The 144179-nt window shown below is 33.5% G+C and overlaps 4 protein-coding genes, 1 long non-coding RNA gene and 1 pseudogene across 6 annotated transcripts; 2 read left to right on the plus strand and 4 right to left on the minus strand.

The window, feature by feature from the left end:
- Window positions 1-53717: 53717 nt before the first annotated feature.
- LOC120208578 (cyclic dof factor 2-like) lies at window positions 53718-56644 on the minus strand. Its single transcript, XM_039207807.1, has 2 exons — window positions 56493-56644; window positions 53718-55453 (listed from the first exon to the last, which is right to left on the minus strand). Exons 1-2 carry the CDS (start codon window positions 56616-56618, stop codon window positions 54089-54091), a joined length of 1491 nt encoding a protein of 496 aa, XP_039063738.1. The 5' UTR covers window positions 56619-56644; the 3' UTR covers window positions 53718-54088.
- Window positions 56645-67783: 11139 nt separating this feature from the next.
- Window positions 67784-83190, minus strand: LOC120208579. 2 transcript variants are annotated; one of them, XR_005524325.1, is made up of 4 exons: window positions 83110-83190; window positions 82947-83002; window positions 81742-81784; window positions 67784-67889 (listed from the first exon to the last, which is right to left on the minus strand). It is a non-coding gene; the product is annotated as an uncharacterized LOC120208579 (long non-coding RNA). The 2 variants fall into 2 exon arrangements; XR_005524324.1 differs by lacking the exon at window positions 83110-83190 and having other exon boundaries at window positions 82947-83050.
- A 233-nt stretch (window positions 83191-83423) lies between these two features.
- Window positions 83424-86578, minus strand: LOC120208560 (beta-glucuronosyltransferase GlcAT14A-like). Its single transcript, XM_039207793.1, has 4 exons — window positions 85956-86578; window positions 85771-85846; window positions 85578-85693; window positions 83424-83986 (listed from the first exon to the last, which is right to left on the minus strand). Exons 1-4 carry the CDS (start codon window positions 86443-86445, stop codon window positions 83802-83804), a joined length of 867 nt encoding a protein of 288 aa, XP_039063724.1. The 5' UTR covers window positions 86446-86578; the 3' UTR covers window positions 83424-83801.
- A 26453-nt stretch (window positions 86579-113031) lies between these two features.
- Window positions 113032-114750, plus strand: LOC120208580 (protein PNS1-like). Its single transcript, XM_039207808.1, has 3 exons — window positions 113032-113142; window positions 113236-114381; window positions 114466-114750. Exons 1-3 carry the CDS (start codon window positions 113056-113058, stop codon window positions 114598-114600), a joined length of 1368 nt encoding a protein of 455 aa, XP_039063739.1. The 5' UTR covers window positions 113032-113055; the 3' UTR covers window positions 114601-114750.
- Window positions 114751-128358: 13608 nt separating this feature from the next.
- Window positions 128359-129234, minus strand: LOC120208566. The gene is made up of 3 exons (XM_039207797.1): window positions 128767-129234; window positions 128587-128685; window positions 128359-128499 (listed from the first exon to the last, which is right to left on the minus strand). Exons 1-3 carry the CDS (start codon window positions 129232-129234, stop codon window positions 128359-128361), a joined length of 708 nt encoding a protein of 235 aa, XP_039063728.1.
- A 4863-nt stretch (window positions 129235-134097) lies between these two features.
- Window positions 134098-135921, plus strand: LOC120208581 (annotated as a pseudogene).
- Window positions 135922-144179: the final 8258 nt, after the last annotated feature.

Consider the following 144179-nt stretch of genomic DNA (forward strand, 5'->3'; position numbering starts at 1 on the left):
TAAATCATCAAAATTGGATGAGTTAGAGGTTACCTTAGAATCTTCCCCAAATGCCATCAAGCACAAGTTAGCTACTTCTTGTTCCTCTTCATCGAAACTTTCTTCATCGCTCCATGTAGCCACATGAGCCCTGTGCTTATTCTTTGATTGACCCTTTTTCTTCAATTGTGGGCAATCATATTTGACATGCCCTGGCTTTTTGCATTCGTAGCAAATGATTGGGCCATTCTCTTTCGGTTCATTTTTGAGGCCTTCATTTCGTTTAAATTTTCTTCCTCGATAAGGTCTCATCATTTTTCTGAACCATTTGGAAAACAATGCCATTTCCTCGTCATCTTCATCGTCATTCGAATCACTCTTATCTTTTGTGGATTTGAGAGCAACTCTAATATTTTTCTTCTTCTCCTTCTCCTTTGGTGTCTCGTCAATCTTGTCGAGGTCCACCTCATCTTCGAGCATCATTTCATGAGTGAGGAGTGACCCAATTAGCTCTTCAAGAGTTAAGGACGTTAAGTCTTTAGACTCGATGATTGCCACGATTTTGCGAGGGAGTAGACTAACTTCCTCACAATCTTTTCATTTGAAATGATCTCTCCATATGATTTGAGACCATTGACAATCGTTGAAAATCTATCCGTCATAACTTTGATATCTTCATTTGGTTTCATCCTGAAATTTTCATAGCTATGCGTTAGAATACTAAATTTAGATTTCTTTACCTCATCGGTACCTTCATGAGTGACTTGAAGTTTCTCCCATATTTCTTTGGCGGTTGTACACGATGAAACTCTTCCGTATTCATCTGGTCCAAGAGCACAAAAAATGATATGGATGGCTTTGGAGTTGAGCTGGAACATTCTTGTCTCTCCTTCACTCCACAACCTTGGATGAGTGAGAGGTTTGATGTATCCTTCTTCTACAGCATTCCATGCTACCATGTCACTTGCTTGAATGAAGTACATCATTCTATTCTTCCAATAGGCATAGTTAGCTCCATTGAAGAAAAGAGGCTTGCTGACGGGCATCGAATCGAGACCGGAGTCGAAGTTTGAAGTGGAGGCCATTGATGACTTTGATTATCGATATAACTCTTCCCGAATCGACTCAAGAGGCGATTAAACCTTCAAATGAGTTAGGCTTTAATACCAATTGTTGAGTTAATCAATTGACTGAATCGGCCAAGAGGGGGTGAATTGGCAATAAAATTTTTGTGGAAGCTTTTGCAGAAAATTGAAAAAATTGCACAGCGATTTAGAGTGGTTCGACTTTATCAACCAAAGTCTACGTCCACTACCTTAGCTATCCACACTAAGGATTTTCCAATAAATTCACTAATTTGTTCTTTCTTTTGAGGCCAAAGAGATAACCTTACAACTCCCTCAAGAATATACCCCAATTCTTGAGAACACTCTTTTCTCAAAGAGAAATACAAATTTGCAAACTTACAAGAAAAACCTCACAAGGCAAATATGTTTGCACAATTCTAGAACAAAGAAAGAACACTCAAGAATAAATACAATTGAGCACAATAAGTGTTATTGAAAGTAAAATGAATATTGAATGAAAAATAGGCTTGAAATGCTCAAACTTGAGGTTTGATGCTTTCTCTTTGATTCTCTCTTGATTCTAATTGCTTGATGTTTCTTGTTATTGATCAATGGCTTCTAAGCTTGCTTAAATACACCTTGAATCACTTCTGAACGTTGGGGATGATTAGAGAAAATAATATAGCCGTTTTAGTGTGAAAATAATTAATAAAATAGTTTGGAGCGTGGGGGGGAATCGGTACCCCCTATGGGGAATCGGTTCCCTAAGTGTAAAATTCAAATATTTCGACCGTTATACAAGGGGGGGGAATCGGTACCCCCTGGGGGGAATCGGTTCCCTCCGAGCATACTGGAATTCTCGGAGCCAAACCATTCAGGGGGGAATCGGTACCCCCTTGGGGGGGAATCGATTCCCCTCTGAGCAATCTGGAATTTTTGGCTTTGAAATGGTTCGAAATACTTTGTAAAATTATTTTGAAATTGTTTTAAGATTAAAACTTAATTTTACACTTTGAGTAAGGATTAAAAATGATCTTTGAAAGATTTGGAGTAATGTTTTGATATTCGAATAATTCTATCAAATATACTTAGAAAATCATTTGGAAAATCTTAAAATTCATTTAACTTAATTTGTTATATCGAAATATCAAAATGTTTTCAACAATGTGTAATCACACAAGGGACACACACGATACACACGAAAATACCAGAAAAATATGAGTAAAGAGATAGTGAGTTCGAAGCGTTTTGTACCATTTTCAAAGGGAAATAAAACGGTGAGATTCTTACCTCGTGTTGTTTTTCTTACTTGCATGTTGCTGGTTTGAAAAAAAACACCTAAACACCGATGAAAATAGGGGGAGGGACCGAGACTTTCATTCTAGGATCTAATCTCCCCCGAGGCATTTTTGAAAAAACAAGCTTGATTTTCGTAAACTACATGAGAAAAGCTTTCGAAAAAAATAATTTTTTTTATGTTTCGTCGCCAATTAACGGCGTCCGACGTCATTAAACGGCGGTTGACGAGGTGGCGGGGTGGTCAGTTTCTGGAAACCGCGACTGTGTTCTTCAAGAGTGAAGAACACTCGAGAGAAAATGACGAAATGGGGGGCTCGGTTTGAAATGAAGGAAAATAAAAAATTTTAAAACATTTTTTACTTAAATACTCAACCCGTCGACCCAAATGCAACCCGTGTGTCGACTCGGCCCGGTCGCTTGACCTCGTGTTTTTAATTCAAAGGGAGAAATTGTGTTTTTGGTCCCCCCGATTTCTGAATCTTTTATTTTCGCCCATTTCATTTACTTTAACCTGAATTCCTTTTAATTTAACCCCCAATTTTTTTTTCTTTCAATTCAGTCCCTTCACATTTTAATTTTATTTTTTTTATTTCTTATCTCTATTTATTTAAGTATTATATTTAATTACAAATATATATTTTATTTTTATTTTTATTATTATTAATGCATATATTTTATTTTTATTTTTATTTTATCTTCTTTCTTCCTTTATTATTATTATCATTATATATAATTTTTTAATTTATTTTACTTAATGTATTTTATTGTATTTTATTTTTATCTATATTATATTTATCTTGTTTACCTTTCTTTTATTTTTATTTTCTTTATCTTTATTATATATATATATTTCCACTTTTCTTTCATTTTCATTTTTTTTCTTTATCTTATTTTTTATGTTTTATTTCTTTTAATCTTTGTTTCATTTGTTTTTATTTTCTTTACTTTTTTATATATTTTTTTTATCTTTATAGTATTTATCCTATTCATCTTTCTTTTATTTTTATTTTCTTTATCTTATCTTATTTATTTTCTTTATTTTTTTCTCTAACACGTTTTTCAACTTTTTAAGGGTACACTTTCGAATCTATCAGGGGCAAGTAATATGGATCATATTTTTAACTTTAATTTAAACTTATAATTTTCTTAATTAAAGATAACTGAAAATTATGTAGTAATGAAAGGGCAGTTCAATGGTACTAACCCTTCCTTGATTGTAACCGACTCTCGAATCCGACATATCTTTGGTATGATACAGTTCAGGAAAGAAATAAATGTATCCGATCAACCTATTTATTCTTAAAATAAATGATCGGTGACAGTTCTAAACTATTTCATTCAACTCGTAGCCCAATTCCAGACCCACCCGAAAGACGATTTCGACAGTAACCAACAACACTCTCTTCTCCCTAACACTACCCTTGAATTACCAACCATTTCCTTCTTTCCAAACATAGTAGACAGACACGCTCCTAGCAATCATAAGGATAATTGATATTAAAGATTTACCCTGGTTAAAAATTCAATCCAGCTTGTAGTCGCTAATTTTTGTCCGATATTTGATATAAATTTTCCTTTTAAATTTTATATTATGTTAGTTAAATATATAATTTTTTCGTCACTTTAATTATTTTTATTATAATATGAGTTTATTATTATTATTTAATTATTTGATACATATATAACTTTTGGTTTAGTTAAGGTTTAATTTTAAATATTATAAATATTAAAAGCTAAAAACACTAATACTTATTTTATTATATTCAGGTCCAAATCCAGCACAATACAAACTCATATTACAACCAAGCCCATGTTACAAGTGCCAAGAAGCCCAAAGCCAAATGGTGCAGGCCCATGCGCGTGACAATCCAAAGTAGCTAGGGTTTTTAGCTTTTCCATATGTCTTGTTTCATCCTATTCGTTAGATATAAGGTTGATCCAACAACCCAAATTAAAGATGAAACTAGGGTTTTGTCACTAATCCTAGTTGTTTCCAACCATCACAAGCTTCTATATCATTGGATCAAATATGATCTAACTGCTCCGGATGCCTCCATCTATACCTCACTTGCTTGTGACTTTCTCACGCCACTGTCGTCTCCATGGGCGTGATTCATGCCGGTTATCGCTTGCAAATATGAGGCCTCGGGGTTAAAAGTTTTTACCCCTCTTTTTGCTCACGTTACTGCCACTCGAGTCAAAACTTGGTCCCCGAGTTTGTGTCTTCTTCTCCAGACCTAAAAGTTGTGAGAAACCGAAAAGAGTAAAGGGATTTCTCTTTATAATCTGCTAAAATTGAAGACCAATAGAAGATGATTTTTCATCAACGACAATTCGAGAAGAAGAAAGAACCATTCAACACAAACAAAAAGAAAATAAGAGAGAACAAAAAAAGAAAATCAAAAAAGAAAATTGAGAAAGAGAGAATCTTTTTCCTTGAAGAGTCACCGTCCTCGCCTTGCTGGAGGCAAACTTCCCACGACTAAAGGTACTTCTTTTTTGAATCTAGGACAAGGGGATAGCTTTTAGTTGGCTTTGAGATGGTTTTAAGAGTTGGGGAGTCGAAGAGGCTTGGTTAGGAGGAATTTGGCTCATCGCCAGCATTGATTTACGGTGGTTATGCGGTGGCTCTCTCTTTTCTCTCTCTTGGGAATAAGAAAAGGGGAGAGCATTTTAGTTGGATTTTTTTTTTAAAAGAGCACAAAATTCCAAAAATGAAATTTTAGCTTTTTGTATCTACATGTTCATATTGGGTTTACTAGGTCTACATGCTTCTTAGCTTTATTTTTGGGCTAATCTCGTTTGTGTAATACCCTAATTTTATCCGACAATTTCAAATCAAATTAAAGACGATCGAAGAAAAATTAAAAGATATTCGTGCATTGAGGTCGAATAAATTCAAGCGGTTTTGGTGGCGTGCCTTTTCTTAAAGTAGGATTAATTAAGTTTGGGACCGTATGTCCATTTTTTAATTGAAGCTCAAATTAAGACCAATTTTTTTTTTATTGAATACCTAAATACCCAAAAAAATTAAATGTCCAATTGAATTGCCCAAATGTCCACCTTTTCAAAGGCCATTTAAATTACAATACATCTCATAGCATCCCACTTAAACCCATTTACCCAAATAAACAACCCATTACCAATGTAACCCAACTAGCCCAGTAATTTTTGACTCAACTATAAACCCAAGTAATCAAACCCAAACATGTTAGGGATACTTAAAACCCTAGCTAGTGATGAACAGTTGCCATCGAACAGATTGAGCAATCTTGTACAATCTTGCACTTTCATAGGCCTGTGTGTAAAATTCTTCCAACTTGTTCAACTCCAATAACTTCGTTCTCTAGCCAATTGGGCAAATAGATTGAGCTTCTTTATCGAACATTATATTTTTTGCTCAAGCTCTACAGGGAGACGGAACGTCTTGCCATAAACCAACTTGAATGGAGACATTCCCAGAGGCATCTTAAAAGCAGTTATATAAGCCCATCGGGCTTCATCAAGTCTGGTTGACCAATCTTTTCTCCTTAGATTGACAACTTTCTCTAATATTTGTTTGATTTCTCTATTAGGGACTTCAGTTTTCCCATTCGTCTAGGGGTGATATGTTGTGACAATTTTGTGTCGCACCCCAAAATGTTGCAATGCCTTGGCATTAACTCGATTGTCAAAATGAGTTCCCTCATCACTTATAATGGCTCGTGGAGCTCCAAATATCTTAAATATATTCTTGAGCAGGAACTTTAGGACTGTCTTTGAATCATTCTTCGGTGTGGAAACTACCTCGACCTATTTGGACACATAATTGATAGCCAACAAGATGTATAAATTCCCAAATGACGAAGGAAATGGCCCCATGAAATCTATGCCCTATACATCAAAGAGTTACACTCCAAGAATATTTTGTAATGGTATTTCATGTCGCCTAGAGATATTTCCAGTTCTTTGGCACCTATCGCAAGATTTGTAGAAGTCATGAGCGTCTTTGAATAATATGGGTTAATAGAATCCTGATTGAAGGACCTTTACAACAGTCATTGTACCTCCAAAGTGATCTCCACAAGAAGCGGAATGGCTATGATATAAGATCTCTTTTTGTTCCTCCTCAGGGACACATCTTCGAATTATTTGGTCAGTACATTGCTTGAAGAGATATGACACATCCCAATAATAGAAACACACGTCATGCTTGAATTTATTCCTTCACTGGCTAGTCAATTCGAAAGGAAAAACACAACTAACAAGAAAGTTAACAATATCAGAATACCATGGAATTGTCACAACATATAATATTTTCTCATCATGGAATTCTTTAATATCTAGTTCATGCTCTATCTCAACCTTATTTTCCAGCCTAGAGAGGTGATCAAATACTTAGTTTTTGATGCATTTTTTAACCCTAATCTCAAGATCAAATTCTTGAAGAAGTAGTATTGAACTAATAGGTCTAGGTTTGACATCTTTCTTAGTCACTAAATACTTGATATCAGAATTATCAGTATGCACAATGACTTTAGTTTCTATTAAGTATACACTAAACTTATCAAAAGAAAATACTACAACTAAAAACTCCTTTTTAGTGGTTGTGTAATTGATTTGTGCATCATTTAGAGTTCGACTAAAATAATAAATTACATGGAAAATTTTACCTCAATGTTGGCCGCAAACTGATCGCACGGCATATTCACTCGTGTCACATATTAGCTCAAATAAGGCTGTCCAATCAGGTGGGACAGCTATAGGGGTTGAGATGAGTCCTTCCTTCAGCTCTTGAAATGATACAACGCAACTATCATCAAGGAGAAAGGGTTGATTTTACTACAGTAGAGTACACAAGGGATTAGATATCTTGAAAAAAATACTTAATGGATCTTCGATAGAATCCAACATGCCCTATAAAGCTTCGAACTCCTTTGGCTGTAGTGGGAGGAGACAGTTTCTCGATCACTTTAATTTTAGATTGGTCCACCTCAAAGACCTTTTTTGAGATTTTGAGTCCTAAAATAGTTCTCTCGGACACCATAAAGTGACACTTCTCCTAGTTCATAACCAAATATACTTTCTCGTACCTCTTAAGCACATTTTCCATATTGCGAAGGCATAAGTTGAAATTATCGCTAGAGACCAAGAAATAATCCATGAAAATATCCAAAACTTCTTCTACTATGTCCGAGAAGATGGCTAGCATGCACCTTTGAAATATGGCTGGTGTATTGCATAACCGGAAATGTATCATTCTAAAGGTGTAGGTTTCATAAAGACAAGTAAAAATTGTCTTCTCTTGGTCTTTGAATGCTATAGCAATTTGGTTGTAGCCCGAATATCTATCAAGAAAATAATAAAATGGTTTGCCTGCCAACCGGTCCAATATTTGATCGATGAAAGGAATGGAATTGGTCATTTTAGTGTCCTTGCTAAGATTCCTATAGTACAACTATAAGGGCTGAGATGAGTCCTTCCTTCAGCTCTTGAAATGATACAACACAACTATCATCAAGGAGAAAGGGTTGATTTTACTGCAGTAGAGTACACAAGGGATTAGATATCTTGAAAAAGTACTTAATGGATCTTCGATAGAATCCAAAATGCCCTATAAAGCTTCGAATTCCTTTGGCTGTAGTGGGAGGAGACAGTTTCTCGATCACTTTAATTTTAGCTTGGTCCACCTCAATGACCTTTTTTGAGATTTTGAGTCCTAAAATAGTTTTCTCGGACACCATAAAGTGACACTTCTCCCAGTTCATAACCAAATCTACTTTCTCGTACCTCTTAAGCACATTTTCCATATTGCGAAGGAATAAGTTGAAATTATCGCTAGAGACCAAGAAATAATCCATGAAAATATCCAAAACTTCTTCTACCATGCTCGAGAAGATGGCTAGCATGCACCTTTGAAATATTGATGGTGTATTGCATAACCGGAAATGTATCATTCTAAAGGCGTAGGTTTCATAAAGACAAGTAAAAATTGTCTTCTCTTGGTCTTTGAATGCTATAGCAATCTGGTTGTAGACCGAATATCTATCAAGAAAGTAATAAAATGGTTTGCCTGCCAACTGGTCCAATATTTGACCGATGAAAGGAATGAAAATGGTCATTTTAGTGTCCTTGTTAAGATTCCTATAGTCCATGCATATCCTCCAACCCGTGACCGTTCTTGTGGGGAGTATCTCGTTGTCCTCATTGCTCACAATGGTTATGTCTCCCTTCTTAGGCACACATTGCACCAGGCTGACCTATGAGCTATTAGAAATAAGGTAGATGACACCATCATCAAGCCACTTGATGATCTCATTCATTACCACCTTCTTTATGAATGAGTTAAGCCTCATTCAGGGTTTGACAAAATTTCTATGACATTTAGAAAGTAAAATTTTATGCATACAAATAGTAGGGCTTATACCTTTCAAATCTACCATAATCCAACCTAAAGATTTTTTATGCTGAGTCAAAAAATGTATTATTACTACCCAAATAAGCATACTTAAGGTGTGAAGGTAATGGTTTCAATTCTAAGGAGGGTGCATGCTCAAGTGAAGGCTCAGGATGAGTAAATTAACAAAATCTAGAGGTTCAAAGTGCGTACTTAGTCTAGTTGTGAGGAAGCTAGATTGTTGCACCTCCATGGTAAATTCTTTGAGATCCTCAACATCATCTCCATCATGCTTCATATAGTCTCCAATATGTGAAAAATTGCTACAATAAAATTATGTAGCTTCAGCTTCTATCAAAGAGTCCATATCTTAGAGACATTGACACTCCTCCAAATTGTCCACATATTTGAGGGTGTTGAATACATTAATTTTCATACTCTGATCATCCACTCACATAGTAAATTCACCATTTTCACAATCGATCAATATTTGACAGGTTGCAAGGAATGGTTGTCCTAAAATGATGGGCACATTATCATCAATTTCATATTCTAAGATTAGAAAAATCAGCTGGGAATACAAACTTATCCACCTTGACTACAACATCTTTGATTCTCCTCTCAAGGCAAACGTAAGATCAATTGGATAATTGTAAAATTACGGTGCTTAGTCTTGTATTTCCAATCCCAAGTTTCATAAACATAGATTTGGGCATCAAATTTAAGGTTAACCCAAAGTCACAAAAGGCTCTTCCAACATAGTTATCCCCAATGGAACATGGGATAATGAAGCTGCCAGAATCTTTTCTTTATAGTCGCAAGCTAGTAAGTACAAAACAACACTCTTTTGATGTAGCATAAGTTTCATACTTCTCAACCTTCTTTTTCTTGGTTATGATATCCTTGAGAAACTTTGCACAAATAGGCATCTGATCAATGGCATCCTGAAATGGGACATTGATATGTACCTGGTGAAGAATATCCATAAATTTCTTGAACTGAAGGTCTTTGTTTTACTTCTTTAATCTCTAAGGGAATGGCGGTAGGGGTCTAATTGTTTCTTCAACTGGTGGGGGTCTAACTTTTGTTGTGGCAATATTCTGCCTGACATGAGTTTTTCATCAATCGAATCTTATCCTTATCCTTTTCAAGAGGTGATTTCTTTTGTATTTCAGATTCTTCCTGTACAGAATTGGGGTTATGATCTTTTATTTTCTTCCACCCAAACGTGTCTTGTTTTTTGATTCATGTACCACTTCTCAAGTTGAGTGCACTATATTGCTCTTTATTATGGGGTTTAGTGACTTCAGTATCACTAGGGAGACTATCTTGAGGTTGAACATGTAGGGGTTGTGCTATTTGACCTACTTGCGTCTCCAAAGCTCGCAAAGATGAGCTATGACTTTGCAATAATGCTAATTAACTTTTTAACAATGATCATTGGCTCTTAATGGAAGCTGCATGATCTTGAAATATGTCCTTAGTGGTGGTCATAAAGTATTGCAAAGTGGCTTCCAAATAGTTGGAATTTGAAGATGATGTTGAACCCTTGTTGTGATTTTGCCACGACATATTTTGTTGAAAACCTGGGGGTTCAGTATGATTCTGTTGTCGATTCGAGCTGCTTGATTGATGCTTACTTAATTGCCTTAATAAAAATTAGGATGTTGACTCCATCCTGGGTTATAGTTATTCGAGTATAGGTTGGTATTGCTTCGATTGAAGTTCCCCATGTAGTTGATAGATTCATGATTTCCAGGGCACTCGCTCACGTGGTGAAGTCCATTGCAAAGAACACAAGGTGTAGAGGTTACTTTCACTTCCTTTAATTCACTTGGGGGTTGGAGATTCTTTAGCATATTTGTGATGGCCGTTAATTGAGCTGACATGGAGTCCTTAGTATCCAGCTCGAGAGTTCGTTGAGTTTTCCTCCCTATACCAAGTCTTGAAGTAGGGAGTTGATAGTAGTTATTTGCTATCATATCAAGGATATCAAATCCTTCCTCAGGTGACTTGTCCAACAAATTTACATTTGTTGAAGCATCTAGCATCATTCTAGTTGGAGCATTAACACCATTATAGAACATCACTACTTGCGTCCAGTCATGAAATCCATGATTTGTGCATTTGCGAAGCAATCTCTTATATCTATACCATCACTCGTACATATATTCTTCATCAGATTGACGAAAGGAAGCTATATCATTGCAAAGTTGAGTGTTCGTATTGGGTGGATTATAACGTAACAAAAAGCTCTTGCATAGATCAGTCCATGACACCATCGAGCCTAGAGGAATACCACTCAACCAAGCTCTAGCTCGATCTCGCAAAGAATACAAAAATAACTTTAATTTCAAGGCATCTTCATGCACACCTTGTTGCCTAAAAGAATCAAAAACTTCCAAGAAGGTACGAATATGTTGCCTTGCGTCTTAATGAGGCCCACCACCAAATTGCCTAATAGAGCTCAACATATTGATTATCATAAGCTTGAGTTCGAAATGGACAACTTGAATTTCTGGGCTACCTTTATTCTATCTAGGTTGATGCATAGCTCTTTGTGGACGTCTTCTTCGAAGGAAAAACCTTTCAATCTCGGGTTCAATAGATAATAGAGATTCCTTGAGTGTCCTTATGGTCATGCAACAACACAACACCTGAAATGAAATGAAACAAAAAGGTAAACAAAAACAAGCTAGTATGTATCTACAAAAACAATAAAAGAAAATGTGCATAAACTAAACATGAAATAACCAATTGCCAATCCTTGACAAGGCGCCAAAAACTTGTTGTGTTGTGCAATGTACTAAAATTATATACACAAATTATACAAGTGTACACGTCGAACAAGTAATACAGTGATGAGTGAGTATCGTCTTCACATAGATTGGAGGTAATTGAGTATAGAATATGCACACAAAAATATAAATAAAAGTATGGTGTGTGAAGTGTGATATGAACAAAGTAAATAAATGTTATGACAAAAAGAATATTGAGGGTTGGATTACAAGATAAGACAATGAAACGACTCTCACACGTGTGAAAAATCTCAAGTAAGACAAATGGTTGGTCTACCATGGAATCCTATATCTTGTATTCATGGATGTTTAACAACTTCCTTAAATATACATGCTCGACAGAGTATTCGAAGATGTTCTACACTATCTCTAGCAATAATCTGACAGTGAAAATGCCACAGCAATACCTCTCAGTGTGAACCCTAGTAGTTTACTATCTATGAAGCTCGACTCTTCTTAGTCATTGAAACTTTATCCTTATCTCTAAGGTGAGTTAGGGTTACCTCTCAACACCCTCATTATCCACGTAGATCTAAGCTTAACTCTATCGAATATTAAGCTATTAAACAAGATTAAGGCTAACTCTAGAAAGCTCTTACAAATCATGCATTCATAAAAATAAACAAAGTAAGCATAAATCTGGAAATGCTTCAACATCCATTAAACAAAATATAATCATCCATAATAAACCCAAACCAAGCTAAGTTAGTTCATGGATGGGTTAATAACATCCATAAAATCATTCATTTAAATAGCCCAAATGAAATATAAAATCGCAGAAGCAAACTAAAAGGAAGAAAACTCCTGAGTAGACGTGAATCTCCCTAGCCAAGCTGCCTCTCAAGGTCTAGCTTGTTGTTTTCCTTAGAGCCTTCAAAAATGGAGAACACCCACGAAGAAATATAAGAGAAAAAGAATGAAGAGTTGTCAACTTTTCTCTTTCCCTTTTCTCATAAATTCCAACCTCCTTTAAAGGTGGGGTGTCCTTAGCTTTAGATAGTGGGGCTCCTAGGGTTTTGTGCCATTTAATTTCTTGTACCATAGGGAAAAGATTCTCTTCACATGTAGGGCACAACTGTCATGGATTCACGTGCAAGCATGAAAATATCTTCAACTTTAATCCTTTAGTGTGTCTAGGTAAATGCAAAAAAAATACTACAGTAAAAGTTTGTTTGAACCCAGTTTCTAAACCTACACATGCACAACACTAAAACACTACCTTCCACGTATTAGCAGCACCATTAATAATAAAAAATAAAGGACATTCAATATCATTTTCACAAGGTTATCGATATATGTGTATTATATAAACCCACAAAACTGATGTAAGTGGTATACTCTTCCCGAATTCAAAAAGAAAAAAAAGTGATTAGTGTGAGGTCTTTTTCCGCCCATTTTCAAAACAGAGAAACAATACATGTGAGTTTTTTTTCCTTTAAAGGTATTTGATTTTTTGTCTAGTAAACATCTTTTGTTTTTCAAACCAAGTATAGAGTAAAAAAGGTTTAGTTTGTTCACTTTAGTCCGAGGAGGTGAGGGGGTCTATTACCTTGATCATTGGTCCTCACCAGAGTCAAAACCATAATAGTCATTGAGTTGAGTGGTCGAGTAGTTTGACCCGAAATATGGGTTGTTTTTTAGGTGTTATAGATGCTAGATTAGAAAATGAAGTGACTTTGGGGTTTTTTTGTTGTCGTTTTGGTTTCATCGATTGGTTTGGCAATTGTCAGAGTGAGGGTGAGGTCGATTTGCGGTCACATATTGGTGCTGTGGGTTCTCATGTGCTTCGGTAAAAGGGGAGGTCAATATTAGAAGAAAAGGTATGGGATTTACGTCCATTTGGGTGGACGTTTAACATTTCTGTGTCAGTTTGGTGTCAATCGAGAGGAGGAGCACTACCAAGGCAGTGGTGGCTAAAGCATCGTTTGACTTGGGGGCCTTTGGAGTGTTCGGTCGTTTGAGAGAAAATAGGGGTTAAGGGAAAAAGAGAAAATAGAGTTTTTTAGGGTTTATTTAGAAAAATAAAATGAAACAAAAAACTAGGACTTTGTATCACCCAACCCGTGTCCTATAGGAATCTCGTGGTTGTCTGCGTTTTAGGCCCCTATTTTCAACATATTTTTACAAAAAAAAAGGTCACTGATTTTCTATTTTTTATTTATTTCAAATTTGGCGTATTGATTTCATCTTGTTTATATTTTGGTCACTTGTTTCAAATTGATTTATTGTTTTCTATTTTATTGCATTATGGCCATTGTTTTAATTTTATTGCTTATTCGAACGATTAATATGACCTTGCGATGACCTGCCTTGGGGTACGACCCGTATTATTATGGCCCGGGTAAAATTCTAACTATTAACTACTAATTTACTGACTCCTAACTTACTAACTAAAAAAGTATTCGAATTAATTTACGACTTTGCAACGACCCGCCCTGAGGCGTTATTTATGGTCCGGGTAGGAATTAAAAGATGACTTATAACCTTTAATTTTATTCGATTGTTTAATTTTTATTTACATTTCTGCCTTTAATTTCTTTAAATTTATGCCCTTTTAATTTAAGCATTTACTTTTAAGCAATTACACTTCAATCATTTAATTTTTGCACCTTACTTTTTGTTCTATTTTTTTGTTTGCCCTTTTGTTTTTCCTATTTACATTTTAGTCACTGATGTTGATTTGCTTCTATTTTATATTTTTAAACTTGATACTTTATTTTAAATACACTCATCTAGTCCTCTCTAGTATTTATGGATTAAGTGCATTTCCACGGGATGTATTGTATGATATTTCTGTTTGATACCATGAAATTTGTTTTGTTGGTTGTTGCGCCACTAACTTTTCAATCTTTATTATTTGGTCCCTTATTTACTAAGTAGGTCTAGTCTTAATAAATTGTATTCTGGCTTGCCACATTTCCACATTTTCATTCTAATTTATATGTGCATATTTTATTCATTTATCAATATTTTATTTGCTTTCTATAATTGTCTATCATGCATATATTATACGCTTATTAATGGTGTGAATATTAAGTATGTTTAGTGCCTATGTTTTTATATCGTAAAGTATAATATTTAGCTTGCATATATTACATTCATATTGCATGCTAGTTTGTGAATATTAATTGTATTTATTATAACGTGTGTGTACAATATATATTATAGTTTTAAATATATGTGTATATATATTTTACATCAATATTTTATTTTATGTGGTGATTTCTTTATGTACTTGTTAATATGCTTTTGGTTCCATGATATTATTTAATTTGAAATGTATATTTTTTCGTGTTTGTTTGCATATAGCCCTAATTTCATGACATCATTTTCCTACGTAACTTGTATGATACCTTCATAAGCATCACTCGATTCATTCAAATAATTGGATTAAGAGTAATATCCTTTTATTTTAAGACCATTGTGAAGTGACTGTCTTAAGGCATAAGAAAGTCATTTGCAATAATTTTAAAATGAAGGGTTATCTCGTTAAGTGAAACCTTAAAAATGTTTTCACCTAAAATTTGGTAACGAAAGAAAAAGAAATGTTCGTTTATTTAAATTCATCGAGAAAAGATCGTTAGAACTTATAAAAGATCAAATCTCGATGTCTTTAAATAATCGAACGTCCTTCTTCTTTCTAAAAGGATTGGTAATTTTATTTTATTTATATTTTATTTTATTTTTATCTTCATTCATGCATTTGAAATTTGGATTAATAATGAATTTTTGAATGGAATGGTGATATTTCCTTGTTTCGATTGGAAAGAGAACTTGTTGCTTTAAGGCATTAAAGACCTTTTCTTCTCGATAAGAAATGATTAAATATTGCTATTTTTTTATCCGTAAATTCAAAGAATTTTTTTATGTTAAAAAAGAGATATTAAATTAAATTAAATTAAAATCAAACTTGTAAGCTTCACTACAAAGACATCTAATTAATCGACTAGGTACTGATTTAGGGCATTGTAGTGGTGCTAACCCTTCCCCACGCATAATTGACTTCCAAACTTAATTTTTGGTACGTAGACATTGAAATGTTTTTTTACTAATTTTTAAAAGAAAATTTTATTAAAATGACAAAGCCTTTTGGGTTGCCCAATCACACCCTAATCAAAGATTGGTGGCGACTCCTCGAACTACATGTTTTTCAATTTTTAAAAGGAAATCCTAAATTAGTCGAGGCGAGCCTTTAAACCACCTGATTTTTTTTAGATTCGTTTCGACAGCTTGGCGACTCCACTGAGGACATTTAGAGAGTCAAGCCGTTAGTCAATTAATTAGTTGTATTTGCAATGAAAATTACAAATTCATCATAATTTAATTTTTTATCGTTTATGTGAATAAAATAAACGTGTTCTTACAATTTGATTAACCACTAAATAGTTGGTCTAATTTGTTTGCTGATGTTTTCATATTAAATAATTTTAAGAGAATTTAGAAATCAGATTTGTGTTCCTTGATTGTGTGTTTTCTGTATTTCCTCACACATAATGCTCTTACATCATCATGAAATTGAGCTAAAACCCAACTCTGTCTCATTTATGTAGGAGTAAGAAGTTACTCTCTCGTGATAGTTTTCACCTCCGTATTGGGTAGCATATCACTAGTGGGGATCATGCCTTATAGTCATCGTGATGCTCTTCACCTCCGTATGGATATAGAGAGGTGTGTACCCTCGAATTAAATTCGATTTGAAAGCCTGTGATGGGCCATGATTGAAGGTCTGGCAGCCCAAGGGGGCACCGACAAGGATAATTCGAGTACCTTTCACTGTAGAGCCAAACCAAGCATATAATGTACCCAAGATTCAAACCTAGGTAGAACCTAACCTAACCTTAGAAGTCCCGTGAAAAGAGTACACAAGGAAAAGCTTTTTACGTGTCTTTTAATTTTCTTAGAGTAATTTTACTTTCCGAATAAATGCATGAGAACTAGAAATCATGCGGTTAAGTTTATTTTTTCGAATAAGTATGTGACCTAGATGACAGGAGATTAGGATTTATCTTGCGAACAAGAGGGTAGAGACCATGTTTGGGTAGGATCTATTAAAGCATGTTTGGGTAGCATGCTAGGGTAGATTATTCGTTGATAAAAGTTCTTACTATTTTTTTAGTTATTTTACGTGTACTAATCCATTTCTATTTTGTGTTTATTTATTTATTTTCTTACATTTGCATGTCATATAAAGGTGTTAATTCACAAGTGATTGATCAATGTAGAAGGTTGTTCATAATGAGACAAGGAATTCTTAGTCGTGTCGTCAAATCTATGAGATCCAAAGATGTTCTAACATGATCCATTAAGAAAAACAACCGATGAATCAAGAAATTTATATCTGACTGAATAGTCCTTTTCAAATGCACTCAAACCAATATGCTTTCCTAAGATTCCAGCTAAATAAAAAAATAAGAAGACTCTTCACGAAGACATGAAGATCATTTTCCCTTGGAAATCTCATTGAAGTTGAGATCTCAAGATTCAGTAATAGACAAAACAAAAAAGATGATTTAAACCTCGCCAAATGTGAGAGATGACTCAACGTTGATGTAATAATGACTTTGAGTGTAAAACCAGAAGATGATTCGAAGAAACAAAGACAAAGTCATTCTTGACTACCTAGTGTAATGAAACCTTGTTGTCTAAAAGAATGTTGTTCTATGGTGGTCACTTTTGGAATTAACACATTTTTCATTGCATTGATTTATTTAAGCATTTTTTATGCATTCAATCATGAAAAAATGAGAATGATTCATGGAGGGTTCTGTTACAGACATCCTATCATAACTCGAGAATAACAAAAACCATGAATGAAAGGTTAGCTAAGATTGAGCAAGATAAGAAGGAATTACAAAAGCATATGACTAAGGCTTGAAAAGAAATGATGGATTCAGTCGTGAAGTCTCAGAATGAGATGATGAAAAAATTGACTCAATTACTGAGAGCAAAAGATACTGACCCCACTATCAATCCGTTGGCTAAGAATCTTATATGCTTACCTATAACCACTCTGACTTGCTCAAAAGTATAGATTCCTCAGACCAATGCCTCTACTCATGCCCCCATGAGATTAGATCATGCCAAGGTTGCTTCTCACTTTCATAGAAGGACTGAAGTTGAAAGGTCCAAAGAACGCCTAAAAGAGATGAAAGAAATAGTTTAAATATTGAAGGGAGCTGATGATTTCCTTGTATAGATGCAAAAGAGATAAGTTTGGTCCCTAACTTGGTTTTCCCACCTAAGTTCAAGATCCTTCAGTTTGAGAAATATAGTGGGACTAATTGTCCTATCGACCATCTCATGAAGTTTTTTTGGAGGATGTTGATTGCTTGTAAATGTATATGCTAAGGTGAGCAAATTTGTGCAAGTATACACAATCGATGCAAGTAATATAGTAGTGAGTGAGTATCGTCTCCACAGGGATTAGATTAGAAAAATATATTTTTACCACAACTAGAACTAATGTCACAAACTAAGTCCTACTAAGTATTATCCTAAGAACTAATATTAATAAACTAAGAAAATGATTCAATGATTCCAGAAAAGTTTGGTTGAGGCAAAATTAATATGCAGACTAATAAAACAATTGATGATTTAAATATAATGCAAACAACCTCTCATATTCAGACGTGTCACAGAGCACTTATGCTAAACCATTGTCTTGACAACAAATATTTTTAGTTTAGAATGACTTATTATGACTCACTAAAACTGCCCGACAAGATTACTAGGTATTCTTAGATGGTTGCTATGGCAATACCTCTCGGTGTTAACTAGATGTAGTCTCTCTTACTCTAGCATCTATCCCTTTTAGTCTTTTGAAACTCACTCCTTATCTCTAAGGTAGAGAAGTTAGAACTTCTCTATCCCGGATTCATTCCATTGCTCACGTTGATCTATCTTAATTCTCTCGAATTTAAGAATCACTTATCTAGACAAAAGGCTATCTCTCGATGCTCTTACAATGCCAAGACATGTTTTACCAAAACCCAAGGCTATCTCTCGATGCTCTTACAGTGCTAAGGTAAAATATTTAAACTATGAACAAAACAATCATAAGCGAAACATACTTCATCATTCATAAACATAAAATATTGTTCAAGCAAAACAAAGTTTAACACCAAGTAAAGAATTCATGGTGCTATCAAAGATCATCCAAGATTAAATGTTTAGTTACAACCCCAAATACATAAAGAGTTAAAAACAAAGGAAGAATGACTCCCAAAACTGAGGCCCTGTCACGACAATCCTGATCAGCACCGCGCCTGCCTTGATGATCACCCTCTCTCGAGTCCTGATCACCGCTCTGCTATCGTCTGGCTATAGAGGACACCAAGGAATGTTGGTGGGTAGACGGTGGGAACACACTATAGTTGCTTTCTTACGCCTTAGGTCAAGCTCTTCTCTCTTCTTCCTTGCCTCCCTTTTTTTGGCGGCTACGGCTGGTTATTTATAATGAAAATCTCCCAAGGCTTTGTCTACTTATGGGAGTTTCCTTAACTAGCCTTTATTAATTGCTCGGACTTAAAAAGAAAAGGCAGCTGGTGGCTGGCGACTGTCAGAATAATTGAGGCTTGCTTGTACGTGAAGTAGGTCATCTAGCTGGCGTGTGACATAGGCGGTTTAGCCACACCTGCTTCAGACTTCCTCAAACAAATCTTACCTTGGTGAGATAAATTTGCTCCTCACGTTCTCATCTATTTCGTTGGCCTCTACACTTTTTCATCATCACGACTAAAATGTTCTTCCTCTGTAAGATTCCTGCACAAACACAACCCAAACAACCCTTTCTCTTCAGCAGCATTAGTCAAACCAAATAAATCTTGCCTAAGCAAAACTTATCCACCACAATCTAATATAATCTATATGCAACTAAATGCAACTAAAAATGCAATGCATATTTTGTCTAGATGAGCAATAACTTAAGTGAAAAGACTAGGAATTAAGTCTTTTTATGGAGTTATCACACCCCCAAAATTAAGCTATTGCTTGTCCTCAAGCAATGGATACTACCTAGAATAGAATTAAAATTGTCATGGAAAAGTAGTATTAAGAAAATCATCCGGTTTGAGATTTCAGCCCTCAGCAAAAATTGTTTGGCCTCAACATGTTGATAGTCATATCAGTCAAGTCCATTCCCTAGTCAGGATCCCTTGGTTTTGTGTGTGCGTGATTGTAACCAGTCTATGCATAGAGGTAATTTTAAAACTTAAAGTAAGTACTCCTGGTTTGTCAAGGCAACAAATTATTCATCAGGCTTAGTTTATACTTCTAGTTATTTATCAACTTTTATTCTCTTTATTCATTTTTTTTCAGGGGAGTCAGTTCATCACACCTACCGTTCCACACTCTAGGTGAAAGGGAGTATACCTTTCACCTCCAAGCTAGTCGGGTAGAGTCATCCTGTGACTACTTTCATTCACTCATATGCCTTGGCTACTCTTAATATATTTTGGATTTTTTCTTATTCATGCCTTTGCACAGAGGAGTTTCCCTTTTGTATTTTCGAGTTTTTCAAGTTTTTAAACACTAGAGAGTTCCACTTTACCCTTATAATATTTTTGCAGTCTCGGCAAATAGAAATTTCTTTCCAAAAAATTTTACAGATTACCTAGTGCAAAAACAACCTACAATCGTGTTTATTAATTTCAAGAAATCAAGCCTAAAGTTGGTTCTCTTCTTTAGACAGTCTTAATAAAAATTCTGGCCTAGGCAATAAAATTCTACATTCATCATTGGGCATCCCTAATTCATTCCTAACAATAATCTCAACCTACTTATGTCATGACAATCAAAATTCTCAACCAACTAACATCAATTGCTTTCTAACAAAGTATGGAAGAATATGGTACAATACCTCCCCCAAAGTTGAAGGATGCATTGTCCTCAATGCATGAAAATTAACTATATGATTCTAAATGTATATGCGAAAAAGAGATAAAAACTAAAATAAAGACTCATTGTAGTGGGGTGGCTTTACTAGACGCCCTCGTTTGGCGTCTTTTGGGAGGAGAGGGACTCTTGGATCCAGAGTCTACTATTGCTGGTTGAGAAGGAGACGGCTGAAGTATACGGCATGCGGTTCTCTTGTAGCGCTTCTTGCTGGATGAGGCTCGTGCTGGTGTGGATTGCTCGGTCGTAGGAGTTGGTTGTGCTAGAATTGGTGTTGGACTAGTAGCTGCTATTGGGAATAGCGGTTTTGGACAGACAAGGGACTGAGTAGAATCATGCTCGGGTTACGGCAGTGCTGGAGTAAGATCTTCATCAAAGAAGAAGTGGGGTGGAGTATCATCACTGCTTTCGGAGGTTGAAAAGGTGGAGGAGCTGAGGAATTCTTCTGTGTCGCCTTGGCATTCCTCTGGTACAGGTGGTACTTGCGTTGTTAGTGGTGGCACATCACAGGTACTTTTGGGGGAACGTCTGGAGGTGCATGTGATGTCGAGGCATGGAATGTGCTCCCATCCGTATTGTATTTGAGGATGACAGCGGGGAAGGTTGGTAGTCTGATGTTTGAGTTCAGGAGCAACTCTTTGAAAAAGGCGTTGATTTGCATATCCCTAGCCTTGACATATTCGAAGTAAATTTCCATGTGGTCCTCTAGGCTACCAATCTTTTCACGTGTTTCTCAAGTGTGTGTGACCACAACAGCCATTCTAGCTGCGGTAATCGATTTTGCTCCTCGCTCTAAACTTTTCTTTAGGTCATCGTCATTGAAACTCATCAACTCAAGAACCTTTTTCTTTGTGATGCCCTCTTTTGGTTTAATGTAATCCTCGAAGTGATCCTCAGGAACCTTTTTTTCTTGCATAATGCGATTATCAAGTTAGGAAATAAAAGGTTACCCCGGTTCCTTTTGGCACAGTCATGGATCTACTAAAAAATGAGTTCTCCAAAGTCAATATTCCTCCCATAAATGATCGAGTGTAGGAGCAGTAATCTCTTCACGAGGACAATGGTGTTATGAGACATTGGCATCAGCTTGCCCTTGAGAAAGTGGTTCCACAGTTTCACATGTGGTTTTAGTACTCGGTGATCAACTCTTTTCCTTGTTCGGGCACTCCCTTCGAACTTGGCCCACCTGAAGCAAAGGTCCTGCAGTATGCCACTGTATGTTTCTTGATCGGCCTCTGCCATAAATCTCTTGTGTTGCTCTTCAACTTTCCCCAACTTAAAATATCGGTTGAGTGTAGAGGGGGAAAATCGAATGAGCTTTCCTCGAACATAAACTGTGTGGTTAGATGGGTCTTCAAGATGGGCATAGAATTCTCGTACCATCGCCGGTGTTACGACTTTGGGATTGTGGGCAAACTTCTCTCAGTTGTGTTTCTTTATCACGTCCATCACCTCTGGTCTGAATGGATCCTCTTCCTCGGCTGGAAAAACGAATCCATCTTCAAAATATACTTGGTGTTTCTTGAAGGTCTTGAAGCGTGCTTCTGCTTCGGCTGTTTGGAAATGTTCGAAGCTTTGTGTTGGGGCTGGGGTTTTCTTTCACTCTTTATTCTGCCACCAAAACCTTGTACCCTAGAGCATTTTTCTTCATGCATGCTTCAATTCCCCATGCTACCTCGTGTTCCTTGCTTGCCTACAATAAGAAAGAAGAAAATAATAAAATAAAACGGATTAAAACAGAAAATAACTTATTTATATAAAGAATTCAGATTTTCGATTCCTAGGCAACGAATTTTTGCTCAATTAAATAAAACAAATTCTTGGGCATCATGTGCCAATGATATCGATTTGTTGCGCATGACTGGGGCTTCTTTGTACTCCTTGAGTCTCTACCCGTTCACCTTGAAGATAGAACTGTCGTTTTGATTTTGAATTTCAATTGCTCCATTGTCATAGACTTGGTGAACGATAAACAGTCCTGGCCATCTTGATTTCAGCTTGCCTGGGAATAACTTAAGGCGTGAATTGTAGAGCAGTACTTGTTGTCCAAGATAAAATTGCCTTGACAATATTTTCTGTCATACCATCGTTTTGTTTTCTCCTTGTAAAGGCGGGAATTCTCGTATGCATGTGCTCTAAATTCATCTATCTCGTTCAGCTCCAAGAGTCTTCTTTCTCTAGTAAGTTGAGCATCCATGTTTATCTTTTTGATGGCCCAGTAGGCTTTATGTTCAAGTTCAACCGGTATATGACATTCCTTTCCGTAGACCAGTTTGAATGGGGACATTCCCAGTGGTGTCTTGAATGTCGTTCGATAAGTCCATAGTGCCTCATCTAGATTCAAAGACCAGTCCTTTTGATTCGGTTTGACCACTTTTTCAGTGCCTTGGCACTGTCTTGGAATTATTTTTAGGTGTTATGATGGCTTCCACCCATTTTGATACATAATCCACTGCCAGGAAAATATAAAAATCTTCGAATAATGATGGGAAAGGTCCCATGAAGTCTATTCCCTATACGTCAAAAAGTTCGATTTCCAGAATATTTTGCCATGGTAGCTCATGTCGTTTCGAGATGTTTCCTGTTCATTGACATCTATCACGTGATTTATAGAATTCATGTGCATCTTTGAACAGGGTTGGCCAATAAAATTTGGACTGAAGCACTTTTGTTGTTGTTCTTATTCCACCAAAATGCCCTTCATATGGTGACGAGTGCCATTGGTGTAGTATATTTTGCTGCTCTTCTTCTGGAATGCATCTTCGGATTATTCGATCTCCGTATTGCTTTAATAGGAATGGTTCATCCCAGTAGTAGTGTCGCACATCATGTCGAAACTTCTTTCTGCCCTAGCTAGATAAATCAGGAGGAACAGTACCACTAACAAGAAAGTTAACAATGTCAGCATACCGCAGCGCAGCCGTGACAAATAATATTTTCTCGTCTGGGAAGTCCTCTTTAATTTCTGTGATTTCAGGACAATCAAGTTTGTTATCTAGCCTAGACAAATGGTCTGCCACTTGATTTTCAAAACATTTTCTATCCTTGATCTCTAAATCAAATTCTTGCAGTAGTAATATCCACCGAATTAGTCTAGGCTTTGCATCTTTTTTATTAATCAGATATTTAATGGCAAAGTGATCCGTCTACATAATTACCTTAGTGCCTATTAGATATGGCCTAAACTTATCAAATACAAATACTACTGCTAAAAGTTCTTTTTCAGTGGTGGTATAGTTCACTTACGCATCATTAAGAGTATGGCTTGCATAATATATGACATGAAAAATTTTACTTCTCCGTTGCCCTACCACTACTCCGACTACATAGTTACTAGCGTTTCACATGAGCTCAAATGGTTCATTTCAGTCTGGTGGGATAACAATTGGTGCCGTCGAAAGCTTTTTCTTCAAATATGTGAAGGCATTGAAACAATCATTAGTGAATTCAAATGGATGATTTTGTTGAAGCAAAAGACATAAGGGTTTAAAATTTTGTGAGAAGTCTTTTATGAACCGCCTGTAGAATCCTGCATGCCCAAGGAAATTCCGTACACCTCGCACATTAGTAGGTGGGGGAAGATTTGCAATTGCATCCACCTTGTCTTTGTCGACTTCGATGCCATTGCATGAAATTTTATGACCCAACACTATTCCTTCGGTCACCATAAAATGTCATTTTTCCCAGTTTAGTACTAGGTTGGCTTCTTCACAACGTTTCAACACCTTGGATAAATTACCGAGACATCGGTCAAAATCATCACCCGAGACGGAGAATTCGTCCATAAATATTTCCATGCACTCTTCCACCATATCTGAAAATATTGCCATCATGCATCTTTGTAATGTAGCTGGAGCGTTACACAGTCCAAACGACATTCGTCTAAATGCATAGGTACCATACGGGCACGTGAAAGTTGTTTTTTCTTGGTCCTATGGTGATATGGCAATTTGGTTATACCCCGAGTATCCATCGAGGAAGCAGTAAAATGCTTTTCCCACTAGTCTATCCAACATTTGGTCGATAAAAGGGAGGGGAAAATGATCCTTTTTTGTGGCTTTCTTGAGCTTCCTGTAGTCCATGCATATGTGCCATCTCATGACTGTTCTTGTGGTGAGTGGCTCGTCATGCTCGCTCTTACCCACGGTCGCACCACCTTTCTTTGGTACGCATTGTATTAGGCTAACCCAGGAACTATCAGATATAGAATAAATCACTCCTGCATCCAGCCATTTTATATTCATGACTACCTTCTTCATGACCGGGTTGAGTCGTCTTTGCGGTTCTTTCGAAGTGTTATGGATATCTTCAAGGTTGATTTTGTACATGCATATGGTTGGACTGATTCCTTTCAAATCTGCCATCATCCATCCTATAGCTTTCATGTGCTATGACAAGACATTCAATAAACTATTCTCCTGTTCAGAGGTTAGGTTGGCAGAAATTATTACTGGTAGGGTCTCATAAACTCCTAGATATGCATATTTCAAATGTGATGGCAACGCTTTAAGTTCCAACTTCGGTGCATGTTGTGAAGATGACTCGTGAGATTTAACTTCATCATAATTTAAGGGTTCAAATTTTATACATGATCTATTATGAAGAAGTCTTGATTGGTCCCTTATATTTCCTCCGCATCATGCATTGGTATTGTTTTCGTGGTGTTCATCGCTCAGATTTCTGTGGTCGAGGCCATGATTTTCAAGATCGTCTTCTGAAAATATTTCATCTGGGCTAAAGTTTTCTTCTTCATATATCTCGATTGTAGGTTCATGGTACAATGTATTATATTCATCGAGCCTTAGGTTCGTCCAAGGATTGACTTTTCTTCAGTCTTGTTAATGCATTGGCATTCTTTTGAATTTTCTATGTATTTCATGGAGTTGCATACGTTGATAGTGATGCTTTGCTCGCCTACTCTCATAGTGAATTCTCCTTTTTCACAATCTATGAGGATTCTCCAGTGGCTAAGAAGGGGCGTCCCAGAATGATTGGTGTGTTTTCATCGGCTTCGTAATCCAGGATAGGAAAATCAACTTGAAATATGAATTTATCCACTTTTACTATGATGTCTTCTATTCTGCCATCGGGTCGCACATGAGACCGATCAGCCAACTATAGGATGACCGAGGTGGGCTGGGCGTGATACTCGTCTAACTTCATAAATATGGACTTTGGTATCAAGTTTACACTTGATCCCAAATCAATAAGAGCTCGTCCTATGAAGTCATTACCAATGGAACATGGTATTATAAAACTACCAGGGTCTTTTTGTTTTGGTGGGAGTTTGCTTACTGCTGAGTAGATTTTGGTTGTCTTGGCGACACGTTCTACCTTTCTTTTCATTGTAACAATTTCCTTAAGATACTTGGCATAGGAAGGAATTTGTTTGATGGCTTCAAGTAAGGGAACATTAATACACAACTGATCTAGAACATCAACAAATTTCTTGAACTGGATTTCATCCTCATGCTTCTTTAACCGTTGAGGGAACGGTGGTGAAGGTCTCACATCGACTGCTGATGGTGCTCAGTAATCGCTGGCCTTGACCAAGAATTTTTTGTTATCCGGTCGATACTCTTCTGAGCCTTCACTTCTTTCCTTCTCTTCAGGCACTCCCCTTCGTTCATCATTCTCAGATTGATCATCCAGTTGTGTTACGCCCTTGGCGAGGATTGTTCAGGTGTTCTCCCCCAAACTTGTCATCTTGGTTGACTTGTTTTCCGCTCCTTAGTGTAAGTACATTGCATTGCTCCTTCCCATGATTCTTAGTGACTTCAGTATCACTAGGGAGATTTCCATGTGGGCGAGAGTGTAATACAGTAGCAATTTGTCCTACTTGATTCTCCAATGCTCTGAGAGATGAACTATGGCTTTACAAAAGCATTGCTTAGCTTTGTAGCAAATTTCCTTGATTTTTAATTGTTGCAGAGTGTTCGTGCATCATGGTCTTTGTGGAAGCCATGAAATCTTTTGTTGAGGCCATGAATTCTTGCAATGATAACTCCAAGGAATTAGTATTCGAATTGGTGTTAGAGGAAGAAGCTATACCTTTATTGTTCTGCCAGGGATGCTGATGATGTTGATTCTAAAAATGTTGATGGTCAGAATTATTTTGCTGTGGCCTGTAGTTTGTGGCTTGATTGTTACTGTTCCCTTGATTACTCCATGCAAATTTTGGGTGTTGTCTCCAACCAAGGTTATATGTATTCGAATAGGGGTTATTATTGTTCCGATTGTAGTTGCCCACAAAATTGGTTGACTCATGGTTTTCAGGACATTCACTCTCATGATGATTGCCATGACAAAGTAGGCATACATTATTGGTCATCTTGACTTCTCTTACCTCATTAGGATATTGCAAAATTTTCAACATGTTGGTTATGGCCGAAAGTTGAGCTGATATCGAATCTTTACCTTTTAATTCATATGCTCCTGATGTTTTTCTACCAGTTCCCAATCTTGCACTTGGAAATTGATAATAATTATTTTCTATTCTGTCGAGGATGTCAAAGGCTTCCTTGGGTGATTTGTCTAGTAGGGTGTCATTCGCTGAGGCACCTAGCATCATTCAAGTTGGTGCGTTGACTCCATTGTAAAACATTACCACTTGTGTCAAATCATGAAATCCATGGTTAACACATTTGCGAAGTAAACTTTTATACCTATCCCAGTATTCGTACATTGATTCATCATCTCCTTGGCGAAAACTAGCAATGTTGTTGCAAAGTGAGTGTTCATATTGGGCGGATTGTATCGCAGTAGGAAACTCTTGCATAAGTTTACCCATGACTCCATTGAACCAGAAGAAACTCCGCTGAGCCAGGCTCTTGCTCTATCACATAGGGAGTAAGGAAAAATCTTCAGTTTTAGCACATCCTCATGTACTCCTTGTTGCCAAAACGAGTCGCATACTTCAAGGAAATCACGAACATGTTGTCTCGCATCTTCGTTGGGTGAACCACCAAATTATTCGATAGAGTTTAACATGTTAAACATCACCGGTTTGAGTTCGAAGTGAATGGCTTGGATCTCATGTGCCACTATGCTTGGATTAAGGTCATTGAGAATAGGGTTCAAATGATCTCGTATCGCTCTTGGTCTTGCAACTTGAAGATTAATTACTACATCTGGATCTCCTAAGTCTCCCATTTTGTGTTTCATTTGAAATTGATTTGATTGTTCTCTGGTTTTTGGGCACGCAACATTTGTCTGAGTGATTGCTCAATTTCAGGATCGAATGATTCCAAAGGCTGACCAGACGATCTCAAGGTCATGCAAAAATTAAAACCTACAAAAGAAAATATTAAACTACGTTCGAGTAATATAGTGTGACAAAGAGAACTTGTTATGGCTAAAAAATATCGTCAGTTACCAATCCCCGACAACGGCGCCAAAAACATGATCGCTTGTAAATGTATATGCTAAGGCAAGCAAATCTATGCAAGTATACACAATCGATGAAGTAATATAGTAGTGAGTGAGTATCGTCTCCACAAGGATTGGATTAGAAATATATTTTCACCACAACTAGAACTAATGTCACAAACTAAGTCCAACTAAGTATTATCCTAAGAACTAATATTAATAAACTAAGAAATGATTCAGTGATTCCAGAAAAGCTTGGTTGAGGCAAAATTAATATGAAAACTAATAAAATAATTGATGACTTAAATATAATGTAAACAACCTCTCATATTCAGATGTGTCACAGAGCACTTATGCTAAACCATTGTCTTGACAACATATATTTTCAGTTTAGAATGAATGACTTATTATGACTCACTAAAACTTCCCGACAGGATTACTAGGTGTTCTTAGACGGTTGTTATGGCAATACCTCTCTGCGTTAACTATAGACGTAGTCTCTCCTACTCTAGCATCTATCCCTTTTAGTCATTTGAAACTTACTCCTTATCTCTAAGGTAGACAAGTTAGAACTTCACAATCCCGTATTCATTCCATTGCTCACGTTGATCTATCTTAGTTCTCTCAAATTTAAGAATCACTTATATAGACAAAAGGCTATCTCTCGATGCTCTTACAATGCCAAGACATGTTTTACCAAAACCCAAGGCTATCTATCGATGCTCTTACAATGCTAAGGTAAAATATTTAAACTATGAACAAAACAGTCATAAGCGAAACATACTTCATCATTCATAAACATAAAATATTGTTCAAGCAAAATAAAGTTTAACACCAAGTAAAGCATTCATGGTGCTATCAAAGATCTTCCAAGATTAAACGTTTAGTTATAACCCCAAATAGATAAAGAGTTAAAAACAAAGGATGAATGACTCCCAAAACCGGGGCTCTGTCGCGATAATCCTGATCACCACCGCGCCTGCCTTGGTGATCACCCTCTCTCAAGGCTTGATCACTGCTCTGCTATCGTCTAGCTATAGAGGTCACCAAGGAAGGTTGGTGGGTAGACGGTGGGAAAACACTGCAGTTGCTTCCTTACGCCTTAGGTCAAGCTCTTCTCTCTTCTTTCTTGCCTCCTTTTTTTTGTGGCTACGGCTAATTTATTTATAAGGAAAATCTCCCAGGGCTTTGTCTACTTTTGGAGTTTTATTAACTAGCCGTTATTAATTGCCCGGACTTAAAAATAAAAGGTGGATGGCGGCTGTCAGAATAATTAAGGCTTGCTTGTACGCGAAGTAGGTCATCCAGCTGGCGTGTGACATAGGCGGTTTAGCCACACCTGCTTCAAACTTCCTCAAATAAATCTTTCCTTGGCGAAATAAATCTGCTCCTCATGTTCTCATCTGTTCCGTTGGCCTCTGCGCTTTTTCATCGTCACAACTGAAATGTTCTTCCTCTGTAAGATTCCTGTACAAACACAACCCAAACAACCCTTTCTCTTCAGCAGCATCAGTCAAACCAAATAAATCTTGCATAAGCAAAACTTATCCACCACAAATATAATATAATCTATATGCAACTAAATGCAACTAAAAATGCAATGCATACTTTGTCTCGACGAGCAATAACTTAAGTGAAAAGACTAGGAATTATGTCATTTTATGGAGTTATTATATGTCTGGATATACCGACAATGATCTAATACTGATTCATTATTTTCAAGATAGTTTGATTGGATCCACTTCCAAATGATACAATCAACTAAGTCAAACTCACATAAAAATATAGAAGGATCTAGCCAAGTCTTTTTAACCCCCTCAGACTGATACGGGTGGCCCGATCCGATCTGGGGTGTCACATTAGGGCCACCGGTGCGAACCGCTGTAAAAATCTCAGAAAAATTAAATTTTTTTATTAAAACATGTAAAATCATAAAACAATTTATAAACATAACATTAAAATTTAACATTATTAAAAGTAAAACAGATTCCAGACTCAAATATAAAAACAAAATACAAGCTATATGCCCCCTAATCATATGCACTGTACTCCGCAAGCAATGCCGGTGGAACTCCCCCATTAAAGTCGATAGTTGCACTGGTATGGTTCTTTTAACTTTAAATAGTGAGTAACAGAGTGAGCTTTGGGAAGCTCGGTAATACAAAACTACATATTGATGCTACAAGACATGCAGATAAATAGAAGCCATAAAATTTCCTTATTTAAAATAGACATATACATGTTTTCGGGATAAGCTGGGGTTTCATTGATAGTTCATCGAGTAGAAGCCATAAAGATCTCAGTTCATTGGAAACATTCATAGTATCAAGTTTTCAGGAGATCGAATAGGATGTCTAGTGTGTTCTAACTAAAACTAGTGAAAAATATATTAAAATAGTAATAGTAATTGTTTACAACATATTTTCAAAACTATAGTGGAACCCTCCAATCAAACTCCGTTATGCAGTTCCTCAGAACAAATTCCATAAGGGCTTACCCTAAGCACACATCAAATGGAACCAACCTAAGGGAATGCCTTGGGGCCTATGGGCCTACCCAAGGGTATCCTTAGGTCTGCAAGGATTTACCAGCTGGATCAGGGCTGAACCTCCATACTCCAGAATCTTACCCATATAAAAATCTAGTAGAAATCAGTTTTAACCATAAATCGTAATATATGGATCGTGATCCAGTAAGATCTCGTAAACGTGACAATGAAATAAATCATATAATTTTCCTCCACTTATACACCTTATATAGTTCCATGATTAACCCAATGGAGTGCCTTGGGCCTGAGAGCCTACCCAATTGTCACCTTAGGTCTGTAAGGATTTACCAGCTTGATCAGAGATGTACCTCCACCAGTCTACCCAAACAATATCTCAATAAAACAGTTCGAGTATAATTAATGAAAACAGGAAACCATAGTTCATAAACCAGTAAATTCCATGATTCCATAAATCAGGAACAATTCATATTTTCGGTGAAAACCATAATCGGAGAACACATACCATGATCGGTGAAAACCAAATAATTTCATTAAAACTCATTTCAAGACATATAAAACTGTCACGTAGTACATATGGAACACACTAGAGGATCCAAGTATTTTTAAGAAGCACTTAATAGTTATCAGGAAAACATGAAATTTATTTAATTTGATCAGATTCCATGAATGAGGTTCTATTGAAAGGAATCGATTACTAATGGAACTAATTAGAAATTTAAAGTTGATACTTTATAATCCCTCTATGATTCATGTGCATCAGGAATGTGTTCAGGAACCTTTATATATAATAATTCTAGATTCAGATTTAAAGAGAGTGATTTCATTACTCAAACTATCAGGGGTATTCGGGATTATGAATTGAATTATCAGGATTTTAAGTCCCATTGAACTAAATAGGGTATTCATGCTCCTTTACATCTGAGTTACTGTCTAATCAGATATGCTCGGAGTGATTTAAGTTGATAAGGGAGAAATGAAGGTTTAGGACATTTACAATTTGTGTCGATCTATCAAATTATCGAAATAACTCAAGCTAAACAACTCCCAGAACTACTGCATGTCGACTAGTCAATTCATTGCCCTTCCAGAGTATTTACTCTTTAATACCAACAATTCTTGTCCATAGTTCATCTTCAGAATCATCGTTGAATAGATCTTAATGAGATAAACATATATTCCAATGGTCTTTATTTCATTTTCACATTGCAACAATATCATGAATTTTTGATGTACTTTAATTTATGGTTTATAACCCACAGGGATAATACAACATATAAGATTGTCAGTGTTTCCAGACTTATCCAAGTTATTCATTTAATTCAAGGTCATCAAGGTACTTAATTCAATTAGTATTCCAAATTTATCATGGTCGCTAGGAGTTTCCTGAGTAATTTCGTCGTTTCCGCAAAATTCGAATACATGCAATACTTCTACTCCGTTTAACTTGGTCAAATAATATAGTCATATTGGTATTCGAGGTTGATTTATTCATTTCAGAGCTTAAGGGCATTATTTATTTCTGGGCTTAGAAATATTTTAGGTCATTTTACACTTTAGGGGTATTCTAGTCATTTTATAATTTAGGGGCATTTCTATAAATCCAATATAGATCTGAAATTTAAATCAATGTTTCCAAGGTTCAAATGAGTCAAGATATGAGTTCTCAGGTCATCTCCATTATCATAGTCATCCATATCATTTTTTTCTCTTTAAGGTTATTATCAATTTCATTTAATTCTGTCAGTTGCATTACCTCGGGTAACTTAAGCTTGAAAGTATTCCAGTTCCATTAAAGTTTAGATTATTTTGTTCATTTGATCACTGGAGGTTAATTTCACCACTAGGGGAAGTCTTGGTCCTTTTTCAATACAAGGGCATTTTTTAATTTACTCCTGATGGCAATTTTAGGTAATTTCTTATCGCCATAATCCCAGTACTTAACCTCTAAAGAGATTTATCAAATTTTATGGATCTTGAAACCAATTCAATTATTATCGAATCACCGAACTTATAATTATTTCCTATCGATCTTTTAGTTTCTCTTTTTCGAGCCGCCAGAGTCTTATATAATGATCTATCTTTATTCCAATTTACGTTTGAGTCTAATGATAGTTAGATACACTTAATGGACCAATCATTCCAATCAAACATTTACCACCTATCCATGAGTTCCGAAAAGCATACAAAAGGTAGTAGAGTATTACCTCAGTTTCCGTGCAACATCGATCGTCCATTTAAACTCCATTCGATCGCCTTCAAACTTGAATTCAAATTCCAATAATTCCTCAGAAACATAGCAAACAAATTTAAGACAGAAACTAAACTTAATCGAGAAACTATTTTGAATCCGAAGGTAATTCACTAAAAAACGGCTTACCAGGTGCGAATTTGGCAAAACACACTTCGAATTCGGACTCAAGACGTCAAAAAGCATAAAATGGGACCTTTTTGAAAAAGTTAACTTTTTGGTCAAAGTGAATGTGTCAAAGTCAACGGGTTGACTCAGACCGAGTTGACTAGGACGGGTTGACTCAGATTGAGTTGACTCAGTGACTCGACCAGATCAGGTAGGTCAGGTCGGATTGGAAAGGTGGGTCGGTCGATCTGGTTCTGGAAATTTCTCCAGGCCTAGACAAGCCAACGCGCGGGTGACGGCACATGCGGCAGTGTCAGAGGTCCGGTTGGTCGATCGATTCTTCCAGGAGCATCAACACAACACAATATTTCCACCTTAGATAAACTCAAATATCAGCTCCAATCCAACATAATTAAAATAAAATAAATTATCGAACCCTTGCCCATACCGGTGATGAAGAACGGTGGTAATGCTTCGAAGCCAAGGGTCAGGTTTTGAATGGAATCGGCAAGGAACACGATGGGAAGGGCGGTGATCCTCACCTGCAGTTGAAATGACCGAAATCACCGAAGAAAAGCGGCAGTGATGAAAAACTTTTCTCCATTCGATTAACTGCGTTCGGTGTTCGATTTGGGTTTTTGACGGCTGGGGATTGGTTACCGGAGGATGCTGGTTCTGATGATGGCGGCAGAGCACGGCAACGACAACCGAACGACGTTGATTTTCCAAGGAGAGGCGATAATTAGGGTAAAATTGAGGGGAATTTGGGGATTTGAGTTATTAATTTGGGGATTCTTGGGTATCACTAAGGGGAAATATGGTTTATTTTTCCATATCCCACAAAGATGGGCAAATTCATGACTAAGTCCCTGAATTTCTTACACTTTCTAAAACTGACTACCAGTTTCAGAAACTTATAATTTAACCCCTAAGTTGGGGTGTTACAGTCTTTCCTAGAGCATTACAAACATATGAAACATACAAAACCTACTCAATTCATGTTGCAAGGCATAAAAAAGAAGTCTAATGAAAGCTTTAGATAATATGCTAAAAGATGGAGGGACATAGCAGTGCAGATTCACCCTCCAATAAATAAAGAAGAGATTACCATGCTCTTTTTGAATATCCTAAAAGCTTATTCCATTGGATATCTAATAAGGAATGCTTCGAAGAGCTTTGTTGATTCAGTTATGTCTTGGGATATGATTGAAAATGATATCAAAGATGGAAAGATAAGGGGCACTAGAAGCACCGATGCAAAGAAAAAAATTGTAATCAATATGGTGTAATCTCTTTCAACAGGTTATCAAATCAAGTCTCAAAGAGTGATTCGAGAAAAGACTTCCCTCAGTTTTATTCCAATGACATATGAGGAATTGCTTCCAAGACTTTTGGAAAAAGACCTTATGACTCCAGTCCAGTCCAAGCCCAAGCCCAAAGAACCCCTATATCTTGAAGGTTATGATGGTAATGCAGTTTATAGCTATCATATAGGGAGCTCAGGGCATACTACTGAGAATTATGGGCCATTAAAACGTAAGGTCTAGAATTTAATTGATTCAGGGTTGTGGATCTTTAGTGAATGATGAGGTAAATCTGGAAGAGATTGTTGTTCATCTATCATAGAGATTTATTTCACTTAAATGGAAGCTTGAACTTATTTTGGTTTTTTTCTTCCTTATTTTCTTAAATATTTGTAAGTCATTGGATGTTTATAATGAAATGCTACATTTGAAGGTTATGAGCAATAAAATAAGTTTTAATCTTGTAGTTCTTTGAATATCAAATGGATTAAAAGCTCTTTTGAGGATCGAGGTTATGGACCTTTGGCATGTGACAAGGTTATACCTTTTATATCCTATCCAAAGCCAAAATACAATCACTCGAATCTTTACCCAAAATTAGTTATGGTCAATAACAAAAACGCCAAATCTTGACATTACCTATCTCTGAGGAAATAAAGTCACACCACCATCTTTTTAGACATAAAACCATTTTTCTTTCTCCATAATAAAAACCCAAAGATGTTGAGTACAAGATGTTCATTAGTGCATGAATATTTTTACATTAGAAGTAAATTGAGACATCTTGAATCAAGTTTGTGAAGATAGAAGCGAGAAGAAGAAAAAGAAAAAAGAAAAAGAAAGAAAACGAAAAAAATAGAGTATTTTTAATAATTCTATCATGCATTAATTACATTGTTTACATGTGAATAAAAGTTGGTCCTAAAATATCTATCCCCCCCAGAGATACCTCTTTTATAAGGAATTTCATATATGAAATGATAAACGACCTTATTTCACTATCCATTCACAAAAAGAGAAAACTATCCACTGTTTTCCCCATTTGAGCTCGAATTATTTTTCTTCAGATTCAACCTTAACCAAATATCACCCTCCACACTAGGGGGCAAGGTGAAGGAAAACCTTCTCGCATGAGTGAAGACAGTCAATTCTAATTTTACTATAATATCTAACTCTTATGAAATAAATTGGAAAATAACAAGGTACTACATGGTTGACCAAGTGCAAGGTGCTCGAAGATTTAAATCCAATCAAGAATAATAAAAGATGTTTCAGATACAAGAAATAACTCCTGCTCAAATAATAAGCATGAAATTCTTCAAGTAAAGAGAACAAAGAATGTATTCAGATCAAAGTGAAGTTCCACATTTGTCAATGAAAAGGAAAAAGAGAATATGCAAGAAATCCATCAAATAAAATGACTCTTTGAGCTTTAAACCACAACGTTGATCAAGTAAACTTGGCTAAAAGTTCCAGAATTGATTCATAAGAAGATCATAGATAACAATGGTATAGAAAAATAAGATGAACTCTAGGGTGAAAACCCAAAAATGAGCAGTCTAGAGGGATTTGAAAAAGAGAAAAATAAAAAGTGTGTAAAAGCATATTCAAATCAAGCAAAGTGATATTGAAGGCATCAGAATGAATTGATCCTTGGTTAGATCACCCTTAAACACTTGTTTGGGCTTGTTTATTCATTTCTTTCATAACCATGAGCCCTGACCTACATTATGTGCCTTAAAAGTCCTTTCTAATCATACATGGATTTTTAAGCGGAAGAGTCTATCTTCATATTTCACTCCGCCCCACAGGGTCAATCTTTTTATTTTTAAATTTTTTTCTAAAATATTTAACACATGATAAGAAAAAAAAATAAAAAAATAACAAAATAGGGGTTCAAAATGAAAACTTGCAAAATGTGCCTTGAAACCAAAGGAGGGTTCGAATTGAAAACATGAAAGGTGATTCGAATATGAAGATTAGGTAGTTGTTGCATAAAAGATGTTCCTATAAAACATCACACATCCCAAAAGTACTCACGAGAGTTTGGAACCAGTGGATGTTTACAAAGGATGAACATATTGACTAGTTTATCAAAATGAACATCAGAAAAGCGCAAATACTAAATCTTGACCAAAGAAGCCAACCCAAAATACTTTACTTTTCTATAATCAACCTAAGCCTAAAAATTACCATTAGGCTTGACACTTGTCAAAGCACTATAATCTTAAATGACTAAAATAGAAATTGATTTGTTTGATATTCAATGAACTCTTGTTTTATGATATGTTTCAATTGTGAATCTGAAGTGAGAAGCACCATTTTGTTTTCAAAAAGTTTTTCTTTGAACTTTTTTATATTTCAAAAATGAAAGATGAGGAAAAACATTTTCAAACAAGATAATCCCTCTTGGAAATGAATGATGTGTCTTTGACGAGAGCTTTTCTGACTTGAAAGATCTAAATCAACAACTGGTGGAAAGAAAAGTGAACCTTGGAAAAAATTTTGTTTGGGGAAGGAAGAGCAAGTTATTGTGAGCCAAAATTGAGAAGATATGCTCTAGTGTGAAAAAAACGCAAAAGATTCAATCACGACAAGAACCATGACTTCGTGAGTATCTATTTGTGGTCATCAATCAATAAAGCATATATATCATTGATCTCCATTTTACATGAATTTGCATTTTTGCTTCAAACATTCATTATTTTATTGAAGACAAGAAAAAGAAAAACTTTGTTTCCCCTCTCGTAAGGATATCTTTAAAATCTTTTATGAGAAACCAATTATGTCATTCTGAAGGTAGTTTTCCTAGAAACCTTAATATTAAATCTCATAGGACTTGTATCTTAGAAAACTCAATCTAGTCTTTATTAGGATAGTTTCTCTAGAAACCTCAATTTAGTCTTTATAAATATTGTTCCCCGTAGAATCTCATTCTTGATATTCTTAGGACATGTATCATAGAAAACTCACTCTTATCGTGTTTAAGATTGTTCCCCAAGGAACCTCAATCTTGACTCTCTTAGGACTTGTATCCTAGAAAGCTTAATATAGTCTTTCTTAAGATCGTTTGTCTAGAAACCTCAATTTGACATTTTTAAAAGTCGTTCCACAAAGAACCTCATTCTTGATTTTATTAAGACGTGTCTCTTAGAAAACTCAATCTTGTCTTGCTTAAGATGGTTTAACTGGAAACCTCAGTCTCATCCTCATTAAGACAATTTCTATAGAAACCAACTTTGTCTGTTTATGATCTTTTCCTTCGAAATCCTACTTTTTCTTTCTTAAAGACTTTTTCACCACTCATGAGGACGTTTTCAGAACATTCTCTTTTCTTAAGGATATTTCCCTCCTCTCATGAGAACATTCCCCAAAGAGTAAGGATATGTATAAATCGTATTACCGCATTCATGAAAGCATTACTTTCATACATAGATAATTACATTGCACACTCAAGATGAATAGTTTTATAGGTTTTTTGAGAAAATTGAAGTTTGTGATAATAGAAACTCAAGAAGAAAGTCAAATTTAAAGATGAATGATATCAAGTTCAAAGTGGCAAAACTTCAAGAACAAAGGAGCCCAATACACAGAAGAATCATTGCTTTGAAGTGGGGCATGTTACCAAATCATTATGATGTTTTTTATATATATTTTTGAAAAAAAATGATAAAGTGATTTTCAAAGTTTCTTATTTAATCTTTTCCGAAAATGAATTTTTTGAAAAGTAAGAAAGCGATTTCCAAAGTTTCTTACCCATTAATTAGACTATTTCCAAAATTGGTAAGTCATTCGGGCCATCAGTAAGTCTTTCGAGCATGGTGATTAAATCTTTCGGGTTATCTGTCAGTCTTTCGAGTAAGATGATAAGTCATTCGGGCTATCCTCTAAGACCTTCGGGTATTGTGTTTTCATATGATTTTTGTGGGAAAAAAAATGAGAAAACAATTTTCAAAGTTTCTCATTATGTATGAAAAATTTTCTCACTTGAGATTGTTTTTCTTAAAACAAATTTCGTTTCACTTGAGACAGTCTCCCTTAAAACACAAATATTTGAAATTGTTCCTCTTGAAACAAAATTTATCTCACTTAAGATAGTTTTCCTTGAAATACAAATTTTGAAATTATTTCACTCCAAACAAATTTTTTTTCTCACTTGAGATATTTTCTCATGAAATACGCATTTTGAAATCATTTCATTCAAAAATTTTATCTCATTTGAAACAATTTCCTTTGAAACACAAGCTTTAAGATCATTTAACTCAAAAAAGGAAATTTTTATCTCACTTGAAATAGTTTATCTTGAAAAAAATTGTCTCGCTTAAGATAGTTTCCCTTTGCAACATAAACTTGGAAAGGAATTTTACCTCACTTAGAACATTTTTTTGAAATCGCTTCCTTTAAAAATCGAATTCCATCTTTCTTGAGATAAAAAATCATTTTTGTTCTCACATGAGACAACACCTATTCTAATAGAAAAAATGAAAAAAAAAACAAGTAATAAATAAAACAAATCCTCACATAAACTAATCAATGACATTTGTGTCTTTGCAAAATCAATATTTATGGGATTGGAATAGCCCAAAAACGTTCAGATACATGGAGACGAGTCACCCAACTGAAAAGATCGAGGCAAAAATCAATATAAGATCGGAGTTGGACATTAGTAATAGAAAAATGGAATTTAAATTAAATCAGATAAAATTAAGTCATTTTTTGTCTTTGCTCCATTCTTGTTTCACAACAATGAGCAAAAAAGGGCAATTGTAATACCCTAATTTTGTTCGGACATTCTAAATCGAATTGAAGATTATCCAAGACCAATTAAAAGATGTTCGTGCACTGAGGTCGAATTAATTCAAGTGGCTTTAGTGGCGTGCCTTTGCTTAAAGTAGGATTAATTAAATTTGGGACCGTATGTTCATTTTGGAATTGAAGCTCAAATTAAGACCAATTTTAATTGAATACCTAAATACCGGAAAAAAATAAATGTCCAATTGAAGTACCCAAATGCCCACCTTTTCAAAGGCCATTTACATTACAATACATCCCCATAGCAGCCCACTTAATCCCATTTACCCAAACAAACAACCCATTACCAATGTAACCCAACTGGCCCAAAAGTTTTTGACCCAACTACAAGCCCAAGCAATCAAACCCAAACATGTTAGGGATACTACAAGCCTTCTCTTCTGTGTTAGCCTCCTCTTCCATGCCAGCAACCAAATCCAGTGGTCCCCAAAGCCAAGACAGTAAGCACCAAGGTGGTCCCTCGTTCCCTCATGCCTCCACGGCAGCCCCACGTACGCCAGCAAGCCCCAATTTGCTCCATCAGCAGCAACAAATGCACAAACAAACAAACAAAAATGGAAAATAAGATTTTATTCTTTTGTATATGGGTATTATATAAACCCACAAAACTGATATAAGGGGTATTCTTTTCCCGAATTCAAAATGGAAAAAAAAGAGATTGGTGTGAGGTCTTTTTCTCCCCATTTTCGAAATAGAGAAGCGATACAAGTGAGCTTTTTTCCCCTTAAAGGTATTTGGTTTTGTTTTTCCAGCAACCATCCTTTGTTTTTCGAACCAAGTATAGAGTAAAAAAGGGTTTAGTTCGTTCACCTTAGTCCGAGGAGGCGGGGGGTCTGTTACCTCGTTCGTTGTTCCTCACCGGAGACGAAACATCGTAGTCGTTGATTCGAGTGGTCGAGTGGTTTGACCCTAAATATGGGTTGTTTTCTTAGGTGCTATAGATGCTAGATTAGAAAAGGAGGTGACTTTGAGGTTGTTTGGTTGCCGTTTAGGTTTCCCCGGTCGGTCTGGCGACGGTCGGAGCGAGGGTGAGGCCAAGCTACGACCGCATATGGTGGTCGTGGGTTCTCGAGTGCTTCAGTCGAAGGGGAGGTCGAGATTAGAAGAAAAGGTAGGGGATTTACGTCCATTTGGGTGGAATTTTAACCTTTCCGGGTCAGTTTGGCGTCGATCGAGAGGAGGACCGCTAGCAAGACGGTAGCCGGAGCGGGGTCTGGAGTGTGCGGCCGTTTGAGAGAAAATAGGGGTTGATGGAAGTGAGAGAATAGAGTTTTTTTTTTTAACGTTTGCTGAGAAAAATAGAATGAAACAAAAAACTAGGCCTTTGTATCGCCAGTCCGTGTCCCATTGGAATCTAAGGGTTATTCTCGTTTAGGCCCCCTATTGTTAGCGTATTTTTATAGAAAGGTCAATGATTTTCTCTATTTTTATTTTGAATTTGGCATATTAATTTCACATTTTTATATTTTGGTCACTTATCTATGTTTTTTTATTTCAAATTCATTTACTGTTTTCTATTTTATTGCATTTTGGCCACTGTTTTAATTTTATTGCTTATTGGAACGATTAATACGACCTTGCGATTCTGAATAAAATTCTATCTATTAACTATTAATTTACAAAATCCTAACTTACTAACTAAAAAAATAATTCAAATTAATTTACGACCTTGCGACAATCCATCATTCAGCATGATATTTTTGTATATAGCTACATATTTCTTGCATGTGGTGGATTATACCGAATGATTTTTATTTTATTGATTAATGGTGCTGTTAATACGTGGAAGGTGGTGTTCCAGTATTGTGCGTGTGCAATGCAGACGAACTTTGAGTGCATTTTGAATTAATTTACTAACTCCTAATTTTAGTGCATTTCGAGGACATGTATTGTATGATATTTCTGTTTGATACCATGAAATTTGTTTTGCTGGTTGTTGTACCACTAACTTTTTCATCTTTATTATTTGGTCTCTTATTTACTATGTCTAGTCTTAATTAATTGCATTATGGCTTGCCACATTTTCACACTTTCATTCTAATTTATATGTGTATATATTATTCATTTATCAATATTTTAGTTGCTTTCTATAATTGTCTATTATTCATATATTATACGCTTATTAATGTGTATCACCTTATAGTATATTTGAGTGTGAATATTAAGCCTGTTTATTTAACTCCATAATTAAATTAAAGCCAATGTTTATTTATTTTAAAATATCAAGAAAGGGTTGTCTTAAGATAACTAGATATCCTATTTCGATATTTTAAAATAAATAAATACCCTACTAGTGAAACTTAAAAATAATTAACCCTAAAATTAATCAGGACAAAAAAGAGAAAAGGTTATGTTTTTTTGTTTAAACTTATCGAGACAATTTGTTTAATTCATATTAAGGACTTGGTATCGATCTTTTGAAATAATTGAACATTCTTCATCTTTTCTAATTGGTAAGATAATTGTGACTAATTGGCTTAAATTCTCATTAGATTTTTTGCTTGGTCAATTGCTTAATATTGAGTTCTTAGGAGAAATTACTATATTCCTTTTGTTTCAATTGGAAAGAGAAATAATCATCCTAATGTATTTTAGGGATTATTTTCTCTTTGATTGGAAATAATTAAATATATTCTCTTTCTCCTTAGAATTTTCTGTTAATAAAATCATGTGAATGTGTCTTGAATAAGAGGTTCATAATTTAAATTTATATTTGAATTCTTATACTTCCGTTATTAGAGACAACACATAATCGACGATGTACCAATTTTGGGCTCTGTGGGGGTGTTCATCCTTTCCCACGTGTAAACAACTCTCAAACCCTTTTTTTAAAAAATAAGAATGAATTTATAGTTATATGCAGACTAGTGTTATCTTTTAAAAAGATGTTTTCTTAAAACTTCTTTTAAAAGAAGATTTTCACGTATTTGACCTATCTAACCCATAAAATTGATGGCGACTCATAAACATTTTTTTTTAACAAAAATCGATTTTTTTTCACAAAATAGTTGAGACTGACCCCAAACTTAAGGATCGTTCCGGCACAGCTCTTCCTCCCAAGACAGCGCCCTCCGAGCAAGGTCGCACATCACAAGAACCGTTTCCCAGATCTGTCTGGAATACCTGCACTTAAAAAACAGAAGGTTTCTTGTTTCCAAGTCCCCATAAAAAACACAACGATCATCCACAACAATCCCCATCTACAACAGTTTATCCTTCATGGGAAGCCTCCGAGAGGTGTCCATCTAACAAATAATGGTATGCTTGGGCACATGAAGGGGGAACCATAAGACCTTGTGCCATGGAACCTTTGCACCTTCCGCTTCCGCTCGAATGGTGGACCATATCCATCCTGTTGAAACACTATGAAGACGCTCCAAGTATAAATGAAGCTTCAATTGTTCAAGAACCTCCCTATCATGCTTTGAATCACCATCATTATTTGCACCCCATATCAACTGCAACATCTCAAGATTCATCTTATCCTTCAAATTGGCATCTTTTGCATCCACTGCACGTGTAATGGTTTCCAATAAGACCATGATCAGTTCTAACAATATTTCTCAAACAACGCCTATTTTGTTCTTCCCAAATAAAGTAAATACAAGCATTCCAAACTAGTTTGAAACGGAGAATGCAAGAAGACTTACCCTTAAGCATAGCAGTGACCCATCCTAACATATGCTCCCACTCGGATACAACCCTTCTAACACCACAACGACCAAGCGTCATCATCCAAACAACGGCAAAAAAAAAAAAAAAGAGCATCCAGAAAACAAATGGTTCCTTGACTCTGACTCCTCCCCACACAGCACACACCACTCCTCAACAGTCATCCCTATGCGTCATAATCTATCCCTTGTTGCCAATTGGTCTAAAATATGAGTGAATTGAAAAGTTTAGGGTAAAACCCCTATGAGGTGGCTAATCATGGCTCCATGCATGAAGATACGTCAGCAGTGGTTTCTCACAATAGTCATCATGCGATGACTAGAAGCAAGATGGATGTCTTCAAACCTAAAATTTTAATGCGTCCATGCATGCTCTTGATGATGAAACAAGCACTGATTATCAGGCTTTGGCCGATCATTGCTGGTGTGATGTCGTGATGGATAAGTATAATGCCCTAATTAAAAATTAAACTTGGCAGTTAGTTCCTCTTCCTCCAGGTCGGTTTGTTGTTGGATGCAAGTGGCATTTCCGTGTTATCGGTTACTCGCTTGCAAGCACGACTGGTGGCTAAGGTGTCTTCTCAAGTCCTTGATTCTTATTTTTGTGAGACATTTAGTCCCGTCGTTCGAGCCTCGACTGTTAACGTGGTTCTTGCTTTTGTTGTTGCTAAGGGGTGGAGCAAGTTGATATTAACAACTCTTTTCTAAATAGGATGTTAACCGAAGAGGACTTCATGACCCAACCACCAGGGTTCAGATAGGTGGCTGAAGATGTGATTGACAAGCGTAGTATATTGTCAAATAAATTAGCCTTAATCTTAAAACAATGAATAAATAACGTAGTAGAGAGAAGATTGGTCGGTCCACAAAGACTAAGAAGCTTCTGGTTTCGAGCAGTTTTGACTATGACCTTGATAAACAAAAGAAAAGAAATTGGGGGAATTTTAATTTGAGAAAGCCAACTAAAAAGTAAATAATAAAATCAAGCTTGAAGTAAATAGAAAAAATAATGTTGAGAAAGAAATCAATTTAAAAAAATAGCCTCAAGCGTCACTTTGCCTCAATTCTATTTTAACATTGATTGATGAGGATTTTTACCTCATATATATGCCGATTACAATCTACAAGGTTCAACTCTTGTAACTTACTTTTCTCTCTACTAAACCAACAATCCAAAGTCTATCTTCGGAATTTAGTTTTACTTGGACTAATCATGGCTATCGTGAGTAACACCAATACAGTTTTAGTTTCGGAAAAGCCTGACTCAGATTATGTTGTCTCAATGAGAATCAAACCTGATCTTAATTTCTTTTAGCGAATCGCTACTAAGTGTGTTCATAGGAAGTTGAACTTGCTACCAGCCGATTCTTCCTCCCAACTTTAAATCAGAACAACATTCAAACCAACGACCTCTTTTTGAAATGAAAGTGTTAAGATTTTTAATGGAGAGGACGATTGCCAATCCAATTTTGCAGAAAATTGAATGATATCCGGAGATTGTTAAATGCTTTTCAATTCTCATATTTGGAATTATGTAATCACTTTAGCCTTTGACTAATTGAGATATTAGCTAAGCATGATAAAAATCATACTTAACATATTTTGAAAAAGAAAGTAAAAAATAAAAACAAAGATTAAACGAAAAGTAACTTTTAAAGAATAAAACCCCAAAGATAAAGTAAATCGAATGTAAATTGTGTTCTGTCAAGTTACACCCCAAGGGTGTTTATAGCCTTCTAAAACCCTAAAAATGAAGTAGAAATGGCTAAAGATAATTCTTGAAAATATCCAATTAAAATCCTAAAAACAAGTGATAAATCCTAATTCGAATTTAAATTGAATCAAACCCATCCACCCTTCTAGAAATGCTGACTGGACTACCTTATAGAAGCTACTGACTAGACGCCACGTCAGACGCTATCATTCCTTGAGTCATACCCACTATTTCAAACTTGACTCTAGAAAATAAAAAATTGCAGAATTTTACCTTTTTAGTGTTGTTTCTAGAATTTAACGTCCTGCATAGAAAACGAATAAAAATGCCGAAATCAGTCGCATTACTTAATCAATAAGGAGTAATTAAAGATAAAATAATAGAAAAATAAATCACTCATCAAGGGGCATGATGACAACTTCTGACGCGACAATCCTACAACTTCTAGAAGACAGTCCAGTCAGTATTTCTAGAGGGAATATGTATTAGATTCAGTTTAAATTCGAATTAGGATTTAACTATTGCTTTTAGGATTTTTATTTGAATATTTTCAAGAATAATCTTTAGCTATTTCTATTTTAGTTTTAGGTTTTTAAAAGGCTATAAATACCCTCAAGGTGTAGCTTGAAAATATAAAATTTAGATTGGATTTTACTTTGTTCTTTGAGGCTTTATTTTTATAAAAGTTATTTTTATTTCTTCAATCTTTGTTTTAATTTTTTTTACTTTCTTTTTCAAAATATGCTACGTATGATTTCTATCATACTTAGCTAATTTCTCAATTAGCCAAAGGCTAAAATAATGACTCAATTCCAAACGTGAGAATTGAAAAGCACTTAACAATCTTCGGATATTATTCTCAATTTTATACAAAATTGGTTTGAAAATCGGCTTCTCCTTTAAAAATCTTAACACTTTCATTTCAAAAAGAGCTCATTAGTTTGAATGTTGTTTTGATTTAAAGTTGGGAGGAAGAATTGACTTGTAGCAAGTTCGACTTCATGTGAACACACTTAGCGGCAATCCGCTAAGAGGGAAATTGAGATTGAGTTCGATTATCATCTAGACAACATAACCCGAGTCAGGCTTTTCCAAAACTAAAATTGCATTAGTGTTAATCACGATAGTCATGATTATTCCAAGTAAAACTAAATTCCGAGTATAGGCTTTAGATTGTTGGTTTATCGGTGAGGAAAGTAAGTTACAAGGGTTGGGCCTGCTAGATTAAAATCCATAATTACAAACACATATTTTTAATGTTTATTTTTATCATAAAATATGACATAAATTAAGTGACCAATTATGTTATAAAGTCATAAGGTATTAGGAATATCATGGAAATAAAAGTGCATATACTATTAAAGTTGTATTTATAATCTAATGAGAGACAGAGTTATAAATACAAACAATAATTGATTTATAAATCATCTATATAAAGGGATTATGGACCCCAAGAAATATATCATCTCGTATTACTATTATCCCTTCAGAGAATTTATACTCAAGATAATTCTATTTTCTCAGAAGATCACAACCAAGAAAGTTTCAAAGATTTCATCCTATCAATAAATTCAGGTACGTTTCCATAAATCTAGTTTATTTTATTCTAGATGGTTTGACATGATTAAATCCTGATTAATTTTCATATTTATTATATTTCGATTCTATTGAGTGGTATCATCAGCTTATCATGTTAAATCATTAAGAATAAATTGTTTTAAAATTTATATTTTAAGAGATTAAAACCTCGAATAAAATTCTGCGATAACTCACCTTCCCTCTGCGATGAACGTTGATGTGTTCACTTTACGTTAAAGTTCTCTTGCTTTAATTTTCATCGCATGCCTTTGTTTCAATTCTTTAAATCAATGAAAATTTAATGTTGCGACTGCTTTGCTTTGTTTAAGGAAGATATGCGCTGCTTTAATTTAGGTTATATTCTCCATGAGTGTTGCTTTAATTTCCATGATTTTGGTGTTTAATATTCTTAGAAATTGCCGATTAATAACGGCACTTGGGGTATACGAAAAGGAAAATTGGATTTAATATATGGCAGTTTAGTATATAACTATTAAGTTTCGAAAATTGAAACTTGATAATAATTTTTTTGTGCCATAATAAGTTTGCAAGTACTCATTTGAAAAGTGCATATAAAGATAAGTGCAAAAATAAAATCAGAATGTAATTGTTAAGGGTCCAACTAAAAAAAGACAACAATATGTTACAAATGGTTGTTTTCCTTTTTAGATAGGTTAGGACATATGAGGAGAAATTAAATTCTAAAATAGTAAGCAACTATTTTGGTTATTCTGAGCGATCCAGGGGTTATAAGTTTTATGATCTCATAATTAGGAATATTTTTAAGATGGGATCTATAACATTATTTTGGAGGATTTTTAGTTTGGAGGAAGAAATAAGGTTTAAGGAATTTCTTTTGAGGGGAATTGAATTATAACTCAATTCCTACTATCACTTTTGATGATATCCATGTGTTCATACATGTCGTTAATCAAGAAGTAAAACTTGAACTTGGAAAACTCTCCATTTAAGATTAGAAATTGTTACAGAAGAATAAACTCAACAACCTTAAAGAACAAGTTTCATTTTGAAGATCCACAAGATGAGAGAAATATTATTTTAGATTATTATGTTTCTACAAGAAATAAGGATGACACTAGAATGATGGAAGATAATCTAATCAACTTTCGTCATGTTTAAAAAGTTCTAACTCTCAAAAGTGGATTAATGTCATGTAAGAAGAGTATAGGTTTTATACAAGATAATAAAGTTTGAAAATTTGTCTCATTACCTAAAGGTGCAAAGATGATGGGCTGCAAATGAATATTTAAAACCAATATGGGTAAAAAATGTGATGTTGACAGGTATAAGCCATATCTTGTATCTAAAAGATATACTCAAAAAGAATTTATTAATTTTGTAGAGACTTTCTTTTTGGTTTCATTGAAAGACTTTTTCATGATAATCATGATACTTGTTGCTCATATTTGATCTTGAGTTACATAAGTTGGATTTCAAAACTGTGTTTCTCAATGGTAACATTGATGAGATGATTTATACGGTGCAATTAGAAAATTGTGTCTATTGATACAAAATTAATGATATGCAAATTAAGGAAATCCATTTATGAGTTTAAGTATGACTCTTGTTAATTGTATAACAAGTTTTATCAAGTGGTTATCTCATTTGGTTTTGAGATAAATTTGGTTGACTATTGTATATACTACAACTTCAGTGGGAGTAAACCAAGTGATACCCCTTATTGCTAAAGGAAACAAGTTTAGTATTGATCGGTGCCCTAAGAATGATTTTGAAACTAAGAAAATGCAAAAATGTTCCTTATACTTCATAAATAAATGAAGAGTTTAATTTATACTCAGGTTTGTACACATTCAGTTGTAGTGTATGATTTTGAGATATTAAGTAGATATTTATGCAATTTGGGTATGGATTATTGGATAGTAGCCAAATTGATTCGAATACATTTAAGAACAAAAATATAACATGCTCACATATCAAAGGACTAGTAAGTAAGAGATCATCATGTTTATGGACTCCGACTTATTGGAATATGGATGCAAAAATTTTTCACATGAACTACTAGTTATAGATTGATGAGAAAGACCACTTGAGTTATTTTGTGACAACAAAGTTGCAAATCTTTTATTCCATATACAACATAAACACCTTAAAGTCTAAGAACATAGACATTATGTTTCTGATTGTTAAAGAAAACACAGAGTGACTATGTGTTTATAAAGCATATTAGTACAAACTCATTAGTGCGCGCTTATTGAACTGCCACCCTAGGTCTTTCATAAGCACACTACTCATGTGGGTGTAATATCATTTAAGGATATTCAATTTTAGTGGGAGTTTTTAATTTAATTGGTTATAAACACAATTTCAGTTACTTTAGTTTAAGGATATTTATTTTAAGGTTATTTTCTGCATAAATAAAGTTTGTTTTAGTTTATCCACAATTTGGTTTTGGTAAAATTTGATCTCACTAAATAGAATCAGTTGGAAATAGACATGTATGATTCACATTGCATGTAATTTTCATAATACACTCTATGATTGATCTATGTCATTTAATTGTGTTTGTATACATGACCATTGGTGGGTTAAGTCAAGACTGATATGGAAAAGGCTATTTTAATCCTATATGGATATAGTTGATGGACGAGATTGTTATAGAATACCTATTGCATGGTAACAAATTTTGAGCTCATAAGGTTATACATTTATCAAGAAACGTATGTTTTCCAAGTGGGAGAGTTTTGGATTAAAATCCATAATTATGGACACATATTTTTAATGTATATTGTTATCATAAAATATGAAATAAATTAAGTGACCAATTATTTTATAAGGTCATAAGTTATTAGCAGTGTCATGGAAATAAAAATGTAGAAACTATTATAGTTGTATTTATAATTTGATGAGGGGTAGAGTTATAAATACATGCAATAACTAATTCTTAAATAAACTATATAAAGGGGTTATGGTCCCCAAAAATATATCTTTTATTACTCTTATCCCCGTTAGAGAGTTATAATTGCCATTTTCTACCCCATTTACAACCGGGCCTCAAGCCCAACCCAACCAAAACCCCAAAATAAAGCCCAAGCCCTTTACAAAGTAAAACCCAAACCTAAATACCTGACCCAAAACCCAACCTTAATACCCAACCCAGAACCCAAACTAGACTCATCTCGAGTCTAACCCTAACCCTATGATAGCCTCCCCAATCTACCTAACCAGTGGCCACCATTATCTTCCCCAATACTAGCATAATTGCCCACGCATGCCACCAAGCTCCACTCCACGCAACCCCTGCAGAAACAAAAAAAAAAGAGAAAAACAAGTTATTATTTCATTTTCTTTGTAAATGGGTATAAAACCCGGGCGAACTCTGTTGTTTTCAGTTTTCCCAAGAAATAAACAAGTATTCAAGGTTATTTTTTTCTTTTTACTGCTCTTAGTTTTGGATCTGAGTAAAAAAGGGAAGTTTTTTAGTTTTTGAATGACAACGTTTCTTTAGTTTCGTTTAAAAAACACTAATATTGTGGGTCGAAACCCACCTTAGATTTAAAAAAAATGGAAGTTTTTTTAATCAAAATAACTCAAACCCAAACATTTTTTTAGTAAAAAAACTAAAAAAATAAAAAGGAAATTTTAGATTGGGGCTTACTTGAGTTGGAGAGGCGTCGTCGAAGATCACCGGAGTTTGGGGAAGTCGAGTGGTTTAGGGTAGTTTCGGGTAGTTTAGGAGCCTTTTTTGGTAGTTTTAGCCCTAAACAAGGTCCTAGGCTAGTAGATCTAGGTTTTCGGGTCTCTTTGGTCATTTTGGTGGCGGCTGAAGAGGGATTCGGGGCGACCGACAGTAGGTCGATCGAGGGAGAGGGGAAAGTTTTTGTTTTTTAGGTTTTTTTAAACTCTTCGTTAAAATGAAGTTAAAAAAAAGAAAAATTGGTATAGAAATAATTTAGGGTAAAATCACGCTTAGGCCCCTTAGGTTTAGCGTGTTTTTGCATTTTGGTCACTTGTAGGGACCAAATATGTTATTTTCCCTTTTCCTTGCGTGCTTTGTAATTTTTGGGTTATTCGTATTTTAGTCCCTCTAACTTTAGCGTGTTTTTGAATTCTAGTCACCTATAGGGTTTAAAACTGTTATATTCCCTTTTCTTTGCATGATTTGTGATTTTTGGTTATTCACTGTGTGGTCCCTCTAAATCGTGTTTTTACACTTTAGTCATGTGTAGTGACTTTTAAATTTTGTTTTAATTCATGTGGACTGGTTTAGTATTTTTTCCATTTTAGTCTAATAGGTTATTTTAGGCTTAAATAAAATAGATAATTATCTTTTAGTCCCTGTAACTTCCTCATGTTTTTACACTTTAGTCCCTAAACTATTTTTTTATTTTATTTCTAGAGTCCACGTGAAAGCTCATTTTCTTTGATTGATGTGAATTTGATTATTATTATTTTTATAATATGGAAAATAGAGAACCACAATTTGGAAGATATTTTGCTTAAGGCTTAGTTTAAAACCGAAAATTGGAATTCTTGGAGGAGGAATCGATTTATTTCTGTTACAAAAAGCATTTACGGCAGCAGTAGCAGGCAACCTAAGCTATCAAAGTAGAGAAGAGATGGTTTCAGGGTCAGGGATATGCTCGAAGATGGTGGTAGTTGATCAAGGCACCACATGCTGGGTAGGTTGGCTTCCATTTTAGCCAAAGAATTGTTGAACGATCAAAAGATTGTTGTTGTTAGATGCGAAGAGATATGCATGTCTGGTGGTCTCGTCAGGCAGAAGATGAAGTTGTCATAACGTTTCCACGGGATCCGATAGAGTTAAAAATTTGATTTTCGGGGAATGTGAGGAAATTAAGGTTTGAAATCACTTTGATTTTGGAGTCGTCGTTAACCTTTAAGTTAGGTAGGTTGGAAACATTAAACATAAAAGAAATGGTATACGTTTTACCAAAGATTCGCTTTTAAGAGTTTAGGAGTTGATTACGCGTAGGAAATGATGAACATCCACACAACGCCCAAATTTTGGTACCTAAACGATTATATGTTGTTTAAATATTGGGAATTACAATCTCGAAAATATATTTAAATTACGATCATTTTATTCATTCGACTTTATTCAAAAAGTTTCAATTTTTGGATAATTAATACCCTTTTGTGTGAACAATCTTCGGGAAAACACTTCCTTTACAGTTAGGAGACTTTCCCATAGATTACCTCTCACAAAAACATTATTTTATATTTTTTTCAAAGATAAAATAAAATAAAACAAAATAAAATTAAAGAGTTGAAAAATAATCAACATAAATAAATATGGAACAAAGATAATTATCGAATACAAAACAAACGTGCGAAAAATCATCGAAAAGACACATTCTCTTATAGTCGGGAGATGTCTTCGTAGATTTCCCGCACAATGAAATTTTCCATTTTTATACATACATGTATGAAATTTTCCCGAACCCTTTTCTTTATTACAAAAAATAATGAATTTCTAGTTACACGTAAATTAGTGCATCTTTTAAAATTATGTTTTCTTAAAAATTCTTTTAAAAAGTAATTATTAGGTATTCGACACACCAAACCCAAAAAGATCGATAGCGATTCTAAAACATTTCAAAACTTTTTTAAAGAAAAAAATCCTCAAGTTGTACTAAGTTTTTCCCCGCTCGGGCAAAAGACGATGTCGACAACTTGGTAATTTCACTGGGGACTTAGGAGGGACGAACTTATAAAATTTTAAATTGAGAAAAGCTTATAAAATTTTATAAAGATGGAAATATATTTTTAATAGGAAATATAAAAAAAATATAAAATATATAAGAATTTAAAAATTTTAAGGGATGACCGTCCTCACCCACCTCTTAAGTCCATCCATGTTTACATCCTTAAAGAATGTAAAGGCAATTCCTAAGTATTTGATTTATTTTCAACCGACCACCACCTTATTCGACTCACCATTACACTCCTTTCAGTCTCATCATTTCATTTACCACCTCTCTTTTATCATCTCTTATATGTGAAATTCTATATATAAAAAAAAGCAGCTTATTTAAGGTAAAATTAGTAGAAATAGACGCGAACGAAAATGTTATTAAAAGGTATAATATTTTAGGGTGGATGTAACCTAAACTGTTACATTTGTCATAATATTTTTTGTTAAAACTAAAATTTTATGAAGAATGTAATATTTTCTGTTGGCACCAGAAATATTATAAAGAATGTAATATTTCAGGTTGTGTCCAATTTAAAATGTTATATTTTTTATAATATTTTTAGTTACATTCATTTTCACCATTTTTAACTTTAAATTATTAAGTTGTATAGTAAAATGATCTCTCTTATATCGAACTTTTTTTTGTATTTATTGTGCATTTAAAGTTTCTTTAGATAAGATTATGTTTGTCGTTGATGTTAAAATCTGATAATGGTACATTTACCATCATAGTTTTGGACTCTGATTTGGCATTCAATTCTTAGGGAGAAAGGTTCGGACAAGAATACTAATATTTATAAATTATGTACGAATTGAAATATATCAAATGATTTTAATGATAAAAGAAAATATTAATTTTTTAAAAGATTTTTCCTCTTCTTTATTTGTTCTTTTAAATGATTATTTTAAAGATTTTTTTAGGGATTTATTGCCATTTTTCTTAGGAAACGAGTCATAAAGGAAGGATTTTCCCATAACGTGTTGAATCAAATCTTCTTCCTTCACACACACAAAAAAAAAAAAGAAAAAAGAAAACAAAACGTATACAATCCTTCAAAATAAACCCCCTTTTTCTGGGGTTGAACAAACCTACTGCTTTTTATCAATAAAAAATGTTTTAATTTCCAAATTATGGTTTTTGGTAGATGAATCACGTCTATATTGTTTCAATTATCTTCTTGTATTCTGAATTTATACTATTTAATGGGCAAAATTGATCCAATAATATTTTGAGAAAAATACTTTTTTTCATATAAAAGATTAGAGTGATTATTTTATCATTTAGGATGAATACTACAATAATCTTTAGAAGACGAGTTTTGAAAGATGCTCAAAAGAAAAAAATGTCTTCAGTGTCTTATGGAAAGACGCAATTTTACGAACATACATGGAGCTTGAAGAAGTCGTTGGATCTTCCGACTATTTTTCATGGAGCATTGTAACATTCAATCTATATAAGAAAATAATCATCCTAACATCTTTTACGAAAAAATCATTTCTCCCAAAGCATTAGCTGACCCATTTTGTCGTGTTTGATCATACATTTTTCATATTTTTTTTCTAAAAGGAGTTAATTGCATCATATGTTCTCAAATCATGGTCTTTATTTTAAATTGGTCTTTAAACTTTTGAATATTTCAATTTCATTTCTAAATCATAACTCATTCTAAATTAGTCCTTAAAATTTTTAAAATTCCAATTTCATCCCTTAACTATGGCTCATTCTAAATGGATCCCAAACTTTTGAATCTTTCAATTTCATCCCCAAATTCATCCAAATATATCAATTTCAACTATAGTTCAACCTAAATCTTATTTTTTTCAAACATAATAATATGACTTGGCCTAACGATTTTATTAACAAGGGATGTGATTAGTATATACGTATAATTTGGGATGAAATATAAATGTTAAAAACGTTTAGGGACCAATTTAGTATGAAGATCGTAGTTTGAAACTGAAATGTTTAAGAGTTTGAGGACTAATTTAGAACGATAGCCATAGTTTAAGGATAAAATGAAATGTTTAAAAGTTTAAGGACCAATTTAGAATGAAGGTCATAATTTAAGGACGTGAGATGTAATTGACTCTTCTAAAAAATATTTCCAAAGTAGAGAAGTAAAAAGATAAGCAAGAAAAAGTGGAAAGGAAGACATGATGGTCTGCCTAAATGAAGAAATAGACTTCCGTGATGAACTGCATTTGATTTGCTTAAATGTCATTAGTAAAATGACTAAATAAAGGAATAAAAGAGAGCCTCACATTTACTCAACTTTCTTTCTGAATGGGATCATACATCCATCTTCAAAACTGGAGATATTGTATACAATATTTTCAGAAGAAAACTAACCCCAAACCGGCATTTTGTCAAACACGATTCGAATATATAAAAAACCAAAACCACAATCCACTTGTCTTTTTCGTTTCTTGTTTCTCGAATTACACCGAAAGATATTGCAAAGTGTGTGAAATGAAGCGAACACGACTCGATCACTGTCTTCTATTTACACAACTCTCAAAGTAAAGAATGGATACATTGCCTAACCTGTCGATAACCGGGGCAGCTTTACTTCCTCTGAGCTTTGAACTGATGCAGTTTGTGGACTTCAATAAACTCGATAGCATATTAAACGCCGAGGGTTCGAAGCAAATATTACAAGAGGACTCTTAAGTGCTCTCTTGAAATGTATGCGAACGAGAAAGGGCTGCGGGGTTTGCTTCCAAGATATGACTGCCATCTGCTACATGATCTTTGCCTTCTACTTTAGATTCGAAGGCGTTGAAGATTTTACCTCCTCGTAAAGGATCCTTCTCGCCGGGTTTAATACCTAATGTAGCCCATATAGGACTCCTTGAAGCATCATTAGGATCGTCGACTCTTAGTATTTTCGGAACCAGAATGCACTTCTCTGATTGATCCTCTTCGACAAAATTTTCTTCTCTGAAATGTTTGCCTAGGGTCTGTAAGCCATTGCCTGAGCCGCAACTGTTGCTAGTAGAGGGTGATGGAGATAGGCAACCCTTGTTTGAGACATTTCCTCCTCCAGGAGCCCATACAGGCACACAACCCCAATAAGCAGGCATGAACTGTAATGGAATGTTTGGTGGGCAAAAGCCCGGAACGGCCACCATTGGTGCAGGGTACCATTGAATTGCATTCATAGTGCTATTTGGTGCACCCGTACGTTCTGAAGAACACTGACCGGAAGCTGTTGGAGCTACATTATTTGGGCCCTGATTCCAAGGAAAAATACAAGGAGGAAGAGGATAGCACTTTGGTGTATGCATTGTGTTCGGCTCATTCAGTCTTCCCAGACCTATTTGCTCTTTCGGAATTACATTTCCGGGTAATTCACTCCCCCGAACACTGCAAGACATCATGGAAGATCGACCCGAGTGTTCCTCAGGTATTTCTCCACAACTGACTGTACCCGTCTCAACGCATCTACTCTGGTCTCCGAGGCTAAGCACAGTCTCCATGGATTGACAAAGAGGTGCTTCTGCACCAAATTTTAGAACTGTTCCATTTCCCATGGAAGTTGTAGTTTCACAAGGAGAAAGAAGTTGTTGAGTTGCTGAGTCGGGGGCATCTATCTGAGTCACCGGTACTCCACCAGAAGAAACTATTATCTGACGGTACTGAGAAGCCAAGTGCTTGTTCTTCCTCCGCCCAGCACCTATAGGAACATTCCTCATCGTTCCACCAGCTGTCCAATATCTTTGGCAGTTCTTGCAGAAGTACCGAGGTTGGTTAACATTGTAGTTATTGAAGTAACAGAATTTCGTGTCCAAGCTGTTGCATCGTGGACATGGAAGGATCTTGTCTGGTCTCTTAAAAGCTTTCTCTTGATCTGTACTATTTGTCTCTACTAGTTCCTCTTTCACCTTAGAGTTCATCGATATCTCATTCGATTTCACAGAAGCTCGACATTCTTCCTTATCATGTTCAACCATAACAAACTTACCCAGCTCCCCAGATGCGTTCGCCTGAGACGTGTCAGGCTCGGGGTTCGTTACATCACTACTCGAATCCTGAAATTCAGAACCAAAATAGCCCCATCTCATTTTCAACCATAAAGAAAGATTCAAGTTCAAGAAAACACAATCTTAACAAAAATTAGCAGTCATTAAACCCATTCATCACATTGTAGTTAAACTAATGCAAAAGAAAGTTGCTTCTTGACCAAATTCAAAAGAAGAATGTTGAAACAGAAATCTTGCAGAGTTTTGCAAGAAATTTGACAGGCAAAAAGCTCGAAAGTATGGTTGTTATAATTACATGATTTTATGCAATGGTACAAGCAATGAACAGCTTCTACTAAACTACTTTTTCCCATCAACCAAACACAATAAAATAGAAAAAAAATATATATATATCATCAAAAGCTGGCTTTTTTACTCAAAATTCAGGAAATGATGGTCTAAAAGAAATCAGGGTTACACAATAAAATACCAACAGATACATACATATATATATATATATATATATATATATGCATGTTTTAGAAAATTCCTGACAAACATATAATCTCTACTGCCAAAATCATCCAAAAGTTTCCAATAAATGAAAAAAGAGACATTTAAATGATTAAAAGAACTAAACATAATTTTTATGTATGTGCTTACTTGCCGGAGCATCCAAAGCAAAACTTGACCCAATTTTTTGCGAAATTTATGGCTTTCTTTAGTTCATTTAAAACCCAAAAGAAAAAGGCATTTAAAACATCAAAAAAGAAACCATTTCATTATTGATTTACTCATTCAAATACCATAAAAGCAAACAAGATTCATTCCAACTTCAACTCAATAAAAGCTTTCAATCAAGACAAGTGAATATTGAAGCTGAAGATGCTGATAACATGTCTTTAGAGTTTTAAAAACTTCAACTTTGGAACCATAACACAGCTTGAAAAACTCAAAACTTCCCCAACAAAACAAGCAAAAATGGGTGATTAAATTCAGGAAGAAAACATGAAAAGCATAAGCAGAAACAATACGAAAAAAAACCATCAAAACCAATGTGAACAATAAAGGAATGAACTTTGAATATATATGTAAAAGCTTAGCTTACCCCAACATGAATCTGAGATTCAGGCACAGGAATCTTCCTTCCAAAGAGCTTGAAAGCTGGATCTCCACCGTTCATATTTGACATAAAAAATTCGATGTTTTTGAAACTATGAAGGGCAAGAAGCATTACCCTTTCACAAAGAAAAGTGTTGTTAGAACGAGGTAAAGGAGAGGTCTTTAGTAGAAGCAAGGAAGCATCTTTTTTTATAGTGTTTTTTTTAGTCTTTTTCACTAAAATCTCTTAAAAACACAAAGAAAAAGGGGGGAAATTTGATGAAAAGTCTGAGATAAAGCATAAAGAACATCAAGGATCAGAGTTCAATTTTAAAACCTTTTTTTGCCCTTTCTTGCTGTTTTTTTATTGTAATATTTATAAAGTAAAGCTGTCTATTTGGGAAACCTTTTCTTATTTCTTTGGCAGGGTTATAAAATCTAGGCCATGTCAACTTATTTTCTATGATAAAAAATTACCTATTGATTAATAGATTAATAAATTGACAAAATTATTTAAAATTTAAAATATAAAGAGTAATTTTATCATTCGAACTCGTATCAAATAATTAATTTAATATTTTTATAATAATGTATTTTATTTAATTTTTGAACTTGTAAGTTAATTTTTTTATCTATGCTTGGTCGTTATTTTATTAATATAATAGTTTATATGTTAATGATGATGTCGCAAAGGAATAATATTAATTCTTTTAAGAAAAGTTAAACGACTTTTAGGAAATTTGGGAGTTTAATTGATTTTTATGTAATATTTAATAAAATTTAAAATTTTATAAAAAATTATTAAAATTATTAAAAGAAATTTTAAAAATTTTATAAAATTCAAAAACTACAAAATAATAAATTTAAATTTTAAAAAATATTTGTAAAATATTAAAATTATAAATTAAATTTATAAAACTATTAAAACTTATAGTTTATAAGCCAAATAATTTTCAATATAGCTTTTAATATTTTTAATATTTTTAATTTTATTATTTTGTAAACATCTTTCATTTTTAATAATTTATAATTTGTTATATTATTTTTGTCTTTTTTTTATTGCCCTCCCGATTTCAAGGCTTCAGTCTTGACTAATCCGGACCGACCTATGTCACACACTTGGCTTTAGTGTGTGAGTCTTCCAGCTGAGATTTCCTGCATGCACAATATTTTTAATTTTTTATTAAATATTATATAAAAATCAATTAAGCCTTCAAACTTTCTAAAGAAATCAATGTTACCATCTTCTACAATTCATTCACATGTAGACTACCATTATGGCAACATGGATCATCACATAATTATCATGGACTACCACAAAAATACAATAGATTGTCACATTAGTATCACTAATGATCAAATTAATATAATGTTCATAAACATTAGTCAAAGAATTAAATTAATATAATTCGTGAGTTTAAAGGTTAAAGTGAATATATTTTTTAAGAAAGGTTTAAATTAATTATTTATTACGAATTTAAGGATAAAATATTGTAACTAAATTTAAAAATTGACCTAAAATCTAATACCACTATTTAAAATAATAATATCGATTTACTTTCAGTACGAATTAATGTATAAATAAATTATCAACTACAATATTAATAAAATTAATTTATATTAAAGAATATTCTTGAAAACATTAATAAGATTCCATCAAATTATAAAAGATTTATCAAGTATTCCATTTCAAATTATGTTAATATAATGCATGTACTTTAAGCATTATTTAAAGTTGATATACAATTATTAACTATAAAATAAACAAATAGCACAATAATTGTCACAATTTTTTATGTACAAATCAAACTTTAATTAAGCTTATGTTACCTAACATATGTTTATCCACATGATAGATCGAGCAGATAGGTAGGGCAGTCGTTCTGTTAAAAATTTAAAATTATCATAGATTTTTTAATATATTTTCTATTGAAAATTTATTTTCACATGCTGAAATTTTATAATTCATTCTTTTCTAAAATTTATAAGTTTACCCTCTAACATAAAATTTTATGTTCGTCTCTGTTTAACCATATTTCTAATATAAATTTAAATATGAACATTTTAGAATTTGATCGTTTTAAAATTATTTTTATTCATAAATTTATTTAGTTTAATTAATATAAAATTAAGACTCGTGGATTTATTTTGGTAATTTAATATTTTATGTTGTGATTGTAGTTTTTATAATTATTATTTTAAACGAATTATTTATTTATTTTATTGGAAAATCAGTGGGGTGCCAACTGGCATCCTAATAGGCAGTAAAGAAAGATTTTATGGGAAGAAATGTAGCGGCTAAGAATGGAGCTGACGTACTGCATGGTCATTTCTTATATTACGATATAAATGAAATAGTTTATAATAAGTTTGATATTGTTTTAGTAAGGTTCGAGTTCGAGTTTTTGTATATACAAAAAATTATTATTGAGAGATTTACCCACCATAAAATCGGAAGGGCAACCTAAAAAAATACATTATAATTTATAAATTTGTATACTTATTAAAGATATTAAATTTTATGTTAAATTCTACTCACACTGTATTTTTTATATAAGAGAAGAAGATAAATTATACATATATTAAATTCAAGACTTAAAAGTAAAATAAAATGAAACTAAATTCATCTAAATGTATCGACTTTCTTTTAGAAGAATAATGCATGTGAGAAAAATAAAAATAAAATCTATTTGGGAGAAAAAATTTACAATCAAGGACAATTTGTTTATAGTAAGGTGAACTCATCGTTCCAGTAAGATGATTTTTAATAAAAAAAATTATTTTAAATAATCTATGGTGATTACGTATAGTATTTGTTCATAATTTCTCTTAACCATTAATAATGCATACACGCTCTATAAATATAGTTGCTCGAACTCAATACTTTAAGAGAGAAATAATATTTCATTAATCACTGAGACCACGTAATATATTTAACTTTTAAAATTATTATTTAAAGAAACTAGTTGTCTTAGGAAGACGAATTCTAAGGAAAATTTTCACTAAAATTCTCTTGTTAGAATGACAAAATATCTTAATTTTTTATCCCTGCGAATTATATGCCTGGAAAAAGAGCTAAATGTATGAAAAGTCGACTTCGTTAGCTAAATAATGTGGACGGAAATTTTTTGAAAAATATAGATTTTGAAAACTTATTTCGAGAGTTAGACCATTTATTACATTACACGTAGAATTCATTATGAGAAAATAACAAATTCTATAAGATATAATAAATATTATCACGAGGATATGTCGAATTTTAATAATTTTCTTTCAGTTCATATGATAAGTTTTATTTTTTAAATATATTTTTATAAAATTTGTAATTCTCTTGTAACGAATTTAACATATACTATAACAAATAACTAAAATGTTAAAAAAATTCTTTTGATTACCTTCTCAGTTACCAAGACTTCACTTTAATTAATTCAAATTGATTAAGATTATATACCTAATATCAGTGAGAAGGTCTCACGACCAAAATTTTATGGATCAAAAGTCTATTGATAAAATTACGCAAATATTTTAATGTTAAAATTAATAAAAAAGGAAAATGTGCAAAAATGTGGGGCCTTAGGTGAACAGAAAAGCGAAAAAGAAGTATGAAAAGAGTCGCTTTTCACGCCGCCTTCAATGCCTGTGCCTTTTGCGACCGATGGTCCCCGTCTTTTATTTATCTAAGCCCTTTTCAGTTTGTAATTTGTGCCATCACTTTGATCCTTTTATTATTTTCTATTTTGAAACTTTTATAAATAGAAAAAACTACACAAATGGCCACTAAACGTTGAGTAAGTTTCCATTTTCTCTCACTAAACTTTTAAAAGTTACACATTGGTAATTCGACATTAACATCGTTAACGTGGGTGACGAAAAGCTAAAGTGGAACGTTAACTGCTTACCTGGGCCATTGAATGGTCAACTCTTCAACTTTAAAGCTATCTTCAGGTTTCAGAACACCATGGACACTCTTTCCTCTTTAAGCCTCATCGCCCGCTCTCTACAATAAGAGCATGTTCTGCTGTTTCTTCTGCAATAAAAATGAATGATAAACCAATACTATGATACTTGTTCGATTTTGACTCGGTTTTTGTACTCGCAGAGGATCCTGAACAAGTTCATTAAAAGATTCGGCGAAGACCTCTCTTCGATTGTTGCGCTCACCGTTCCTAGTGGTTGGTAATGACTAGTGGAATTGTGAAAATATAACAAAGGGATATGGCTTGACAATGGTTGGAATATGTTTCTTGAATATTATTCCATCTGCATTGGTTCATCATTCAATGGAAACGTCTCAGTTTCTAGATCAATAAGAAGAATAATATCATGATTAATAGCCTTTTTTTATTCAAAGTCCTTTTCAAACAATTGATGCTCTAAGTTACTCCCTTCGTCATCTCCTGATTTAAAACTTTCAGAACTCTCAGAATTTTTAGTCCTTGTGTTCTGCAAGTCCTCTAGGGTTCCTTGATCTATTGATACATCATCAGGATTGGCTTCGTTACTATAACTTTCTGACAATTATAAATCTATATCACCAGTAATTTTAGTTAATCGTTCAACCTTTTCTTCGTCAAGTATGCTGCAAGTAGTCATCACATAACGGCTCAGAGACGGGTAGGCAGGTTGTCTATCTGAGACCAAGGAAAGTAATCCAAAAGGCTTTTGTACTATTTCATCGACCAACACACAGCAGCCATATAAAGTGGATTTATCAACAACCAAGAGGTAGAAAGAAAACAAGTCATAAAAAATGAAAATGAAAAGAAAGCTACCGTAAATTAGATTGCTATAAAAAAAGGAATTTGAAATAAACATCAAAACATGTTCTTATTGTAGAGAGCAAGCGATGGAGTTTGAAGAGGAGAGAGTGTCCATGGTTTTTCAGAACTTGAAGAAGGCTTTAAAGTTGAAAAAGGTGACCAGTCAATGGGCCAGGTAAGCGATCAACGGGCAAAGATAAGCGGTTACCAGTCCAACTCAACTTTCAGTCACCCGTGTTAACAATTATTAAAGTCGTGTGATCAATTTATTATAAATCAATAATTTTAGTGATCAATTTGTAATTTTTGAAAGTCCAATGAGGAAAACAAAAATTCATTCAAAATTTTGTGACCATTTGTGTAGTTTACATTATAAATATTAAAACAAATATTTTGTAAAATAATTAATATTCTAATGTTCTTTTATTTATATTTTTATTAAAGAACTCTTCTCTTTATTAAAAAGGTTATGAAATTTTATATGTTTATTTCCCGGATATGTGTATAAAAGAACAATCTCATCCTCATTTTTAGGCCTTTTGTGAAATGTGAGCCCTGCTTTTGGCAACAACTGCCCCCTCCAAAACTCATCAAATAAAAGCTTTACTTTTGATATGAGATTCTTTTAAAAATTGGCCCCATAAAAAGTAACCTTTTTAATTTTAACTTTGTGTTTTACTTTTTACCTTTTTATTGTGTTTTAGGGATGAGGGGGGCCTTACTTTACTTAAAGGAGCAAAAGCTCAATTATAAACTGGTGTGCCAATCAATTGTTTCTGCAAACATCAATGCTTTCAATGTGGTTTTAATTTAACTGGTCCTTCATTTTTGGAAAGTTATAAACAATTTTTCTTCTTATTTAACACTTCCACCTCCAAATCTCTTTCTTATTTACTCAATAAGGTATCCACATAGTTGATTAAATTTAACTTTTATTTTATATAATTTGTGTAAGAGTTTATGGTAAAAGGAAATGTTATTCTTTTTAGAAGTTTTGAGTTTGAGTAGTTAAGTATACAACGTGTCTTATCAATTGATTAAGAAAGTTTTAAAAATATACTACTTTGTAATCAACTCAGACTATTTAAAAATATTTAATTTTAAGGTAAATCATATTGGTAATTGTTAGAAATATAATATAATAAAATATAATTAGTTGGTATTAGGTTAGTCAAAATTAACTGAGTTTGTTAAAGGTTGGTTAGTTTGTTAGATCAAGTTGTTAAACTTGGTTTAGTGGTGCTATATAAGTATTGTTTGTAATGGGTTAAAGACTCAAGCATTTTGTGTAATTCATTTTCACATTTTAGTAAAACACAATCACTACTGCTCATATCTTCTTCATGCACACCAATTGTTCTTCATTTCTTGTCATATATGACTCCTTTCTTACATGATATCATTCGTTAAAAAGATCCTGACACCGTTTTTTTCCTTCGGCTGTTGCACCATCGATTGACGATCGGACTCCTTTCTCTCACGCTGTTGCTGCCACAGTGAGATTGCTATTCCACCATCATTGTTAGTGCTGCTGTTTTGATCATTAAGCGTCACTCCTATATCAACGAGCTACTTTCTTCTTCCTTGATATCGATTTTCTATCGGCAGTTTCGAATTTGAATCAGTTTGACAATCGGAATTTTTGATGAGTGTGACTGGTGATGTGTTCTTAGTTTTATGGCTTGATTAATATCTGATTTTCATTCTTGATAGTGTGGTTTCATCAATTGTTTGCCAATAGTTGGTGTTGTTATATTTTCCCACTTGTTATTTGTCACTTTGATTTCTGGTTGTTATGCGCTTCTCTGATTCAATTGAGCTTATTGAATAATCATGCATGTTGAGAAAGTGGTGTTAAAAGGTTTAATTTGTCGTCAGATGTTCTTCGGCAGTTTCACCTTTCTTTGCCATAACTTCCATGGTCGATGAGATTCTTGATTTTTTGGTAGATTGGATCCTCTAGTGTTTGATTCTTTAAGTGATTAGGAAATTGCAGTTTTTTTGTGTGCATGCCTCTAATGTGTTCGACTAAAGGCTTCAGTGATATTGTTGTGAGTCCAATTCATTGATGTCGTTGAGGATAAGTTTTGTTATGTGTTGCATTGCTGGTTGGAAACTAGTAAGTTGATGTTGAATAATGGACATTGGTAAGATGTTGCTTTGCTCAGCTATTGACATTTTAGTTTCTACATTGATTGTTATTTTTTCTCCAAAGTTTGACATGGAACTTGAAAGATTAACAACTAAGTTACCATAGAATAAAATTTTTGGGGAGGGTTTAAAATCTTAACAGCCTTGCTCTCTTTCACCGGATAAAATAGGGTGTTTTCTTGTCCAAGAGAGACTTCAGATTGCACTCGGGAGCTCGAATCTTAACAGCCTTGCTTCCAATAAAAAGATTGACCGAATAAGTGAAGAAGAATGTCAGTAAAGATAAAGAGCGAGGGAAAAAACTCTTGAAGAAAAGAGAAGATGAAGAAAGCTTCTTTCAACGAAAAAAATTGTTCAATGTACATGAATTCTAGCTCACAGATCTAACTCACTACGCTTGCAACATTGTTTGATCAACTCTCAAATCACAAAGTGAATTTCAAGAAGGGCGAAGAAGTAAGGTAAATAAAGGAAAAAGAAGAAGAAACATTATTTTCTTTTAGATGCCTTTTTTTTCTTCCAAGAAGATCAAGAAGAAGAAGCAGAAAGAATGTTAGAAATATAATATAATAAAATGTAATTAGTTGGTATTGGGTTAGTCAAAATTAACTGAGTTTGTTAAAGGTTGGTTAGTTTGTTAGATCAAGTTGTTAAACTTGGTTTAGTGGTACTATATAAGTACTGTTTGTAATGGGTTAAAGACTCAAGCATTTTGTGTAATTCATTTTCACATTTTAGTAAAACACAATCACTGATGCTCATCTCTTCTTCACGCACACCAATCGTTCTTCATTTCTTGCCATCTATGGCTCCTTTCTTACATGACTAAAATTTTAAGACACTTTTACTTTGGTCACTAAACTTTTAATACTTGCATTGTAGTTATAAAAAAATTTAATCCACTTTCATTGTAGCCATTGTCGTTAACAACAGTTAATAAATATTGGCATGACATGTCAAAGTATTCTCCCTCAAAAACCCTAATTATTTGATAATTAATATATTATGATTTTAAGTTGATTTGGTGGTTCACAATGACATATCAAAAAAGTTTTAATTTTTATTAGATTATTGCCGCATTTCGTCATTGCTTGTACTACCATTTGATGGTTACTCTGCAGAAAGTGCCTGTTAAATTTCTCATTTTCTTTTTTTTCTTCAGTTTAAACTCATTAGAAAACCTTGTAATCTCGTCAAATTCTAATATAAAATAAAAAGCTATTTTTTTCAATCTCCCACTATTAATCATCGTGTCATCTTAAACTAAACCATCTTAATATTATGACCAAACAAATCTTTTCAACCATTGGGATTGACCACCATTTCGTTCATCCAAAATTTAACCTTTCACAAAAGCTATAAATTTATAACTTTGGAGTTCTTTTTTTTTTGTGAGAAGAAAACTTTAAAATGTTATATCAATATTTCTTAAACGAAATAACTACGATCGTAGAGAAAGGGAATTAATAATTTAACGATTTGTAATGTAAATTTTAAAAGTTCGCAGCCAAAGTGAAAGTACCCTAAAAGCTGAATGACTACCCATATATTTTACCCATAATTCTAGTATGCGTGAACCTGTTTAAAATTATTTTGGAAAACATCTCCCCCCCCGCAATTTAATAAAAATATTAATTTTTTCATTAAAATCTTTATTATTATTTTTTATTAATTTATGGTGATTATAAAGTAATATCTGTTTTAAATATTCTTAACAATTTTGACAGTAAAAACTTATTACCCTTACAGTCTTTAGAACTCGAATTTAAAACTTTTAAGAATAATAACTATCACTTTAATCACTTATATAACTTAATTTGCGCTTCATTGAAATCTTTATATCAATAATTTTAAACTTCAAATCTCATTCCTTGCAATAAATAAATAAAAAAGGGTTGTTACTGATCTTCAATTGAATTTATTTATTTATTCCATATAGGATTATTGAAGAGTTATGCTTTTTTTTTTGTAGGGGTGTTTAAATTTGAAAAGAAAGCTAAAGTCCTCAACATTAAAGTGGGGGAAGAAAGCTGTCATTTCCATTCAACTTTGTGTGAGGCATTAAAGTAAACATGAAGTGAGGGTTTAATTGCTAATGGGGTCAGTTAGTCAATCAGTCAGAGCCCTTTTTGCACTGAGGTGTCAAAAGTAAGTGCCTAAAAGAATAAAAATTTTAAAAATTTTGTAGTAATTAAGGGTAAATTAATCATTTAGTATATAAATTATCAGTTTTAATCCGTTTTAATATTTAAAATTTTAATTTTTTTTAAAATCATACCTAAATTTTAATTTTTATTTCCTTTTAGTATTACCTCGCTATTAAGTTTTGAAAAAAAATGAAAGTTTTAGTACCAAAACATATTTAGTACCTAAATCATACTTAAGTTTTGATTTTTTTTTTGAAAATTTAGATACTAAATAAATCAAAACTGATAGTCTAGGTATTAAACACGTTAAGTTTTTAACGACTGGTATTAAAATGAAACAAAAAGTAAACTTTAGGTATGATTATAAAAGATTGAAAGTTTAAATATTAAAATGGAACAAAATTGATAATTTAGGTATTAATACGTAATTTACACATTTTAAATACTATTTAATATCTTTTTATTTGTATTTATAACTGATTTGTGTTGTACTTAAATTTTATGATAGTTTAACAATGTTGCTTTTATGCAATTGTGTGTAAAGTTTTATATATTTTATATAAATGTTGATGTGTCGTAAGTGCATTATGACAGAGTTATATTCTAATTATTTTTATTTTCTTATAATTATAGCTATGTTTCAAATTGCTAGTTTACTTCATTCTTGGTATTTCAGATTCAACTCCAAAGCTAAAACTTGAAGGCAAGCCCATGAGTGGGTAACTCAAAAAAGAAACAAAGACACATGGTCCAATCTTAATCCCAAATGGGCTTACTTGAATCATGGTCTAGCATGATCAAAATAACCCAATTTTATTATTATTTTTAATAGAACTTGCTAGTTAAGTTTTATTAAAAATAAAAAAATTAAATTAGAATGAAGGTTTATAACTATAAACATAAACTAAACATAAAGGACAGAGGAGACAGAGGAGAGCGTGCCATAAAGGTAAAGTTATTAAAATTAAAAAATAAGGGAAAAAAAGAAAAAACAAAGATACGCTACAATAAAATAAAAGAAAAGCAATGAATATCGATAGTCGACGATTAACACCAAGACTGATGTCACCACCAATTAAAAAGATGAAGAAGAAAAAAGACTAATAAAAAAACTAGGACAAAACTCTAGAAAAACCAGTATTTTAATATTAAACATTAAAATTCTAGAAAAATAGTTACTACTTGTTTAATATAATATGATCACAATGTTAAGAATTGTAATTTCGATACAATATAATCAATTCTAATATTACACATTAAAATATTGATATGAATATAATATGACACGATACAAAATTAAATAGACCATAATATGAATATATATATTAAAATTTTAATTAAAAATATGTTAAAAAGTTGGGTTAAAGTCTATTAAAAGGTCATTTGAAACCTTGTATTATAAATAAGAATATTTTAGTCTTATTATTATACATAAATTTTATTTTAGTCCCTCTACTATAAAAAGAGATATTTTGTACATGTACATTTGAAAAAATGAATATTTTTTTATCTAAAATTTGAAAGTAATAGTTATTTGGCTTAAATATTTTGGTTTGAACGCTTTTTAAGTCCTTATCAATTTTGAAATTGAGCAAAGTGATCACTCCTGAAAACAAAGTGTAATTTATACAATATACTGAATAAATAAGAATTATCTATGATGATGTTGTATTTTTTCGTTAGTACATGACACTTGTCCAACTATGAATTGATAATTTTTTAAATAAAATAAAATAAAATATTTATAACATATTTTCCCAATTTTTAAAATTTTAATGAAAATTATATATATATTATGATATTTTTCAATCAAACTCTTATTCTCACTTTAAATCTAAAAATTAACGAGAAAGATAAAGACGACACAAAAATATTGAGAAAAAATTTAGATTATTTTTCTTTATGTTTTTGTCGGGGGAAAATTTTTATAAATCCTATTAAATATCCCAATAGTCTTCTCAACATCTTTAGAGATAGAAGCATAACAACCTTAAATATTAGAGTAAATTATGTATTTAGTAACTTAACTATTATTTTGGTTTCGTTTAGGTCACTTAACTACTTTTTCAAAATCATCACTAACGTTAAATTTTGATTTTATTTTGGTCACCTAAAGCTAAAAAGTTAACAGAACTGTGGATGTGATATTTTTTATTATTTTAATGATAACGTGACATATGTTATGGTGACACATCAACATCATTATTAATTTATTAATGATGGGCGATCAAAATTATGATTCTTTTTAAGCTCTCCCTAGAGTTTTGGGGTCATGGTTCTTGTTTGCACTTGACCTTGGATAATAAGCGCTCTCCATTAACAACCTTTATCCAGTGAATGCATCAGCTTCCCCCCAACAACTCTGATACCACTAAGTGTAACCCCTTCAGACCGATGCGGTAGCTGGATCCGATCTGGAGTGTCACATTAGGGCTACCTGAGTGACCCACCGTAAAAATAGCAGAAAATTTAAAACTTTTCTTAAAACTTGAAAACTCATAAAATCATTTATGAGTACAAAATAAAAGTTACCAGTATTCGAAATAAAACAGATTTTCAGACTCGTATATAAAACAAAATACAATTACATGCCCCTAATCACATGTACCATACTCTGCAAGCAACGCCAGAAGAACTCCCTTACTGAAATCGATAGTTGCACTGGTACAATTCTTTTAACCTGCAAGGGTTAGTAATAGAGTGAGCTTCGGAAAGCTCAGTAACACAGAACTACCAGATGATGCTTCATGCCATGCAGATAAATGGAAAGCCATATAATTTCCTTATTGCATCAGATGTATACCGATGTTCAAAATAATCTGGGTTCCACTGATAGTTCATTGAATAAAAGTCATGAATATCTCAGTTCATAAGAAGCATTCATAGTATCACCTTTTGAGTAAATCGACTAGGATGTCTAGTGTGTTCCATCAGTACGATAAAATCATAATAGGTACACTAATCAAATGATAGTTCAGTAATCTCATAAACCATACTGTAGTGGAGCTTTTTAAACTCGTATTTTAAAACCATCGTATAAAGAGTTAACCTAAGGGAATATCTTAGGGCCTGAGAGCCTACCCAAGAAAGTTTGGGGCCATGAGGCTTACCTAAGAACACATATTTGGGCCGTAGGGCCTACCCGAGAATGATCTCAGGGCCGTAGAGCCTACCTAAGAGTCACATTAGGTCCATAAATATTTTTCAGCTTGATCAGAGCTGTACTTTACAAATCTGTATCTCCAAGATACAATTTATACCGGGATACAAATCCATAAGCCATCACCGTTAAGTCGGTACATCCATAAAACAATAACCATAGATTTCAGTGTACCACATGTTAAAATAATAAAACAAATTTTTTTAATATATATGGAATACACTAGAGAATCCAAGTACTTTTCAGAGGCATTTTGTAGTTATCAGTTTGGATAATATGAACCTGTGCAATTTGATCGAATTACAGGAATAATATCTTATTGAAGAGAATCGATTTCTAACCAATCTAATCAGACATTTCAGATTTATACTTTAGAATTCCACTATGTTTCCATGTGCATAAGGAAAACGTTCAGGAACCTTTATACAAAATAATTCTAGATTCATATTTACTGCGAGTAATTCCATTACCCAAACAATCAGGGGTATTTAGGAATATACTTAAATTCATATGATCTCAGCTCAATTGAACCAAATAGGGTATTCATAATCTTTTTCTTCTGCGTTACATGCATTTTCAGACATGATCGAAGTGATTCAATATGAAAATGTAGAGACAAAGATTCAAGACATTTACAATCTATGTTGATCGATCAACTTATCGAACAATTTGAACTGAACAACTCTTAGAACTAATGCATGTCGACCCGTCAATTTATTTCTTTGTAGAGTATTTACTCTTTAATACTAACAATTCTTATCCATAAATCATCTTCGTAATCATCGCTGAATAGATCTTCCAATAGTCTTTATTTCATTTCCATGTTTCAACGATATCAGGAAATACATACGTACTTGATTCATGTTTTATGACCCATAAAGATAATTCATCATGTCAGTTCAACAGTGTTCCCAAACCCATCCAATTATCAGTTTAATCCTCAGTCATTGAGGTTACTCAGTTCGTTTAGCAATCAATTCTATCTCGATTACTTCAAAGATTTTCCAGAGTAATTCATACATTTTTGAATTTCAGATACATTTTGTATTTCTGTTCAGTTCAATTTGGTCATCGTAGTTGATTTGTCTAACGAATATCAAATTCTTAGTACTGAATGCGATCTAGAGTTGAGCTGAGCTACATACTTCTAAAATTATCATCCAACCAAAATTGTGAATACGAACACGCATTCAAGTGACATCTATGTCTTTCAGGTACTGATATAACACTAGCTTTGGTTGCTCGACTTAATATGTGATCCATAACTTTTAAGAGCAGTACCACATCCATGTTTATTTGGATTCCTTAATTAATCCAACACCTCTACTTAGTTTAGGTTATAAGGGTATTTTGGTCATTCCGGTGCTTAGTTTCCTTCCATTCTTTTCAGAGCTCGAGGATATCCAATCATTTATGAGCTTGGTGATATTCTTGAGTCATTTTCACCACAGAGGTATTTTGGTCATTTTACAGGTCTAGGGTATTTTAATCTTTTTCTTCTATCCGGTCTTATTATTTAATTTAATCTTATCATTTCCTTCAGTCCTTTTAAACAATTCTGACAACAGAGCACCATCGATAAATCATTCTTTAGGTATTTACACATAACTCAGATATTTTCGGGCCAAGTGCCTTCTCAGATTTTACAAACAAAATATCATGAATTTTTCTACACAAAGACAGGATCTTAACAAACAAATTCGTAATTTATCGAGTTAAGTACGAATCCTCAAAATACTTTCTCATTCAAGGTCAACTTGGACTATTTTTTTACCTCACTAGGGCATTTTTGTAATTTCTTAACCATATAATTTCGATATTAACTCTTAACGAAAATAATTATAATTTAGAGATCCTCTAGTTAATCGCTTTCCCGAACATTCTCTGATCTTGAAATGATTCCTTAACAAACTTCTAATATCTTGCACAAACCCTCTTGGGGTTAAAAACCGGTTATCCAAATTTTCTAAGCAAACTTGCATTTCTTATGCACATCTGTAGTTTTATCAGATCAATAAGTCTTTTCAGAGTTATTAATCAACTTACAGGGATAATTCTTGTCATTTTACAACATAGGTGTATTTTCATAATTTTACCAAACCGGAGTATTCTCATAATTTCTCATGCATGTACCTTTAACATTTAACCTTTGATGATATAATTTATAAGTTATAAATCCAGGCTGATTCCTTATCACTAAACACAGAACTTGTAATTTAATTATAACAATCCCTCAATTTCTTATAAAAGTTATATGAACCATAATCAGTTACTGAATTTATACCGTAATCGAATCGAGTGTAGAAATTAATTAACTACAAAAACGAGACCAATATTATGTTATTCATGCATTTACCAATATCAACATGTTCTATAAAGCATAAAGAGGTAGTAAAGTATTACCTCAATTTCCGTACCATACTGATCGACCATAAAAATTTCATTCGAACACCCTTAATCTTGAAATCATCTTCCAATAATTCCTCAGATGCATATCAATAAAAATTACAAAAAAAATGGAGCTTAATTCGAAAAAAACAGATCGAATCTGGTGATAAATCAGTGAAAACCAACTTACCGGGTTCGAATTTGGTGAAACAGACTGCAAAAACGTATTTAGGACGTCGAAAAACATAAAATATGACTTCTAGAAAATTTTGACTTTCCGGTCAAAGTCAAAATCAAAGTCAATGAGTTTGACTGGCAATTTCAAGACTTTCAGGTCCGAATTTTGAAAAATGAACTGCGGAATCAGACTCAGGACGTCGAAAAATGTCAGGATAGGTGTACCCGAAAAAAGTCAACGGTCGTTCAACGGCCGGTCAACACCGGTCAAAGTTCTGGTCAACTTTGATCAATGTCGGTCAACGGTCAACAGTCAACAATTTTATGCAAATATCACCCTAACAGAAATTAGTTACAAATTTACCCACCTTCTAAAAATAGTTACAAAACTAACACCCGAGTTTTACACAAATAGCACCCTAACAGAAATTAATTATAAAATTAGCACCCCTACGCGCATGGCGGCGCGTGAACAGAGGACACCGGTCGACTTGGAATGATGCAAGGAACATGATGGTGTGGGAGGTGTCGAAAATGGATGGTCAGATCAACGTGAATTGACGAAAAAACAACGGAAATCGAGTTAAAACTGACGATACTTCCAACTGAAAATAACGACGAACAACGACGATTCACGACGAAAGGTTTGAGGGGTTTTGTTCATCGGTTGACAACGAACACAATGGTGGTTTTGGTTCGTCGGTCGGAGGCCGAACGGTGAGTAGATTGGAGTCCTTTCAACTCCGATCTACTCAGCGTCCGAGGTCCGTTTGATGAACCGAAACCACCATCGTGTTCATTATCAACCGATGAACAAAACCCCTCAAACCTTTCGTCGTGAATCGTCGTCGTTCGTCGTTAATTTTAGTTCAAAGTATCGTCAATTTTAACTCGATTTTCGTTGGTTTTTCGTCGATTCACGACTATCCGGCCATCCGTTTTTGACACCTCCCGCACCATCGTGTTCCTTGCATCATTCCGAGTCTACCGGTGTTCTCCGTTTCTCCGTCGTCGCAGACGCGTGGAGGGGTGAGAAAGTCAAAATTGTGAACAAAGCTTGGTAAGTTTCTCAAAATGCCTTAAAATAATTTTTAAAAATTTTTCTGTGAATTTTCTGACACCGTATCATTGTTCACGTGCCGCCACTGCGCGTAGGGGGTGCTAAATTTGTAATTAATTTCTGTTAGGGTGATATTTGTGTAAAACTGTTGACTGTTGACATACGTTGACCATAGTTGACTAGAACTTTGACCGGCGTTGTCGTGCGTTGAACGGCCGTTGACTTTGACCGGGTATATCTATTCTGACATTTTTTGATGTTCTAAATCCGTTTTTAGGGTTTATTTTACCAAATTTGAACCCGATAAGGTGGTTTTCACTGATTAATCACCTGATTCGATCCGTTTATCGTAATTAAGCTCTGTTTTTTATATAATTTATGTTGATATGTATCTGAGGAATTATTGGAAGTTGAATTAAAGATCGAGGGCGTTCGAATAGAATTTTTATGGTCGATCAGTATGGCATGGAAATCGAGGTAATACTTTACTACCTCTTTATGCTTTATGGAACATGTGAATATTGGTAAATGCATGAATAAGATAATGTTGGTCTCATTTATGTAGTTAATTAATTTCTACACTCGATTCGAATATGGTAAAAATTTGGTAACTGATTATGGTACATATGACTTTTATAGAGATTGTTAGAATTAAAATTTACAAGTTCTGTGTTTAGTGATAAAGGAATCAGTTTGGATCTGTAATATATAATTTATTTCATCAAAGGTACTTGGATGTAAAATTATGAGAATACTTCGGTAGGGTAAAAATTACGAAAATATCCTTATGTTGTAAGATGACAAGAATTGTCCCTAGAAGTTGGTTAATAACTCTGAAAAGACATATTGATATGGTAAAATTACAAATGTGCATAAGAAATGCTATTTTTTCTTAGAAGATTTGGATAATTGATTTTTAACCCCAAGAGGGTTTGTACAAGATACTAGAAGTCTGTTAAGGAATCATTTCAAGAACAGAGAATGTTCGGTAAAGTAATTAACCATAGAATCTCTAAATTATAATTATTTTCGTTAAGAGTTAATATCGAAATTATCTGTTAAGAAATTACAAAAATGCTCCTGAGAGATAAAAATAGTCCGAGTTGACCCTGAATGAGAAAGTATTTTGAGGATTTGTATTTAAACCGATAAATTACTGATTTGGTTGTTGAGTTCCTACTTTTGTATGGAAAATTCCTGATAATTTGTTAGTAACATTTGAAAAGACTTTTAACCTGGAAATTACCGAATTGAGTAAGTACATGCATAATATTTTTATAGATGGTGCTCTTTTGTTAGAATGGTTAGAAAGGACTGACGTAAATGATAAGTTTGGATTAAATAATAAGACCAGACGGAAGGAAATGATTGAAATACCTAGATCTATAAAATGACCAAAATACCCCTATAATGGAAATAACTCAAGAATATCACCAAGCTCAGGAATAAATAGATATCCTCAAGCTTTGAAATGAATAGAAAAACATTGAGCACCAAAATGACCAAAATACCCTTGTGGCCTAGACTAAGTAAATATTTTGGATTCATTAAGGAATCCAAATAAACATGGGTGTTATATTACCCTTAAAAGTTATGGAACTCAACTTAAGTGAGTTGACTAACTCTAATGCTATGTCAGTACCTGAATAACATAGGTACCACTTGAATGTTTGTTCGTCTCCTCAAGTTTGGATTGATGATAATTATTATAGTACTCAGCTCAGCTCAACGCTAGAGCGCATTCGATATTAAGAAGTGGATGTTCGTGAGATAAATCAACCACGAATACCAAAATGATTTTAGCATATGACCAAAGTGAACTGAACGACAGTAAAACATGTATCCAAAGCTCATAAGTGTCTGAATTACTCTGGAAAACTCTGAAGTAGCCGAGATAGAATTAATTGCTAAATGAACCAAGTAACCTTAATGACGGAGAATTTAGTAAGTAATTGGATGAGTCTGGAAATACAATGAACTTGTATGATGTACGATCCCTATGGGTTATGAACTAAGAATCAAATATGTCATCAATTCTTGATATTGTTGTAATGTGGAAAGCAAGTAAAGATTATACGGATACCTGTTCGATTCCTTAAGGTATATTTAGCGATGATTCTGAAGATTATCTATGGACAAGAATTGTTAGTATTATAGAGTGAATACCAGGAAGGGAAATGAATTGACTAGTCTATAGGTATCAGTTCTAAGAGTTGTTCAGCTCAAGTTGTTTGATAATCCGATCGATTGTCATGGATGGTAATTGCCCTGAATATTCGTTTCTTCTTTATCGACTGAAATCACTCTGGTTATTCCGGATGCATATGAAAACATAGTGGGATTCTAAAGTATCAATCTTAAAGGTATGATTAGATTGGTTAGTAATCAATTCTCTTCAATAGGACCTCGTTCCTGGAGTCCGATCACATTGCATAAGTTTCATGTTATCCATATTGATGATTATAAAATGACTCTGAGAGATACTTGGATCCTCTAGTGTGTTCCATATATACTACATGACGGTTTTTATATGTTTTGAAATGAGTTTAACGTAAGTATTGATTTACTGGTTTATGAACCATGGCAATATGGTATATGATTATGGTTTTATCGAGAAATATGAATTGTTTTTGATTTATGGAATCACAGAAATTACTGGTTTATGAACTATGGTTTTAGGTTTCACTGGTTATACTTGAACTATTTTTCTGGGATAGTATATGGGTAGACTGGAAGTACAGCTCTGATCAAACTGGAAATTTTTTAAGGACCTAAGGTGATCTTTGGGTAGGCTCTTGGGCCCCAAGGCACTCCCTTGGGTTAATCATTTGACTACTTATGGTGTATAAGTGGAAATTGGTTATAAGATTTATTTTATTATCTCGATTATGATATATTACTGGATCACGATCCATGTATTATGATTTACGGATAAAACTGATTTCTACTGGATTTTTTATGGATATGAATCTGGAGTATGGAGGCACAACCCTGATCCGACTGTAAATCCTTACGGACCTAAGGATATCTTGGGTAGGGCCCAAGGTATTTCCTTAGGTTGGTTCCTTTTGTTGTGTGCTTAAGGTAACCCTACGAATCTAATGATGTCTTTAGGTAGACCCAAGGTATATCCTTAGGTTGGTTTCCTTTGTTGTGTGCATAAGGTAACCCTACGGATCTAAGGATACCCTTGGGTAGTCCCAAGGTATATCCTTAGATTGGTTCCCTTTTTGTTGTGTGCTTAAGGTAACCCTATGGATCTAAGGATATCCTTGACTAGACCTCAAGGTATATCCTTAGGTTGGCTCCCCTTTTACTGTGTGCCGAGGGAAGCCCTATGGATGCAGTTCTGGGGAACTGTAAATGGAGTTTGATTTGGGGTTCAACTATGGTTTTAAAATATTTATATCTTTTCACAGGTTTTGATTGGAACACACTAGATATCCTATTCGATCTCCTGAAAATATCATACTTTGAATGCTTCCTATGAACTGTGATCTTCATGGCTTCAACTTGATGAACTACTGATGGAACCCCAGATTATTCTGCAACTGGTATATGTCTGATTAAATAAGGAAATTATATGGCTTTCCATTTATCTGCGTGTCATGTAGCATCATCTGGCAGTTCTGTATTATTGAGTTTTCCGAAGTTCACTCTATTACTCGCCATTGGAGGTTAAAAGAATTGTACCAGTACAACTATCGATATCAATAAGAGAGTTCTTCCGGCATTGCTTTTAGAGGATGGTACATGTGATTAGGGGCAAGTAGATTGTATTTCATTTTAAGTATAAAAAACCTATTTTATTTCTGAATAATAATAAATCATTTTATGAGTTATATATTTTGACAAAAGTTTTAAATTTTTCGCTATTTTTACGGTGAGTCGCTCCGGTGGCCTTAATGTTACACTCCAGATCGGATCGAGCTATTCGTATCGGTCTGAGGGGGTTATATTTAGTGGTATCAGAGCTATGGTTTGAGTCAAAATTTTCAAGATAGATCGACCTGTCGAATTTCAAAATGATGTCTGATCAGTACATGCCCCTAGACTACAATCATACTTCTCTGAGCCAGAACTCCAAGATTGAGTCTCTATCTGTAATGAGTAAACCTAAGTTTTCTATTCGTTAAGACTCTACCTTTGCAAAAAGAAATACCAGTAATGTCTGTCTAAACTCTGTAAAGTATCTCATAAGCCATGTGAGAGTTACTCATCTGAGAAATTTCGATTCAACTCCGGAAATAAAATTTGGATATGCTACTGCTCTATGAGCATATTCTTATAACCAAGGCTGAATTGATTTTACAAGGATAAATTGGTTCTGATTATTTTATTGGACTGAGGAAGAATAGTGATAAGAATGTAAAATCAACTGGCAAAGGATTGTAGAGGACTTATGCTTCTATAAAAGTTATGTGAAGTTATGAAAAAAACTGATTGAAGTTTTATTTCTGCAATTATGTGACTTGAATGAATTTCGAGGACGAAATTCTTTTAAGGAGGGGAGAATTGTAATACCCCAATTTAGGGGTTAAATTTTTGGAATTATAAAGTATTAGATTTAATTGGTATTTTGGAAGAAAATAAGGATTAAATTGTAAAATTTCAAAATTGGCAGACCATTTTAAGAAGTGCAGGAAATTCAGTGACTAAACTCATGGTTTACCCATTTTTTTATGGGATGAATTATAATATCCGTCCCCCGATCAGTTTCTAGATTTTTTCCATTTTTCCTCTTTCCCTCAACCCTCCTTTCAACTCCGATATACTCACCGTCTAACATCTGTTTGACGAACCGAAACCATCATCGTATTCATTATCAACCGATGAACAAAACCTCTCAAACCTTTCATCGTGAATCGTCGTCGTTCGTCGTTAATTTCAGTTCGAAGTATCATTGGTTTTAACTTAATTTCCGTTGGTTTTTCGTCGATTCACGACAATCCGACCATCCATTTTCGATACCTCCCTCACCATCGAGTTCCTTGCATCGTTTCGAGTCTATCGGTGTTCTCCGTTTCTCCGTCGTCGCCGGGACATGGAGGGGTGAGAAAGTCAAAGTTTTCTATGTTTCGGAATCAAGCTCTCTGCAATTCAAAATTGTGAACCGAGCTTGGTAAGTGTCTCAAAATGAATCGGTTCATCAATGAAATAGTAACCATAGAATTCAGTATACCACATGTTAAAACAAATAAAATAGTTCAGTAATATATAGGGAACACACCTCGATAATAGGTTCAAATAGTAGATCTAGTGATTACTGGCCTCACCACGCTCTGCTACAGTTTTTGAACCTAATTCATAATAACACTATATTACTAATGAGTAACATAATTAATTCCTGAAATCATAAAATTTACGGGTCATACGGGTGAATATTGGCACATGTGGTTTAACTGATCTAGAGGAGTTGGGTCGAGCTATCGAACGATCAAGAGAGTCTCTTGTATATTCAAACAATAATAATTTATCAGTCCCAAGTCTTACTTAATTATTCAAAGCTAAAACTATTAAGTATATATGCATTTTTCGGGTTTGACTATCAATTTAGAGGCTTACGAGTTTGAATTTGACTTAACGGATTACGGAATCGGATGATAAATCAGTGAAAAATAGTTTACCGGGTTCGAATTTGGCAAAACGGACCACAAAAACGGATTCAAGACGTCGAAAAACGTTAGAATAGGTATACCCGGTCAAAGTCAAAAGTCGTTTAACGCCGGTCAAAGTTCTGGTCAATAGTAGTCAACTCCGGTCAACGGTCAGTGCATGTCAACGGTTAACAGTCGATCGTTTTTAACAAATATCACCCTAACCGAAAATAATTACAAAAGTAGCCACCTTCTACAAATATTTACAAAACTAACACCTGAGTTTTTACACAAATAGTACCCAAATATAAATTAATTACAAAATTAACACACTGCGGCCAGACGATGCCCACTCTCGGGGGGTGGCGCGTGAACAGTGATACGGTGTCGTAAAATTCCCGGAAAAATTCCTAAAAATTATTTTAAGTGATATTGAGGCACTTACAAAGCTTGGTTCACAATTTTGAATGGTGGAGAGCTCGATTTTAACAAATACGAAACTTTGACCGCTTCACCTCCTCACGCGCCGCCGCTGACGGAGACAAGGTGGACACAGTCAGACTCCAAACGAAACAAGAAACACGATTGTAACACCCCAACCCGTATCTGACCCAAATACGAGTCTGAGATGTCGCATTGTCTTTTCAAAACCTTTATTGTTGCAAAATAACATAATATTTGAACTTATATAAAGAAAATACGATCATATATTATTGAATTGTGTTTGTTCTAACCAATTTAAGAAAATATACATTTTATGAACAGTAAAATACGATATGAACAGTACCGTGAACAGCGAAATATTTCGAATATAAATTGTGTATCGATGCACTGCTACAGTGCATCGATGCACTACTACAATAACTTTTGTAAAAATACGTATAAACTCATAAAAATCTAAGCTTTCATTCGTATAAAATTAATCAATTACATATACGCATTTAAAACATTACAAAACTCAATCGTATGACTTTTCAAAACCGATTAGAACATATCGGATTTAATCATTTATTTACATGCCAACCACTATCCTTATTACAAAATACATACTATACATTTCTTTTCTGATCTCATCTTTGGAAAGGAGAACTGAACTGTCTTGCTTAGCTTTTATCATTCTTCCTCTTCTTGGAACCTACGTGTGAAACAATCACACGTTAAGTCTATGACTTAGTGAGGCTTATAAACATATAATAAAAACCATAAAACATTTCATATATCAAAATACATATATGCACATATACCATCATTATTGAATTCTCTATTTATCATATGATCTTGTATTTATCATTTTTGTATATCATATAACATATTTATCATATCCTAAAAAAACACACATAACATCATATAATTATACAATTACCTTTGATAACCTTTTATAAGTCCATGTACATTATTAAGAACTTAAGGTATTTGAGTACATTGAGGTTGTGCACCACTATGTTGTCACCACAACTCGTATAAATGTCCCGAATGACCTATCCAGAGGTCATAAAGAACCTCGGAAACTATCCATAGGTCCCGAAGAACCTAGGTAAACTGTCCATATGTTCCTTAGAATATAGGTATACTGTCCATATGTCCCGAAAGACATAGGTAATTCTGTCCATATGTTTCGTAGAATATAGGTAAAGCCTTGACTCTTGGTATGCCAACTATACCACTAGCTCTCATTTTACATAACATGGGCATTATCATTTATAACATTTCATATCCTTGCTCTTATGATCACAAATTTCTTTTCTTCTGTCACATTCCACATGTATGTTTAAACATCTATCTCACATTGGTCATGTCTCATAACATATATCACATGTGTATATAATCACGTAGTTTACTCTCATGTCACTTTTCATATGATTTCATATTCATATGCCATATAGCTCGTATCACTTTGCATGGTTTCACATAAACATATATATCATATCTCGTTCACATATATTTTTCCCATATAACTCATATCATTTGATTCATATTTTATTCTTATATCATCATATATATGTTATCTATGTTCATTCACTTAATATCATATATTCATATATACATTCACATCACATATTCATATAAGCTTATGTATCTCATGGTTCTTTCACATGACTTACCATCACATTTTTATGTCATATATCTTATAATATATTCTTATATCATTACTTGTTTCCTTTATACCTATTCACAATCACATTAACATGTACTCACACATATCATTTAACATATACACTCATAAGAATCACATCAATCATATAACATTTTAGGAGTCACTTCTTACCATAGTAACTCCATCACTGGCTCATCGCAAGCCAATGTTTGATCAAAACATAAGTACAATTAAATTGCACTCACCTTAGCATTGCTTTGATTCGATCCTAATTCTTTGATTGTTCCGGAACTTGTTTAGGCTCAATATCTACATAAACATAATTTTCGAGATGATTATCAGAAGCCTAAACCTTATAACTTGATGTTAATAACTTAATCTAGTTTAATGAACCAAAATTCCATTTTTCCTTTAGGGGTGTATCGATGCACTATAGGTGCATCGGTACACAACATAGCTTCAAAATTCCCATGCATCGATGCAATCCTTAATGTATCGATGCACCTTCAAAATTTGTCTTAGTTCATCGGTACATACTCATAGTGTATCGATGCACCTGCCCAGAAATCACTGTTCATGCACGAAAATTCACTATTTCCAACTTTAATTCTTCATGTTTCATTCCCTTTCATATTCTTAATTCAAATATACATACTTAAACCAATTTCTACTCATTTATCACATCTCAACCTCAAAATCCTATTCTCCATATAAAAATCAATAATCATACCCAAATTTTCAATATACTCTAAATTCAATTCTATCACTTTATATCTCTTAATTAAGTTGATGACAAGTCAAATTTAGTTTCAAATTCAACTTATCAACTCTTTTCCGGAAATTCACTTAAGAACCCATTCTCTTTAATTCTTCATAACTTCTTTATCTTTTGATCTTAAGATAACTTAAGCTTTCCATAAGCTTAGTTATCATCTAATGATCAAAACTCAAACTTTAAATCAACAAATAATCAACTAATTGGAAAATTTACCTTTGCAAGCTTGGCTCCCTTTCTCTCGTATGATGAAGAAGAAGATGATGAAGTGGAGAAAATATCTCCTCATCCTTATCCCCACATGCCTGTATATCATTTTCAAGTTAAATGACCATTTTGCCCTTTAATTTTTTTAATAATTACTAACAACCCTTCAGGAAATACTTTCAAATAAATCATTAAACTTTTCAACTTTTCCACTTTAATCACCAAATTCTAAAAATTTACAATTTAGCCACTAACCCATAGTTTGGGATGTTACAACGATGGTGCGGGAGGTGTAAAAAACACATCAACGATCGGAGATGAATTTAAGATTTTCTCGGTGGTGGTGCTAAAAAAATGTCGAGACGTTGATTCGAAATTCACGGTGTTTGGCAGCGTTTCGCTATAATTGATTTACTGGATTTTGTTCACAGACCAAATATGAACACGATGGTGGTTTCAATTTGATGATCAAAGGTCGGACGTCGACGAAATTGGGCTTGAAAGTAGAGGTGTGAGAGGAAGAAAGTTTAAGCAAATTAACATTTGTGTTTTCTGATTTACAATCAGAAAACACACTTAAATCATCAAGCTTGCCGACACTCCTTGGAGGAATTCAGAGCTTGGTCCCTGAATTTTCTTCAACTTCTAAAATGACTTACAAGTTTTCAAAACTTTTAATTTAATCACCAAATTTCACCAATAAATATATATATTTTTTCTCGGATTTTCGGGTTGTTACATTCCCCCAACAACTCCTTAGCATCATTCAATTTCATTACATCCTGCAAAAACAAAATACACACAATGTCGAACAAATGCTCCTACAAAATGATGTTCTTATTTTTTGAGTAAACTACACATTTAGTACCTAAACTATTACTTTAGTCCTATTTTGATACTTAATTTTTTATTTTTTTTAAAATCATACCTAACGTTTTTTTCAATCTCATTTTGGTACCTCGACGTTAAAATCATAATGAAACTGTTGTACCTGGCACTTTTTATGGGTAGATTACATCATTCATCACTCAATTATCTTCTCATTCCTATTTTGGTCACTGGAGTTTAAATTTTTTAATTTAATTAATTAACTTTCAAATTAATCATAATTTAATCACTCTAACTTTCAAATTTAATTTTTTATTTTAATTATATATTAATAAAATAATAATAAAAAAAGTAATGACAAAAATTATTAATAAAATACATTAGAGTGATTAAAACATGAGCAATTTGAAAGTTGAATAGTTAAATTAAAAAAAAATAAACTTTAGTGACTAAAATAAGAGTGAGAAGATAGTTGAGTAATTAATGATGTAATTTATCAATAAAAATGCCACATACAGTAGTTCCATTAAGTTTTTAATAGCGAGATATCAAAATGAAACCTAAACTATACATTAAGTATGATTTTGAAGAAAAAAAAAATAAAGTTTAGGTAATAAAATGGAACAAAAGTAATAGTTTAGGTATAAAACATGTAGTTTACCCTATTTTTTAGACCATTTTGATTTATAAAGTTTCATGTTGCGGTGATAAGGTCTATCTTTAAATATAAATCATTAGTTAGCAAACAATTAACGCTCCAAAATAGAAGTATTTCTATCATAAAATGAAATGTTAAGAATCAAAATGCTCCAAAAATAGTAGAGACCAAAATGATTATTATTGGGGCTAATTTTAGCATTTTGTTGGAGAAACAACCAAACAAAACACAATTTTTTTAGATTAAGTAGAGAAATATTACGTTTTCAAGATAAATGTCGGGATACAACCCGATACAAAATGGAACAATACGAACATCCTTAATCATTCCGCTAATATAACGATATGCAAAATACAATAATTAAATGCAAACTTATAGGGTAATAATAATTTTGGATTAAAAATGAAAGGAAAAAAATACCTCTTCAAAACTATAAACATGGAAGAGAGAGAGGAGACGTGAGCAAGTAAATCTTGAACAGAAGACGGCAGTTCCTTGTTTTATTTGAGGCTTCCTATAAACAAAGTATAATTTTAATAAAATCTATGAATAAAATTTTTCATTAAAAAACCAAAATGTTAACATAAAAAAATGCAAGAAAAGCTAAGACATCAGACTTACTGGTTGTGGGAACAGCAACACAGGAAAGAAGAAGATAAGAGAAACCCAGAAAAAGTAGCATAAATCTAACCAAAGCTTTGTATTTATATCTCCTCTGTATGTATTTATATTGTATTTTACTATGTTTATTGTTTCATATATTTTTTTACAAAAATTGAAGTAATTATTTTTATTAAAAAAATATAAAATTATAATGAAAATGAACGAGTCAAATAATTTTAGAGTCAAATCCAGTACTACTCAATTTATGATCGATTCAAATTGATTGATTCATTCGATAAGCACCTTTAGCTCTCTCCATCGATAACAAGCTGAAAGAACACATACCGTGGTAGGATTCTGCGCAGATACATCATTTAACCTCTCTCTAAACAGCACCCAAGCTTCTCTACAGCATTTCTTAGCTCTCTCTACCTTTGTAAACTATAGCCTTTAATCATGGCATTCCAAGTAGCACTACTCTCAGTCATTTCATCAAACACACTTCTTGCTGACAAAACATCCTTATTATCTTCATACAAATTTCTGTTTCAATTGATTCATTTTAAGTAGGGAGGAAAAAATGGAATAAATCTATGGTCTACACTGTCTCCTACTGAAACTCCTTGCAGAAACAATTTTTGTTACCAGAGCTTTTAACCTCCTGGACCCAGCAACCTCGGGTGCTGTTTTGGGGGATTGTCCCATGTGATTTAATGAAGGTCATGGTTCACTGTTGTGTTTTTGTAGTCTGCCGAGTTGCATATCAATGTATGAAAGTAACCTTCTGGTGAAGACACGAAGTTGGTGTAGTAAAGAAGTAGAGTTCTTGGCAGGTTATCCCAGCCTATAATGGAATACTCTGCAAATGATCTTGAGATCACTGTCCAAGCGGAGCCTGTTGGATTTTGAAGCAAATTAATGATGGATTGGCCTTGGCTTAAATGGAGATTTCTTATGGATAATCATTCAGATTTTGTAAAAGAATGTGTGTGATCCATAACAATATTGTTGAATAAATGGACATGAAACTCTAGAGTTGCTAGTCATGCAGCATCACAAACTACTGGGGAATCATTTAGATTTAAATGTGTGTTTTAGAGAATACATCTTTATGTACATAATAAATCATTCAGATCATTTCTCTGACGCTTACGTCACTTAGGACAAAAATAAAAATAATGAAGAATAATGGACTAAAGCACAAAAAGATTATACAAATTTTATTTTAAAAAAGCAACATATGCTGTCGGTATGCACGATCGGACAACCGCGACAATGCATGTGTATAGACCTTATCTTCAATCACTCAATGCATATTTAAAAGGTTATATTTAAATACTTGGAAAAAAAACTCATATACTAACAATGTGAGATTTAAAAGAATCATGATAAAAAATCTGTTACTTTTGAGCTGTCAAAAACAATTCTTAAACTCGATAAGACTCATATTAAACATCTCAACTCAAAAGTGCATTTGTTACCATACTTTCTTAAATCTTATATGGTTTATATATGAATTTTTAGAATTTTAAATATAATCTTTTAAATATGCACTCGTTCACGTTTTTTCTAATAATATTCATACATTTTTTTACGTTTCTGACTCATTATTCTTCATATTTTTTTTATTTTAATCTTAAGGGATAAATTTGAGTCAATGTTAGAGAAACCACTCAAATGACTTGTCACATAGGTAAAGATGCATCTTTCAAAAGATACTTCCATTTGGTGGGTGATTAAAAATCAGTTTCTAAGCAACCAACAGCTCACTAACCGTACGTAACCATGAGCACTAATTTTACAAACTAGGACCTTCAACTTTCTGTATTTATATTTTAAGCAAATCTATAAAGAATCATTTTGTCGGCAGTGGATTGATCTGAAAACAATCTAATAAACAAAATAATGAATCAAAAAAGCACAGGGACGAAGTTTTACATAATTCCAAAAATCTTTTAGTTTTCTGAGTTGCTAATAAATTCTAATGCATGGACCATGTGCATGAGATATGGCACCTTCCGATATAATGTTCCTTCACTTTGTTGGAGAGCTCACAGGGTGAAGATAAATGAAATTTCTTCTTGAAGAATTTAAAATAAAAAGGTATAATGTCAAAATTAACCTTCAATATTTATTAAAATGATCATTTTATCATTTATTTTATTTTTTAGAGTATTTTAATTTTTACATTTCATTTTAGGTCGAAAATATCTTTAACATTTGACTCAATAATCATTTTTTTCTATTTTTTTTTGGAGTATTTTAGCCATCAATGTTTTATTTTAAGTTTAAAAATCTCTTATTTTAAAGTATTAATAGTGTGTTAATTATTAGTTTTGATATATAGAGGGAACTTTTTTACCCAAAGTGAAACGTTTGAAATCAAACTGCTAAAAAAAATAAGGGTCTAAATGACCATTAAATATTAGGGGCTATTTTTGATATTACGCCAAAGAAAAACCAGGGGACAAAAATGGAGAAATAACCTGTATAAAGCTTGAAAGCAGTGGGCAGTGTCCATTGTTTAATTACCCACCAGATGTCTGACTTGTTCTTGCTGTAAAGCCCTGGGTCTATTATTATAGGTTTTCCTCTCTTGTTCCTGTAAATTTTAATCATATTTACTGTAAACCAATTGAATTGTTAAAAAAAAACAAGATTGAAGCAAAATTTTCTTACCGTTTCCAACCCAGTTGACTGGTATGCTGAATGAAATTGAGATCTTTTGGCAAACCAGAAAAGGCATGAATCAGATCTAAAAGAAGAAAACCCAGAAAACAAATAAGCTCATTACTCATAAGAACTTGCATAATCATGCAAAACCCATTAAAGAAAAGGAATCAAAACAAGGGCACTCACCATACCATCTTGAGTTACTAAAAGATAATCAGAAGCACTGAGATTAATGAACCAATCCCATTTGCAGCATCTCAAAAGCATGGACATAACATGAAGGGTTGCAACAAGCATAGTCGGACCTCTATAAGTAACCAAGTTTGGTTTCCCGACGATATGGACATTACCGAGCGAGCTGAAAACTGGGTGATTCGACACGAACTCTGCAATCTCCTTGTGCTCCATGGCAGGCGCATCGTAATCCAGATGAATCAGGTACCGATTTCCAGGGTGATACAATGCATGTAGGGCACGTTTTAGCTTGATTATGTCCCCTTTGGATGCTGAGATTAAGTAGGCAAAGGTAACCGGATATGTCATGTTGGACTTTTGTACGATGTTTAAGGTTGACATGGGGTTGAACCTTGTAATGGGGATGACTAGTTTGGTTGGGAGGTACAGAACAGACAAGAGAATTGAAGTGAGGATGAAGGAGACCATGAAAGCTTTGATCCCCATGTTTAGTTTCAGAAACTGAAAACTGAGACAATTAGGACGAAGAAAGAAGAAAGAAGAAAGATAATGGAGTGGATGGGATTTGTGGAGATTTTGGTAAAGAACAAAATGAAAGTGTGTGGATTTGAAGCAATGGAGGATTGCTTACTTAGAAGTGAAGGGCTCCATCTGTCACTGCAATAACAATAAAATACCTACTGGTTAGGTGATGTAATGACTGTTTTGCCTATTTTTATATGGAAAATGATTGGGTTTGAGTATGGATATTTATGGAATTTCGTTGAGTTTTTTGAAATTTCCATTTTATCCTAAGGTGGTGATGAACTTGAAGATATGGGAAGTTGACGACACTTACTCATTTGCAAATGGGAATAAAAGGAAGGATAAAATATACTAGATATTACTTTGTTCGATTACTCGTTTATATTTGTGTTTTTTTTTCTTTTGTTAATTATAATATTAAATTTTAATTTATTAAATTTTAATTTTAATTTTATATTTAATTATCTCACTCCATCTTTAAGTCACTAAGGAGATTATGATGTGTTCAATGGTTGTTAACATAACTTGCCACACTAAAATAATATCTATAAACACCCGTTTTTATTCGGATCTAAAAAAATATATATTAATTATTATTATTAATTATTTTATTAGATTTTTGTAGGCCCAGCAGTCCACCATTACAAGCCAACCAACAGCTCACCAAGAACCCAGACTTCAGACCCAAATCGATCCAGTATCAGGCCCAGCAACCCAGGATCCGACCCGAAGCCACCACCAACCCAACTGATGCCCATGCCCTGCTCCACAGCACCCCCACGCCAACACCACGCCTCACACATGCCCTGTGCAACCATGCTTCTCAACAGCTTCAGTCACCAAACACATCAACAACAACATCATTTTCTTATTTTTTTTACATATGTAATGGGTTATATAAAAACCCCAAATCAGTGTAAAAAGGGGACCTCCGATCAGGAAAAAAACAGAGAGGGAAAAACCCAACCAAAAAAAAAGAGTGTAACAGCAGAAACAATTTGTAGAATCAAATAAAAGAACCGAAAATTTCAAACTCGAAGGTATGAGTCCCTGCTTCTTCCTCTTTTTTTTTTCGTGTTTTAGCATGCGAGTACTATCATTCTAAGAAAAAAAATAAAATAAAAAGAGGTATAGATTTAGAGCTCATCTCGTCGATGTTGTTTTCTGTCGGGGCCGAGGATGTCGTCGGCTTCGGGTTTTGAGGCGTTGGGGGAGGCCATCATCGGAGCATGGTGGTCAAGTTGGTTTTGGTTTTGGCGGCATTGTGGATGAGAAAGGGGTAGAGGGGAGAGGAAGAGAGGAGTCGAATGGCTTGGTTTTTAGGGTTAGTTTACGGGCAAGCTAAAACAGAAGAGAGGTATTATGTCTCCTTGACATTTTGGGAAAATCACGCTAAGGTCCCTACAGCTTTAGCGTGTTTTTGCATTTAGGTCATTGTTGTGTGTTAATTACCCACATGTCCATGTACATTAGGTACCTTATTATATCCTGGTCATTAAATTAAGGTATAACTACGTTTAGGTCCTTTCGTTTCTGGGTTTTTTGCATCTTAGTCATCTGTTGCAGAAGAAAATCACTTTTAGCTCCCCAATCTTGGCTGTGTTCTCACGTTTTAGTCACTAGACATGTCGTTTTGGTATTTCTTCGATTTAAGTATATTGTTTCTATTTTATTTTAATTTAGTCATATTCTGCTATGCCATTTATTCGAATATAGCTAATGAACTTTACTTTATTTTATTGTAGTCACTAATAAAATTTATTTTCTTGTGATTTGGGCATGGAATTGTTATTTTATTTATTTTGGTCCTTGCTACTGCCATGTATGTGATTATATTCTTGCTCTTTAGTATATGTTTCCTATTTTAATTAGTTTTAATTTCCAGTAAAATATGTTTTTTATTTATTTTATTTTAATGCCTATATTTCAGAATAGATATTTATATACGTATAGAAGTATATACCTTTTTTTACGGTTCTTTTCTCATGTTTACATTAATGCTATGTAATTTATCTTTTGTTATTTAATCACTTTCCAAGACATGATTTAAATCTATGAGAATTTTGGTTTGTCCTGTTCGGAAATCAATATTTTTTATCACTTGTATTTTGTGCGAGTATATATACGTTATATTACTATAAAATATTTGCTATAGTTTTAAGTAAATACATGTATGTAATAAATATATTCTATTTACTACACGTATGTTCCCTTTTGCATTGGTATTTATTTTTATTTCTTTTATAATTAATTATTTATTGATTTATAAAATACTCATTTTTCTTCAATAATATTTTAAACATTACTCGAAATTTTTCAAGAATTTTTTTTTTGTAGAATGGGTGTGGAAAGCACTGCTTGATCGAAGTAGTGTGATCCGATACAACATTCAAACGAAACATGAACTCAAAATAAATCAAATTTTTTTTTTAAAAAAAGTGTTAATTAATTTATTTTTATTTAAGTCAAATAATGACAAACATGTTTCTATACATAGCGACTTATTTTATTTTTATGCAAATGCCAATATTCAATTTATATTCGATTTATGTTTCTTATATATCGATGAGGGAATATTCTTTTTGGTCAAGAAATAGGAGTGATAATTTTTCCGTCGGAGGATGAGCAAATCTCAAAATTTCTTTTCGAATTAAAGGATTTTCCCTAATAAATAATTTGAAGTAAATTAATTAAACTTCAATAAATGGATTACATTTTAACTATATATTCGATTCATAATTTCCATCATTTTTGACAACGTGTAAACAACTAAGTACTAATTTTGGGCGTTGTGGGGGTGAATATCATTCCCCACGCGTAATCGACTCCCTGACTCGTTAAATTGAATATTTGATAACACAGACCAGTTTTTGTCTTAAAAATGATTTTTCTTAAAATTGTTTCAAAAGACGTTTTAGATATTCGACCTACCTAGCCCAAAGGTCAATGGCGACTCCCTTTCAATTTAATACAAACCAATTTAAAATCGTCAATTTTTCCAAATAAAAGTCGTAATTATTATTTATAATATTTAATTGTTTAAAAAAAATGGTTGAGGACTTTTTTTTAGAGAGTCAGGCTATAGTACACATTGTTGTTGTGGTGGAAATTATAAGTTCGAGTCTATAGTTAGGTTATGATCCATTTATTAAAGTTTTTCTAATTTCTTTATTTATTTAAATTATCGTACTAACGTTTTAATGTATTTTTAAGCTTTGTTGAGGTTTTTGTCAAGTTTTTTTCGTTTCCTTTTGAGTCAAAGGTTTGTACACTCCTCCTCAAACACATCACGTGCATTTGCATGATATAAGCTCTAGACCCGAGCTTTGTTCCAGATAAGTTGGGTGAATTCTTTACTCTCGTAAAAATTTATTCTTCGTATAAGTTTTAGCAAATAACCCCTAAGATACATGCCTTATACCTTCGTAGGGATTTATTCCTCGTATGGGTATAAGGAAGTGAATCCCCTCGAATTGAAATTGTTCCGTTCGAAACCTATAATGGGTGAGGATCGAGGGTTTGGCAGCCCAAGGGGGCATCGACATCAAGGACAATTCGAGTACCCTCTCCTCATAGAGCTGAAACCATGCATATAGTGAACTGTAGAACGGTCACCCTAGGTATAGTCATACTGATCCTCTGTCCGTTAGTACGTACCCAAGATAAGTCTACACAAAAGAGGAGTGTTTCTGAACCTTTCCTTTTGCTTTAAATTTTATTGAATAAAAGCATGTGAACTAGATGTCATACAGTTAAGATTATTTTCTTGAAAATTAATCATTTTAGGTAGAAAGCATGTCCGAGTTGGAATGCTATTTAATAAAAAGTATGTTCGGGTAGATATCATGACGGGATAGGTGTTATATTCATCCCTTAATAACATTTTTATCTGTATCAATTATCTTACCAATACTAATTTATTTCTTTTTTTGTTTGTGTCATTTTTCATCCTTCTTTGCATTGCGTTGCATCGTCATGACATACTACAAAAATGTTGATCCGCAAGGGAATATTAGAGAGAAAATTTTCACAAGAAGAGGTAAAAGTTTTTAATAAAGCAGTAACGTACACAGACATGCATCGAGAGCTAAAAGAAGTTCATAGTATAAGAATGAGACTTGCTCAAATATCATGCAACATTCGAGACTGAAGTGATGATCCACTGATCCGAGGAATAATCCGACAGTAGAGCCTTATTTAAGTTCATTTTATCGCTAGTCATCAAGGAGCGACATACTGAATTTAGCACAGTCGGGGCATTAACGGAGTTAGGTTACAAAACGCTTGAGGGGCATCATTTTCGAGGACGAAGATTCGAGACGAAGCAGTGATCCACTTCAGACTCAACATCTAAGCGAAAACATGTCTGTAAAATGGACTATCTTGTAATGTGGAGGCTTTTATCTCTGGTGAAAATTGTTCTGTGATATTCACCATTGTGATTAACACCTTTTGCATATGCATTTGCATCTTTGCATTTTGCATGACATTCATTTAAGCATTTTTTAATACATTAATTATATCTCGTGGGAACTCTGAGGAAGTGTTTCTAACTGATCAACTTCATTCACACACTACTGAGAATTATGGGGCATTGAAGCGCAAGGTCTAAAATCTGATTGATTCAGGAGCATGGACATTCGAAGAATGATGGGGCATTCTGATGCTAATCAAGAAGAGATCTTTGCATCTACCGTGAAGCATTTTGCAATTGCATTAAGAGCATTGTTTTGTTTGAACTTGTTTTTTGTTTTGTCTTTAATATTTGCTTAAATATTTTTTTATCTTTTAATAATTGTATTTATGCTACCTTCTAAGGTTGAGCAATTGAACGAGTTTTAATCTAGTAGTTCTTCTAATATCGAATGAATTACATATTCTTTTAGTTCTTCAAAAATTATAGATTTTTGACATATGACAAGATTAGACATTTCTTATACCATTTAAAACCAAAAATAAAACCTCTCGAATGTTTACCCGGTATAATTCATGGTCATTACCAAAGAACCAAATTTTGACTTTACCTTTCTTTGAGACTTTGAAACATTGCCTTTATCTTTTTTGAGACAAAAAGTCATACCCCTATCTTTTGTTGAGCCAATAAGGTCAAACCATCGTCTTTTTAGACTCAAAATCAACATTTTTCTACCAATAAAACCTGAAGGCATTGAGTACAAGATGTTCACTTGAACGTGAACCTTCCTACAAGAAGACACAATATGGAGCATCTCGAATCAACTTCCTGAAGATGAGCCTGAACAATAGAGACATGCTAGAAGCAAGAAGAAGAAAAAGGAAATTAATTCAAAATAATTCTATCATGCATTAATTACATTGTTTTCGTGTGAATAAAATTAATCATGAAAAATCTATCCCCCTGGGATACCTCTTCTGCAAGGACTTCTGTGTATGAAATGATAAACGACTTTCTTTCATTATCTATTTACAAAAGGAGAAAATATATATCCCTTGTGTCCATATTTGTGCCTGAATTATATTTTCTTCTGATTCAACCCTAACCAAGAATCACCCTCCACACTAGGGGGCAAGGTAAAGGAAATCTGCTCACATGAGGAAAGACCATCAATCCATATAAGATGTCGAAAGATGAACCAAATGAAAAGTGCAAAGATCAAATCAAAACGAAGAAAAAAAGAGAAAAAAAAAGAGAAAAAAGACAAGAATCACATGCAAAGAGTCCCTCAAGTCAAATGATGCATCAAACTTCAAACCATAAGATTGATCAAGCACATTATTCCAGAATCAGTTCACCAAAACATCCAGAGAAAATAAAGGAAACATACGAGTAGACTCAAATCGAGCAATACAAGATTGAAGGCATCAGAATGAATTGATCCTTGGTTCAATTACACTCAAACACTTATTTGGGTCTATTTATCCTTTTCTTTCATAACCGTGAACCATAGCCTACATTACATGCCTAAAAACTCCCTTCTAATCATACATGGATTTCTAAACAGAAGAGACTATCTTCAGATGTCATTCTATCCATCAAGATTAATCTTTTATTCACAAAAAGTTTTCTAAAATCTTTAATGCATGATAGATAAAAAATAACAAAGAGGGGCTCAAGACATAAATTTTGAATAACGTCTTGAAACCAAAGGAGGATTCGAGTTGAAAACCTGAAAAAGCGGCTCGAATATAAAGACTGTCCAGCTATTGTATAGGAGACGATCTCACAAATCCCTTGACAAGACATCGCATAACCCGAATGTGCTTATGAGAGCTGAGAGCTGGAGAACACTTCCAATAGATTAGCATAGAAGCTACTACATAAGAGTAGTGAGCATCAAAGAAATAAGAATGTCAAATTTTTGACCAAAGATAACAACCCGAGACACCTTATCCTTTCCTTACTTAACCCTACCTCAAATCCTCAAATATAGCAGTAATCTTGACACTTGTCAAATATCTATAAATTTTTCGAAGGATTAAGAGAGTAATTAATTTGTTGATATCCAATGAACTCTAGTTTTATGATTTGTCTCAATTATGAAACTTAGAAAGGGACAATATTTTTCAAATTTTTGATTAAACATTTTTCAAAATTCTTTTAATTGATATTTTTCAAAATTTTGAAAATAAAAGGATAAGAAAAACATTTTCAAACAATACAATCTCTCCAAAGTAGATCTTGGTAGTTGACACCGGCTCTTAGACATAAAGCTCATGTTTATAATCAATGTTGAAGCAAGAAGTGATGAATGTTGGGGCATTTTTAGAGGTCGTATCATCTAAGAGTACAACATCATTGAATTGAGAAGACATCAGTGAGTCAGAAAAATGTGAGAAGAATGAAAATGGTGAAGCAGAGACAGTGGAGCTTACTATATATGATTGTTTTGTCCATTATCACAACATACAAATTGCATTATTCTGGTGATTTTTCAAGTATTAATGTTGGCAAGCCAAATCGTCCCACTTATATTCCTACTGAGCTTTGTTCTTTGGTGTCCTTGCAACATTATACAAAAACCCTGAACACCATGCAAAAAGCTTCCATGATTGAAAAATCTAGACAGAAGCCACAGGAAATGATGAATAAGTTGCCAAATGTTTGAGGACATCCAAATTTCCTGAAGCTCCACAGTTCCTCCTTTGTGTTTTACTTGGTAAGAAAATTATGATATATATATGAGTCTTGTTGAGTTTGGCATTATCACAGTGTATGACTCCAACCATGGTCAATGATCAACACCTTACAAATTTGCTTCTAAGAATCAATGCAAAGCTTGGAGGACTGAATTTGACATTATTGAATTGAGCAAACATCTTCAAATCCAATTGTTTTTAAGGTTCTAACTATCATCCTTGGCATGGATGTGTATCATGCCTCTCTGGGGCAGCCTGATATTCCAATAAATTATTGTGGTGGTTAACTCCAGGTAGTGGTCTTTGATTTCCCGCTACAGGGTAGCTGTGCATACACAATCTCTGAAGCTTGAAATGATAGATTCTCTTTTCAAACCATCTGGCAGAGATGATGATGGTATCACAATGGAAGCTCTACTAGATTTCTATACAAATCCAGACAAAAAGAAGCCAAATTCATCAGGGGGAAAATTTGCTGGGGCAAGAAGAAATTTTCACGAGTCAAAATTTGCCAAGATGCACGTTGGTGCAAACAAAGAGTGAAGACAACCGAATCATAGATAGAATGAAGACTGCTCATGCAACTATTCCCATCATAGATCAAGAAAAAAATACATCAACACATACATACATGTTACATGAGTTTGCATCATACATTCATCATCACGTACAATAAAGACTTTGATTTTTTCTCTTATGAGGATACTTTTAAAAAATTTACTTGAAATTTTGTCTTTCTTAAAGACATTTTCCCCTTTCATAAGGACAAATTCAAAATTTCATCAAATAAAACATAAACTTCATCATGACACCCATAAATATCCATAATAGTCATTCAGAAATGCATCAATTTTTTATTGATCTTTCAAGAAATAAAAGTTTGGTGATGATCTGATGTCTTCAACCTGAAAGAACAATGCCATCCACATAATTGATATCCTGAAGTGAACAATCAAATATTCTAAAGGTAGCTAGATTTCCTCAACATGCAGGAGCAGATTGTTTGTCACCTTTGAAATTGTTTTTCTCGAAACAAAGTGTCGTCTCACTAGAGACAAATTTTTTCTTAAAATCAAAATTTTTCTCGCTAGAGAGAATTTTTCTTAAAAAACAAATTTTGTCTTGCTTGAGACAGTTTTCTCTAAAAACAAATTTTGTCACGCTTAAGACAATTTTTCTCAAAACAAATTTCATCTCACTTGAGACATTTTCCTTTGAGATGCAAATTTTGAATTTGTTTCACTTGAAACGAAGTTGATCTCACTCGATATTATTTCTCTAAAAATAAAATTCGTCTCACTTGAGACATTTTTTCTTTAAAACGCAAATTTTGAAGTTGTTTCACTGGAAACAAAATCGATAAACCTTTGAGATTATCTCTCCTTGAAACAAAGTTTTGTCTCTCTTGAGACAATTTCTCTTGAAAGAAAAAATCTTTGAGTCTGTTTCCCTTGAAACAAAGTTTTGTCTCTCTTGAGACAGTTTCTCTTGAAAAAAAAAATCTTTGAGTCTGTTTCCCTTGAAACAAAGTTTTGTCACTCTTGGGACAATTTCTCTTGAAACAAAAGTCTTTGAGTCTGTTTCCCTTGAAACACAAACATTGAGAATGTTTCCCTTGAAACAAGTTTTTCTCTCTTGAGACAGTTTCCCTTGAAACATTATCCCTAAAGATGGCTAGCTGTCCTCATCACGTAGGAACCATGTCATCCACTGACCATATCTCCTCATCGCGTAGGAGACGCGTCAACCTTAGGTAACCAACCGTCCTCATCGCGTAGAAACTGTGTTATCATCATCCCTAAAGATGGTCAATTATCCCTATCACATAAGAACCATGTCATCCACCGACCAAATTTCCTCATCACGTAGGAGCTGCATCAACCTTAGATAACCACCTGTCTTCATCACGTAGGAATCGTGTTATCATCATCCTTAAAGATGGCCAACTGTCCTCATCACGTAGGAATCGTGTCATCCACCGACCATATCTCCTCATCACGTAGGAGCAGCGTCATCATAAAAACGACCAGGACTCTTCATCGCAGATGAGTAATGTCATATATTCTATCAAATTTCAAAGCTAAAGAGAACCGAACAAAAACTTGTCGTCTTTGCCCTATTCTTGTTAACACAAGAATGTGCAAAGAGGGACAACTGTAGACACCCATTTTTATCCGGGTCTAACAAAAATATTAATTATTATTATTATTATTATTAATTATTATATTACATTTTTGTAGGCCCAGCAGCCCACTATTATAAGCCAACACAACAGCCCACCAGGAACCCAGACTTTAGACCCGAACCAACACAGTATCAGGCCCAACAACCCAAGATATGACCCGAAGCCACCACAAACCCAACTGATGCCCTGCTCCACAGAACCCCCACGCCAACACCACGCCTCACCCATGCCCTGTGCAACCATGCTTCTCAACAGCTTCAGTCACCAAACACATCAACAACAACATCAATATTTTCGTATTTTTTTACATGTATAATGGGTTATATAAAACCCCAAATCAGTGTAAAAAAAGGGACCTCGATCAGAAAAAAAACAGAGAGGGAAGAACCCAACAAAAAAAGTGTAACAGAAGAAACAATTTGGAGAATCAAATAAAAGAACCGAAAGTTTCAAACTTGAAGGTATCTGAGTATCTGCTTATTCCTTTTTTTTGTGTTTTAGTATGCAAGTATTATCATTCTAAGAAAAATAAAAAATAAAAAGAGGTATTGATTTAGAGCACATCTCGCTGATGTCGTTTTTCGTCGGGGTCGAGGATGTCGTCAACTTCGGGTTTTGAGGCGTTAGGGGAGGCCATCATCGGAGCATGGTGGTCAAGTTGGTTTTGGTTTTGGTGTGCGGAGTTGTGGAGGAGAAAGGGGTAGAGGAGAGAGGAAGAGAGGAGTCGAATGACTTGGTTTTTAGGGTTAGTTCACGGGCAAACTAAAACAGAAAAGGAGATATTATGTCTCCTTGGCATTTTTGGGAAAATCACGCTAAGGTCCTTAGACCTTTAGCGTGTTTTTGCATTTAGGTCACTGTTGTGGGTTAATTACCTACATGTCCATGTACATTAGGTACCTTATTATATCCTGGTCACTAAATTAATGTATAACTACGTTTAGGTCCTCACGTTTCTTCCGTTTTTTGCATCTTAGTCATATGTTGCAAGGGAAAACCACTTTTAGGTCCCCAAGCTTGGTTGTGTTCTCACGTTTTAGTCACTAGACATGTCGTTTTGGTATTTCTTTGATTTAAGTATCTTGTTTCTATTTTAGTTTAATTTAGTCACATTCTGATATGCCATTTATTCGAATATAGCTAATGAACTTTACTTTATTTTATTGTAGTCACTAATGAAATTTATTTTCTTGTGATTTGGACATGTAATTGTTATTTTATTTATTTTGGTCCTTGCTACTGCCATGTATGTGATTATATTCTTGCTCTTTAGTATATGTCTCCTATTTTAATTAGTTTTAATTTCCAGTAAAATATTTTATTTATTTATTTATTATATTTTAATGCCTATATTTCATAATAGATATTTATGTACGTATAGAATTGTATACCTTTTTTTTCGATTCTTTTCTCATGTTTACATTAATGCTATGTAATTTATCTTTTGTTATTAATCACTTTACAAGGCATGTTTTAAATCTATGAGAACTTTGGTTTGTTCTGTTCGGAAAACAGTCTTTTTTATCCCTTGTATTTTGTGCGAGTATATATACGTTATATTACTATAAAATATTTGCTATTGTTTTAAGTAAATACATGTATGTAATAAATATATTCTATTTACTACACGTATGTTCCCTTTTGCATTGGTATTTATTTTTATTTCTTTTATAATTAATTATTTATTGATTTATAAAATACTCATTTTTCTTCAATAATATTTTAAATATTACTCGTAATTTTTCAAAAATATTTTTTATTGTAGAATGGGCGTGGAAAGCACTGCTTGATCGAAGTAGTGTGATCCGATACGACATTCGAACGAAACGTGAACTCGAAATAAATCAATTTTTTTTGAAAAAAGTGTTAATTAATTCATTTTTATTTAAGTCAAATAATGCAATGCATGTTTCTATACATAGCGACTTATTTTATTTTTATGCAAATGCTAATATTCAATTTATATTCGATTTGTGGTTCTTATATATCGATGAGGGAATATTCTCTTTGGTCAGGAAACATGAGAGATAGCATTCCCGTAGGAGGATGAGCAAATCTCAATATTTTTTTTCGAATTAAAGGATTTTCCCTAATAAATAATTCGAAGCAAATTAATTAAACTTCAATAAATTGATCACATTCTAACTATATTTTCGATTCACAATTTCCATCATTTATGACAACATGTAAGCGACTAAGTACCAATTTTGGACGCTGTGGTGGTGTATATCATTCCCCACGCGTAATCAACTCCCGGACTTGTTAAATTGAATCTTTGATAACGCATACTAATTTTTGTCTTAAAAAAGATTTTTCTTAAAATTGTTTTAAAAGACGTTTTAGGTATTCGACCTACCTAGCCCAAAGGTCAATGGCGACTCCCTTTCAATTTAATACAAACCAATTCAAAATCTTCAATTTTTCCAAATAAAAGTCGTAATTGTTTTTTTAAATATTTAATTGTTTTCAAAAAAATGTTATACCAATTTCGTTTTGGTGTGGCTATTTTAATGCAAAAAACAACGTTGTTTTGGACACTAAATTTTATAGGTGTATCGATTTTGTCATAACTTTTAAACAATTTACATTGTTGGCACTTTAATTTCTGGCTATCGGCGACAACCAATAACCAATCATCTTTCGCTACAAATATGAGTGAAATGCAAACGTTTTGGTACATATTACTGCAAAAGACGACCGGTGACGGGTGATGATTAACTCTCAGTGTTGATCGAAAAATGCAGTACCAAAAAAGTAAATTGTTTGAAAGTTCAGTGAAAAATTGATACACCTCTAAAGTTTAATGCCTAAAACAACATTGTTTTAAACATCAATAGTCGTCGTCAAAACGATGTCGTTTTGGTGTGGTAGGTCACATCAATAATCGTTAGCCATGTCATCATCTCGTTACTGACTTAACGGCCGAGTAACATAATTAAATGTAAAACTAAAATTTAGTGCTATAATTAACAAAATTAAAAGTTCAGTGGTATAAACAAGGCAACGAATAAAGTTAAGTGATATTTGGTGTAATTTATCCTAAAGAAAATAAAATACATAAATTACACTATCAATAAATTATATATTATATTGTTTATGAAAGTTTTATAATTTTTAAAATAATTATTAAATTTATTAAAATGTTATAAAACAATCACTATAATTATAAAATAGTGAGAAAATTTTGATAAGTTTAAGGGTCGCTTAACTTTATTCTCACTCCTATTTTGATCTCTAAAGTTTAAAAATTTACAATTTTACTCATTAAACTTTCAATTTTTTATTTATTTTAATCATTGTGTCGTTAAATACTTAACGGTGTTATGACTAAACATGTTTATTTTAAAAATTATGAAATGCCCTCAAACTTTCTTCATTTTTATGAAAATCCCCTAATTTCATATTCTTTTTGATTTATTGATGATGAAATATCTTCCAAATCTTAATAGCAGGGAGATGGAGGAGAGAGTGAGTTATCTATTTTAATTTCACGCTGATCGAATGATGGATATTATATATTATATATTATAATTGTTTAGGTTTTCATGAGTTTTGGGTTTAGGGTTGAGTTTCGTGAGTTTTGAAGTGGTTTTGAGAAAATCTAAACTGATTGAGTGGCAGGAGACAATGAGAAGAATTTGTTTTGTATTTTAAGTGGTCGGAAAAGACGTCGAAAAATGATAATTGCAGTGTCGGCGTGACACATGGATGAAACTATAAAAAAGAGAGAAAATAACATGGATGGCACATAGTTTTCATGTCAATAAAAACCGGTCCATATCATCCTTCCATCTATGATTCAACGCCTTGAGCGACCGAAATAGGAAGAAATTGAAAGTTTAATAAGTAAATTGAAAATTGTTAAATTTTAGTGGCCAAAATCTGAGTGAGAAGAAAAACCAGTTATAGAAATTTGTGATTTACCCTTATATTTATTTATTATTATTTGAATAGTCTAAAATGTAGGCCTGTAAACGAATCGAACGCACACGAACGGAGGTATGCTCATGTTCTTTCATTTAATAAATAAACGAACATAAATGAACAAAAATTTTTTTGTTCATGTTCGTTTATTAAGGAATATAACTTGTTCATGTTCGTTCATTTAATAAATAAACGAATATAAACGAACACGAACATAAACGAACACGAACATAAATGAACACGAACATAAACGAACATAAACGTTGGAGACCCTACCTTCCATTGTTCTTTCATGAAAAATAGTCGACAATGCAAATCAACTAAATCTACAGTGATAAATAGTGTAAGAGCTGATTAGAAGTGATGAAATGTTTGAAGATATCAAATATTTCGATCGATCTTTTAAAGATATTAAATGATTCACACGACTTTAATTTAACGATATAACATTTATCTTAGTGGTCCATGATTACATATGAACAATCATTTTCCACTACGTTATTCTAATAAATTCGCCGGCTAAAAGTTTTGTGACATCAATGTCAGACTTTAGTAAGGTTTGTTAATAATGGTCATTTCCGTTGGCAGAGTAGAAAATTTAATAGCATGAAGATTTCGAACGGTACAAATTGGACTACAAGGCAATAACATAGATCTGAAATCCCTTCGATGCTACATATCGTAACTGATATTATTGCTAAACCACCATTCAAAATTTTAACGTACCTAAAGTCTACTCTACAACTAAATGTCACACAAGAACTATGAAAACAAAAGTTCATTGTCAAAGTGTATTTTCTACTTATTAATGGGTTCTTCCTGGAAAACTCATTACTTCCGCTATTACACTCTTTTGCAGAAATTACATAGAAACATTTGTTTTGTTTTCTGGCAAATTCTATATATTTTTCTTTTTACTGATGCTCATATACTTCCGATTGTTACCTTTATCTTCCCATCTATTTCTATAAAGAAGTATAATGTTTTCTTGAGTTTTAGATGGGAAGATACCAGCAATAACTTTACATATCAACTATTAAGTCAAATAAAACAGAGAAAGAGATGAAAGCATATCTGTAAAACTTCAGATTGCACTATAATATAACTTGTTTTGAAGCTTTCAGCGATCGTCTCCACTCTCTAGTGAACACTAGGGTTTGGGAAAAAAAAGGGAATGCATATAGGTGTGAGGTGCCTCACGGGTTAACATATTGGATTTAATCTCCAAATAAAATTGGGTTAATTATGGAATTGGTCATCAGAATATCAGATTAATTAATATTTTTAAGATACTTACAAATTGGTCACCAAAATTGATTTAAGAAGATTGGGTTAAACATAAATGAATGAACATAAGTGAACATAATCGAACGAACATAAATGAACATAACCGAACATAACCGAACGAACATAACCGAACGTTCACGAACGTAAATGAACGAACGAGACCTATGTTCATGTTCGTTCATTTAATTAAACGAACACAAAATCTTGTTCATGTTCGTTCATTTAATAAATAAACACACATAAACGAACTTCTCGCCGCACGGTTTATGAACGGTTCGCTGAACGTTCAGTTCATTTACAGGCCTACTAAAATGATTATAAGGTAGTATTTGTTCATAATATGTCTTAATCAGTGACAAAGACATACAACCTGTAGATGCAACTGCTCGAACTCAGAACTTCTAAAAAAAAATATCCTCTTCAACCATTCAACCATTAAGACAAAATTAACTAATATATTTCATTGGTAAAGGATTATTTACTGTCTATTGGTATAATATCATCGTCATCATTTGATGTACAATTAACATATAAATTTCATTGATAGTAAATCATGTGAAATAACAAGTTAAAAATGAATATTTTATATTATTTTTAAGATATTTAAATAAATATGATTATATTATTCACCTTTATTATATAAATTTATAGAGCAATTTTTTCACCAGGTATAAACTCTTGAGGATTTGGGTTTTGAAAAAATGAAGGTTAAGGGCAGTCAACTTCGGCTTGTCCTGCTGAAGGTGGGTAGCTTCTTTAATTTTTTAGTGGCAGAAACCCAATAAAATTTTGAGTTAGGCCAAAGCCCAAAAATTGTTTTAAATGCGTGTTAATATGTAAAAAACAAATAATTAGTTGAATTAAAATCACTTAATTTTATTAATGAGAGTTGGTTCAAGTGGTAAGCAGTTTGATATAGCTTAATCAAGTATCGAATTCGAGTCTTTTTGCATGCAGAAAATCCTCACTGGAAGACTCACCCACCAAAGTCAGTTCCGTGATGCGGGTTGGTCAGGATTAGTCAGAGAGAATCATTAGGAACTGGGAGGACAACCAAAAAATAAAAATCACTTAATTTTTAATAGTTAAGTTAAAAAGAATTAAGGTGATTATAAGGTAATATCTACTCATAATCGTTTTTAGTCATTGATAATATATATACATTATGCAAACGTAATAATTTAAACATGAAATGTTTAAGAAGAATAACATTCCATTTTTACCACCGAGTTCCTTTGATGAATTTAATTTCTAAAGAATTAATAAATGAAAAAGTTATTTACAAAGAGAATTTGAAAATGGCATGCATATGATTTTTGGATGAAAAATTAATCGTAGGGGTTGAAGAAATTAATGACCCAAGGTACTTGTTCACATGTCTCTTGGTTATGACACATGATCCATATGACTCTAGGTCAATCTAACCGTTCCCTATATTATTTAATTGGTTTTATACGTACACTAAATATTTAAAGTCAATATAATTATATTTTATTTAAAAAATAATTAAAATACGATTTGATATAAGATGAATAAATAAATTAATAAATATTAGATGTTATGATAGGGTGTATTATATTATTAAAAGGAGAATTTAAACTTAGATTTTAAATATGATATTAAGTCGCTCTCTCCACACCCCCCTCTTTCTTTAAGCCTGTATTATTTTTCATAGGTCAAATTATTATTTTTTATTTTGTTTAGTCAACGGCAGGTTTTTTTTTAATTTTTAATAAGAATAATTCTATTTTTGTTATACGTTTTTTTCTGTTTTTGTGACACGTTTTTTATACTTTTATGACACGTATTCTCATTTTTTATACTTTTATGACATTTTTTGTTTTTGTGGCATGTTTTTCTATGCCTTTATGACATATTTTTTTTTTGGTCGTTTGCCTGTTTCTTTTTATTTTTATATTTTCTCAGAGTTAGATTTGACGACTCCACGATTGATTAAGATTACATTTATATGAAATCTTGTTGATATTTCCTGTTGTGGATTCTCAGATTGAGTTTGAATACATGATTTTGTGTCTGTTGATAGTTTCTCACGATGTTTGGTTTTGATTTACGATTCTCGATGGTCTTTTAATAGTTTCATCCTTTTTGTGGTTCGTTTGTCGATGCAAACATATTTTTTTTGTATCTATTTTTCGTTCGAGACTTTTGATTAGGTTTTAAACCTTTTTCATGTATGATCCTTATATGATCTAAAGTTGTTAGTTTCAATGTTATAGTTCAATATCCAAATTATGTATTTAGTTTACGATGATAATTGTAAATTCTTATTACAATTTTGAATATTTAACTTTTTAATAAGACTAACTGCTTCTATTAAAAAAATGATATTAATAAAAGGAACAACCACAACTTTTATATATATATATAATTAATCATAAACATAATTGATATTCAGGTACTATATGTTAAAATTCACATAACACTATGTATATAATGTGTCAAACTTTTATATACCATATTATTATGAAGTGTAGTATTACATTTATAACTTTTTGTTGTTATTAATTTCATGATAAAAAATTGAATCTATTTTCTTAGTAAAATAGATTACCTCCCAACGTCTTTGTATTATGATTTACACTTTTCGTCTTTATGTTAAAAAGTAAATGACTATCTTGGTCACTCAACTTAGTCTCTATTTTTACGTTGGTTACTTAACTTTAAAATTTTCTAATTTCATCCATAAACTTTTGAATTTTGTTTGCTCGGGTCACTCTATTGTTAAGTGTAAACTCGTTTTTTTAATAAATTTATTAAAAAAGCCCTATAACTTTCCTCTATTGGACCTTTGATTCACCGACGCCAGGTATTTTATTTCAAATCTAAATGGTGGGGGTGTCAAGAATGAGTATAAAAAATAATATATCTCGATTGCATGTTGATTAGACATTATAAATTGTAGATCAAGCCAAAACAAGATCAAAACTTTTATATGAGTTTATATCGATTTCAAGAAAAAATTGAGAAAAAGAAAATGGATAATTTTTTTTGATACATGTTATGTCACATACGATTGCCAGTGGCAGTCAAACGACGGTGGAGAAGAATTCCAGTCATGGGAAAGAAGAAAGTTAAGATTTTGAGCAAATTCCAGAAATAAAAAGAATTTCAAAACATAGTGTAACACCCCAATTTAGGGGCTAAATTTTAAGAAATTATAAAGTATTGGATTTAATTGGTATTTTGAAAGAAACGGTGGATTAAATTGTAAAATTTCAAAGTTGACAGACCATTTTATGAAGTATATAAAGTTTAGTGACTAAACTCTTAGTTTACCCAATTTTTATATAGGTTGAGTTATAAAACTCTTCCCCGTACGCAGTTCAACAAAAAATTTTCAGTTTTCCCTCTCCGATCGACCAACTTTCAACTCCGATCTACTCGCCGTCCGACATCCGATCGACGAGCCGAAAATACCATCGTGTTCGTTGTCAACCGAGAAACAAAACCCTTCAAACCTTTCGTAATGAATCGTCGCCGTTCGTCGCTAATTTCAGTCGGAAGTATCGTCGGCAATAACTCGATTTCAGTTGTTTTTCATCGATTCACGACGATCCGAGCATCCTTTTACGACACCTCCTGCACCATCGTGTTCCTTGCATCGTTCCGAGTCTGCCGGTGTCATCCTTGGTCTCCGTAGACGGCGGCACGTGAGGAGGTGAAGCGGTCAACGTTTCCGATTTGTTGAAATCGAGCTCTCCGCCGTTCAAAATTATGAACCGAGCTTTGTAAGTATCTCGAAATCGCTCAAAATATTTTTTAGAAATTTTTCCAGGAATTTAGCACTGTTCACGCGCTGCCACACGCCGCCACTGCGCGTGGGGAAGGAAAAATAACCGGTTTTGCAACCCATTTGACCGGTCACAACCCGACCCAACCCGTTGACCTGACCCGACCCGTTGACCTGTTGACCGTTGATCGGCGTTGACCATTGTTGACCAAAACTTTGATTGGCTTTGACCGGGCATTAAACGACCTTTGACCGAGTATACCTATCCTGACATTTTTCGATGTTCCAAATCCGATTCCGCAATCCGTTTTCGAAATTCGAACCCAAAGGCCTCGAAATTGTCGGTCAAACCCGTTGACTTTGATTTTGACCGAAAATTCCAAATTTCTGAAAAGTCATATTTTATGCTTTCGACATCCTGAATCCGAATCTGAAGTTCGTTTCGCCAAATTCGAGCCCGATAAGCTTTTTTCACTAATTTATCACCCGATTCGATCCGTTTATCGCAATTAAACTCCGTTTCTGATATAATTTTTGTTGATATGGATCTGAGGATATATTGGAAGATAATTTCAAGATCGAGGGCGTTCGAATGAAATTTTTATGGTTGATCAGTATTGCACGGAAATCGAGGTAATACTTTATTACCTCTTTATGCTTTATAGAACATGTTGGTATTGGTAAATGCATCAATGGAAATGTTTGGTCTCATTTGTGTAATTCATGAAGATCTACACTAGATACGAATACGGTAGAAAGTAGGTAACTGAATATGGCTCAGATGACTATTATAAGAAATTGGAGGACAGTTGAAATTAAATTACAAGTTCTGGAATTAAGTGATAAAAGAATCAGTCATGGATATGTAGATTATAATTTATCTCATTAAAGGTACTTAGATGATAAATTATGAGAATATTTCGATTAGGTAAAATTACGAAATTATCCTTATGTTGGAAAATGACAAGAATTGTTCCTGGAAGTGGATTAATAAATCTGAAAAGAATTATTGATCTGCTGAAACTATTGATGTGCATAAGAAATGTTAGTTTTACTTGGAAATTATGGATAACCGGTTTTTAACCCCAAGAAGGTTTATGCTAGATACTAGAAGTCTTTTAAGGAATCATTTTAAGATTAAAGAATGTTCGAGGAAGCAGTTAATCATATGATATCTATATTATATTATTTTCGTTAAGTGCTAATATCGAAATTGTTTGGTTAATAAATTACGAAAATGCCCTTGAGAGGTAAAATAGTTTGAGTTGACCCTGAATGAGAAAATACTTTGAGGATTCATACTTAACTCGATTAAGTACGGATTTGATTGTTAAGATCCTGACTTAGTTTAGGAAAATTCCTGATTTTCCGTTTGTAAAATCTGAGAAGACACTTGACCCAGAAATATCCGAGTTATGAGAAAATACCTGAAGAATAATTTATCGGGGTGTTATGTTGTCATAATTGTTCAAAATAACTGAAGTAAATGATAAGTTTGAATTTAATAATAAGATCAGATAGAAGGAAATGATTGTAATACAATGGATCTATAAAATGACCAAAATACCCCTGGTATGGAAATGACCCAAGAATATCACCAAGCTCAAGAATGATTGGATATCCTCGAACTTTGAAATGAATGGAATAAAACTGAACACCAAAATAACCTTATGGCCTAAATTAAGTAAATTTCTTGGATTAATTAAGGAATCCAAGAAAGCATAGGTATTGGACTACCTTTAAAGGTAATGGAAAACAATTTAAGTGAGTAGATCAACCCTAAAGCTATGTCAATACCTGAATGACATAGATATTACTGCAACATGTGTCCGTCTTCTCAAGTTTGCCTCGATGATAAATTTTGGAAGTATTCGGCTCAGCTCAGCTCTAGATCGTATTCAGTACTAAGAATTGGATGTTTGTTCGACAAATCAACCACGAAGACCAAATTGAATTGAATGGAAGTACAACATGTATCTGAAATTCAGTAACGTTTGAATTACTCTGGAAAATCCTGAAGTAACTGGAATGGACATGACTGCTAAATGAACTAGGTAATCTCAATGACTGAGGATTTAGTAAGTGATTTGTATAAGTCTGGAAACTCTGATGAATTTACGTAGTGTACAATTACAATGGGTTATGAACAAATTAGTCAAGTACGCCAATATTTCATGATATTGTGGAAGCGTAGAAATGAAATAAAGACATTGGAAGATTTATTCAGCGATGATTCCGAAAATGGTCTATGGACAAGAATTTGTGGTATTAAAGAGTAAATACCCTGGAAGAACAATGAATTGACCAATCGACAGGCATTAGTTCTGGGATCTATTCATCTAAGAGTTGTCCGATAATCCAATCAATCAACCTAGAATATAAATGTCATGAACCTTCATTTCTTCCTTACCAGTTTAAGTCACATTCTGAATAACTGATGATTTTGTTAGTTATTGAACTCCTCCAATAGTGATTCTGAATTCCGATATTCTATCGGTATACTGAAGATTCATTTTTCTTTGCCTGCTAAGATTATCCAGTACCTCTGAATAATATCTGTAAATTCTGGTGTGTTCCCCACTCACATGAAAATTTTATCTGATTTTCGATTTGAATTATGATCTGATACTTGACATGGATTCTGATATGATATCTGACATGGATTCTGATCTGATACTTGACTTGGATTCTGATCTGTTACTTGACCTGGATTTTGATATGATACTTGACGTGAATTATGATTTGATTTTTTGATATATCCGTTTACGGATGGAACATGTTTTATTTGGGGGGTTAATGTTGGAGGAAGAATACCTGGAGGTTCCTCGGCTGTGTGCTCAGGGCCTTACTTACCGGTTCCTCGACTGTGTGCTCAGGGCCTTACTGGACGTGACGGGGTTGTATGGTTCTGGGGAACCTACACATTTTGTACGTGACAGATGGGGGTATATATATATATGTTTTAAAAGATCTGTATCTTTTTACTGGTTTTGTGGGAAAACACTAGATAACCTATTATGATCTCCTGAACTCAGTCATTCAAAATATTTCTCTGAACTGAAAGCTCATTGCCCGTTACCAAATGAAATATCAGTAGGATCTCTGCTCAGCATAAAAAAATCTGTAAATGTTCGGAAACAATAAGGAAATATATATTTATCTGTATCTGCACATTCATCAGCATCATCTGGTAGTTCTGTATTACTGAGCTTTCCAAAGCTCACTCTATTACTCACTTTTTCAGGTTAAAAGAATTGTACCAGTGCATCTATCGACTTCAGTAAGGGAGTTCTTCCGGCGTTGTTGCAGAGTATGGTACATGTGATTAGGGGGCATGTAATTGTATTTTGATTTATATACGAGTCTGAAAATCTGTTTTATTTTTAAATTGTGACAACTGATTTTATAAGTTACACGTTTCAATAAAAGTTTTAAATTTTTCACTATTTTTACAGTGGGTCGCTCAGGTGGCCCAAATGTGACACCTCGGATCGGATCTGGTTACCCTTATCGGTCTGTGGGGGTTATACATAGTATTTTGATGTTGCCGTTAAACACTTAATTGTTGAGTGACCAAATGAAAGAATTCGAAAATTTAATGATAGCATTAAAAATTTTAAAATCGAATGAAAAAAACAAAAATACACTTCAAATTGAGTGAAAAATAATTTACCAACATAAGAATCTGAGGAAGATATTTCCCTCAAAACGTGACCTTCACGTATTTGAATAGTATATAATATTCCTAACAGAAATTTAGAAAAAGAAAAAAAAATAAAGAAAAGTGCGTAATTATTCTATTCTATCTTTAATCAAATTCTACTTTTAAGATGAGACCCCAAGTGTTATTAAATTCATTCATGTATGCAGTTATAAGACCCATCTCAACATTAATAACATCCATTTTTAAAATAGATTTTATAAGTGAACCCATCAAGCGATCTCAGCGATTAAAGAATTATTGTTTTTCTAGAAGTCTTGAGTTCGAACAATTGTATATGTGGCGTATGTGTATTGTCAATGATTAAGAAAAATGATGAACATATACTATATTGTAATCATTCCAAACTATTTAAAATAAATTACAAATAAACATTTTATATGAAAATTGGGCATAAAGAAATGAATGAGTCGAAAACGTTAACCAAATCAGATCCTTGATTGCACAATTATTAACTATATATTTAAATATTGTTTAATAATATAAAGTGACTATAAAATTATATTTGTGAAAAATATTTCTTAATTATTAATAATGGACACACACCCACAAATGCTAAACTGCATATATTTAAATGTTATAAAGTACAAAACCATTTGATCACATTTCTTTTTAGAGCTGGTAAAGATACCCTCAATTTGTCGATAAGTGACATGAATCAATTTATTTCAATGGTTAAAGTAATTGTTGTTGTTCTTTGAAGTCATGAGTTCAAACACTAGCGACTGCAAAGGTGATTGATCTTTCATTTTTTTAATGGTTGAGAGTATTTAGAACATATAATATTTTTTAATCACCTTTAACTTAATAAATAAATTGTTGGTAAGTGGCTCTACAATTATACATATACTTGTTTTTCTTTAAAAAGATTAGGACAAAATACACATTTAGTATCTAAAATATTATTTTTATTTCGTTTTAATACATATTTTTTTCTTTTCAAAATCATATCTAACATTTAGTTTATGTTTCAATTTGGTACTCCGCTATTAAAAAATTAACAGAACTGTTGATGCGACATCTTTTTTTCCAATGATGATATGACATTACCTTATGGTGACACATCAACATTATTGTTAAGTTTTTAACATCGGTATACCAAAAAGAAACTTAAACTAAATATTAGGTATGATTTTGAAAAAAAAATAAAGTTAGGTATTAAATCAAGATAAAAGTAATAGCGTAAGCACTAAATCTGTAATTTATCCAGAAAATTATTTAAGAAACATACATTTCATGTAAACGGAGAAGTTGATCCAACTCCATAATTGACTAATTGCTTACGGATTTTTCTAGGTTTTGACTTACTCCATTTTTAATGTATTGTTGCTTTAATATAATATTTTTTTAAAATTGCAAATTATATATTAAAATAAATCATTATAAATACTAAATAAATAGAAAATACTAAATAAATAGAAAGAGGAGAAGTATATGTTTGAAAATTTTAATTTTTCAATGAAAAAAAGAAAATTTAAATATTTTTAATTTTTTTAAGAAATGTTTTGTTAAGAGGGAGTTTTACCAAAAATTATTTTCAAATGTTTTGTTATATAAAAAAAGGGAGATTGTTGAATATTGTTTTGTAATATTTTGATATAATTAACATATGAGGGGCAAAATATTTTTGGACTTGATTGAATTTGTTCAAAGTTTTCAAAAATAATTCTAAGTCCATTAAATAATTAATTGAACACAAAATAATTTTCTGAGTAAGTAGTACCGGTACTATTCTTACAGTATCGATATTACATGAATAAGATCGATACCGTTCATGTGGTAGTGATACCAAAGATAAGAGAAGTATCGATACTCTCTTTGTAGTATTGATACTACCTGTTATTTTTAAAGTTATTCAAATTTTAGAATACAAGATTGGTATCGATACTCAAAGGAGTAACGATAACACAAACCCTCGTATTGATACTAGTTTAGTCCAACGGTCGAATAACAATTAAATTTTTAAATATAACAAAGGAAGTACTGATACTCTATATGTTGGGCAGTTCAGTTTGCAACAATTAAGTTTCCAACGATTAGAAACGGTTACAAGCTCATTCTAACGTATACAAATAACACAAGAACACTTGAAGAAGGATATAACATGCACATATCCAAGCTATAGAGAAAAAGAGAAAAGTCCGTTCACTCTTATTTCTCTCTTTCTTTTGTACACAAGTGTTTTGGGCTTAATGGTAAATCTTTAGGATTCTTTCTTGTGAGTTAAATCTTTGTAAATACTTACCTTGTGATATTTTCCTTGTTTACATTTTTTATCTTTTATAAAAGGGGAGTGGTTCTATCTTAGCCTTTGAAAATATTGAGAGTGTAAAATGTTACTCTTGAGCCTAGAAAAAAAATAACAAATTAATGATTTTGTTAGAAAATTCTTAGTGTAGAACTAAAGTAGTGGATGCAGACTTAGTTTAAAAGTCGAACCACTATAAATATTTGTGTAAATTATTTATCTTTATTTTCTCCGTACCTAAAATTTTTAAAGATCAATTCATCCCCTCTTGACTTTGTTTAATAAAGACTCAATAATCCAAACCTGCAATAAAATTAATAAATAAGAAAATATATGTTTAATTTGTAATTTTTCAAAAGGGGAAAGCCAAAGAGTAAACTAACATCTTTCGTTTTTAAAGTGAGATGACAATGGAACAATAAAGTTGGATAGTTGTTGAACCAAACAAGTTATGTGTGCTTTGAGAAGGAAATTCTTGTTTTCTTAGGTGGGACCAAAAGTTAAAGCGGGGGAGATTGAGATTCTCAAGCAATAAATAACGCCCAAAAGTTACAAGACAATGATGATTGGTAATAAAATACCTCAATTACTTTTTATAATATTATTTTATTTTAATTAATCAATTCTATCCGATTTATTGATCGATTAATTTATATCGAATACTACAAAGACGAGAGCGACCCTCTGAATCTAGTTTGCTCTATTCACAAACGTCAAGGCTCGAATCCATGAACATACTTAAGGAATTTAATACTTTATCCCACTAAATCAACTTATTATTAGTTTTTATAATATTATTTGACTTAAACTTAATGTTTATAATATTATTTACACTTAAATTTTTACTTTTTATATTACCACAGTCAGTTCTTTCAAGTTTTTTTTTATTTAGTTAATAATCAAGATATTATAATATTATAAATATTTTTATATTTTCATTCATTAATTAAATTATCTTTATCTCTATTAGAGTATGCATGTGACATTTCTAACCGGTTTTTGTATTACAAGTTTGAATTTTAAAGTTATCGATAAAAAAAATTAAGTTGAGAGATCATTCTCATAATAAGTTTACATTACTTATTCTAGATTAGCCAATCATTAGATCAATTAGTGATAATTATATTAAAAAATAAGAATTAAAATTAATTTTTTAGAACAAGATAAAACTAAAATTATTTTATTTTATTAGAATTCACTTCAAAACATGATAAATTAATATTTCTAATTTTCAATTTTACCAATATTTATAATTTTATTTATTTATTTCAAAATTAAATATACAAAGAATATTTAGAGACTACATCGAATAAAAAAGTAGACTTGAAAGATTTGACATGATATTTATATTTTTTTATTAAAGTCAATTGCATTGATATGGTCAAAAGTACCACCTAATGTAATTTTATAAGCGAATTCTTTTAAACATTATTGATTATTCATCTCTTAAATAAATTAATATATAGAAAAAATTAAATATTAAAATAAAATAATAAATTTAAGTATTAAAATAATAATATTTTTAAAATCAAATTATAAATTAAACCTTTAAAATTTTTAAATTATGACTCAATGAGACCATAACCTAACCCATGGAAAAGTGCAGTCAATAACCTACCACAGTGTGACCTATCCAAAAGACGTATGAATGATTTTATATTAAGAGATAAGTTTATAAAATTAAGAGAAGAATTAATTTATAAAATTTTAAGAGATAAAAATAATTTATTAATAAAAAAATACACGAAAAAATATATAAAAAATTTAAAATATAAAAGAATTTAAATTTTTTTACAAAGCGACTGTCTCCACACGTCATTCGTTTTATCCCTATTCCATCTTACAAACAATCTAAGTCTAGCCGTAGCAAAAACAATTAAACAAAAAGTATTAGCTTAACAACATTATATTAATAATTTAGGTGAGGTAGTTTAATACGGATCGGACTTAAAACCTGTAGATTGTAAAAGAAGAAAAAGGGAGGAAAAGGGTTGGTCAACTCATCAAAATGCGTGAACCCATGATTTATGATTATATATTTTCTTATCTCTTGGTTCTAAGCATTCATCTTGATTAATCCAAACGGATTAACATTTTATATCTAATTTTAGTAGATGAATTTTTTAAGATTTTTATATGTATAAAGACTCGAACTTTATATATTATTTAAACGATATCAAATTGATAATTTTATGATTATATTACCTGAACAAGTAACTCTTCAAAGTTGAGAAAGATTAGTTGAAGTTCATCAGCTTCACGCACAATCGTGGATGCTAAGTAATTGACGAATACCAACAATTTAAAACTCATCAAAATCATTTTTTGATCACCACAAAATGGACAGAGCTAGGGGCTCTAATCTGCAGAACAACAACAGTAAGCAGATTGAAGAACAAAGAATTCAATCCACAGCCATTGTCAAGGTTTCTTTAAACCCCCTTCTTCTTCTTCTTCTTTACCTTGTGTTCTTGATGTTTAAATCTTGGTTTTTTAACTTTGTTGCAAGTGGTTGTCAGGTACAAGAACCGAGCATCAAGATTGAGCCAACAGTTGGTGGACAGTTGCTCAGGAAGCTCTTTCAAATCATCTTCTACATCCAATTGTTCTTACTCTCCATCTTGATAATCGCCTTAACAATCCGTGGCCTTATCTACGCCGCCGGCGGTACCGATCGTTTTGACCCGAAGCAATGGTACCCTCCACTTCTTGTTTCGATAGCTTCAGGTGGGATTGTTTCTTTTGTATGGCAATCAATCGCCTTCCACTATCCATCAAATTCCATTAAATCTGCCTTCTGGTTGACTCCCTTGCTAACGTGTGCACTCGGTGTGCTCCATATATTGATCGGTTCTTCGTTGAGTTTAGCCGCCGGTACGATTGCGATCGTTTCGGGTGTGATCCAATCCCTCTATGCTTGTTGGGTGAACTCCAGATTTGACTATGCGTCCAAGATCCTTGAAGTTTCCACATCGGTTCCACCTGATAAAACCACTGCGTTTGTAATTGTATCCACCATAACCTGTTTAGCCTACTCCTCGTTCTCGGTAGCCGGAATCGGAGGAGCAACCGCCACCGGGACCGACTTAGACGTCCTGTTCATTGTACTCATCCTGCTCAGCTTCACATGGAGTATGCAAGTGATAAAGAACATGCTGTATGTCACAATCTCACGAGTCAGATACATGACTTTCGCTTGTGGAGTCGATACCGACACTCGGTCGGCTTTCCGCGACACGCTCAAGCATTTAGTGGGAAGTGTATGCATAGGCTCGGCCTTTGTTCCGGTTATCGGAACAATCCGTGGTTCGGCCCGAGCCGTGAACTTGGTTGCAGGGGACAATGACGAGTTTCTGTTCTCATGTGCCGATTGTTACTCAGGATTTGCCTCAACTCTCATAACATATGGGAATCGTTGGGGCTTTGTTCATGTAGGGGTTTATAACAAAGGCTTCATACAGGCATCGGCCGACATATGGGAAATGTTCAAAAGAGAAGAACTGATAACATTGATCGACTCCGACCTCACCGGTGTGTTCTGTTTTCTCTCCGGGGTCACGGTCGGTTCAATAAGCGGCATTATCGGAGGAACATGGGAGCTCATAATGCACAAGAGCTATGCTACAGAAGTGTCCATCTATGCTTTCTTCATCGGCTATTTCATGGTAAAAGATTAAACCTTACAATGATAAAATTCGAATCATTTTTAATAGCAATGGAAAGTTATAACAATGATTTTGGTGTGGCAGTGTCGGATAGCATTGGCCTGGCAACAAGCGAGTGTTTCGGCATACTACGTTGCTTACGCCGAGAACCCTCAGAGCGCTCGATTCGACGCAACGATCCCTGTTCGCCTCGAACAGCTTCATAGGTTTAAAGTTTAACTGTCCATAGGGTACAATGTTTACAATTTTGGGGGAGCAACAAAATTACAATTCTTATCTGTAAATACCGTACATTACTTTTAGTTCTTTTTTAAAAGAAGAAGTGGAATATATGCTCATTATAGACAAAAGGAAAGCATTGTTCTGCCACCATATCATTTTCACTGCAATAAAGAATCTGCCCTGTTTCCCTTTTCTTTCATTTATGTTCAAAAGGGTAGACCACCACGATGAATTAAACGATCTGATTAAAGAGATTGTTAGTTATAGCTCATAAATATATCGAGAAAGTCTCGTAGTAGAGGGTACATTATTATTTTTTTATTTTTGTAAATATGTACCGGGGGTTATTTATTATAAAAGGAGATGTAACCTAAACCTATGAGACATTGAATTGAATAAAAATTCTTGCGCCGCCTAAGGTACCGAGGACGTAAGCACATTGCTGAATTTCGTTAAAATTCTTGTGTTCTTTCTGTTTTCTTTACCCAATTATTCAACAGTTGGTATCATATGTCAGGAGTCAAATTCGAAGTTGCGAAATTCGATGGTCAGGGTAACTTCGGATTATGGCAAACAAGGGTGAAGGATCTGTTGGGGCAACAAGGGATCTTGAAGGCTTTGCGACCTACAAAGCCGGCGTCGATAGAGGAGGAAGATTGGGAAGAATTGCAGCAGCGAGCGACAAGAACCATACGATTATGTTTGACGTACGAGGTCATGTATCACGTCATGCATCCGTCCTCTCCAGATGAAATTTGGAAGAAGTTGGAAAGTCAGTTTATGTCCAAATCCTTAACGACTAAATTGTATCTAAAGCAACGGTTGTATGGGCTGAAGATATAGGATGATCATGATTTGGCACAACATGTGAATGTTTTCAATCAAATCGTTTCTGATTTGGCTCGGCTTGATGTGAAATGAGGATAAGACAAAGTGATGATTCTGTTATGTTCGTTGCCTCCCTCTTACGAGCACATGGTGACTACTCTTACATATGAGAAAGAGACTATCAAAGTTGAGGAGATTACTGCAGCCTTGTTGGCTCACAACAAGCGGAAGCAGAATGCAGGAGAAAGCTCTCAAACTGATAGCTTATATGTCAAGGGTAATCGAGATCGTGGACGGAAGCCAGAGAAGGCAGGGTCTGGGAAGTTGAATTTAAGATCCAAATCTAGGGATAAGAAGACAATTCACTGTTACAAGTTCAAGGAGGCGGGACATATGAAGCGAGACTGTCCGAAGTTGAAAAAGCAGACTGATGAGAAGCGTGATGACTCATCCAAGTCTGAGAATTTGGTCGAGGATGAAAATTCTGATTGCAGTGAGGGTGATATGCTCTCTATTTCAACGACTCAATTGATGGATGCTTGGATTCTTGATTTTGGATGTTCTTATCACATCATGCCAAATAGGGAATGGTTTTCGACATACAAGTCGGTTAATTCTGGTTCCGTTTATTTAGGTGATGATCGACGTTGCAATATTGTTGGTATTGGTGATGTCAGAATTAAGATGTATGATGGTTCTATTCAGACGTTGTGTGGTGTTCGGCATATCCCAGATTTGAAGAAGAATTTGATTTCTTTGGGCACTTTGCACAAGAATGGTTTTATCCCTAAGGCTGATGAGGATAGGGAAACCATTTGGATTGCTAAAGGAGCTTTGATTGTGATGAAAGGAAAGATGACTGCAGGGAATATTTACAGATTGTTAGGGAGTATCGTTGTAGGTGGAGTTCATTCTGTTGAGTCCTGTGATGATACTACCAAACTGTGGCATATGCGTCTTGCTCATCTTAGTGAACGTGGTATGGCTGAATTACATAAAAAGAAATTTGTTGCATGATGTTAAAAGCTGTAAGCTCGATTTTTGCAAGTATTGTGTTCTTGGTAAACAGACTAAAGTTTGTTTCAAGACTGGGAAGAACAAAATTGAAGGGATTCCTAATTATGTACATTCTGATGTATGGGGGCCTTCCATGATATCGTCTTTGGGTGAATCTAGGTATTATGTTACTTTTATTGACAATTTTTCATGTAAAGTTTGGGTGTATTTTTTGAAACAGAAGTCTGACATTTTTTAGAAGTTCAAGCTGTGGAAAGCTGAGGTAGAAAACCAAACAGGACAAAATATCAAGTGTTTGCGGTCTGACAATGGTACAAAGTACACATATTCATATTTTCTAAACTTCTGTAAGGAGCATGGGATTAAGAGACATTTTACAGTGAGCAAGACACCACAACAGAATGGTGTTGCGGAATGGATGAACAGGTCGTTGAATGAAAGATCCAGATGTTTGCTATAACCCCCCAGACCGATACGGGTAGCCCGATCCGATCCGATCCGATCCGATCTCAGATTTTACAAACGGAATATCATGAATTTTCCTAAACTAAGTCAGGATCTTAACAATCAAATCCGTACTTAATCGAGTTAAGTACGAATCCTCAAAGTATTTTCTCATTCAGCGTTAACTAGGACTATTTTACCTCTCAAGGGTATTTACGTAATTTCTTAACCAGATAATTTCAATATTAGCTCTTAACGAAAATAATATAATTTAGAGATCCTATGATCAATTGCTTTCCCGAACATTCTCTTATCTTGAAATGATTCCTTAATAGACTTCTAATAGCTTGCACAAACCTTCTAGGGTTAAAAACCGGTTATCCAAAATATCCAAGTAAAACTAACATTTCTTATGCACCTCAATATTTTTTTATCAGATCAATATGTCTGTAAATACCTCTTATCCAACTTCCATATTCCAATCTTGTCTTTTTATAACTCAAGGGTATTTTCATAATTTTACCCTACCGGAGTATTCTCATAATTTCTCATCCAAATACCTTTAACATTTAACCTTTGATGAAATAAATTATAAGTTACAGATCCAAGTTGATTTCTTTATCACTAAGCACATAACTTGTAATTTAATTCTAACAATCCCTTAATTTCTTATAAAAGTCATCTGAACCATAATCAATTACTGAACCTTTTTACCGTATTCAGATCGAGTGTAGAACTTCATTAATTACACATATGAGACCAAACATTTCTATTCATGCATTTACCAATACCAACATGTTCTATAAAGCATAAAGAGGTAGTAAAGTATTACCTCGATTTCCGTGCAATACTGATCGACCATAAAAATTCCATTCGCACGCCTTTGATCTTCAATTCAACTTCCAATAATTCCTAAGATACATATCAACATAAATTATATCAGAAACGGAGCTTAATTACGATAAATGGATCGAATCGGGTGATAAATCAGTGAAAGATGGCTTACCGGGTTTGAATTTGGTGAAACGGACTTCAGATTCGGATTCAGGATCTCGAAAGCATAAAATATGACTTTTCAGAAATTTGGAATTTTCGGTCAAAATCAAAGTCAACGGGTTTGACCGGCAATTTTGAGGCTTTCGGGTTCGAATTTCGAAAAACGGACAGCGAAATTGGATTTGGAATGTCGAAAAATGTTAGGATAGGTATACTCGGTCGAAGTCAAAGGTCGTTTAATGCCTGGTCAAAGCCGGTCAAAGTTTTGGTCAACAGTGGTCAACGACGGTCAACGGTCAACGGGTCGGGTCAACGGGTCGGGTCGGGTTGTGACCGGTCAAACCAGTCAACTATGCACCAAAACCGATCAAACCGGTCATTTTTTTCTTCCCCACGCGCAGTGGCAGCTTGTGGGGGCGCGTGAACAGTGCTAAAATCCCGGAAAAATTTCTAAAAATTATTTTGAGCGATTTCGAGATACTTACAAAGCTCGGTTCATAATTTGAACGGCGGAGAGCTCGATTTCAACAAATCGGAAACTTTGACCGCTTCACCTCCTCACGCGCCGCCGTCGACGGAGACCAAGGATGACACTGGCGAACTCGGAACGATGCAACGAACACGATGGTGCAGGAGGTGTCGTAAACGGATGACCCGATCGTCGTGAATCGATGAAAAACCAACTAAAACCGAGTTATTATCGACGATACTTCCGACTGAAATTCACGACGAACGACGATGATTCACGACGAAAGGTTTGAGGGGTTTTGTTCCTCGGTTGACAACGAACACGATGGTGGTTTCGGCTCGTCGATCGGAGGTCGGACGGCGAGTAGATCGGAGTTGAAAGGAGGGTAGTTGGAGAAGACAAAACTGGAAAATATGCATCTGCGCACGAGGAGAAGAGATTTATAATTCAACATATATAAACAATGGGTAAACCAAGAGTTTAGCCACTGAACTTCCTGCACTTCATAAAACGGTTTGCCAACTTTGAAATCTTACAATTTAATCCCCGATTCCTTCCAAAAATACCAATTAAATCCACCACTTTATAATTTCTTAAAATTTAGCCCCTAAATTGGGATGTTACAATTCTCCCCTCCTTAAAAGAATTTCGTCCTCGAAATTCATACATGTCACATAATTGTAGAAATGAAACTTTCATCAACTCTTCCATATATTCGAGTAGCTTTTATAGAAATACGGATTCTCCACTAATCCTTAACCAGTTGAGTATACATTCTTATCAGAACTCTCTCTCATTTCAATAAAATAATCCGAACGAAAATGGCATTGAGTAATCAATTCAGTCTTGGTCATGAGAATATGCTCATAGAGCAGTAGCATATCCCAATTTAATTTCCGGAGTCAAGTCAGAATCTTTCAAATAAATAACTCTCACATGGCTCATGAGATACTTTACAGCGTTTAGACATATGTTACTAGTATTCCTTTTTGTACAAGTATAACCTTAACGGATAGAAACTTCAGTTTATTCGTTACAGATAGGGACTCAACCCTGGAGTTCCGGCTCAGAGAGGTATGATCACAGTCTAGGTGCATGTACTGATCAGACATATTTTGACATTCGACCGGCCGGTCTAACTTGAAAATTTTGACTCAAACCATAGCTCTGATACCACTAAATATAACCCCCAGACCGATACGGGTAGCCCGATCCGATCCGGGAAGTCACATTAGGGCCACCGGAGTGACCCACTGTAAAAATAGCGGAAAATTTAAAACTTTTTATCAGAACACGTAAACTTGTAAATTCAGTTTTTACTATTTAAAAATAAAACAGATTTCCAAACTCGTATATAAATCAAAATACAATTACATGCCCCCTAATCACATGTACCATACTATGTAACCACGCCTGAAGAACTCCCTTACTGAAGTCGATAGATGCACTGGTACAATTCTTTTAACCTGAAAAAGTGAGTAATAGAGTGAGCTTCGAAAAGCTCAGTAATACAGAACTACCAGATGATGCTGAAAAACGTGCAGATACAAATAAACATATTTTCCTTATTGGTTCAGATATTTACAGATCTTTATGTTGAGCTGAGGTCCATTGATATCGCATGTAGTAACAAATAGTATTCATTTCAGATGGAAATATTTCGGATGTCTAGGTTCAGGAGATCAAAACAGGTTTTCTAGTGTGTTCCCAAAAATCATGTAACTTTTCAGATTTTTTAAAACATATATATATATATACCCCCATCCAACAAGTCCAAATTGTGTAGGTTCCCCAGAACCATACATCCACCATCAAGTCCAGTTGGCCCTAAGCACACAGCCGAGGAACCGGTAAATAAGGCCCTGAGCACACAGTCGATGAGCCTCCAGGTATACTTCCTCCAACAATACCTCCCAAGTAAAATATGTCCGTCCGTAAACGGATATATCAAAAATCAAAACATAAATCAAGTCAAGTATCATATCAAAATCCAGGTCAAGTATCAGATCAGAATCCAAGTCAAGTATCAGATCAGAATCTATGTCAGATATCAGATCAGAATCCATGTCAAGTATCAGATCAGAATTCAAATCGAAAATCAGATAAAATATTCATGTGAGTAGGGAACACACCAGAATTTACAGATAGTATTCAAAGATATTGGATAATCTTAACAAGTAGAGGAATACGGATCTTCAGTATACCGATAGAATATCAGAATTCAGAATCACTATTGGAAGAGTTCAATGACTGACAGAATCATCAGTTATTCAGAATGTGACTTGAACTGGTAAGGAAAAAATGAAGGTTCCGGACATCTACAATTTATGTCGATTGATCGGATTATCAAACAACTCTAGATAAATAGCCCCCAAAACTAATACTTATCAACTTGTCAATTCATTAACTTTCCAGGGTATTTACTCTTTAATACCAAATATTATTATCCATAGATCATCTTCTGAGTCATCACTGAACAGATCTTAAGGAGACTAACAGATATTCCAATGCTCTTAATTTCATGTTCACACTTTCACAATATTATGAACTACTGACGTGTTTGATTTGTAGTTCATGACACATAAGAACATTACATCATGTATGTTCATTAACGTTTCCAGACTCATCCAAACCACTTACTTAATCCTTAGTCCTTGAGGTTACTTAATTCAATTAGTAGTCAAGTCCATTTCATATACTTCGGGATCTTCCAGAGTAATTCTGGACGTTTCTGAATTTTATATACATATTGTACTTCCGTTCAGTTCAGTTTGATCTTCGTGGTTGATTTGTGGAACAAATATCCAATTCTTAGTACCGAATGCAATCTAGAGTTGAGCTGAGCTGAATACTTCCAAAATTATCATTGAGCTAAACTTGAGTAGACGAACATGCATTCAAGTAATATCTATGTCATTCAGGTACTGACATATTATTAAGGTTGATTGGCTCATTTAAGTTATGTTCCATAACTTTTAAAGGTAGTCCAATACCTATGCTTATTTGGATTCCTTGATTAATCCAATACATTTACTTAGTATAGGCCATAAGGGTATTTTGGTCATTTTAATTTTCAATTTTATTCCAATCATAACAGAGCTCGAGGATATCCCATCATTCCTGAGCTTGGTGATATTCTTGGGTCATTTCCATTACAGGGGTATTTTGGTCATTTTACAGATCTACGGTATTTCAATCTTTTCCTTCCATCCGGTCTTATTATTTAATTCAATATTATCATTTACTTCAGCTATTTCGAATAATTCTAACAGCAGAATACCCCCGCTAAATTACTCTTCAAGTATTTACTCATTATTCGAATATTTTCGGGTCAAGTGTCTTCTCAGATTTTACAAACGGAATATCATGAATTTTCTTGAACTAAGTCAGGATCTTAACAATCAAATCCGTACTTAATCGATTTAAGTACGAATCCTCAAAGTATTTTCTCATTCAGCGTTAACTAGGACTATTTTACCTCTCAAGGGCATTTACGTAATTTCTTAACCAGATAATTTCAATATTAGCTCTTAACGAAAATAATATAATTTAGAGATCCTATGATCAATTGCTTTCCCGAACATTCTCTTATCTTGAAATGATTCCTTAATAGACTTCTAATAGCTTGCACAAACCTTCTAGGGTTAAAAACCGGTTATCCAAAATATCCAAGTAAAACTAACATTTCTTATGCACCTCAATATTTTTTTATCAGATCAATATGTCTGTAAAAACCTCTTATCCAACTTCCATATTCCAATCTTGTCTTTTTATAACTCAAGGGTATTTTCATAATTTTACCCTACCGGAGTATTCTCATAATTTCTCATCCAAATACCTTTAACATTTAACCTTTGATGAAATAAATTATAAGTTACAGATCCAGGTGGATTTCTTTATCACTAAGCACATAACTTGTAATTTAATTCTAACAATCCCTTAATTTCTTATAAAAGTCATATGAACCATAATCAATTACTGAACCTTTTTACCGTATTCAGATCGAGTGTAGAACTTCATTAATTACACATATGAGACCAAACATTTCCATTCATGCATTTACCAATACCAATATGTTCTATAAAGCATAAAGAGGTAGTAAAGTATTACCTCGACTTCCGTGCAATACTGATCGACCATAAAAATTCCATTCGCACGCCTTTGATCTTCAATTCAACTTCCAATAATTCCTAAGATACATATCAACATAAATTATATCAGAAACAGAGCTTAATTATGATAAACGGATCGAATCGGGTGATAAATCAGTGAAAGACGACTTACTGGGTTTGAATTTGGCGAAACGGAATTCGGATTCAGGACGTCGAAAGCATAAAATATGACTTTTCAGAAATTTGGAATTTTCGGTCAAAATCAAAGTCAACGGGTTGCCCGGAAATTTCGAGGCCTTCGGGTTCGAATTTTGAAAAATGGACAGCGAAATCGGATTTGGAACGTCGAAAAATGTCAGGATAGGTATACTCGGTCGAAGTCAAAGGTCGTTTAATGCCCGGTCAAAGCCGGTCAAAGTTTTGGTCAACAGTGGTCAACGACGGTCAACAGTCAACGGGTCAACGGTCAACGGGTCGAGTCAACGGGTCGGGTCGGGTCAACGGGTCGGGTCGGGTCAACGGGTTGTGACCGGTCAAACCGGTCAACTATGCACCAAACCCGGTCAAACCGGTCATTTTTTTCTTCCCCACGCGCAGTGGCGGCGCGTGAACAGTGCTAAAATCCTGGAAAAATTTCTAAAAATTATTTTGAGCGATTTCGAGATACTTACAAAGCTCGGTTCACAATTTTGAACGACGGAGAACTCGATTTCAACAAATCGGAAACTTTGACCGCTTAACCTCCTCACGCGCCGCCGTCGACGGAGACCAAGGATGACACCGGCGAACTCGAAATGATGCAACGAACACGATGGTGCGGGAGGTGTCGTAAACGGATGACCCGATCGTCGTGAATCGATGAAAAACCAACTAAAACCGAGTTATTACCGACGATACTTCCGACTGAAATTCACGACGAACGGCGATGATTCACGACGAAAGGTTTGAGGGGTTTTGTTCCTCGGTTAACAACGAACACGATGGTGGTTTCGGCTCGTCGATCAGAGGTCGGACGGCGAGTAGATCAGAGTTGAAATGAGGGTAGTTGGAGAAGACAAAACTGGAAAATATGCATCTGCGCACGGGGAGAAGAGATTTATAATTCAACATATATAAACAATGGGTAAACCAAGAGTTTAGCCACTGAACTTCCTGCACTTCATAAAACGGTCTGCCAACTTTGAAATCTTACAATTTAATCCCCGATTCCTTCCAAAAATACCAATTAAATCCACCACTTTATAATTTCTTAAAATTTAGCCCCTAAATTGGGATGTTACATTTGCGGTTGAATGTGGGGCTTCCTAAACACTTCTGGGCTGAGGCAGTTAACATGGCGTGTTATCTTATCAATCGATCGCCAAGGGCATCATTGGCTGGGAAAGTTGCAGAAGAGGTATGGATTAGTCATGATGTTACTTTTGATCACTTACGGATTTTTGGTTGTCTTGCTTATGTGCATGTACCTGCTAATGAGAGATCCAAACTTGATGCAAAATCGAAGGAGTGCATTTTTCTGGGTTACAAGAAAGGTGTCAAAGGATTCAAATTCTGGGATCCAGTTGCGAAGAAAATTATGATAAGTAGAGATGTTGTTTTTGATGAACAACCCATGTTGCAGCAGAAGAAAGACACGACAGTGGTAAATTTCGAGCAGTTTCCAGTTGAGAAAATAGAAACCTCTCAATCGGCTTCTGGTGGTTCAACTACGGATGATTTGCAGGATTATAGTCTCGCCAGAGACAGGGTGAGACGGACCAATATAAAGCCTCCGAGCAGATTGTGTTTTGAAGACTTGGTCTCTTTTGCACTTACTGTTAGCAGTGATGATCCGATTACTTTTCATGATGATGTTACTAGTCAGGAAAACGACAAGTGGATGGCTGCCATGGTTAAGGAGATGGAGTCTTTGAATCACAATCACACATGGGAGTTAGTTCGCCTTCCTGAGGGTAAGAAACCTATTGGTTGCAAATGAGTGTATAAGAAGAAACCAGCAGTAACAGAAAAAGAGGGAGAGAAGTTTAAGCAGAAAAGAGTTGATTATGATGAAATTTTTTCTCTTGTGGTCAGACACACTTCAATCCGAGCAGTACTTGCATTGGTGGCTAGTTGGGATTTGCATTTAAAGTAGATGGATGTTAAAACTACTTTTTTGCATGGTGATTTAAAGGAGCAGATCTACATGCAGCAGTCTGAAGGTTTCACTCAACCTAGAAACGAGTATTTAGTTTGCAGATTGAAGAAATCTTTGTACAGGTTGAAACAGTCTCCGAGCCAATGGTACAAACGGTTTGACTCCTATATGATCAAGATTGGCTACAAGCGATGTGAGTATGATTTTTGTGTCTATGTTAAGAGCCTCGATGATGATTCTTTTATTTTTCTGTTATTGTATGTTGATGATATGTTAATTGCTGCGAAGAACATGGATGATGTTATCGGTTTGAAAACTTTATTGAGTCAGGAATTTGATATGAAAGATTTAGGTGCTGCAAAGAAAACTCTTGGAATGAAAATTTGTAGGGATAGAGACTCAAGGAAACTGTGGCTATCTCAACGGGGTTATGTTGAGAAAATGCTAGGAAGGTTTGCGATGAGCAGCGCAAAACCAATGAGCACTCCATTGACGAATCACTTTAAGCTCTCATTAGAATAGTGCCCCAAGACAGATAAGGAAGCTGAAAATATGGTAAAGGTTCCGTATTCTAATGTTGTTGGCTGCTTGATGTATGCAATGGTATGTACTCGTCCTGATTTAGCTCATGCCGTTAGTCAAGTTTGTAAGTACATGTCTAAACCTAATAAGCAACATTGGGAAGAAGTCAAGTGGATCTTTAGGTACTTAAAGGGTACTATGGGACATAGAATTGTTTTTGGTAGTCAGCGGGATAATCCATTGGTTGTAGGATATGTGGATTCAGATTATGCGAGTGACTTGGATAATAGAAGATCTATGACAGGGTATGTCTTTACTCTTGGTGGAGGGCCTATTTGTTGGAAGTCTACTGTTCAATCTATTGTGGCATTATCTACAACTGAAACTGAATACATGGCAGTGGCTGAAGCTGCAAAAGAAGCTTTATGGCTTACTGGTTTAGTGAAGGAGTTGGGTGTTCAGCAAGGTGGAGTTCAGTTGCTTTGTGACAATCAAAGTACTATTCACTTGGCTAAGAATCATGTATATCGTGCTAGAACTAAGCATGTTGATGTAAGGTTTCACAAGATCAGAAAGTTGGTTGCATATGGAGAGATTTTATTTCAGAAGGTATATACTGATGAGAATGCCGCTGATATGTTCACCAAGCCAGTTACGACAGACAAGTTCATGCATTGCTTGGACTTGTTGAGTGTTTTGAGTTGTTAAAGAAGTAAGGTAACCCAACCCACATTGAATGTTTCCTAAGGGGCAGGATATTCGCCAAGGTGGAGATTTGTTAGGTATGACTCATAAATATACCGAGAAAGTCTCGTAGTGGGGGTTAGATTATGTGGGTTGGGGGTGCGGGGGTTGCAGCCCCGCGGTATGGTACAAGGTTATTTTTGTAAATATGTAGCAGGGTTTTTTATTATAAAAGGAGATGTAACTTAAACCTATGAGACATTGAATTGAATAAAAATTCTAGCGCCACCTAAGGCACCGAGGACGTAAGCACATTGCTGAACCTCGTTAAAATTATTGTGTTCTTTCTGTTTTCTTTACCCGATTATTCAACAAGGATGATTGTTATCTCTAGATGTTTCGAGTTCAAGCACGGCATTTGTAAGTGTATGTAAGCATTCATTGTCAAGTAATTGAGAATCTTTCGAACAAATATTAATAAAAACAAAAAGAAAAAAACAGTAGACCATTGCTTCAACATAATTTACTTAATGCCAATTACAACTCTATTTTTATTACTTCCAAACCTTGTTATTAGAAACAAAATGATCCTTTGTTATATTTCCAAACATTGTCAATTACAACGTTGCAACATATGTGAAGACATGAGGTTACAACATCAAACTATGCGAAAATTTAAAATTGTCAAAGGATGAATGTCTCTTGAGTCCCTGATCTATCCATGTTTATATAGATTGAATAGTAGAGGTGTTGTATATAAAACATAATTTTTTTAAAAAGTAAATTGCATCATATGTCCCCAAACTATGATCCTAATTTTAAATTGGTCCTTAAATTTTTAAATATTTAATTTTTGAGGTATGATCGTATTTAGTCGATGCTGGATTCGGTTACGTGGAAAAATATGAAGGGCACTATAACCTTGAATCCAACCTTATTTCTACATTAGTTGAGAGGTGGAGACCAGAGACAAACGCATTCCATCTTCCGTGTGGAGAGTGCACAACAGAATCACCAAACATAATATGTCCCCAAACTAGTCCTTAAACTTTTGAATATTCTAATTTTATCTCCAAACTATAATACTCCTTCTAAATCGGTCTCCAAACTTTTGAATCTTTCAATTTCACCCCAAGTCATCCAAATATGTAATTGGTTTCAAGCATAGTTTAACCTAAATTTTATCTTTTTCAAGCATATAATAATATAATTTGGCCTAATGATTTTATTAACAAAGGATGTGACTAGTATGCACGTATAATTTGGGATGAAATTGAAATTTTTAAAAAGTTTGAGGACCAATTTAGAATAAAAGTCATAGTTTAAGGATGAAAATGAAATGTTCAAAAGATTGAAGACTAATTTAGAATCATTATCATAGTGTATGGATAAAATTGGTATATTTAAAAGTTTGAAAGATTAATTAAGAATAAAAGTTATAATTTGAGGATGTGTGTCGCAACTAACTAAAAAAAGTGTAAAGGAAAATACTATAATTTATCATCTTGTTGGGACTAATATTTTTTTTTCTTCTTATTTTAAGTTTTCGCTTACTTTTCTTGATTTAATGGATGGTAGTTGATTACTGAGAATTTTTAATTATTTCTGGAAATTTAGAAACTTAAAAAACATAAAAAATATTTTTAAAAAAACTGAAATATATTATTTGGAGGTTAACAGGTAGACTAAAGAATCATATGATATCACTGTGGTTGATTCAAGTAATAAATAATTTAATATCCTTTAAATAAAGTCTCAAATTTAATTCTTTGTGTATGCAGAAAATTCATGTTAACTCACCAACCAAAATCAGATGCGCGACGTACGTTAGTCTGGATTAGTCAAGACAAAGTCTTAGAACCGAGATAAAAAAAATAATTGTTTCATATTAATATCATTCAATGAATTTTTAAAATTTTATATCCTTCCGTAAATTACAGTTTTATGATATAAACATCAGTAGATCCATATAATTTATATTAGTCAAATTTATTTATTTTATCAATCTAGGAGTAATTATGAACACCCTAAATCTAATATACCAACACTAAGGACACGCATAGAATCACCATGCAATGTTAGAGAAATAAGACTCTTTATTTTTCATCATTTTCTTTAGTTCATTCATTAAATAATTATTTGTGTACGAACCAAACGACTTCGGTGGTAAATGAATTGTTGTTATTTCTTGAAGTCTCTGGTTCGAATATCATGAATGAATATCAAATGATGAAGAGTTATAGGGATTGAATTATGGAATAGGATTGAATGTTTCCTAGAGGCCATTTTAAAAGAAGATGATGATAGAAAGGTAAAGTAAACAGCAAATACATGCATCGTTTCGAGTTTCCAGAGAGGACCATGACATTTCCCAGGCCTTTAAATACAGCAAAATGTTGAATCCAAAACTCTTTCAGAAAGTGTAAAATGAACTTGCAAATTGTTCAATGAACAGAAAGAATATATTCCATTAAAGATCTCTAAGAGAAAAACAGCACATTACATTCCTTATTCAATGTCTAAGCAAGTTGAAGCCATTGATAAATCTAAATGAGCTTGTAATAGCAGTTGTTTCCAGAGAGAAGAATTTTATAGCCTTTTCCGCAGGGGCACTTGAATTGAAGGTCCAAGCATTCCCCAATCTTCTCCACTTTCACAGCTTCTTCACAATCCACATCATCCTTATTCTGCAATAACGTATTAACACCATGAAATCAAAACTTCTTTTTTCTTGTACCATTTTCTTGGAAACCAAACAGAAACCAGAAAGTAACCTTTGAGTTTGACACTGAGAGTACATCTTCAACATCTTTTATAGTTTCACCCCACCAATTGTTCATTACTTTCACCCTCTCCTTCATTCTTTTCAGTCTCTGCCAACAAATCGTCAAGATTATTCTTTTAAAGAAACACATGAAAAGAGTTCCAAGAAGAAGAAAACATATAAAACACACCTTGGCAATGGGACTCTCTTCCTCGATGATCAATTCCATACCCGTTTCCTGTGGGCTTGAAGTCCTCGACAAGGTCTTAGCGGGAGAGAAAATGGGATCAGATATTGACCTGATTAAAGCAGGGGGTTTGGGAGGCAATGAAGAAGAAGCACTTCCTTTTGACAATGAGGAATCTTCCAAGACCTTGGCTAGCTTTGTAGGCGACAAAGGTTCAGAGACAGTGCGGTGAAGCTGTGGGAGTGGGATCTTGGAGAAGTCAGAGAGGGAGTAGGGCGTTTTGGATTTGGGTTCTGGAGAAGGGCGTTTCATTGGGTTGCATGCGCAGGTGGTGCATGAATGGCGGTTTTGGTGGGTTGTGTTCTTGAAGTTGTCGAGGTGGAGGAGGGATAAGTTGATGGGTTCCAGGAGTTTATGAGCATCATATTCTTCTTCATGGTGTTGAACTTCGAAATCTGGTTGTTGATTCATTTCATCATTTGTTGATTCTTAGTTGAGAGGTTTGTGTTTCTTTGTTGAACAGACGTGGCAAGAGATGCAGAAGAAGAGAAACTCTTGAGGGTTCATATACAATTTCCCCCCCCCCCCGATGATTCTTGAATCTTATTTTTAATTTCTTTTATTTTTTTAAAAATAAAATTAATAATTCAAAATACCTAAAATATTCCAAAATTCACAAAACTCCAAAAAAACTCCCTAAAATCCTTAATCCCAAAATCAATTACATCACTGATCACCATCACATTCAATGATCACTCACTCACCTATCGACCACCATTCACAACCCCGTTGCAACCATCAATTCGATTGGGTAGGCGACCAACGGGGGCGACAGTGACGGGGATGGCTGGCAATGAAGTTGATGATTTGAGATTAAGGATTTTGAGATTTTTTGAGATTTTAGAGAAATTTTGGGTTTTTAAAAATAAAAATAAAATTAAATTTTTTAAAATAAAATTTAAAAAAAATTATAAACATACCACATGTCATATTTTAAGTGGTTAGCGAGAGTTTTTAACAGTTGTGACAGACCAAAAACTTAAAATGATAACGTCGAAAACCTTAAACATATACTTTGACAAAAAAATAATTTAAGCACATAAACGATAAAAGGGACATAATTTAGACATTTTTTATTATATTAAACCAAAATAAAAAATAATCATGTGATGCATTCATTTCAATACATATTTATATGTAATTCGAACTAAACGATTTAAGTGGTTAATGAATTGTTACTATTCCTTGATGTTTCGGGTTTGAGCATCATATATACCAGAGATATATGCATTCAATGTCAAATGGTTGAGAGTCTTTGAATAAATACTACCTTGTACTCACCCCATATTATTATTAATAATAGTAATAATAATAATAATAATAATAACATATGTAGGTTTTGATAAGCCCAACCACATATACACAAACATATTTATTTTTTATATTTCAATTAAGGGTGAATATTCGATCGAATCGAGTAAAAATTTTGAGTAGATGTGTCATATTTTATCATTTAAATTTTATTTATAATTTTTTGAATCGAGTAGTGTTTATGAAATTCAAATCGAGGCGAATCGATTTGTTCGAGTTTATATTCAAATTTAATTATAGTTATTTATAAAATTATATTACGAATTAATTTATAATTTGAGTTCATATTCTTTGTACATTGCATCTATGAGGGATTGAATATTGCATGGGGTATGGAAATTAAGGAGATTGTCATTGAGACATATAATAGGGAGGTGCTTGTCATTGAATATTTACTCTTAGGGTCCTATTTTCTTAATCTTTACAATTAGGGTCTCACTCTTTTAATCTTTCCAATGTGGTCCCATTCCTTAGCCACTAATAATGTATTTGACAAAATTTAATTATTTTTATAATTTATTAATAAAATACTAAATTAATTATTCAAAGTAATGAAATATATTTTCGTTCTATAAGAATTTGTTTTTGAATTTTCCCTCAAGATCCAAAAAAAATCAGAAACGACTCTGGTTGACATGGAATTTATCTTTCGGCATTCGGACGTTTCAAAACCAGCCCACTGAGATCACATATACACTGCATGGATATCCTATTGCAACGAACTACGCATGGGCGTGTTGTTTAGATCACATGTTGATTTTTTTTTTTCAAAAACCTTAAATCACTGAAATTTTTATCATCTATTGTCGATCATTGTTTTTGACAAAATCGATCTTGAAATATTCACATTTTTCTTCTCATTCTTCCTTTTGATTTGATTTTTCATAAAACTGACTCAAAATAAATAAAAAATATAAAACATTTTGATATTCTAATGCTCATATATCTTCTAACAACTATCTGATGAGGTTAATTTTGAAATATATTATTCATATTCTCAAAAAAATATTTTTCATAATTTGAATTCTTGAGCGGAAACCCCACACACCTCAAGTTTGACAAAGTCCCAAACTCCCAAAATGATGGATTTTAGTGTTTAACTTCGTGAATTTTAAAGAGTTTTAGAACACATAAAGTGGTAGAGGATAATTATATGAGTTCATCGATATCTAGAGTGTCCGAAAAGACTCCAATGACGATTTTTAGTAATATTTGATGAAAAAAATAATGAAATGTAAAAAAAGAAAAAAAAGAAGAAGAAAGAAATATCACATAAAAAAAGAATAATTGTTTTAGCTTTCATGTCAGCAGACATTAGTATAAAAATATCACATTATTTTTCTATTAATGATTTTACGATCAATAATCAAAAGAGTTTAATTCAAAACTTTTACTGGGAAAATTGAAAGCTTTAATAATTTAATGACCAAAGCGTAGTAGACCATAAAATTAGTGACTAATGATGTAATTTACCTTTATTTTTTTATTGATATTAACACATCCTTCACATTTTTTTTGTCATGGCTTGTATTTTCCATGAATTTATGTTATATCTAAATTTAGCTTATATTTTTTATAACTCGAACTCGAGACCTGTTTAAACGATATTAAGCTGCTTATCACTTAAACTAATCACATTCGTAATTTTATCTAATTCTTTAAATTCTAGAAATACAGTGAGGGTATGTTCTAGTTATATTAATAAGATTCCTTAACATTGTCTTTAGATGAATAAATCTTCTGTACCTAAAACAATTGATTAAATCAATATATATATATATTTGGTTGTCCTCTCGCTTCTCAAGGCTTTACTTTGATTAATCCGGACCAATCCAGGTCATACACTTGATTTTAGTGGGAGAGTATTCTAGCGAAAATTTTCTACATATACAAGGACTTTAACTCGAGACCTACTTAAGCGATATCAAATTGCATACCACTTACATATATATTTATATTTTGATTAGATAGACTAAATCAATATTTTATTATATGCTCAGTTTAGTTAGATTTGATAGAATTCATTTATTTGGGTAATAAGTTTTTGTTAATTTTACGCATTAGGCCATATCCAGCCCTCATCTCTACTCTAGCGCATCTCTATCTCTACTCTAAAGATGAAACAGTAATTCATCTTCAACACTATCTCTACATTACCACCAACTCTACTTTATTCACAATATTTAACTATTATAATATTGATTTTGAAAATATAAAATAAAACATATACATTTCTAAAAAATATCAAGATAAAAAGTATAAATAAAACATTCATAAATAATAATGCGAAAAGCATAAGTTACATAATTATTTATTTTAATTCTCTGAAATTAGAATATTCATTCCACAAATATCAATTAGTGTATTTCGTAGAATAAAATTAGTATGTTTATTCATCTAATTTCAATGTATTTTTATCTATCTTACAATTTAATCATAAAATAAAAACCAAAAATCATAAAAAAAAGAAGATTTTTGTAATGTTGCTACAGTCGCACGCTACATGTAGCGTGCAATTTCACTTTTGCGCCAAAGTGGAGTTGAGTTTGGCGCAGGGCTGGAGCACTCCAAAGTGGAGATATCTCCACATTATTGCAGCGTTGTAGATGGCCTTACATATTTATTTAATTTTGACATCATAATATTTTGTATGACATAAAATTTAACGTATTTGTGTATTATAAACTCATTAATCTTTTTTAATTATATCATAATTTACTTTTTTACGTTACATTCAAACAATATAATTTAAAATAGGTATAATGTCAAAATTAGCCCCCCAATGTTTACCAAAACGGTCATTTTGCCTATGTTTTATTTTTGGATTATTCTGGCCCCTGACATTTGATAGAATAATCACTTTGTCCCTTATTAATTTTTTTGGGATATTTTAGCCCTCAATGTTTCATTTTAGGTTAAAAAAGCTCATATTTTAGAGCGTTAATTGTCTGTTAACTAATGATTTCCATCTATAGAGGGTGTTTTTTGCCTCAAAGTCAAATGTTGGGGAGAAAATGTTCCAAAAAAAGAATAAGGGTCAAAATAATCATTTTGATAAACACCGGGGACTATTTTTGATATTATGCCTTTAAAATATCCAAAACTTGATATTTACATATGAGTCTCGTGTCTTAAAATGTAAAATTGTGAAAAAATGATTGTACACGCACCTGGGCCAATCTTCTTAAATTCACAGCCGTATCTCTTTTATCAATTATTTCTATGGTTGAATTATACAAATGATTCCTCGACTATAGAATATTATTTTGTTGACCCCTCTAATTATTAAAAGTTATGAAATGGTTCTCTAACTATAGGTATTATTTTGTTGAATCTCATGACTATTAAGAGTTATAAAATGATTACTCGACTATTTATATGTTCCAAACTCATCATTTTCCATTAAAATATTGACGACCGTCTGAGTTGGACATTAAAATGTTGACTGAAATATGATAAAATCTAATCCCATAACTGTTTAAGATGTATTTTGTGGATCGACTCTATGTTTACATTATGTCGTCGAGCCAATGCTTGAAATATTATGACATCGAGTTAATTCTTGAAAGCAACAGTGGTGCTGGTAGACATCATTAAAATATAATTTTTATCATATTTCAGTCAACAAGTTAATGTCTAGCTCAGATGATCGTCAAACTTTTAATGGAAAAAGACGAGTTTGGAAAATATGAATAGTAGGGTGACAATTTTGTAACTTTTAATAATTAGGAGACTCAACAAAGTAGTGCTCTATAGTTAGAGGACCATTTGTATACTTTACCCTATTTGTATTTAGAACCGACGGTGTGTTTGATATAATTAATACATTATACATTCTTAGTAGTTAATCCATATCGAAATTATACATAATATTCAATTTGTAAATTAATTCAATAGATTCAATTAATCAGTTTAATTTTCATCTCATTTCTCCTTAAAACCTAACTATCCCACGTGGTAGAACTCAAACTACCGTGTTTACTTCTCTCTTCCAATTTTAGCAGAGCTTGATTCATGCCGACGGCCAAAGGTGCTTTAGGTTTTGTTTCTGAAGAACACAAGAGCAAGAGGTACATCCTCGTTTTCTTCAACCTTTCATTTGTGTTGTCGTCGTCTGTGTTCTTGATGACATGTTTCAGGTCTTCAGGATCTCTTGTCTTAACCAGCTATAAACTGAAATCCGGGACTAATCAGCAGAACTGTAGTGGACTGGTGAATTTAGATGATTACAAAGCCAAATGCTCTTTACTTAAGTCCAATAACCCATGTGTTTCTCAAGGATATGTTGATTATCTTTACCTCTTTTACTGCAATTTTGGGGAGTTTCAGTTCTTGGGACATTCCTTCTGATCCTTTGGCTCCTTGTCTTGTTTTATCTGTTGGGAAACACAGCTTCTGAATACTTTTGTTGCTCTCTTGAAAGCTTGTCGTGTCTCTTGAAATTGTCCCCCACACTTGCTGGTGTCACACTCTTGTCACTTGGCAATGGTGCTCCTGCTGTTTTTTCAAGCTTGGTATCCTTCATGGACAGTGAGACACAAGATGTTGCCCTAAACACAGTTCTGGGTGGAGCTTTGTTTGTGACTTGTGTCGTGGTCGGAACGATAAGCATATCCGTTCAACAAAAACGAGTTCGGATTAACAAACCGGCTTTTGTAAGAGATGTTTGCTACCTCCTCTTGGTTCTTTCGTCTTTGACTTTGATATTGGTTTATGGGAAAATCAATCTTTGGGGATCACTTGCTTTTTCCTTAATGTACATTATTTATGTCATCCTTGTTTACATAGTATACACCGTTTGGAATTCCGATGCTACGGACGACGACATTGATTCCGATTCTGGCGGCTTGAAAAAACCCATCTTGAACGGAATCGAGAAAGTAGAGACTGCATGTTTAGAGCAAGGGAATATGGAAGATGGAAAGGGGTCAGTGGAAACAAAGAGATTTTGCAGTATGTTATTTTGGATCATAGAGATGCCCCTTTATTTACCTAGGAGATTGACAATTCCAATAGCTTGTAAAGATAGATGGTCTAAGCCAATGGCTGTTGTTTCAGTGTCATTGGCACCAATTCTCTTATCTATTCTTTGGGACCTTCAAGATGACAAAACAAGTGTAATAGACTATGTGATTGGGTGCTTGTTTGGCCTGACTTTTGGTGTTATAGCATGACTAAAAACCTAAAAATCCAGCCCTCCACAAAAATGCTTATTCCCATGGCTAGCAGGAGGGTTCATAATGAGTGTGATTTGGAGCTACATCATAGCTCAAGAACTAGTTGGCCTATTAGTTTCGCTCGGCTACATACTCGGAATCAGTCACTCGATCCTCGGTCTCACCGCCCTTGCTTGGGGCAACTCGGTCGGATACCTGATAACCAATTTGACCATAGCATTGAATGGTGGTCCAAAAGGGGCACAAGTGGCTCTATCAGGCTGCTATGCCGGTCCCATCTTCAACATGCTCTTTGGTTTAGGGCTGTCCCTTGTTGGCTCTACTTGGTGTGGATACCCTTCGCTTATTGAGATCCCTAGAGACCCTTATCTGCTTGAAACACTTGGTTTCCTAGTTTCTGCCTTGCTATGGACAATTTTGGTACTCCCAATTAAAGACATGAGGCTTGATGGGGTCCTTGGGGAGGCCTTTTTCTGATTTACTTCACTTCCATGTCTTTAAGACTGGTTCAAGTTGTTGGTCCCCTCCAACTTCATACCATTTCTTAGTACTTTTGTATCACTGTATAAATTATTGGAAGTTTATATAGGTTGCAACTTGCAATCAATTTTATTATATGATTTCTTGTATAGTACATAACTAATTACTTTGGTGACTTTAGTTTCAGTGATTGGTATGAATAATTTGTAGGGTAAATTATGCATTTAGTACTTGAACTATCAGTTTTGTTCCGTTTTAATATCTAAACTACCAATTTTTTCAAAACCATACCTAACATTTAATTTTTGTTTCCTTTTAGTACCCCTTAGAAACTTACTGTTAAGTTTTGATTTTTTTTGAAAGTTTAGATACTAAAGTGAACTAAAACTAATAGTTTAAGTACTAAACATTTTAAGTTTTTAACAACGGGGTACTAAAATGAAACAAAAATATAACATTAGATATAGTTTTAATTTTTTTGAAAGTTTAAGTATTAAAATAGACCAAAACTGATAGTTTAAATACTAAATGGTAGTGTACCCTAGTTTATACTATTCAAATTAAAAAAAAAGTTGTGTGAATGGTTGTTTAAGGTAAAAAATTTATAGAAAGTTTGTACGGAATAATTTATAAAAAGTCGGAAAAAAAACTCTGTTTTAGACTGTTAGTTAGTTGAATAATAGTTTTCATTCACATGTGATCTTTTTATCTCAAAACAAAATTTTAGGAGTCAAAATACTCTAAAAATATAGTAGGAGCTAAAATAACTATTTATTCAAATGTTATAAAAATTTTATTTTCCATGCCTAAAGTAAATTACCAACTTGACCTTATTACCGATTATATATAATGCTATAAATAAATTTCACATCAATTTAAATTGTATTTGATTAACGAAAAAATTATTATCGAGATAATATTTTTTTCCTGAAATTATTTTCCACGTTTAGTTTGAGAGGAATCCACTAGTGGATAATACCATTTTACCAATAAAACACTTTTCTCCTTCAATGGTGAGAATGCCATTTCTACCCATTTCTTATGTATTGCGTTATTCAATCTTTTTGGACCATATTACCCCTAATATAAGGGATTTTGCTCATATATATCATATCTTTCATTTTTTTAACCAGATACATAATAAGGTATACTACGAAATTATTACCTAAACTAACAGTTTTGATCCGTTTGAATACCTAAACTTTTAATTTTTTAAAATCATACCTAACATTTAGTTTTTATTTCATTTTAGTACCCATCGTTAAAAACTTAACGGACGAGCTCGTTGACCGCTACGTCTACAGTTTTCGACCGTCGCATCCTTCGATCGATGAAGCCAAAACTTTTCGACCCACACCTTTTCAACCCTCTGAACATGATTCTAGGATCTATTTCACCGAGAAACGCTTCAATATTCCCAAATCGATGATGGACTCTATGTTGGTCAACTCATCATTCTCTTATGGTCCACTGTTCAGATTGGTCGTTCGTCCACCGGAGTTATGACCTGTCAGCCCATCTGTTAAGTTTTTAACCACGGGGTACTAAAATGAAACTAAAACTAAACGTTAGGTATGGTTTTGAATTGTTTTTTGAAAGTTTAGATAAAACGGATAAAAACTGATAGTTTAGGTACTAAATGCGTAGCTTATCCCATATAATGAGGTGTATTATGTTTATATATTTTTTATTTCATATTTATTTCATATTTAAATAGTGTTATATAAATTTAATAGTGCTTTATTATTTAATATATATTTTTTATTAATATTGTGTTTATGATGTTTCTAAGGTTATAGGATGAGATCGAATGTTGTTTGAGAGTGCATGAGTTGAGAGTTAATGTTATTATTTTTGTTCTTTTATTTATAAGATGTTTCTCATCTTTTAAAAAAATATATTTGAGTAGATTAAATGTATGATATATAATTTTATCATTATTTTCCCATTTTCAGATATTTTTTATTATTATTTACAATGATTTATTAGTTTAACATTTGATAATTTACAAAACATATATTAAAGAGCAACATGGATATGCGAATAAAAAGTTTATTGTTTTAATTTTTTTAATATGCTAATTATCGTAGTAATATATTAACTATAAAGTTTTTACAAAATTAATTTTTTTAACATAAATAGTTTTATGAATTTTTATGCAAATATTTTCAATTTAATATTAAAAGTTGAAGTTGTTAAAAAGAAATATATCACAATTAAAATTTAGTAAAAATTATTTTTAAGTAATTTATATTTTTCAACTAAATAATGTAATCTTTACATTCCTTTCAAATAAATCACACAAATTAAGATAACATTCTCAATAATGTCTCAAATAATGTTACATTTTAAGAATCGTATTCTATAAATTTTACATTTTGGTAAACAAAATTCAAAACAAACAAGAAAATGTTTGCCTCCTGCATGTTATCATCACTTTAACTTAAAATACTAAACTAAATATGAGGTAAGGATTGAGAGGCTTTTTCTCTCTCTCAAAGAGTAATTGTAACATTCATAATTTTAGTATCCAAAATTTTTCAAAATTTATATATGAATAATAGTGATTTATGATAGATGCATAACAAATAATACATTTTGGAATTGAAAAAAATGGCGCACGATAAGGATTTTCTCTGGGTGCACGTTAGCAAGGCTAATGAATTCTGAAAATCTTCGTCGTGTCTCAGGCGATCTTATCTTCTCTCCTCGGTGTATTCCAGGTGGTCTCGTTCTCTCTCACTTCGACTCGAATATTTGAATGTTTTCTTCCTTTTGAGTTTTTTGATGGACTGGAGAAAGTTATTTGGTTGTTATGCGGGCCAAGATTTGGAATTTCCCCCCTAGGGTTCATGATGGACCTACAACTGTTCACCCTCCCCCTGAGGTACTTGATGCTGGGATAAATGAGTGGAAGCTCTCGCTTGTAGGGCAATTCCTTGGTACTGCCCCCAATTTCGCTGCTATGCAACTCATTGTGGAAACCTATGGAAGAAGGCATTAGGAGAAATAAAGTCCAGGTTAGATTTGCTGGAAATAACATATATGTTTTTCCTTTAACTTCGAATCGAATACGGATTGGGTCCTAGAGAATGGACCTTGGCATATTCTTAATAAACCTTAGATCCTTAGGAAATGGGAACCCAATATGGAAAGATTACAATTTGATTTATCTCACATACCTGTCTGGGTTCACCTTCACAATGTCCCTCTTGAACTCTTCTCGAGAGCTGGCTTGAGCTACATTGCTAGTGCCATAGGATCCCTCTATCTATGGACTCTGTTACTGCTGCCAAATCTCACTTAGAGTATGCTAAAGTATGTATTGAAATAGGTGTTAATGAAGAAATCCCCAAATTTGTTAATGTGGTCCTTAAATATGGGAAATCTACCTCGGTAGTGGTTGAGGTGCCCTGGCTTCCTTCTAACTGTAGAAAATGTAGTGTTCTTGGCCATAGTGATAAGAGCTGCAATGTTATGAAAAACCCTACATCAATAAAACAACAAGTTTGGAAAACGAAAGAAGCTCATAGTTCTCCTACAGTGGCTGAACCTACTATTGGAGGTATTGAACTCCTACAGGAAAAAGAACCTCATATTCTTAATTCTATAGAAGAAACATGTAAAACTACTGATGGTTCTGTTAATGAATCTATAGAACATGTAGTTGAAATTAATGACTCAAATGAAGAGAAAGAGCTTAACAACTCTAAATCCATTGATAATATTCCTGATGGTAAAGTTGTTACACAATTTTCAAACCCTAAGCGAGGTACGGGTAGACCAGTAAAAAACAAAACAAAAATAGGCCTATCTGAATCAAAAAATAGATTTTAAGTTTTAAGTGGAGTTGATGATATTACTTCTGCTTCTGAAGACCAGAAAAGAAAGATTAGATCAATTTCCTTAGGATTAACTAGTATTGTTAATGAATTGAAGTTGAAAAAGAAAGATAAGTTAGCAAAAGCAAAAAATACTGATGTGGGTGGTAGTGGAGGTACCCTTTTCACTTCTTCCCAATGATCATTTGTTTTTGGAATGTTAGAGGACTTATTGTCCTATAAAACAAGAGAGTGTCCTTAGAAGAGAAAACCTTATTAAAGTGGATGTTTTTTGTTTATTGGAGACAAGAGTTAAAGCTGAAAAGTCTAAGATTATTCTTGGAAGAAAATTTGCTAATTGGAATGTTTGTACCAACTATGACTTTGCCCTTAACGGTAGAATTTGGATCTTATGGAGAAAAGGTATCGAGTTTACAGTCTGTCATGCCTCTGAACAATGTATTACTATTAAAGGATTTCTTTCTAGGTTTCCCATTGTCATTACTGCTGTGTATGGTAGCAATGATGGCAGAGTTAGAAGACATCTTTGGCAACAATTAAGAGACTTGGATAGAAATTTGGATCAATTCTCTTGGATCATTGGAGGCAATTTCAACATTATTCTGAACTCTAATGAGTCTTCTGACTTTACGCTCCTGGGTCCTTAATCTGCTTCTGATATGAGAGATTTTTAGGAAGTGTTTTCTGACCTTGATCTTATTGACCATCCATATTTTGGCCCAACTTTTACTTGGAGCAATAAGCAACAAGACTCTTTCCTAGCTAGGAAACTTGATAGGGTACTTGTCAACCATAAATGGGTGAGCTCCTTCCCGATTTCCCACGTTGAGTTCCTAGCACCTGGCATCTCTGATCACAGTCTGGCTCTTCTCTGGACTCACAAAGAGGTTCAAGCAATGGAACCTAAACCCTTCAAGTTCTTTAACTTCTGGACTCAACACCCAAATGTTTTAAATGCTGTTGAACAATCTTGGCAAAATCCTGCTGTGGGTAATCCAATGTAGAAACTTTTTACAAAGCTAAAGTGCCTGAAAGCCCATATTAGGAATCTTAATTATTCCTTTTACAATGATCTTATCGAATGGGTTAAGCAAAAGAAAGCATAATTGGAACAACAGTAAATCAAAACTCTAAGAGGTGAGGCAAGTTATGATTTGGAGCTTCAATTACAAAAAGAACTATAGTCCCTTGAAGATGCTGAAGCTATGTTCTTAAAGCAAAAAAAAAGGTGTAGTGGCTCAAGGAGGGTGATAAATGCACAAAGTTCTTCTACTCTGTAGTAGCTCTTAAAAAGAAAATAGACACCTTTAGAATTCTGGTTGATTAACAAGGGAACAAATTAGAGACTTTTGATGCTATGCCTACTGAGGTGATAAATTTTTTCTCTAACCTGATTCTACTTCTGATATAGAGGTTAAGATTCCTGACCCTAATCTGCTAAAAGACCTCCTTCATCATTCCTTGCCTACTGATATTACTTCTGATCTTATAAAGGATATCTCAAAGGATGAAATAAATGAAGCCTTCTTCAGTCAAGGAAATGAAAAAGCCCCTGGCCCTGATGGGTACACTAATCTTTTCTTCAAAACGTCTTGGGCTATTATTGATGATGATACTATTGCTGCCATTAAAAAATTCTTTCAGGAGTCTTTATTACTCCATGCTTTTAATACTACTACAATAGCTTTGGTTTCTAAAGTTACAAATCCAAGTAAGGTCAAATACTTCAGACCTATTTCCTGTTGTTCTGTGGTTTACAAAGCTGTCTCTAAGATTCTGGTTAATGGACTCACTAGAATCATTCCTGATCTTATCACTCTTAATCAAACAACTTTTTTCAAGGAAGAAATATTGTTGATAATACCCTTCTAGCACAGGAACTGATAAGAGGCTATAATAGAAAGAATTTATCTCCTCGATGCTTACTGAAAATTGACCTTCACAAAGCCTTCGACTCTCTTAATTGGGGCTTTATTTATGTTATTTTAAAGGCTATAGGTCTTCCTTCTATTTTTATTACTTAGATTGAAATATGTTTTTCAACAACAAGTTACTCTATTTCTTTAAATGAGAGTTTGATTGGCTACTTTAAAGGAGCAAGAGGTGTTAGGTAAGGAGACCCACTTTCTCCTTTCCTTTTTGTTCTCTCAATGAATGTTCTCTCGAGACTCTTGAATCTGGATACTGCTAAGGGTATGATTAGTTACCATCCGAAATGCAAACGTATTGGTCTTACTCATCTGTCCTATGCTGATGACCTCCTAATATTTGCAAAGGCACTGTTGATTCTGTCATTGATGTCACTACTGTTCTTGACTTATTTTATGAAATGTTTGGTCTTAAACTCAATAATTCTAAATGTGATCTTTTTCTTGCTGGTGTTTCCACTTCCACTCTTGAGGAAATTAAATTAATGACTGGGTTCAAACTAGGCAGTCTGCCTGTAAGGTAACTTGGTATTCCTCTGGTTACTAGAAAAATCTTTGAAAAGGATTGCATTGCCCTCATTGATAACATTAAAACACATCTTCACCATTATTCTGGAAGGGCTCTGAGCGATGCAGACAGATTGAAGTTAGTTCGAGTTGTATTATTCAACATTACAAATTATTGGTGCATACAGTTATTCTTTCCCTACTCTGATATAAAAAAGATTGAACAACTATGTTCAAGATTTTTTTAGAAAAGGGCTGACAAATCAGCAACTGGAGCTAGAGTGAGTTGGCAGAAAATTTACCTCCCTAAATCTGAAGGAGGGCTTGGTATTAAAGATATGAGAACTTGGAACAAAGCTTGTATGATGATTCTCATAAAGAATATTCTGGCAGGTGAAGGATCTTTGTGGGGTGGCTTGGCTTAGAAGTTATATGTTCAATGTTAATGACTTATGGAATGTTACTATTAATTCTAATATGAGTTGGAGCTTAAAACAGATTCTCAAGTTGAGAACTAAAGCCATTTCTATCTTGTCTTCTGAAACAAAAAAAAGTAAGTGGTATTTGGAATGAGATTAGGGTGAAGAATTCCAAAGTACCTTGGCACTCACTGCTATGGTTTCCTCTCCTCACCCCTAAACATAGTCTTATCGCCTGGATGGCATTTCTTGACAGACTCCCTACTAAAGAAAGGCTGTATCGCATGGGATTTATCATTGAATGTCATTGCGTCTTATGTTGTGATGTTCTTGAAACTAGAACCACTTGTTCTTCAAATGTCATGTTGCGACTTCTTTATGGACATCAGTCTTCTCCCTCAATGGCTTGCGGTTTAGGCACTCGTCATGGGATTCCCTTTTTGATTGGGCTGCTGCTTCTTGGAAAGGTAAATCCTTACTCACTTCTATTATGAAGATTACTTCAAATGCTTTAATCTACACCCTAAGAAAGAAACAAGAGACTCTTCCAAGGTCGTTCTACCACTGTTCAAGAGATGTTCCATGCCATCAAGGAAATTGTTGGGCTTCACCTAAGGGGTAGACATATTAATAGATTAGATAGTTTAATATTACTCTCTGTAATCATTAGGGTATAGTTTGATTTTGTTTGATTGCCTATTTTTATTTAAAGGCGATCTTTGTAAATCAGAACTCTAATTGTTTTTGTAGCAGTTCTCTGCTCTTTGGGTAATAAAAATGAATTATCCAAAAAAATAATGATTTATAATATTTAAAAATTGGGGACAAATGCATAAATGAGCCATGTTTATCATAGTAATGTATTTTTTAATAGTATTAGTGATTACAAAGTAGTATATGCTCATAATTTTCTTAACCAATTGATAACACACACCCTGCAGACACAGCTGCTCAAACCTATAACTTTCTGGAAGAATAACATTTTCTTTTATCATTTAGACCACTTGGGTTCTTTTCTTAGTAATGTATTAAATATAGTTGGATTATCATAAGGTCATTAGTGCTTGTGATATGAGATTATATTAGGGTTGGTTGGTTATCGTTGAGGATAATGTGTCAATATTAAGATTGTGTATCTATATTAGTAGGGGTGTATTCGGTCTGCTTCAGTTCAGTTTTTTAATAAAAGTTGAATTGAACCACATTAAACGATTTTTTAAAATTAAAATCAAAACTGAATTCGAATGGTGTAAAAACTGAAATATGTGAAACCGAATTTCTCGGATTGATTTGGTTTGGTAATGCGATTTTTGAAAAACCGAAAATATTATTAGATATGCTTGAAAAAATAATGGGCTGATTTGATTAGTCAATACAAAATCCACTTTTCCCCTCACATGAGATATTCAAAATATTAAACGCATGCAAAATTCATAAAAAAACTATAATTCATATTAATATAATTCAATTATCCAAGTCAAATCCACCTATACAATCCAAGTTAAACAAAAAATTACTTGAAATAAAAAACAGAATCATATTGTTGGGTTCACACTACTTATTAGACAACCAAATCAAACTATAATTCAACTATCCAAGTTAAACAAAAAGTTACTTGAAACTATAATCACCATGATTTCTTAAATTTCATCCACAATTCAACTCTTAAACATAAAGAACTCTTCTCCAAAC

Source organism: Hibiscus syriacus, unplaced genomic scaffold (assembly GCF_006381635.1).
Source record: "Hibiscus syriacus cultivar Baekdansim isolate YM2019G1 unplaced genomic scaffold, ASM638163v2 tig00016637_pilon, whole genome shotgun sequence".
NCBI lineage: Eukaryota > Viridiplantae > Streptophyta > Magnoliopsida > Malvales > Malvaceae > Hibiscus > Hibiscus syriacus.

What these genes read in the sequence shown, in the direction of transcription:
- LOC120208578 (XM_039207807.1), bottom strand. Translation starts at nt 56,618, where the DNA reads ATGCTTCTTGCCCTTCATAGTTTCAAAAACATCGAATTTTTTATGTCA. An exon ending in AATCTCAGATTCATGTTGGG is followed by an intron (nt 55,454 to 56,492) that starts GTAAGCTAAGCT and finishes TCTGAATTTCAG; the next exon opens with GATTCGAGTAGTGATGTAAC.
- LOC120208560 (XM_039207793.1), bottom strand. Translation starts at nt 86,445, where the DNA reads ATGGGGATCAAAGCTTTCATGGTCTCCTTCATCCTCACTTCAATTCTC. An exon ending in AGTCAACTGGGTTGGAAACG is followed by an intron (nt 85,694 to 85,770) that starts GTAAGAAAATTT and finishes TAAAATTTACAG; the next exon opens with GAACAAGAGAGGAAAACCTA. An exon ending in TGCTTTCAAGCTTTATACAG is followed by an intron (nt 83,987 to 85,577) that starts GTTATTTCTCCA and finishes AAAATCCAACAG; the next exon opens with GCTCCGCTTGGACAGTGATC.
- LOC120208580 (XM_039207808.1), top strand. Translation starts at nt 113,056, where the DNA reads ATGGACAGAGCTAGGGGCTCTAATCTGCAGAACAACAACAGTAAGCAG. An exon ending in AATCCACAGCCATTGTCAAG is followed by an intron (nt 113,143 to 113,235) that starts GTTTCTTTAAAC and finishes AGTGGTTGTCAG; the next exon opens with GTACAAGAACCGAGCATCAA. An exon ending in TCTTCATCGGCTATTTCATG is followed by an intron (nt 114,382 to 114,465) that starts GTAAAAGATTAA and finishes TTGGTGTGGCAG; the next exon opens with TGTCGGATAGCATTGGCCTG.
- LOC120208566 (XM_039207797.1), bottom strand. Translation starts at nt 129,234, where the DNA reads ATGAATCAACAACCAGATTTCGAAGTTCAACACCATGAAGAAGAATAT. An exon ending in AAGAGAGTCCCATTGCCAAG is followed by an intron (nt 128,686 to 128,766) that starts GTGTGTTTTATA and finishes ATTTGTTGGCAG; the next exon opens with AGACTGAAAAGAATGAAGGA. An exon ending in TCTCAGTGTCAAACTCAAAG is followed by an intron (nt 128,500 to 128,586) that starts GTTACTTTCTGG and finishes ACGTTATTGCAG; the next exon opens with AATAAGGATGATGTGGATTG.